This window comes from Bos mutus, chromosome 8 (genome assembly GCF_027580195.1).
Source record: "Bos mutus isolate GX-2022 chromosome 8, NWIPB_WYAK_1.1, whole genome shotgun sequence".
In the NCBI taxonomy this organism is placed as follows: domain Eukaryota; kingdom Metazoa; phylum Chordata; class Mammalia; order Artiodactyla; family Bovidae; genus Bos; species Bos mutus.
The window spans coordinates 2855726-2976515 of NC_091624.1; the positions used below are offsets into that span (position 1 = coordinate 2855726).

General features: G+C 42.4%; 1 protein-coding gene across 1 annotated transcript; it reads left to right on the forward strand.

Annotated features, from left to right (window-relative positions):
* The first annotated feature begins 39005 nt into the window (after positions 1 to 39005).
* On the forward strand, positions 39006 to 119542 carry MEGF9 (multiple EGF like domains 9). The gene is given in 7 exon segments (XM_005889501.3): positions 39006 to 39641; positions 39644 to 39748; positions 78004 to 78205; positions 100226 to 100365; positions 112231 to 112374; positions 112868 to 113137; positions 114924 to 119542. Coding segments are annotated over 7 exon segments (1836 nt in total). The 5' UTR covers positions 39006 to 39118; the 3' UTR covers positions 115376 to 119542.
* The last annotated feature ends 1248 nt before the right edge of the window (positions 119543 to 120790 follow it).

The window sequence follows — 120790 nt, forward strand, 5'->3', positions numbered from 1 at the left end:
GGTCAGCAGAATTAGTATGGAGTCACACACCGCTATAGATGTCATCTAATGTTTTGTCCCATCAATATTGGAAAGCTGAGGCTCGGAGAGCTCAGTTTGCCTGAGACCAAGGGGATGCTAGCGAACACAGATCTGTTGATCTGCAAACCAGAGGTTTTCCGATCCATCTTGTGGCTTCCGAATCACGGAAGTGATTTGTTATGCCTTCCTGGGCGTTTGTGCTCCACGGTGTTTCCCTCCAGCACCTGGATGAGATCACGGGATGGTGCGGTCCAGGTAAGCCGTGAAGGTGCCCCTTGGGGAAGCAGGATTGTCCAACGCAGGATGCACCGGGGTGGAACGCTGTTGCGGGTCATGAGAACAGCTCTGGCCCAACTTTCTCTTTGCCCTGGATGCTGGGTCTCGGGCCGGGGCTGCCTTCCCAGGGCTCAGACCAGCTTCTCTGCAGTGGCTGGGACAAGGGGGAGGCGTGACTGCCTCGTATGACTAAGTACTGTCAGATTACACCGGAATGGCGCTCCTGTCTCCTCTTCCACCAGCAATGAGTGAGGGTTTCTATGTTCCCACAATCTTCTCAACATTTGTCATTACCAACTTTTCTAAATTGTCTTTGTTTTTGTTGTTGCCTGCTTAAGGGGCATAAAGGGCTTCCCTGGTGCCTCAGTGGTAAGCAGCCTGCCAAGCAGGAGACATGGGTTCAATCCCTGGATCAGGAAGATCCCCTGGAGAAGGAAATGGCACCCCACTCCAGTATTCTTGCCTGGGAAATCCCATGGACGGAGGAGCTGGTGGGCTATAGTCTGTGCGGTCTCAAAGAGTCGGACACGACTTAGTAACTAAACAAGGAAAACAAGCACAGCAGGTGTGGAGTGACATCGTTGTTGCTTTATTTGTTTTTCTGATGATCAGTGACACTGAGTATCTTTATAAACTGCCTTCCGTGGGCTTTTAGGTTTCCTCTTCTGTGACTTGCCTGCTTCTATGCAATTGTGTGTGATGGTTGTAAAATGTGCCAACGAATTCTTTGATACTCCCCCTTCAAGAAGTGGAGTTTATTTCCACTCCTTATTTCACTGTGCCCTGGAGGTACTCATTGAAGTGATTTGCCTCTGTCCCTGGTTTGCAGAGAGCGTTTAGCATCGTCAGCGTGGCTCAGTCCTTTATCAGATGACTGTTCTGATCAGTTTTTACTTTTTGTAGTGTTCTATCCGTTTCATCTGTGTTTCCAGATTTAACAGTGTATACCTCTTATAACCTGGAGGAGGGCATGGCAACACACTCCAGTATTCTTGTCTGGAGAATCCCCATGGACAGAGTCGCCTGATGGACTACAGTCCGTGGGATCACAAAGAGTCGGCACGACTGAGCGACTAAGCACAGGACAGCACAGCACCTCTTCTAACCCTTTTATGATCTTTTAAATCTGTTGTGTCTACAATAATTTATCCGTTTTGCTTCTTTTTTAGCTTTTGGGTAACGTTTCTCTCTCTCTCTCTCTTTTTTTTTTTTTTTGTCAGTTAGATAATGGTCTATCTATCTTAAGAAACTTTCAATAAACCAGCTTTGGATTTTGTTAATATTCTCCAAGTTGTTCTCTACTGCATCTTAGTATTTCATTCTTTCTTGTTTCTTTGTGTTTGTTCTCTTGGTCTAAGTATTGCTTTAGCTGTGTCCAATTTCAACTTATTGTGTTTTGTTTTATTTATATTTTTAAAACATTGATTAATTAATTTTGGCTGCCCTGGGTCTTGTTGCTGTGAGCAGGCTTTCTCTGGTTGCAGCGAAGTGCGGCTCCCCTTCCTTGTGGTGTGTGGCTTCTCCTTGCAGTGACTTCTCTTGTTGCAGAGCCTAGGATCTTGGCACGAGGGCGTCAGCAGTTGTGGTGCCCGGGCCATGTGGCTCCACGGCACGTGGGATCTTCCTGGGCCAGGGATCGAACCATAGTCCCCCGGACTGGCAGGTGGATTCCCAGCCACTAGACGGTCAGGGAAACCCTGTTGTGTTTTAATTATCAGTCAATTTTTAGTACCTCTTAATTTCCTTTTAAACTCAAGCGTTACTTAATAATTTATTAGTTTCCAAAGATACAGATTTTAATCTATATAGATTTTTTTGTGTGGCCAACATACATAAGTCAATAAATGCAGTGTATATAATGCTAATGGAATGAAGCGAGAAAAATCACATGATCATCTCAATTGATACAGAAAGAAGCATTTGATAAAATCAAACAACCTTTCATGATTAAAAATACAGCAACCAAACACTCAATGAACTGGGAATAGAAAGGAACATCTGCAACATGATAAAAGGCATTTATGAAAAACTCGCAGCTGGGACCTCCCTGGTGGTCCAGTGGATAAGAATCCGCCCGCCAATGCAGGGGACGCGGGTTCAGTCCCTGGTCCCGGAAGATCCCACGTGCTGCAGGGCGACTAAGCCTGAGAGCTGCGTCCACTGGGAGCCCCCACCCCGAGGCCCATCCTTCGCAACAAGAGAAGCCCCCGAAAGGAGGAGTCCAGGCAAAGCAACTGGGGACTAGCACCCCTCGCGGCAACCAGAGAAAGCCGCAGCAAACATCCAGCACAATCAAAAATAAGTGAACTAATTAATTAAAAACCTCAAGGCTAACCTCATACTCGATGGTGAAAGACTGGAAGCTTTTCCCGTAAGGTCAGGAGTAAGACAAAGGCGGCGTGACTCTCCCACTCAGCACAGCAGTGGAAGTTCTAGCCAGAACAGTCAGGGAAAAAATTAAGTAAAAGCCATCTGAACTAGATTTGAAGACTATATCTAGAAATTATATCTAGGAAACCCTAAGGAATTCACTCACCGAAAAAACCTGTTAATGCTAATAAATGAGTTCAAAGTTGCAGGATACAAAGTCAACACATGAAAATCAGTTGTGTTTCTACACGCTAGCAATGAGCAATCTTAAAAGGAAATGAAGAAAACAACTCCATTTACAATAGGAGCTCGACATTTACAACTCAACAACAAAAATTCAAACAATCCAATTAAAAAATGGACAAAATTTGAATAGATATTTCCCCCCAAAAGCTGTTCAAATAGCCAATAGGCACATGAACAGAAGCTCAACATCACTAATCATTAGGGAAATGTAAATTAAAAGCAAAGGGAGACACTATACTCATTAGGATGGCTACTCTCAAAAAGATAAGAAATAACAAGTGTTGATAAATTGCTGGAGAAACTGGAACGTTCAGACTTCTCTGGTAGGAATGTAAAATGATATAGCACCTATGAAAAACACTTTGGTGAGTCCTCAAAAATTTAAACATAGAACCACCATGCTGCTGCTGCTGCTGCTACGTCGCTTTAGTCGTGTCTGACTCTGTGCGACCCCATGGACAGCAGCCCAGCAGGCCCCCCTGTCCCTGGGATTCTCCAGCCAAGAACACTGGAGTGGGTTGCCATTTCCTTCTCCGATGCATGAAAGTGAAAAGTAGAAGTGAAGTCGCTCAGTTGTGTCCGACTCTCAGCGACCCCATGGACTGCAGCCACCAGGCTCCTCCATCCACCATATGACCCAGCAGTTCCACTCTTGTTACTGAAAGGTGTGGGGTCTAGCTGCTCGCTACTCAAAAGCCAAAAATCAGGCCAGGTTGGTGGAAAGGAAAGTTGGCTTTGTTTCAGATGCCAGCAACTGGGGAGGAAGGTGGAATCTGTCCAAGGGCCTACTTCCCTTCCCCTCAACAAGCAGGGGGTGAGAGCTTTTATACACGGAGTTGTCGGGGACGGGGGGTGGGGGGGTACTACATGCAGAAACAGCACAGTCAGCTCTGACAGTCATTTTCAGATTGCTCATCGGTGGTTTGACCAGCGTCATCTTGATTCTTCTAGGTGCAGTTAATCATCAGTTCCAGGGTCCATTTGTTCCCATTTTTTTTTGAGGCCAATTCTTGGAATTGTGGCAGCTCATGTCTAGGGTCCCTTGGACTGCAAGGAGATCCAACCAGTCCATTCATTCTAAAGGAGATCAGCCCTGGGATTTCTTTGGAAGGAATGATACTAAAGCTGAAACTCCAGTACTTTAGCCACCTCATGCAAAGAGTTGACTCATTGGAAAAGACTCTGATGCTGGGAGGGATTGGGGGCAGGAGGAGAAGGGGACGACAGAGGATGAGATGGCTGGATGGCATCACTGACTCAATGGATGTGAGTCTCAGTGAACTCCGGGAGTTGGTGATGGACAGGGAGGCCTGGCATGCTGCGATTCATGTGGTCGAAAAGAGTCGGACACGAATGAGCAACTGAACTGAACTGAACTGATGCCTAGGGTACAGTCTGGTCATCAAGTAGTTAACTTGTTCCACCTGGTGTTTCAGCATCTATAAGACAGTTTACAGGACATGGCTCAGAATATTATGCATAGCCCTTGAGAAGGAACTAAAGGTCCTTGACTATACTTAATGAGTGCTCGACTGTTTTCCTTTATTTCCACATATTCTCATTTCTCTGATTAAACTTAGTCTTTGACTAAAGTTTTTCACAGACAAAAGGCAGGCAGAGGGCGTAGGGGGAGGGCCTCATGGTCCTGTCCTGTGTCACTGTTCTGTAAATACCGAAAAGAGCTGAAAACAGACTCACACAGACACTTGTATGCCAGTACTCGCAGAGCATCATCCACAGAAGCCAAAAGGCAGAGACAGCCTGAAAGTCCATCAACAGAGGAATCCGTGACAAAGCACGGCATACACATACCGTGGAGCAACACTCGGCAGTAAGAGTGAAGCTCCGGTACTGCAGCGTGCACGAACCTTAAACATGAGCTAGGGAAGATGACCCAGACCCCAAGTGGCATATATTATTACACTGATATGAAATATCCAGAAGAAGCAGATTCATAGAGACAGAAAGTAGATTAGAGTTTACTGGAGGCTGGGCATGGAGAAAATGAGAAACTGCTGCTTAATGGATCCAGAGTTTCTGTTGGGGGTGGGGAAAGTTTGGAACTGGGTAATGGTAACGGTTCGGAGAAGGCAGTGGCGCCCCACTCCAGTACTCTTGCCTGGAAAACCCCGTGGATGGGGGAGCCTGGTAGGCTGCAGTCCGTGGGGTCAATAAGAGTCGGACACGACTGAGCGCCTTCACTTTCACTTTTCCCTTTCATGCATTGGAGAAGGCAATGACACCCCACTCCAGTACTCTTGCCTGGAGAATCCCAGGGACAGCGGAGCCTGGTGGGCTGCAGTCCATGGGGTCGCTAAGAGTCGGACACGACTGAGCAACTTCACTTTCACTTTTCACTTTCATGCATTGGAGAAGGAAATGGCAACCCACTCCAGTGTTCTTGCCTGGAGAATCCCAGGGACGGGGGAGCCTGGTGGGCTGCCGTCTCTGGGGTCACACAGAGTCGGACACGACTGAAGCAACTTAGCAGCAGCAGCAGTGGTAATGGTTACACAACACTGCAAATGTGATTAATGCCACCAAACTGTATAATGTGGTTAAAATGGCAGATTATCTTACGTACATTTTACCATCCTAAGAAAAAGTACCAAAACAGCAAGTTATCATCACATATAATTGCAAATCTGATTTTAGAGCTCAGCAGTAAAGGCGTTTAACTCTTTTATTAATTTTTTTAAAAAAAGAAATGCTGCATGAACAGTGCTCTCGATAACATAGAGTTTCTGTGAGCAGTCACAGACATGAACGATCTTGATTTGATCAGTGATTTCGAAGTGGACTCAAGGTGCCAGAGTTTTAGGATTATCTTCACCGGTGTATTTTACTGTTTTTAAATAGGTAAAGAGATTGAGGTACATCCACATGGTGGAATACTGCTCAGTCATAAAAAGGAAGAACTATCAACACATATAATAACGTGGATGAACTTCAGAATTACTATGCTGAGTGAAATAAGCAAAACACGAAAAGACTGTAAACTCTATGATTCTATTTACACAAAATCCTCTATGGGAAACTAACCTGGAGAGACAGAAAGCTGATCAGCAGTTGTCTGGGGATGCAAGTAGACGAAGAGTGGGCTACCAGGGGCAGGAGGACACTGAGGGGAGGGAATGGAGATCTTTATCACCTTACGTCTACAGTGGTGGCTTCACAGATATGTATTTATGTCAAACCTCATCAAATGGAATACTTGCAGCATGTGTATATGTTAATTATACATCATTAAAGTTGTACAAAATCATTTCCTGTTTTGCTTTATGCTTTCCAATGCCTTGTTTTCCTAAGTGTTTTTACCAAGCTTATTCTTGGCCAGTCTCTTCCAATCATCTCACTTCAGATGGTAGATGTTTATCCTCCTTTGACCGAGGCTGCGTTTCTCAGGTGGCTCATTAGTTTGGTCTAGAAGCTCCCGGTCCCCTGGGCAGCAGCTCCTTTGTACAGCAGTGCTTTTAGCGGGAAAGGCTGAAGAGCAAGCTCTAGTCTCTGTCTGTCCCTTCGGGTTTAAGGAGAGAGGAGGGGACACACCTCAGATCACAGAACGCCAGGACCCCCGAATCAGTCCTGATCCCTCTGGTCTAATCCCACCTCTTCTGGTACGGGATTTGCCCTTACATAGTAAGACTGGGCGGAGGCGGCCCCTTGGGACATGGAATCTCTGGTCCCGTTGTTCTCCTCGCTGAGGCTCTCTGCGGTCCTGATACGCTACCTGTGCTGCAGGTTCCTAATGGGAGGGGCAGGCAGTGTTTATCCAAGGTGACCCCTAAGGGAGGCAATATTCGACCTCAAAGGCCTTTCCTCTGGCTTGTCCTTTGTCTGCTCCCTGCGTCAGCCTTTCCTCCAGGCTGCAGGTGCCCCCACACGCCCCGCTACTCACACCAGGTCTGGACAGACCCTGTCTCCCCACAGCCTTCTTATGTTTTATAAGTTCCTCAGCTCCGTCTTTCCATTTTGTTTAAATAATTTGTCCAGAATGGATTTTGAGAGAGAGAAAGAGAAAACCTAGTGTGAGTTTACGACCTTAATAGGGACCCCATCTTTATTTGATTTGATTTAAAACCAGAGGAGGACAGAGGAGCCTGGCAGGCTATCAACGATGGGGTCGCAAAGAGTGGGACACGACTTGGTGACAACAAAAACGACGACAAATACCACTTAATATTCTTTGAACGGGTAGTCCAGATTTGAAAATCACGTTCTGAACATCATAAGAGAACACTACAGGAAATAAGAACTATGGGAAAGTGGAAAGGAGTTTGCTGATGCAGAAGCCAGGAAAACAAAGAACTTTGACACATCTTTTGACAAATTCTTGAGAACTATATCCATTGGAGTTAATATTTTGTGAATGTGAGTGACTGACATCACCCTGTTCTGAGTGATGGGAAAACTTAAATACAAAGCATTCTGCTGCTGCTGCTGCTGCTAAGTCACTTCAGTTGTGTTCCGACTCTGTGTGACCCCACAGACGGCAGCCCACCAGGCTCCCCCATCCCTGGGATTCTCCAGGCAAGAACACTGGAGTGGGTTGCCATTGCCTTCTCCAACAAAGCATTCTACACAAGCTAAAATCAACCAATCCCACTGGCCTCCAGGCTGTATTCTGAGGGTACCTGGTTTTTTGTCCTTTGGAGTCTTTGTTCTGATGGTTCCATTTACCTAAACACACTTTCCAGATCTGTATTGTTTCTGCTCCTTCTCAGTAACTTAGGACTATTCTCAAATTTCACTTTTCTAGACAGTTTTATGACCACTCTGTCCCCTAAACCCCCATGCATGCGTGCTGAGTCACTTCAGTCATGTCTGACTCTTTTTGTGACCCCATGGACTGTGGCCCACCAGGCTCCTCTGTCCATGGACTTCTCCAGGCAAGAATACTGGAGTGAGTTGCCATGCCCTGCTCCAGGGGATCTTCCCACCCAGGGATCGAACCTGAGTCTCTCCCATCTCCTGCACTGGCAGGCGTGTTCTTGGCCACGAGCCACCTGGGAAGCCCCTGACTCCCATGTCCAGTCCCCATTGCAGGTGAAGTCCTCATATGCAATTTTTTTTTTCTTTTTGGCGCTGAAAGTGAAAGTGTTAGTTGCTCAGTTGTGTCCAACTCTCTGCAACCCCATGGACTGTGGCCTGCCAGGCTCCTCTGTGGAATTCTCCAGGCAAGAATACTGGAGTGGTTTGCCATTCCCTTCTCCAGGGGATCTTCCCTACCCAGGGATCGAACCCAGGTCTCCTGCCTTACAGGCAGGTTCTTTACCGTCTGAGCCAGTAGGGCCTGGGGATAATTCCTTTTCTTGGAAGGTTGAAACATAGTTTTCCAGGCTGGAAGCATAGGTTTCCAGGCAGTGGTCCTAAACTCTGGCATAGATACGAAGTATATACAGACTTGCCAGGTGGTGCAGTGAGAAAGAATCTGCCTGAAAATGCAGGAGGCGTGGGTTCGATTCCTGGATTGGGAAGGGCCCCTAGAGTAGGAAATGGCAACCCACTCCAGTATTCTTGCCTGGAAAATTCCACGGACAGAGGAGGCTGGAGGGCTGTATAGTCCATGGGGTTGCAATGAGTTGGACATGACTGAGCACACATTCAGTTACAAAGTATATAAAGATCTTATTAAGAACAGAAGATTCTGACAGCTAATTGCAAGATAAACCTGACAACTGATTAAAAAAAAAAAAAGCAACAGAAGACTCCTGGGCCTCATCCCACTAAATTCAGTAAGTCTGGTTAGGTACAAACTTCTCGAGTCCTGGGCTTTTATTTAGGCTTTGGAATGAATGGGTGTTGGAGGGTGAACCTCTGAGTAGGATACAGGACTCTAGGCTTAAGGGCAGAGAGACATGCATTGGAAAGCAGCTCTGCTACTAATTATCTGTGTAATCTTGGGAAATCCACTTAATCTTTCTGATTCTCAGTTGTCTCATCTATAAAATGGGGTTAGCTATAGCTATCTCATAGTATTGCAGTAAGATTATAAATTGTGCCTAGTTACCATGCATAGCTGTTGGGACCTAACTCAATAAGTGGGGGTTAATACTATTGCAATAACATGGCAGACCAGTGGCTATGAAAACCTATAGTGTATAACAGACTCTCGGCAGTAATTAGTGGTCTTTAAATACTGTGAGACCAGAAGAGGAAGCACCTATTGATTCCCTATTGATTACTAGTAATCTCTATTGATGACTGTAGCCTGCCAGGCTCCAGTAATTGGTATGTTGAAAATGTCATAGCAGGTACTCACAAATAGCTCTTTGTCCTATTTTTAAATATTTATTGATTTATTTGGCTATGCTGGGGCTCAACTGGGACACATGAGATCTTCAAGCTTTGTTGTGGCGTCTTTCATTTGCAGCATGCGGGATCCCATTCCCTGACCAGGAATCGAACCCAGGCCTCCTGCATTGGGAGCGTGGAGTCTTAACCACTGGGCCACCTGGAAAGTCTTGACCAACAGCTTTTAAACGGATGAATGAAGCTCTCATCTCGCTTCTCTGCCAATGTCGGTGTTTGGCTTCCCAGTGCTTATTTCCCTGTCAGCACTAGTTGTGCTGGAAGTTTGGGGTGTGTGTGTGTGTGTTTTATGTTATTTTGAGTCTTCCAGATATCTTTTGTTATGTAGTCACCTCAACATGGAATAAGTTGTTAGAGATCAAATTGTTTTAAAAACGTGAGGGAGTTGTTGCTGAGGATCCATCCTGCTCTGATGTGTTAGGATTCTCTATGGCTAAGAATTGATGTTTTCAAATTGTGGTGCTAGAGAAGATTCTTGAGAGTCCCTTGGACTGCAAGGGATCAAACCTGTCAATCCTAAAGGAAATCAACCCTGAATATTCATTGGAAGGACTGATGCTGAAGCCGAAGCTCCTATACTTTGGCCACCTAATGCTAAGAGCCGACTCATTGGAAAAGACCCCGATGCTGGGAAAGATTGACGGCAAGAGGAGAAGACAGTGGCAGAGGATGAGATGGTTAGATAGCATCACGGACTCCATGAACATGAATTTTAGAAAATTCCAGGAGATAGTAAAGGACAGGGAAGCTGGAGTGCTGCAGTCCATGGCGTTGCAGAGTCAGACTGAACAACAGCATCTGATTCAATGTTTAAGTAACACCTTAATCAGACATAGCAGATGTGCATGTGTACCGAGTCACTTCAGTGGTGTCTGACTCTGCAACCCTATGGACCATAGCCCGCCAGGCTCCTCCGTCCATGGGATTCTCCAGGCAAGAATACTGGGGTGGATTGCCATTTCCTCTTCCAGGGGATTTTCCCAACCCAGGGATCGAACCCACATCTCTTATGTCTCTTACACTGGCAATCAGGTTCTTACCCTAGTGCCACCTGGGAAGCCCAACATGACATACGTTCATTGCAAAAATTTGAAAAATACTAAAGAGAAGAAATAAGGATGTGAAAATCACAGCTTACGCCACTCACCCACAAGAAACACTGTTAACATTTTTGTGAATTTTCTTCAAGCCCTTTTTTATATCTCTGGATAATTTTAAGTGAAACAAAAATTAGAATTAGATACTAAAAGAAATTTTCATGTATTGCACTGTGGGGAAATAATTCTGGTTTACACATGAGTTAACTTGAATTTTATGCTAACTGAAAGAGCCTATAGGTGGCCTATCAAACATATATTGTACATCTGCTTTAATTATTAAAGAAAAGGACACATTGACCAGAAGGAAAGAATGTCACGTTCAAAATAAAAGACTAAATGCCTCTTCCTGGGACACCAATGCTGGTCCTTCCCTGACGATAAGACTCCCTTCCCAGGCGCCAAGGCCGCGCTGAGTCAGCGTGTGTGTGTTGATCTGCTCTTTTTGAAACCTTGAGAGAAATATTTCCCTCACGTGTTTGATGTCCTTTGGTTTTGACAAGACATAAAACTCTGCTGACAACCATGTTTCTCCAGCACAGTTCCTCAGAGTAATCTGAGAGACGGTCTTCCACGCTATAGTCCTCGCTTTGGCTCAAGTAAAACTCTTCTATTATAGATTATCTATTTGTTATTTTCATCAACACAGACTGTATACACTCTTTTGCAATGTGTTTCAGTGTTGTTATATTATCTGATTTTTCATATTATTAATGTTCTACAAAAGCATGATTTTTTTTAGATATCTCATAGCTTTTTTTAATTAATTTTTTATTGAAGCATAGTTGACTTACAATGCTGTTAACTGCTGCTGTACAGCATTGAGATTCAGTTATACACACATATATTCTTTTTCGTATTCTTTTCCCATATGGGTCACCCCAAGATATTTGAGTATAGTTCCCTGTGCTATTCAGTAGGACTTTGTTGTTTACCCACGTAAATCTATATCCACATCTCTGAATTTTCCTCCTTAAATGTGAATAGCCTTTGAGATGGATCACCAAACTGCCCTCCAGAAAAATTGCACACATTTACATTCTCATCAGTAACATTTGAGTGTGATTTTCTCCACTGATTCCCCGTTGTTGGCTACCGTGGTTTAAGAAAAAACTGTGCCTATGTTTCAGATGAAAAATAGTATATCATTTATTTTAATTGTGTTGTTTTATTCCAGTAGAGTGTAAAATTGCATAGACATTATTTTCACAACTTTGCAAAAAGATGTGTACATATCAAATGTGAAAGAAACCTTGGAGAAATGTCAGCAGCTGTGTTATAGGATTATGATATAATTCCATTGTTATAGGCTTTTTTAATTTAAAAAAGCTCTCTAGCTGATCACTATTTCTTTCCCCAAATCCCTCCTCTCCCTCTTCCTGGGCAGAGCAGAGACTCCGTTTCTGAGCCTTGCACCTGGAGGTGGCCGTGATTCAGTTCAGACCATTAGGATATAAAAGGAAGTGATGTGCAAGCTTTCTGAGTCATCTCCATTTAAGCTCCTCATTTTAGGTGTTGGCGCCTTCCTCTTTCCCAAGAGTAGCAACCCAGCTTTGATTAAGCAAATGATGACCCCCTAGGGGACGGCGGAACAGGGAACCCGGTACTGTTCACAGCAGAGTCACCTCATCAACCCAGCCTGCCTCACCTGTTTTTTTTTTTTTTTTTAATAACTTTATTTATGTCTTTATTTTCGGTTGTGCTGGGGCTTCCTTACTGTGCGGGCTTTTCTTTAGCTGAGGCGAGCGGGGCTGCTCCGACTGTGGCGCGCTTCTCGCTGACAGGGTTGCTCTCGTGGAGCCCACAGGGCACATGCGCGTCTGTCTTGGCAGCACGTGGGCTCCATAGCAGTGGCGCACAGGTTAGTTGCTCCGGGCATGTGGGATCTTCCCGGCTCAGCGACTGAGCTCGCGTCTCCTGCCTTGGTCGGTGGATTCTTCGCCGCAGAGCCACCAGGGAAGCCCTGTCTGATCTGTTTTTAAGAGAAATGAATTTCATCATGTTTAGGCCACTCTAGAGTCTTTGCTGTAGCAGCTTAGCTGTGACCCTAACAAACACAACTTCACCCCACCCCAAAAAAAGATTTGGGACAGTTTAGAGGTCAGTTCACAGTTCATGGAGCTGGTTGGAAGCTACCATGCATTGTACAGAATACCATAAAGTATTGGTCTTTTCTATTCCTTCATATAAACTTTGACTTCTCAAAAATTATATATTTAGTATATCTTAAGCTTAGGATGTTTAGAAATAATACCTGTAATCTGTTGTTATTTATTATTATAACCTAAGATATCATAGATAATCAATATAATCTAAGTGTGTTGATAGAACTCAAAAATAACATTTACAGGGAAGGAATGGAGACTTAAAGGACAGACTTGTGAACACAGTGGGGGAAGGAGAGAGTGGGATGAATGGAACAGTCGCAAAGACGTATACACTACCCCGTGTAAGTAGATAGCTGCTGAGAGGTTGCTGTGTGACACAGGCAGCCCAGCCAGGCACCCTGATGATCTAGGGGGTGGGGTGGGGGAAGGGCAGGGGGGCTCAGAAGGGATGCGGTATATGTATAATTACAGCTGATTTCTGTTGTAGTACAGCAGAAACCATCACAGCATTGTAAAGCAATTTTCCTCCAATTGAAAAATAATTTTAAAAAAGTCACAACTACACACATGCAGCCAACATCCTCTCTATAGGGGCTAAATTTTTCCCCATGAATATTTTGAAGGCTGCATATTCATCATTGGTTTTGCAGCATTGTGTATTCTTTTTTAAAAATTTTATTTCACTGAAGTATAGTTGACTTACAATGTTGTCTTAATTTCTATGATTCAGTTATATTGGGCTGTATTGAGGTGTATTGGTTAGACTGGGTTTTTCCATAACATGTTGTGGAAAAACCCGAATGAACCTTTTGGCCAATCCAATATATGTATATGTATTCTTGTTCATATTCTTTTCCTTTATGGTTTATCCCTGAATACTGAATAGAGTTCCCTGTGCCATACAGTAGGACTTGTTGCTTATCCCTTCTATATAGAGTAGTTTATATCTGCTGATCCCATCCCTCCGCCCTGCTCCTCCCCCTTGCAGTCTGTTCTGTAGCTCCATTGTGTATTCTTAACGGCGATGACTGTGGGATACGCGATTATGACAGTGGAAAGCATACATTAGAAGAGTCACATGGTGGGTTGGGCTGAATGCACACACAGTTGCTGCAGTTGAATGTATGTGCAGCCACTGCTCTGGACGCACAGTGTCAGGCAGCACAGAGCCAGCATTGTCCCAGACACTGAAGGCAAGCAAGGGACTCCAGCACAGCACAGAAGTTCACAGGGTCACACGTTGCCATCGCAGTACGTCACCCACTGCGTCCACAAATGACTGGTTCCAGAGCCCCAGGAAGACCTGTATCCATGATTCTCATCACGGTTTTATAGCCAGCTATGACCCACCCTCTGACAACCCCGTATCTAGGGAGGCAATGTGACTGCTGCTCCCTTGTCACTTGGGAGGAAAGCCCTCCCTCCCCGTGAGTGGTCCTCGCGTGGCAGCTGCAGCAGTGTGAGACAGCAGTGGTCCACAGCCTGCTCCTGATGGAAGCAGCCCAGATCCTGTTCATCTCGGTGATGTGGCAGAAATGGGACTCTTGTGGCCAGAGGGCTTGGGTATGCTTCCCAGCGCCATGTCTTGCTATTTTGAGAACCAGTGTGGGCAAGTGATGCAGTTCTGCATTTTGTTGTACTGATTTTAACTGAAGGTCATCATTAGCAATTCACTTAGGCTCCATTGCCTTCATAATTAGCATTTTTGCTGACTGTATACTATTTCATCAGATAAAAGAATCTGTCAAAATAGCTCCTTATTATGGACTCTTTAAGAAGTTCCATTTTGCGTTACTGTAAAAGTTGCTTCAATCAGTATCTTTGTCAATGTAACCTTTTGCTTCAGTTGAATAATTTCCTTAGGAAATGGGGTAAGTTTTGACTACCTCTTACGGAAGACCAGAAGGATGCTGTGATGACATTTTTTTTGTATTACCATTTTGTACTAGCCAAAAATGGGACGACCAGACCTATTCTTTTTTTAAAAAATTCTTTCTCTATTGCCATGCTGTGTAACGTGCAGGGTCTTAGTTCCCCAACCAGGGACTGAACCCACGCCCCCTGCACTGAGAGAGCAGAGCCTTAACCACCAGGCCACCAGAGAAGTTCCAAGACCAGAACTATTCTTAAGTAATAAGTGCTTAAATAAATTATGTTACATCCAATCAGTAGAATACTATGCATTAAAAAGAATGGGGATTATTCATAATAGACAAAAAGTAGAAACAATCCAAATGCCCATCAAATAATGAATAGATAAACAAAATGTAGTCTGCTGCTGCTGCTGCTAAGTCGCTTCAGTCGTGTCTGACTCTCTGCGACCCCACAGACGGCAGCCCACCAGGCTCCCCCGTCCCTGGGATTCTCCAGGCAAGAACACTGGAGTGGGTTGCCATTTCCTTCTCCAACGCATGAAAGTGAAAAGTGAAAGTGAAGCTGCTCAGTCGTGTCCGACTCTTCGCGACCCCACGGACTGCAGCCTACCAGGCTCCTCTGTCCATGGGATTTTCCAGGCAAGAGTACTGGAGTGAGGTGCCATGGGATTGCAAAGAGTTGGACATGACTGGGTGACTGAACAACAACAATTAAACAAAATGTGGTATAACATCCATACCAGGGGATCTCATTCAACCACGAAAAGGAGTGGAGTTCTGACACACTACAACACAGGTGAATCTTGCAAGTAGTATGCTAAGTGGAAGAAGGCGGCACAGAGGCCTCAGATGACTCCATTCATAGGAAGTATCCAGAAGAGGCAAGTCCACAGGGACAGAAAAAGGCTGAGTGGTTACTGGGGGTGGTGAGAGGGGAGAACGGGAATGATTGCAAATGGACACGGGTTTCTTTGGGGGATGATAAAGTTGTCTTGGCATTAGATAGTAACAATGGTTGTACAATCTTGTGAATGTACTAAAACCCGTTGAATTGTACACTCTAAAAGAGTAAACTGGGAAATTCCCTGGCGGTCCAGTGGTTAGGACTCTGGGCTTCCATCGCAGGTGGCACAGGTTCGATCCCTGGTCAGGGAACTCAGGTCTCACGTGTCATGGGGCAGGACCGAAAATAAAGCAACGTGCAGGGGAGGTTGGAGGGAAGCTTAAGGAGGAGGTGTATATGTAAACTTAGGGCTGATTCACCTTGGTTTATGGCAGAAAGCAACACGACATTGCATAGCAATTATCCTCCAGTTAAAAATTTAAAAAAACAAACAAAAAAGAGTGAACTTTATGGGATGCGAATTCTATCTGAACTAAAAAAGAATGAGGACGAGCTCTATTGACTTTGATGTATTATTCTTTGAAGAAACTTGCAGAACGATATCTAAAATATACCATTTGGGGGCTTCCCTGGTGGTCCAGTGGTTAAGACTTTACTTTCCAATGCAGAGGGTGCAGGTTCAACCCCTGGTCAGGAAGCTAAGATTCTAATGCCTCTTGGCCAAAAAACCAAAACAGAAAACAGAAGCAATATTGTAACACATTTAATAAGGACTTTTCAAACGGTCCACGTCAAAAAAAAAATCTTTAAAAAAATAAAATATACCATTTCTGTGAAAGTCTTTTTCTCTGTCTATAACGGAGGAGTATATCCATGATGCCCGATCCTATAATAAGTTCTTGTCCCAGAGCAGCCCCTTTCTCTTGGAAGCAGGGCACCTGCTGTGTGTCCGGAGCTGAGATGGTATGTAGGGACTTCTATATAGTGTATCATTATTCCCACTGAATAATAGGAAAAATAATACTTTTTTCAGATAACAAAACTGAGAGGGTAGAGAGACAAGTGGACTGCCAAGGTTGTACAGTGAGGAAATTGGCTCCCAAGCCTGTGTAACTCCAGAGAAGGTGGACTGGAGGCTCGGACACCTGGGGGCCGTCCTCAGCTTCATTTATTCTCTGTAGATTGGCCAGCCAGAGGCACGGAGGCTGCTCCACTTCACATAGCACGGATTGTTAGAACGCAGGTTTATGAATTTACACGAAGTCAATTAGGTCCTTTATTTGAGGACAGTAGAAAGGGGATTTCAGAGTGTCATCTTGCCCCAGCCAGTTCGCTTATCTCTGAATGGGAATATTTCAGTAGTTCCTGACTGGTCCTGTCATGCTCCCTGAACATCCTTTGCTCCTTCACAAAGCTGCCCTGACTGTTGTTTCTAACTAGAAAACCCTTCCTGCCCACCAATCATTCAACAAATTCCTACTTACATGTCAAAACCCAGCTTAAAAGTCCCTTCTGTTGTTTTCTGCTTAAAAACACCACTTATAATTGCCACTTCTAGAGCCTTTACAATAATATTCATAATATTAACATTAGTCATTATCGTTCAGTGAGCCCCCACTATGGGCTAGGCAATTTTAACTATTGATGTGCTTTGTCCTTTTCATCCTCCCAGGAATTATGCAATACAAATACCATTGTTCATATTTCTTTCAGATGAAGAAACAACCTAGCAACGTTAGGAAAGTTGCCTGAAGTCACACAACCAGGATGTGAGGAAACAGATCTTTCCAACTTCAGAGTTCACACTCTTCTCCTTTCCCCTCACCCCCTGTCTTGACCAGTCGCCGAGAATTGCAGATGCTGCTTGTCGCTGTCCCCATCATTGCATGTGAGCTCTAGAAGGAAGGTGATAGCTTTGATTTCAGGACTGTGACCCCACTGCAAAAAGTACGGGGTCTGCTCCCAAGTGCCCCATGTCCTAAAAATGTAGTTAGGAGGGAATTGTTCCACTTGGAGAAACCCAGCCTGGAGAGTAAAAGCAGTGCGTCTGTCCAATCACTGCGGATGGGCCCGTTCCACTGTCTCCCCTGGAAAGGTGATAAAGTCATGGGTCTTGCCTCCTTGAGGACTTGCAGATGTTTCCTGAGGCCATGAGAGCAGTTTTGCTTCTTGCCAGCTCTTGTGGCTGCTGGGAATCTAGCGCCAGGGTTCTGCTCTTGGGAATGTCAGCAGCCACCTCAAGCCCAATTTCTGGAAATTGCTTTGAAGTAGGAAGGCCGGTGGAGGCCACAGAGGATGGAGGCTCCACTGCCCCGTCTGCTGGCTTCTGGCTGAAGCCCAGAAGGAGCTTCGAAATCAAGAGGGTAGGCCCTGGCGATGGGGGCCTCCAGCTTCACAGTCTGTCTAGCTTGGAAAACCGTCTTCATCTCTTACTAAGTCTGTGGCCCAGGGGCAAATTTCTCAACTTTTCTAAAGCCCAATTACTTCATTTTTACCAGGGAGGAATTGCCTCCTTTTCAAAGTTATAGGTAAAAAGAAATAATGTGAGCTTCCCTGGTGGCTCAGGGCTTCCCTGGTAGCTCAGTTGGTAAAGAATCCGCCTGCAATGCAAGAGATCCTGGTTCAATGCCCAGGTCGGGAAGATCCCCTGGAGAAGGGATAGGCTACCCACTCCAGTATTCTTGGGCTTCCCTTATGGCTCAGCTGGCAAAGAATCTGCCTGCAATGCGGAAGACCTGGGTTCGCTCCCTGGGTTGGGAAGATACCCTGGAGAAGGGAAAGGCTACCCACTCCAGTATTGTGGCCTGGAGAACTCCACGGACTGTATGGTCCATGGGTCTCAAAGAGTCAGACACAACAGCATCTTTCACTTTCCCTGGTGGCTCAGTGTTTCCAATGCAGGAAACACGGTTTGATCCCTGGTTCCTGGAAGATCCCATATGCCACAGAGCAGCTAAGCCCATGCGCCATGACAGCTGAGCCTGAGCTCTGAAGCCCGTGCTCCGCAACAAGAGAAGCCACTGCGATGAGAAGCCCCCTCACTGCAACTAGAGAGAAGCCCGAACAGCCACAAAGACCCAGCACAGCCAAAAATAAATAAAATAGAGAAAAATTTTAAACCACAAAAAACAATGCATGGGAAACCCTTACCACCAGACCTAGCACAGTGTCCTCAAGTAACAACTGACACTAATGATGAAAATAACAATAGTTGTTATTATTAAATGATCTGCAGATGTTTGTTGTTTGTGGCTAACTCTAACTGATACAGTTAAGGCTCTTACTTGGGGGTGCAGGGCAGTGTTCAGGAGGACAGGTCACTTGAGCCAGAGGGGCAGTTTCCCCTGGTCCAGGACAAGCTTGCCTGAGAACGTGATCTCCCATCCTTTGCATGTGAGCACGTGCTACTCCTTCTTTGCATCCCAACTCCCAGAGTAATCTGAGAAGGGAAAGACCAGGTCAAGATTCCGTCCCCACTCTTCTGACTCCCAGATAGCAAACGCTCAATTTCTATACCAGCCACCTAATGCAGGATCGAGCAATTAGCAGTTATTAAATGATGTTTTACTTTTTCAAGAAAGGGAATCAAAATTTTATATTGAAACATACTTAAAAGTCAGAAAACATTTTCACAGGGATTATTTTATCTGTCAATCCATTATCCAAGGACACAGTTCAGTTCAGTCTCTCAGTCATGTCCAGTTCTTTGCCATCCCACGGACTGCAGCATGCGAGGCTTCCCTGTCCATCAGCAACTCCCGGAGCGTGCACAAACTCATGTCCATCGAGTCGGTGATGCCTTTCAACCATCTCATCCTCTGTCATCCCCTTTTCCTCCTGTCTTCAATCTTTCCCAGCATCAGGGTCTTTTCTAAGGACACAAATACCCATAAAAAAGAAGACAGGCTTTATTTCAATTCTTAAAAAATCTTTCTTCAGCTCTTCCAGTTTCCACCTACAGGCCTCCAGTCACCTCCATATCCGAGGATGGGGAACTTGCAGATTCAGAGAGCCAAGTGTACATTGAGATTGGAAGTGGCTGTTTTTCATTCATCCTGGAAGGTAACCCTTGCTGTGAGGCCCAGTTCACATGGGGAAATGTCTCTCTGAATTCAGTCCTTAACAAGAAGAAACTAGGGGCTTCCCTGGTGGTCCTGTGGCTGTAACTCCAAGCTCCCAGTAAGGGCACCTGGGTTCTATCCCTGGTCAGGGAACTAGACCCCCCATGCCACAGCTAAGACTTTGCATGCCACAATTAAAAGAGAAGAATATTGCAGTGAAGACCTGGTGCAGCCAAATTCGTTTTAAAAATAAAATAAATATTAAAAAAGAAACTAGCACACTGGGCAGTGTCAAATCCAGGAGGTGGCCTTTCTAGAGCACAGTGAGGAGGTTTAAAAAAAAAAAAACACTTGACAGACGTATACAGTTTGAATTTCAAGCATTTTCCCTGGATGTTCCCTCATGTATACTTTCCTACGGCTGGACAAGATTTACATTTGTCATTTGTGAGCTTCTCATCGTATTCCTTCCAGCGGATGGGCCAGAGTTTGTTCGTCCAGCTGTCATTTGGTGCCTGTGTAGCTCTACCTGCTATTATATATACAATCAACCTTTATTAAAGCAAGACTTTTAAACCGTCTTTAGAAGTACTTCTTTGGGATAAATTCCTGGAAGCAGGTTGAGAGCGCAAAGGCAGGAATAGAGTTTCTTGGCCTTTCCTGAAGGTTAGATCATTCTGATAAAAACCCATGCATGAAGACTGCCCATGTGTCCTTCCTGGTCTGAAATGGAAAAGAAATACAGAGGCAGTGCCAATAAGGTAACAGGACAATTTGCTGAGCCAGGCAGAACTTTCTGGAAGGGGCTGGACTTTTCTTTTCCATGAGAGCATCCTCCGCTGATATCCCAGTCCTCAGTTTTGTGTTGTTGTCGTTCAGTCACTAAGTTGTATCTGACTCTTTGTGACCCCGTGGACTGCAGCACACCAGGCTTCCTTGTCCTTCACTGTCTCCTGGAGTTTGTCCACATTCATGTCCATAGGGTAGGTGATGGTCCTCAGACCATCAGGCTATTCAGGACCACTCCCCTTCACAAATACCTCTGCTAGAATCGTACCTCAGCAGTTAGCACAGAACCGGGCGCTCTCTGGAATCTCCCGTGAATTTCCAAGAGTCAAAGGCCTGTGTTGAGCAGGAATCAGCATCTTCCCGGAGCAAGGCAACACGGTGGAGGCAGCAAGACATGCGCTCCCTCCACCGTGGAGTGGAGGAGGACTGGAGCGTGGAGTGAGGGGCCTGCGCTCCAGGCAGGGCCCTGCCATCCGCCTGCTGACTCAACAGGCGCTCCACCCCCTGGAGAACCCAGGACTGCAATTACACAACTGCAGTGCGTTCCTTTAGCTCAGGACTTTGACTCGATAAAACACAGGAGAGGTCACACCCCGTTTACACCCCAGGGTGACTGATGTCATCCTCTGTGGATCTGAGCGCAGACCTGATGGGGAAGGGAGGTGAAGAGTCCCGCCCCAGGAAAAGGATTCAGAGTCCAGCCTTTCACAAAAGCTCTTAAAACTAAGCTTCCTTCTCTGCTGCCTCTGACCTGTGGGGCTCCCGCAGGAGCGCAGTGCCCCCAGGACAGTTGCAGACCAGGCCCGCTCTGGGTTGCTGGGCTCAGACAGAAATCGGGAAGTTTCCTGTTGGATTTGAAAACACAGCCGCAGGTCCTGGTGGAGCTGCCTGTGGGCCCCAGCCCAGCCGCGCCGCACAGTTCTCCTCACAACGGTGCTGTGATTCCTACTGTGTCGGGGCTCTGGTACTCTGGCCGTGGACTCAGCACCCTGATTTAATCTTTTTTTAGAAAAATTTTATTTATTTTTTGGCTGTGCTCGGTCTTCATTGCTGCTTGCGGGCTTGTCTAGTTGCAGAGAGCGGCGGCTGCTCTCCAGCTGCGGGGCCCGGGCTGCTCCTTGCCGTGCTTTCCTCGTCACGGGGTGCAGCGTGCACAGGCTTCAGTAGTTGAGGTGCACGGTCTTACTGCCCCTCAGCATGTAGGATCTTCCTGACCCAGGGATCGAACCCGTGTCCCCTGCATTGGCAGGCAGATTCGTAACCGCTGGACCGCTAGGGAAGTTCTCTGTGATCTAATCTTTACTCCAGTCCAATACGCTGTGGCTTGGATCACAGTCACCTCTCTGATTTTATCTCCGCCCCCTCTCCCCCTCATTCTTGGCGTCCTGCCCGTCTGGCTTTTCTCTTCCTCAACCACACTAAGCTTGCTCCTGCCCCAGTGACCTTGCGTGCACCGTTCCCTCTCCTCAGATCTTTCCCTGTCCACTCTGTGTCCTCATTCAGCCTTCAGCTCATCGGGCACCTTTTCCAAGTGGTTATGCTGCCCCCGGTCCTGCCTCTATTTTCTTCTTAACAGTGTCATTTTGGAGAAGGGAATGGCACCCCCACTCCAGTATTCTTGCCTGGGAAATCCCATGGACAGAGGAGCCTGGCAGGCTACGGTCCATGAGGTCACAGAGTCAGACATGACTGAGCGACTATCACTTTCTCAAACTATCTTCTTTGTTTATTTAGCCACAGACTGTCTAACTCCCTAACCAGAACATCAGCTCCACGAGGGCAGGGTCAAAGGCCGTTCTGTCCTCTGCTCAGACCTGACAGCAACAGAGGGATCCGCCCAAGAGTCCCAGACGGAGCCGCCCTCGCTCTTCCTTATCCGGCTTTCTCCTTCTCCTAAGTGGGGTAAGCCAGGGGAGAGGGCCCTGGGTGGGCAGCTAACTCAGCAGTTTCATTTACCGGGTGAATTAGGCTTCCTCCTCTCTCCAAGTCTGCAGAAGGAACAGACTGGACCCATTGAGCAGAAACTCACAGAGACAGACTTGAGATGGATGTAAATACTTCTGAAACCTTTTGGAAGGACTCATTGGAAGGACTGATGCTGAAGCTGAAGCTCCTGTACTTTGAGCACCTGATGCAAAGAGCAGATTCATTGGAAAAGACCCTGATGCTGGGAAAGATTGAAGGCAAATGAAGAAGAGGGTGGCAGAGGATGAGATGGTTAGATAGCATCATCAACTCAATGGACATGAATCTGAGCAAACTCCAGGAGACAGTGAAGGACAGGGAAGCCTGGCATGCTACAGTCCGTGGGGTTGCAAGAGTCAGACACGACTGAGTGACTGGACAACAACACAACAACAGTACTTCTGAGCAGAGCTGTCAGTGACTGAAAGATAATGCTGCTGCTTACCCGGGCCAGCTTTACACTTGGTTCATCCTTTCTCGAGCTGTCAGTGAGTGAAAGATAATGCTGCTGCTTACCTGGGCCAGCTTTACACTTGGTTCATCCTTTCTTGGCCCATTCACCTCCCTCTGCCTCCCTGGAGCCTGACTGCCAACCTGCAAACCCACTGGGCTCACAGGTTCTTGGAACTGGTCCCAGGATGGATGCTAGGGACTTTGCATGGCTGAAGGAACTAGATCAGACCATCTTTGTGAGCCATTTCATCTCCCATTTCAGGGCCTTGGCGGATAGGACTTTATTTCTAACCCTCAGCCGGTGGCCTGCAGGGCCTTCAGGGAGTGACAGACTGGATTAAGAGGCTAATTGTGAGCCAGGGTTAAAGCTCGGTGACCTGCAGTGCCAGCACACCGGTGACTCACCACGTCCCTGACACCTGCTGTTTGCTTTGCACTGAAACCTGATCGTCTGAATCAGGAATGCAGAGCCCGGGGAAAACACAGGCCTGGTCCTCTTGCCAGCTTACTGTTTGAGCTTGACTAAGTTCTTTCCTTCTCTGAGCCTTGGTGTGTATTTCTGGAAAAATGAGACTGTTTGGATTCGACTTCGATGCTTTTAAGGGCCTCTCTTGGCACCCTAACATTCCAGGAGTGAACCGCAGACCTGTGGTCAGGGCTTGTGCCAGCCTACAGTTCTTCAGCAGGACATCTTTCTTGGTGGACAGCCTGGTGGGGAATCAAGACTCCTGACCTCCATCATCGGAAGCTCAAGTCTTTTTGGTGTGTCTGGGTTTAGTCACAGCTCTGGCTGGGCAGAGGACGTTGATATGGGAGCTGTCACTGGGCAGAGCCCAGGATGTCCGTCAGGAGAGAGATGAGCTGAATCTGGTCCAGAATCACCCTGGAGGTTGTCTCACCATTACCCCTGACCGGGCTGCTCATCCAGAGGGCAGGCAAGGGACTTTTTCTTTTAACTGAAGTATAATTGAGTTGGGCTTCTCTGGTAGCTCAGCAGTAAAGAATCTGCCTGCGATGCAGGAGACCCCAGTTTGATTCCTGGATCCAGCAGATCCCCTGGAGAAGGGATAGGCTACCTATTCCAGTATTCTTGGGCTTCCCTAGTGGCTCAGACAGTAAAGAATCTGCCTGTAATGCGGGAGACCTGGGTTTGATCCCTGGGTAGGGAAGATCCCCTGGAGGAGGGCATGGCAACCCACTCCAATATTCTTGCCTGGAGAATTCCATGGACAGAGGAGCCTGGTGGACTACAGTCCAGGGGGTCACAAAGAGTCAGACACGACTGAACGATTAAGCACAGCAGCATAATTGATTTACAATGTTGTGTTAATTTCTGCTCTACGGCCAAGTGACTCAGTTATACACACACATATGTATACACTTTCTTTTTAAGTGTTCTTTCTATTACGGTTTATCCCAGGAGATCGGAGACAGTTCCCTGCACTGTGCAATAGGACCTTGTCGTTGGCCCACCCTGGTACCAGTTTGCATCTGCTAACCCCTAACTCCCGATGCAGCCCTCTCCCTGCTCCCTCCCCCGGCACCCACAGTGTGTTCTCTAGGCCTGTGAGTTTGTTTCTGTTTTTCAGGTAAGTTCACTTTTTTAGAGTCCCCATTTAAGTGATAACATGTGATATTTGTCTTTTTCTGACTCACTTCCCTTAGTATGATAATCTCTAGTTGCATCTGTGTTGCTGCAAATGGCATTATTTTGTTCTTTTTTATGGCTGAGTAGTATTCCATTGTATATACGTACCACATCTTCTTTTTCCATTCCTCTGTCCATGGACGTTTACGCTGCCTTCCTGTCTTGGCTAGTGTGAAAACTCCTGCTGTGAACATAGGGGTTCGGTACACACACCTCTACAATCACAGAGCATAGATTCTCAGAGGACTAGACTGTTCATGGTACAAAAATCTTTCAGATCACTACTAAAAGAACTGATACACTGGCTGTAAGAGAATACACCTCTCCTGTTTACAAAATTAACAAATACTAAAATTTAACAAATGAAGAAGACACAGTCGGTGCTCTCAGAGAGTTTGGATAAATTCTTTCACGTCCTTTAAGTCCCAGTCCTGCAAAAAGGGGTTAATATTCCCTGTCCACCTTTTTTTGGTAAGCAGCTGAATGTGACCTCTGAAAAATGGTGCACTATTCACTTGACCCAGAAAACCCCACAAAATCATGCAAATCAGGAGGTTCGGCGCTTCATGTTCACTTTAAGAACACTCATGAAATTGGCCAGGCCATTAAGGGTATGCATACCAGAAAAGCCAGCAAGTACCTGAAGGAAGTCGCTATAAAGAAGCAAAGGTATACAGAGGCCAAACAGTAGGGGCTGGACACTGGGTTGGTGGCCCCAAAAGATGCTGGATGTTCAGTGCACGTGCTCCAAGAGGCAAGGAGTGATGCTGAACTTAAGGGCTTAGACGCAGGTTCTCTGATCACTGAGCACATCCAGGTGAACAAAGCCCCCGAGATGCAGGCGCAGGACTTAGCAGAGCTCGCGGTCAGATCAACCCACACCTGAACTCTCCTTGGCACATTGAGAGGCTCTTGACTGGAAAAGAACAGATTGTTCCTAAACCAGAAGAGGAGGTTGCACAAAAGGAAAAGATACCCCAGAAGAAACTGAAGAAGCAAAAACTTATGGCCCAGGAAGAAATGCCTCAAAAAATAAATGCAAATAAAAGTAAAAAAAAAAAAAAAAATCCCTGTCCAGTATTGTTAGACTTAGCAGCAATCTCAATTTCAGATAAACAATGAATAATATTTTAGCATAGATATGTCCTATGCAATATGTGGGATATACTTACTATAAAAAAGAAACTATTTATTATTCATTGTTTATCAGAAATTCAAAATTGACTAGCATCTTGTATTTTATCTTGCAATCTTACCTCTGTCCAAGCTTGTTCAGAAATTTTATGAGGTGCAAAAAATAGTATGTGAATTAACAACGTATAGAAGTACTTTACAGTTTACAAAATTCTGTGTCAGCAGGATGACTTGGGGTTGTACTGCTTTGATGGAAAAGCTTCTCTTGCAGGCCCGTGAATCTGTTCTCAGAAGACGTGGGGAGAAAGATTCTGTCTGCATCCAGATGAACACTTTTTATTCCAGGGTGTGTCCATGCCAAGTCACTTCAGTCACATCCGACTCTTTGCGACCCTCTGGACTGTAGCCTGCCAGGCTCCTCTGTCCGTGGGATTCTCCAGGTAAGAATACTGGAGTAGGTTGTCATTCCCTTCTCAAGGAGATCTTCCCAACCCAGGGATCAAACCTGAGTCTCTTGCATTGGCAGGCAGATTCTTCACCACTGAGCCCCCAGGGAAGCCCTTTCTAGGGTGAGTGAGTGTGAGTGTTAGTTGTTCAGTCGTGTCCAACTCTTTGAGAGCCTATGGACGGTAGCTTATCAGGCTCCTTTGTCCGTGGGATTCTCTGGGCAAGAATACTAGAGTGGATGGCCATGCCCTCCTCCATGGGATCTTCCCAACCCAGGAATTGAACCTGCATCTCTTATGTCTCCTGCCTTGGCAGGAGGGTTCTTTACCACCAGTGCCACCTGGGAAGCCCTTCTTCCAGGGCAGTGGACCCAAACCAGTAGCACAGATGGAGCCTGGAGCAGCACATGCGAAAAGGTCCCAAGAATTTGCTTCTCAGAAAACTCAGAGCAAGACCGACCAGGATACAAGAGCACCTTCTGGCTGCATCCCCAGAAGTGTGCTGTCTAAGAGGCTGCCACTGCTTCTCAGCCCCCGGCAGGTGAAAAGGGGTAGGAATGGCTGGATTGGAGGAGGGGGAGGGTAGAAACCATTGTCCTGGCTGGAGGGGGGCGCGGTGAGGAGAAGGGTCTAACTCAGAGGTCTGTGGACCCGGGAGACAGCAGCCATGGCTTCTCGTCTAGCATGGGCCCTGCCTTCTGGAGGTGCCACTGCCATCCGAGGTGGCATTTTTACTTCAGTCAAGGGCTCCAAGCAGACATTCCTTTTGTGTCAAGAAGCAGGGCACCAATAGTGACAGCAATCATTCAAAACGTGAAGGCTGGGCAAGCCCTCGGAACCCCCCACTGCTCCCTCCTTCCATCTTCCAGACCGGGACCCTGAAGACGGGCTGAGAAGTGACTCGAAACCACGGAGCAAGTCAGGGGCAGACCTGGGACTGGAGTCCGAACCTGCTGCTTCCCGACTGAGGGTCAGATGTAGTATCTGTCCCGTGGAGTTCCCCTCTGTTGGGGCACCCCCCCGCCCCTGCCCACAAGGAGCCACTGTCCCCCGAGACCAATAATCCAGAGACACTGCTGAGAAACCCTGGTCTCTCAAAGCGTTTCATCATGGTGGTGGTCTCCCACTGCAGGATGGTATGTACCAGTCTGCAGAATACTTTCATGCCATCTACCTCCCCTTCCACTGACTTCTGCCTTCTTATGTCCTGTCCTCTCTGCGCTTGTCAACTCTCTAACGTGCCCGACCCTCCCAGGGAGAGGCAGTCCGTGTCACGGTTGGGACGTGGTCTCTGGAGCCAACCTGCATGACCTGGAGCTCGGTGTGAGGTGCTGTGGCCTTGGGCGAGCAATGGAGAAGGCGTTCACTGTGCCTCGCTCTCCTCATTCATGATGTGGAGATGATTACCACAGGCCTGCCTCACAGAGCTCTCATGTGAGGATTAAAGAAATTAACTGGTACTTTTCATTATTACTTTATCATTTGGCCATGCCCCTCGGCCTGTGGGACCTTAGTTCCCTCACCAGGGATTGAATCTGGGGCCTCGGCAGTGAAAAGCTTGGAGTCCTAACCACTGGACCACCAGGGAATTCCCTTAACTTGCACTGACAACAGTTCCTAGCACACTGTTAAGGGAAGACCTGGTGGCTCAGCGGTAAAAAATCTACCAATGCAGGAAGCCTGGGTTCAATTCCTGGGTTGGGAAGATCCTCTGGAGGAGGGCATGGCAACCCACTGCAGTATTCTTGCCTGAAAAATTCCTTGGACAGAAGAACCTGGCAGGCTACAATCCATGGGGCTGCAGAGAGTTGGATACGACTGAGTGAACAAACGACAACATCTTGCTGTTAAGGCTTCACAAATATCACTTATTGTTACTGTTATTGCTGCTGCCCTGTTAACTTCAGAACTCTCTTCCGTGACCCCAGAGTCCTCCGCCTCAGTCCTGGTCCTTCTCCAAGACTCAGCTCAAATTCCCCTCCTCCAGGACGACCTCTTCGATCCTTTTCCCTTAGCAGAGTTAGATGTTCCCTAACATCTTCCAAACCCAATTGAATGCCTACATTTGCCTGTTTTCTGGTCTGCCTGCCTGCCTAAGCATGCTCTTCACCCCTGTCTTTATCAGCAACAACAAGGCACATCTATGTGCTTCACGGATGCTTGTTCAATGACTGATTGCATTGATCTCCCATCTAGGAATCATCTTTTTTTTTAACCTCACTCGCTCACTTCTGGCTTTATTCTTTTTTAAAAATTTTATTTTTAATTGGAGGGTAATTGCTTTACAATGCTGTGTTGGTTTCTGCCATACAGCAACACGAATCAGCCACAGGTATACATATACCCCTTCCCTCTTGAACCTCCCTCCCACCTCCTGGAATCATTCTTGTTTTCTTTCTTTCCCCCACCCCACACCCAATCTAACAGTAAGTCTTGACATCCCATATCTAAGATCAATTGTGAATCGCCTTTAGGCCAGTGCAGGCTGCCGCCTTCTCACCTGCGAGCCACTCAGTCTTCTCACTGTGCTCTTGCCCTTGTTGCTTCTGATTTCACCTCCATCCCCTCCTTAAAAGGCTCCCGGGACTTCACATTTCTCTTAGAAGAAAATCCCATCTACTTACTCGGCTACGTCTGTGCATGCTAAGTCTCTTTTTCAGTCGTGTCTGACTCTTTGCGACCCTATGGACTGTAGCCTACCAGGCTCCTCTGTCCATGAGATTCTCCAGGCAAGAATACTGGAGTGGGTTGCCATGCCCTCCTCCAGGGGATCTTCCCAACCCAGGGATGGAACCCGCATCTCCTTTGGCTCCTGCATTACAGGTGTATTCTTTACTGCTGAGCCATGGGGGAAGCCCTATGTGGCAACAGAGCTCTGCATTTCCATCGCCCACCTCATTTTGGACCACTTAATGTGCTCTCCCTCACTTAATACACTCTGCCTATTCTGCCTCCTTTCAGACCCTTTCCTACCTCATGACTGCACTTGCTGCTTCTTGCAGTTTTTGCAGAACTAGCTTCTTCTTTTGATTTCAGACTGAATGCTACATCCTCAGAGAGGCTTTCCTTGACCACCCCAAGGAAATGTTTCCCAGTTTCTCTTTGTCACAGAACCCTTTCTTCTGCTTTGTACTATTTATCGTAGGCTGTAAATATCTTGCTTACTTACATGCTCATTAACAGGTGTTAATTGGCTATCTCACTCGATATATTGTAAGCACCACAAGGGCGAAGTACTCACCCTTTTTAAAAATCTTATTCACTAGGATATCTCTTAATCAGTATTTAATATGTTTCTGCTGAATGAATGAATGATTTAATCCTCCTAGAAGCAGAATGTATAAACCAGGCATTATATACTCACTTTACAGATGTCCAAACTGAAGCTTAGAGGGCTGGATTCTTGCCCTGATGACATAGGCTGGAAGTAGTATAGCCAGGCCCTAGATCATGTACTTTTCCTGCTAGACCCTTTCACCCTGAAGGGAGATAGACTCTGGGTGGGGAACCCAGCTTGTCTGATTCATAATCTAATTCCCCAACATGAGACCAGGGAGCCAAGATTCCAAAGTTCCTGTCTGTAAAGAGGTGTCTGTATGTGGCTAAGGATTGCAATCAGTTCCAAATTCCAGGCTGCATTGACGCATACACCCAATACACTCAATGATCACAAGAAAAGTGCAGAGACTGAGGAAGAAAATCAGACCCACAGGCCTGAGAGCTGGCCTAATCTCCTAGGATCCTCTTCAGAGCTGTTCTAATTTAGGCCTGATGGAATGGGAAAGATGTTGTTTCTAGTTCCTTTAGTTTAATGTGGCCTAATTTGGAAGATTTTGCCATTTTGAGGTCTCAACTACCGCCTGAGAGCAGCCCTTGGTTATTGTTATCATCTAAAAGAATACTTTGGCTGTCAGTAGAGAGCTAGCAGCATTTCTTTGATTCCAGGAGGAAAGTTCCTGGTGAGGGAGCCTGGTGACATAAGAGGCCCTGGACCAGACACCAGAAGGGCGGTGCTGTGGGCGGGAAGGCCCTGGGCTCCCACCAGCAGACTGTTGGCCCCTCGCCGGCTCCCAGCTTCCTCCTCTGTAAGGAATGATGCAGGTCTGATTGTGGCCTGAGAGTCAGGGGGTTTGGATCTGACCCCGGCTCTGTTACTGACGTGGAGCATGGGATCCGGTTAAGGCCCTTTCCTTCTCTGGGTTATCGGTAGATCATTGTTATGAGTTCAGGTTTGGCAGGGTGGATTCTTAAGTTCTCTTCCAGCTCTGATATTTACTCATTCTGTGGCTTTTTCAGGGAAACATATTCTCCCCCAAGAACTGGGTTTCCTTATTTTCCAGCCCTTAGAAATCAGCATGAGATCTACATGGCCACCTCAAAATAGTTCAACCAAGAGTCTTAGTCCCAAAGGCCTGGGTTTCTTAAAAGTACCTGAGGAATCAAGTGCCCACTCCTGCTACTCTCCCAGCCCTAAACACCAATCCAATGACAGGTACCCACTCCAATGAAGGAAGCCCTTCAAGAAGGCCAAGGTCATGGAACAGGTTGGGGAGTATGAATCCACTGAGAGCCTAGAAGCTCTGGGCATTAACCCCCAAGGCCATTGTATTCACTTGGTCTTGACCCACTGCGTGAAAAGACAAGGTTCAGGAAAGTCAGATATGTTCCAGCGTCTTCTGAGTGTTTACTGTGGGGCGGGCCTCGGCTCAACACTTGTACACACTGCTTTGTTCAACCTTGACTTGGGAGATAGATATTATGATCCTCATTCTACAGGAGATGATGTTGAAACATGGAGCTAAAGTGAGTTGTCCAAAGTTATACAGCTAGAAAGACCAGGGCTGAGCCTGGTACTCTTTACTGCTGCGCTTGCTTCTCTTCTAACAACAGAAATCAAAAGTAAAGTTGAGGAGGCTCAGTAAACTGTTGTGGAAATCACTCTGGACTTGAGGACTGAAAAACTGGTTATGAACTCTAGTTCTTCTATTTACTATCTGGACTTCCCTGGTGGCTCAGGTGTAAAGCATCTGCCTACAATGCGGGAGACCTGGGTTCAATGCCTGGGTTGGGAAGATCTCCTGGAGAAGGAAACGGCAACCCACTTCAGTACTCTTGCCTGGAAAATCCCATGGACGGAGGAGCCTATTGGGCTACAGTCCACGGGGTCGCGAAGAATTGGACACGACTGAGCAACTTCACTTTCACTTTCTTCCATTTACTAGTTTGGTGATCCTGGGTAAGTCATTTGACTTTTTTAAGCAGCAGTATACTGACCTGTGGGCTTCCCTGGTGGCTCAGATGGTAAAGAGTCTGCCTACGATGAGAGAGACCCAGACTTGATCCGTGGGTCTTGAAGATCCCTCGGAGAAGGGAATGGCAATCCACTCCAGTATTCTAGTACTCTTGCCTGGAGAATCTCATGGACAGAGGAGCCTGACGGGCCACAATCCATGGGTTGCAAAGAGTCAGACACGACTGAGCAACTAACACTTTCACTTTAACTATATTGACCTAGAAAGTGGGGACAATCACTTCTATCTCACAGTATAAGGTTAAAAGGGAAAATGTTCATGAAGGGTTTCAGCATGATGTCCGACGTATAATAAGTGGTCAGTAAATGTTAGTCACTACTGCGATTAGTATACTGCTACTCTAACTATTCCTAGTGCAATACACTACTCCTGTCACTGCTAGTATCCCCGCCTCCTTCTCTCCAGAGTGGTCCCAAAGCTCAAACGAGACAATGACTGGGAAAGCCGTGTGTGTTCTGCACCTGTCAGTAATCCCCTGTATTATAATTATAGCAAGCTAAGGGAAAGAGTTATTTGTGAAGCCCTGACCCCATTCCTCTCCCAAATGGTTCAGATTCTTTGCTCTGCAGCCAGCGGTGATGACGAGCGAGGGTTTGACTCGGTGCCCACTGTGAATGACGTCCTTCAGTGGATCGCGGAGAAGGACAGCAAATGCTTTTCTGAGCTTATTTTAGCATCAGAAGGACTTTCAGGCAGGATTTCAGCATTTAGTTTCATTGGGGAAGGTGCTTTGCCATTAATCTGAATTTACAACTTAAAATTTTCTCCTCCTCATCAACTTAAGAAGAGAGAATATGGAAGCAGATCTAGGATATGGCTGGCAGACATATCCCCAGATCCAAATGAGTTCTAATGTGGGTTATTCCTGATTATTTAAGTAATGTGTGTTTATTGTAAAAAAAAAAAGAAAGGAAAAATGTGTAAAAGTATGAAGAACAATCTAAATACCCATAATGCAATCATTCAGAGACTAAAAGTGTTAATATTTTGTTATATTCCCTTTTAGACTTTTATTTTGTGTCTATATAAAATGTTATATTCATATAGATAGCATATAGAATTAGTAATATATGCATATATTATTTGTACTATGTAAAATAATATGTGAATGTAGGACTTCCCTGGTGGCTCAGACGGTAAAGCGTCTGTCTACAATGTGGGAGACCCGGGTTCGATCCCTGGGTCGGGAAGATCCCCTGGAGAAGGAAGTGGCAATCCCCTCCAGTACTCTTGCCTGGAAAATCCCATGGACAGAGGAGCCTGGTAAGCTACAGTTCATGGGGTCGCAAAGAGTCGGACACGGCTGAGCGACTTCACTTCTTCACTTCAATAATATATGAATATATTCATATACTTACATAATTGAGATCATAGTCTAAATAGCCATGTAAACTATTTTTTAATAAAGCTATTTTTTATTGGAGATTTTGGGTTCACAGCACAACTGAGCAAATGGTATAGAGATTTCCCATCTATCCCCTGCCCCTCACATGCAGTAATAAAGAACCTGCCAGCCAATGCAGGGGACATGGGAGATGCGGGTTCGGTCCCCGGGTTGGGAAGATCCCCTGGAGGAGGGTGTGGCAACCCACTCCAGTATTCTTGCCTGAATAATTTCTTGGACAGAGGAACCTGGCGGGGTATAGTCCATGGAATCACAGAGAGTCAGACACGACTGAGCGAACACGCAAAGCCCACTCTTAACTTCCCCCACCAGGGTGGTACCCTTGTTACACTTAATGAATCTACTTTGACGCATCATATTCATTCAGCCTGTTACGGGTCACTCTTGGTGGTGTGCATTCTGTGGGTTTGGATAAATGGATAATGCCATGTAGCCATCATTGTAGTATTGTTCAGGGTATTTTTGTTTGCCCTAAAAATGCTCTGTGCTCCACCTGCTGCTGCTAAGTCACTTCAGTCGTGTCCGACTCTGTGTGACCCCATAGACGGCAGCCCACCAGGCTCCTCTGCCCATGGGATTTTCCAGGCAAGAGTACTGGAGTGGGGTGCCATTGCCTTCTCCGCCTACTCATCCCTCATCCCCCTGCCACACCCTGGCTACCATAGTCTTTTAACTGTCCCCATCATTTAGCCTTTTCCAGAATGTCGTACAGTGTATGAACTTTTCAGATTGGCTGCTTTCACTCTGTAATATGTATTTGTTTCCTCCATGTCTTTCCATGACTTGACAGCTCATTTCTTTTTAGTGCTGAATAATGTTCTGTTGTCCAGATACGGACCTGGTTTATTCATTCACCTACAGAAGGGCATCGTGGCTGCTTCCAAGTTTTGGCAGTTATGAATAAAGCCGCTGTAAACATCCTTGTGCAGGTTTTGGGATAAACACAAGTGTTCACCTCCTTTGAGTAAATACCAAAGGACACACTTGCTGGTGTGTAAGAGTATGTTTAGTTTTGTAAGAAACCACCAAACTGCCTTCCAAATGGCTGTTACATCTTCCTTCCCACCAGCAGTGAATAAGAGTTCTCTTGCTCCAAATCCTATCCCACATTTAATATTGTCAGCATTTTGGATTTTTGGCTATTCTAAGAGGTATGTAACCTATTTTTCCATAACTTTATATTGCAAGAATTTCCTTCATGAATATTGTTTTTTAAAGATGTATAGGGTTGCAACATAGGGATGGTATAGAGCACAAAGTGTTTAATCCCTCCCTATTGTTATCTGTTTGTTTATTTTTCTGGCCGAGCCACGTGGTTTGTGGGATCTTGGTTCCCTGACCAGGGATTAAACCAGGGCCTTTAGCAGTGAGAACTTGGAGTCCTAACTACTGGACCACCAGGGAATTCCCTGTTATCTGTTTAGACTTTTCTAATTCTCAGTATTATCCATAACACTCTGATGAACATTTTTGTATATAAAGCTTTATTTACGTCATTGTTTATTTTCTCTAGGGCTGAAGTTAGAGGACAAACACCTCACATTCTCATCGATTCCATGAGGCGTTCCCTAGCCAGCAACAAGTATTACCATTTTTATAAAATTCGTGCCAAATCAATAGGCAAAAAAATAAGTAAATTACTGTTTCAGTTCACAAACCTTTGATTACTTAAGTTGAATACACAATATTTCATGTATCTTAGCCATTTGTATTTTCCTTTCCGTGAGTTGCTAGTGTCCTTTGCTGAGCAGACTTTGTTCATAGTGGCCCCAATCACTAAAGTTGTCTGCAGATGATGCCAAACTTTGCATCTGGCCACATCTGATAGGAGCCTAGGCTCCGGCAGGATTAGAAATAGTCCATGTCAGCATTGCTGCTTCAATGAAACCAGAAAGGGGAAAGTTTCTATGTTTTATCGGAATCCGAGAAATGAAGTTATTTTTGCTGATTGTATTATTATGCCTTCTTTTCTTACTCCCAAAGCTTCTCTTTTTTAAAATGCTGCTCTAGCAGGAAGGTTAGATTTAGTGTATACCTATTCTTTCTTTCAGTGTGTTCACTGACCGCCTACTATGTGCAAGGGCCAGTGCCCACAAGGATGGCTGTGGAGTCTGAGAACAGTCTGGGTTTTGGAGCTGGGCGGGGTTGGGCAGGGGCTTCCCAGGTGGCACTAATGGTCAGGAACCTGCCTGCCAGTGCAGGAGACATAAGGATGCGGGCTTGATCCCTGGGTTGGGAAGATCCCCTGGAGGAGGGCATGGCAACCCACTCCAGTATTCTTGCCTGGAGAGTCCCATGGACAGAGGAGCCTGGCAGGCTACAGCCCATGGGGTCACAAAGAGTCAGACACTGAAGCAACTTAGTGCACTTGCACACACACACACAGGCACACACAGGTATTGGGCAAGTCCTTTACCCTCTCTGAGACTCTCTTTTGCCTTCTTTCAAGCACAGGTGATAACCCTACTTTTGGGGAATAAATGGGTTATAAATGCAAAACTCCTGGAATGGTGTCTCCCACATCACAAGGCCTCATTTGGCTCAACAGAAAATTCTTGAGCTATTTCTTTTTATTTGCCACTGTGCTAGGTGCTGGAGAAGGCGATGGCACCCCACTCCAGTAGTCTTGCCTGGAAAATCCCATGGACGGAGGAGCCTGGAAGGCTGCAGTTCATGGGGTCGCTGAGGGTCAAACACGACTGAGCGACTTCACTTTCAGTTTTCACTTTCTTGCATTGGAGAAGGAAATGGCACCCCACTCCAGTGTTCTTGCCTGGAGAATCCCAGGGACGGGGGAGCCTGGTGGGCTGCCGTCTATGGGGTCGCACAGAGTCGGACATGAACTGAAGTGACTTAGCAGCAGCAGCAGCAGCAGCAGTGCTAGGTGCTGAGGATCCAAAGAGGGGTCAGCTCTCTCTGCCCTCTGCTGCTCTGTGCATCCCTCCCCCCAATTAAGTCCAGTGGCCTTGGATGCCAAGGATGGGTTGACAGCTCTCTTTAGAGCCCTGGGCCTTAGCTGCAGTTCTGGAGCCACAGGAAAAGTACCAAACAACATTGTGATACACAGAGAGTCATAGCCATGATTTTTATCTTCTCTTTTCTTAACATATCATCAGCATTTTCCATTGAGAGCAGAGTTGTTAAGGGTGCCGGCTAGAGTGAGCCAGCCTTAGTCTGATTTCTGGCTCTATCGCTAAGTAACCTTGCAAGCTGTTTAACATTTCTATGGTCTAGTTTTCTTATCTGTAAAGTGGGGATATTAATAGATGGTTAGATAGCATCACTGACTCAATGGACATGAATCTGAGCAAACTCCAGGAGATATGAAGGACAGGGCAGCCTGGCGTGCTGCACTCCGTGGCATGGCAAGGAGTCAGAGATGACTTAGTGACTGAACTATAACCAAACAACAATAGTATCAGTACCCGCTTCCTGGGGTCTTTCTTAGGATTAAACAAAAGAAGCCATATGTAGCTTTTCGGATAACACGTAGCACACAGTAGGAGCTCAGTGGTCCGTTATTAATATTTCCATAATGTCTTCAGAGCCACCATTACAATGACGTTTTATGATTAAAAGAGATATAACACCTGTCTCTGATGTTGGTATTTGGACAAACGTAAAATATTATTCCTAAGAAACCAACAAAAAGTCATCTTGCAGTTTAGAGATAAAGGCAGGACAAGACATTTAAGTATTCAGTGGGGAGTGAATCCACACCAAGACACTTCCATCCCCTTTCCAGAAAATGCAACACTTACTATGCATGTCAACAGGGTAATCAACTCATTTTAGAAACTGCAGTTGGGGGTGACCCCTGTCTGAGGCAGGGAGCTAGCCTGGATTACTTTGGCAAAGCCTTCTAGTCTTTTCTCTGTGATTCTCCAGGCAAAGAAGCTGTATCAGCTTTTCTCTTGTAGTGCCAGAGAATCTCTGATATAGCGCAGCTCAGGGCCAAACCAGAATCTTTCAGCTGTCACTTGGGATATGTGGTAGGGTGGCTGTCAGGCCATGTCAGCCGATGAAGCCGTTTCTGGCTGTGGTCCTTCAGCCAGCCAACAAGCCTCAGCGTTAGCACTGGCATAAATGAGACTGAGCACCTTCTGCATGCCAGGCTCTGTAAAAACAGTCCCTTCAGGCCTCAGCTTAACTGAGGCAGAATTCACTGGTCCCATTTTATAGATGAGGAAATTGAGGCTCAGGGAGGTCAAAGGTTTTCCCTCCAAGGTCACACAGCTGGTAGAGTCATGATCCGGCTCTGTCTGACTTTAAAGATACAAACTCTTCCCAGGGCACCACAGGGTCTCTTTGCGATGTAATTCAAACTAACCAGCATGGATTAGTGCTCACATGGGTTCCCCCTACTAAGCACTGAGAACAGAGAGAGCAGCCTAATAGAGGAGAGCCAGACACAGAAATCCCAAGTTCTAGTATCCCACTGATGCATGCCTGTGAGAAGTAATAAAGCCACCGGGGCAGTTCAATTTATCCTGTTGTATACATTTCTGAAAGCTGTCCTTAATCCTTTCAGGAAGAGGCAGGGAATAGATAGATTGATAGATCAGGGCTATAATCAATGAACAAAGGGCAGTGGGAAAATAGGGAGAGAGAGGTGCATTCCCACTCAGAGATCCAGAAAATTCTCTCAGAGGATACAGTATTTGGGCTGGGGTTTGAAGGGTTAGAGTCAGCAAAAGACTATGGGGGAGGGGCTTGACCTGTCCCCACCCTTCCCTAAGAGAAGTAAAAACGGAATCTTGATTTGTGCTTCTTAAATATTGGTCTGAAACCAGAACCCACACACACCCCTCCCATTTCGCCCCTTCCCCTTACATACATAGAGGGACCTATTAAGATGCATTCATGTTGCTGTTGTTTAATTGCTAAGTCCAGTCCAAACCTTTGTCATCCCATGGACAGTAGCCCACCAGGCTCCCCTGTCCATGGAATTCTCCAGGCAAAAATACTGGAGTTGGTTGCCATTTCCTCCTCCAGGGGATCTTCCCAACCCAGTGATGGAACCCGTCTCCTGCATTGCAGGCAGATTCTTTACCATGTGAACCACACATAGGTACAAATGTAAAAACACACAGAAAATACACATAAAACACACACCAGTCCACGTGCAGATACTTAAAAACATACAATATGCAAAAACAGATACCAGCTCCCATACTTATAAGATCATACAAATATACACTCATATACATAGACTCACAAACGTGTTTATGTTTCATCACACAAGCACATACATGCCCTCTCCCCACCCACTCCTCATTCAGGTAAACAAGTGCATTTTTAATTAACATATAACAGGTTCGCACGCAAATGTGATCGCCCAGTTCTGGCTGGAGGCCGGTGACTAATGGGAAGCCATGTACAAAGGAAGCATCACGCAGGGGAGGCCAGGAATGGGTTGGCGGTGGGGCTGGGATTAAGCCCTGTCAGATGACAAGCGCCCCGGCCCGGCTGCAGCGCCTGTGCGAGCTCTGAATCCTGGGGGACGGTGCGAGGCTGCGCATCGGAATTCCAGCCTTGCACAGGGTTTAGTGTCGCCCAGGGTCAAGCTCTGTGGTCAGACCCACCCCTAGCCCTGCAATAGGCAGGCGGCTCTGAGGACACGCAGGTCTGCGGCGTGGGGCTTGTCCTAACACAGTACGCTGAGTGTAGGCAGCATTAATGAGGGTTTACTGTGGGCCGGGCACTGCGTTAAGCCCTTTCAGGGCATTACTTAATTCTCACATCAGCTCTGTGAGAGAGGGGTGGGCGGTGGGGATGTTAGCTGCCATCAACCCCATTTTAGAGGTAAGAAAACGGCACTCAGTTTTCCCACAAAACCACTCAGCAGGAAGCTTGGAGCTGAGGTTCAACCCTGTCCGATCTCACTCTCCCGGGGGTATAAGGTGAGTGTGCGTGTGAGCCTGTCACCCTCACACAGACGGTCTCTAGAACCCCCGTCCTGCCAGGTACAGCGCCTGGCCCAAAGCAGGTGCCTGGTGAGGGCGTGGGTCTTGGCTCAGTAAGGTCCTCAACAAGGGCCTCAGTTTCCCCATCTCTGAAATGGGAATGCAGCGAAGACCTCGCAGCGCAGGGCTGAGGCCGTGCACTCTCGGGCAGCAGAGGAGGTGCTGCGCTCTACATCCTCGCTGCAGCCACCCTGGCCTATCGCGGGGGTTCCAGCTCCGTCCCCACCCGAGCCCGGGAGAGGCGCTGGCGCCCCATTGTTTAAGAGAGCGGGGAAGCTCCCAAGAGCCGAGTCCCCGTCCCGGGGTCGCGCTCGCCGCCCAGTGGAGCAGACGACTTGGCCCGGCGTCTGCCTCGCCGGGCGCGTCCTTTGTCTGCTCCCCGGCGCCCGGGGCCCGGGGCCCGCGCCCCGCTTCTAGGGCAGACAAAGCCGGGGCTGCCGCTAGTCTGACCGGCTGGAGCGGCGCTCGCTCCACCCACCTCCCACTTTAGTACCGCCCCCTCTCCTCAGCGCCCTCTGATTGGCTCGTGGGGCCACAAAGAGGCCGGGAAGCGGGCAGGTCACGTGAGGCGGCGTGGCCTCCCATAGGCCTGGCCAAGCTGCCAATCAGGGAGGGCGGGCCGTCCGTGCTCGGCCCGGTCGCTCCCTCCGCTCCGGGGCCCGCCCGCGGGGCCGGCCGCCTGTCAGAGGGAGGTGGCGATGGTGCGCCCGGTGGCGGCGGCGGCTGCGGCGGCTTCCCTGGTCCGAGTGCAGCGAGGAGATGACTGACCGACCGGCTGACTGACTGAATGAATGAATGGCGAAGCCGAGCGCGCCATGAGGAGCCTGCCGAGCCTGGGCGGCCTCGCCCTGTTGTGCGCCGCCGCCGCCGCCGCCGCCTCAGCCACCTCGGCGGGGAATGTCACCGGTGGCGGCGGGGCCGCGGGGCAGGTGGACGCGTCGCCGGGCCCCCGGCTGGGGGGCGAGCCCAGCCACCCTTTCTCTAAGGCCACGGCTCCCACAGCCCAGGCCCCGAGGACCGGATCCCCGCGCGCCACCCTCCACCGACCCCAGGCTGCGTCTTCCTCAGCCCAGCCCCCGGAGACCACCCCTCCTCCGACCACCGCCGGGCCGGCTCCGACCACCGCCGCCGGGCCCGCGCGGACCACCTCTCAGGCACCGCTCGTTCCCTCGCGAGTCACACCTCCTGCGGTGGAACGTACTCCGACTACCCCTTGGGTGACAACCAGACCCGCGCCGACCACCCTCTCGACGACCACTGGCCCGGCGCCGACCACCCCTGTAGCGACCACGGTGCGGGCGCCCACCGCTCCCCGAACCCGACCTCGGCTCTCCCCGGCGGCGGCGGCGGCGGCGGCAGCAGCAGCAGCAGCGTCCCGCCCACCCCACCTGCCACCGAAGCCCCCTCTCCGCCTCCCCCAGGTGAGTCCCAGCGCCTCCTCGGCCGCCGGACCCTCCCCGCGGCTGCCCGTCCTTCTAGCGTTGGGCTTCTTGGCTGGAATGGAGCATTTCTGGCCCCCAAAGGTTCCCCAGATTTCGACTTCAAGGGGAGGTCCAAGCTCTAGATAGCCTGCCCCACCCCCCTCCCCAGTCCCCAATCTGGAAAGCCTTTTGTCCCCCACTTGGGCTGTGCTTCCTTGGGAGGGGAGCGACTGCTGCGTGGATAGCATCGCACCTCCTTCCAAACAGCGCTGTCTTTGCCTTTGTCAGACGCGCTGGATGGTCGCAAACTTTTGGGTTCGGTTCGCTCACCGTGCCCCTCCGCCTGGGTGATCTTGGGAAGTTTGAAAACCAGCACAGTACCTCCTGCGACCAATAGATCAGAAATTGAAGGGATTCCTCCTAAGGCTCCACTTTCCTTGTTCATGTAAATATCAGACGTGCATGTGACAGGTGGAAAAGATATTGAGAGGATTTTGTTTACAAACAGTAGTACAGACCACTTGAGGCCAAAAGAAAAAAGAAATTGTAATCCATGTTTTCCCTGCAAATGAATGGATTCAGTAGTCATTTGGGACAGGTGTATATCTAGGCTGAGCACATTTATAAATTAGGTTAAATCCCTTCCTTGCACCGTTTTTTTGTTTTGTTTTTTCCTTCCTCAATTACAAGTCAGTATGTTTGGGCAAATACACAATTTAAGCAGGGAGGCCCATTTTTTCCTCCTTAAGGGGGATGTTCAGTTTTGCTGATGTTGATAAAAGCCAAATTCTATCTGAGTCCTGGTAAAAAATAAAGCTCTTCTTCCTGCTGATTGAAAGTCTTCAAGCAAAGTTAGAGACAACTTCTGTTCTTTTTCCTCTTGAGATCTAAAGTGGGCCTGGAACTAAACAAATAAAACCTGTCTTGTCAAGATGTTAGACAAGAGTTTCTGAATTCCTTTGCTTTGAGTTGGGGTTTGATTTGTCCAAACCATTTTGCCTTTAGCTGGATTTATATTAATGGATCTCTGACCTAATTCTTAGGCTCAGTGATTTACTGTGGGGTCAGGTATGGACTTTGGACTATAATTGAATTTGTAGAGTTTCCCCACATGATTATGAGTCTTAATACAGTCCAGTCTTGGGTTGGAGCTTGGCATTGACATAAGTAGGAATGCAGATTATTCACCCATAAAAAGCCAAGTTGGTATTTCTTCCAGCTTCAAGGAGTGTGCTATCTAGCTGGGTTTTGACTGTAACCTCTTTTGGCCTCCCTATGGAGAGACCAACATGATACTGAGAGGCGGGAATCGTAGTATTTGAGTGTATGGACTCGATTCCATTCTTAGTTTGAATCCTATCTCTGCTGCCTTTTATTAACTGTGTAATTTGGGCAGGTCAATTAACCTCTCTTCATCTGAGAAATGAAGATAATAATAGTGTTTAGCTCATAGGATTGCTGTGAATCCTATGAAATTTGCTGTGAAATCCTGTGAAAATTAACTAAGTTAGTGCATTTATAGCACTTAGAACAATAGTTCTGGGTGCAGAGTGAATTAGCTCAGTATGTATGTTAGCTATCAGTATGATAGTTTGTTTGTTTTTTTTTTTTTTAATGGGACAGAAAGCATTTGAGAAACCTAATAGAGACTTGTGATGATTTTTATTTGTTTTAGTAAAATGTAATGGTAGTATGTGTGGTCAGTCATGTCTGACTCCTTGCGACGTTATGGGCAGTAGCTTGCCAGGCTCCTCTGTTCATGGGATTTTTTCAGGCAAGAATACTGGAGTGAATTGCCATTTCCTCCTCCAGGTAAAATGTAATAGAAAAGGATAAATTAGATTTTCCAAAGTTTGAAGCAAACAGTAGTGTTTATTTAGGAAGATTCCTTCTTTTGAAAGGTCAGTATATCATAAGTCTGTGTAATTGATGTTATTTTACCTTAATTTTTGCATTGTTATTTTTAAATCACAAAGGTAAACTTTTTTCCTTTTATGTTGCTTTTTCTTTGTGATAAAATATACATAACATAAAATTTACCATTTTAACCATTTTTAGGTGTACAGTTTAGTGGCATTAAGCACATTCAAATTGTATAACCATCACTACCATCCATCTTCAGGACTCTTTTTTTATTTTCCCCAACTGAAACTGTATCCGGTAAACAATAACTCCTCAATGGCCGGCCATCCACCTTATTCCTAGCAACCACCATTCTACTTCCTGTCTCTGTGAATTTGCTTATTCCAGGTTCCTCATATGGGGAACTCATAGCATTTGTCCACAAAGATAACCTTTACCTGCAAAAATTACCAAGAACCAAAAGTCCACAAGTAAAGAGTGAAAGTCCCCCCCACCCACTCTACTACTTTCCAGTTCCAGTCAGTCCTTAAATGTTACTACCATTAGCAGTTCGATCTTTTCTCAGAGGCAAGTTGTGGCGTGCAGGATGCGTTCCCTCACCAGGGATCGAGCCCATGGCCCCTGCATTGGGAGCGCAGAGTCTTAGCCACTGGGCCACTAGGGAAGTCCCTAAACACAGGATTATTAGACATGGTTTAAAGCTCAGGGTGAAATACTATATAAATTGTATCCATTAGATATATTGGTTACGTGTCTACACTGCAAGCCATAGAGTTTGCAACTTGCTATATCCACTTAACTGTGTGTCATGGTCTTTCTTTTTCATGTCAGTACCTAAAGACTACCTTATTCTTTTCAGCAGTTGTATTTTTCATCATAAGAATATATCATAATCTATTTAACCAATCTCTTGTTTATGGATACTTAGATTGCTTCTTGGCTTCACTTTAAAAAGCACAGAGAAGAATGTGTTCTTGTTTAATCCATCATATTATATTATTAGTCCATCATATTATATTCTCTAATACCTCGTCTGGAGTTTTGTAGACTCCAAATCGATTGTAAGTAAAGCAAAGCTGGATTGAGTAATATTTGCCATTGAAACTGTTCCAGGCCTTTAGTAACTTCCATGGACTACCATATACCTATGTCTATGATGGTCTTCGGGCAACAGAAATTTTAAGATGCTCGAGTTTGGTAGCTCTGCTGTGCTGTAGATTTTCTGTCGCGTGTGGTTTTCTGTGAAGTCACCACGGACCGCCTCTGTCTAGTTCTCAGCAGCTGACTGCCTTTGGGGGCTTACTGCTTTACTGCGCAACTTTAGCTTTACAGTAATGTGATTGAGTATGGTCTTTCTATCTGAACATGGGCTCTAGTCTACTTTAAACAGTAAATACATCTCCTTGACAGAGGAAAGAGATTTGAAAGACCTGGTACTAACTGAATTTGAAAGACCTAGTGAGGTTGGCAAAATTGGCTTCTCTGGCTTTTGGGAAGATGAGTACAGGGTGTTTTATTTTAATGTTCATATAAAACTGAACACCATTGATAATATATTATGTGTCTAGATGGGTCTTCTGGCTGCTCTTTGAATTAATAAGAATTTCTTCCATGAAGATCTAGTTGAGAGCTCTTGCCTACCCCTCAGTAAGGGCCCTCTTTTGTTTACAGGGACACTGATCTGCAAACTGAAACTAATTGCCCAGCAAGCAAGCATTTTCCTCCCACGGTCCTGGCAAAACATTTGACTGATTGGTTGGCTGGGTAGGACATTTTACGAAGGGTGAAGGGGAGGCTGTGATACTAGAGTATAACAGTTATCGATAGTAAGAGACTGAAGTGATGATAAATGTTTGATTTTTAAAATTATGGACCTTCAGGGCTAGATAGGACTTTAGAAGCCAGTACCTCCTAACGTGGCTCTACATTGCAAGAAATGCTTCCATGGACTTAGCCGAAATATTTCTCTTTGTGGTTAACACCAGCTGGTTCTGACTCTGCCCTTTCGGGGCCACGCAGAACAAGTCAGCTCTCTCTGTACCCTGACAGTTCAGGGATCTGTGGGCAGTGATCGTGTTCCCTCGGAGTCTGGACTAAATAACTTCAGCTCCCTCAACTGTTCTTTATGTGAAATGGTTTCAGATTCCCTTAGACTCTGCTGGTTGCCCCTCTTAGGGAATTTTTCAGTTTTTCTGTGTCTCTCCTGGAGTGTGGAGCACAGAGCTGAACACATCACCCCCGGTTGTGCTCTGGCCCGCTCGTGGTAGAGAGGGCAGTTGCCTCATTCTTTCTGGATGCTGTACTACTGTGGATGCACTTAGCTCCCGATCACAGGAGCTTTTCTGGCAGCCACACTACGTTGTTGACTCATTGAGTCCATTAAGATACTTAAGTCTTTTTTTTTTTAAACACATACTAGACGAGTCTTTCTTCAGTCTGGACTTAGAAACTCTTTGTTATCCTCTAAAGTATAAACTGAGACAGTTGCCAAGCATGTAAAATGTACTGTGTTAGGTTCAAGCCATCACTTTGGGCCTGCGGTCTGTCAGCGTACCCCACCTAGTCTCTTCACGCTCACCTGCAGGGTGTTCCTGTGCACAGAGTCCAAGGACACGTTAGGGCAGGCCTTCTTACCTCACAGGAGAGAGTACATTTAGGGATGATAAAACAGTTTGGAAGGGGAGAGATCGTGGTTTAGATTAGTTCTTGAGGGTCTCTTCCGGCTCTACAGTTCGGCGATGATTTGGTACCCATGATTCAGGGCACATGACTGCCCCCCAAGGAGCCTTAATCATTTATTTGTGATCTAAGTTAAGAGATGAGACTTTTTTTTTTTTCCCCCCAAGCAAACCTTAGAGTTTGAAAGCTCTGACTACTGTGGCGTGTAAATAAAATATTATGAATGGATTTTATTTGAAAGGAACATTCTGGAAATCAGGGCCCTCCTGTCTGTACTGGGAAATGTTTTCTTCATCCTAAAATTCTGTACAGCTAAGTTCAGGGTGTTAATTTGCTTATGGTTATTCAAGAAGATACCATTCATTTTAAGGACACAGAAATTGTTCAGACTTCAAAGATAATGTCTGTTCATAAACTTTTATTGAAAACCTGTGGGGCTGGGTGTGTTTCAGAATTTAGAATTTTTCTTATTTTTAGGAAGTTAATAAGTACATCCCAGTGAAGTCTAGGACAGCATCCTGTGTAATCAAACACATGAAGGTATTTGTAGCAAAAATGTGTGTATATTCACACTGAATGGGTTTTTAAAAAGGCTATAAATAACCTTGTGTTTGTTCAGGTCAGGTTTTGCTGCCAAATGAATAACAGAAAAACCTTCGGTTTTTTGGATCTTCTGGTATTTACATCAGCTCTGAGTGACTGTGGACCACTGAAATAGCGCTTACACTCACCTGTGGTGCTCCCTATGCTGCAATGCTGTTTTAAGAGCCTTGCATATATTACTCTACTCAATCCTCACAAGACTTATGTGTAATCGAGTTAGGTGTTATTATTATCTTCATTTTATAGATAGGAAACTGAGGCTCAGAGAAGCCCAGCTGTGAGGGAGTCTGCATTCAAACCCAACCTTTCTGGTTCCAGAATCCATACTATTGGCATTTAAAGAAAGAGTTACATAGCAGATGAGAGAAGGAAACTATTTTGCTAAAAACATTTGTCCTTGAATACTAGTCTGAAAGATTTTCTTCATTCTCTTATGTGCTATTTATTCACCTCAAATCTTCTGTTTTACAATGTTTTACAGTTAGAGCTCCAGTTCTTCCTTTGATTAGGTTCTAATATTGTCTGTGATAGAGAGGATTGCCTGTAGTCTTTAGGGCTAGGCCCAGGGACTTCTGAAGTTTACTATGTCTTATTCCTGACCCAAATGCCTAGATTTCTGCAGAAATTCCTTAGTGTGATTAGTTTCTGGAACAGCATAGTTAAACTCCAGAGCATTAGTTTCAAATCTACTGAATTCTGTCTCCAGGAAGCCTTCTGGCTAGTTGAAAATTTACACACTGAAATAACCTGATTATGTCTTTTTATCTTGATTTTTTTTAAAGACTCATAAAATTGAAGTGAGCATTACTTTTCATCTCAGAATTTCTAAACATGTATATATTAACTTCCAGACATCTTGGCACCCTTATAAACAGAATGGAAGAAAAATATCATGGTACTGTTTTTACTGATGGGTAAATTATGGGTAGAGTGATTACTGCTCTAGGGCACTTAATAGATCAGAGGAGAATAGAAGTGTAAGATCTTGTTTGGGAGAAAGACTGTTAGATGATAGTTTTAGTTAAAAATAGCTTCAATTCATGCTTTTTGCTTTGATCTTTATTTTTGTGTGTTTTCTTTAGATATAATATAAACATCCTTAATAATAATGTTGAGATTATGTTTCAGGTATCTCTTCTGTAGTCACTTAGCCTTTTTCTCAAGTATGTGTTTTGGTTTATCTGCTTTTCACTAGAAACAACTACCCTAACTGCATTAGTAACTTTGAGGGGAGATTTTTTTTTTTTTAATTGTCATGAAAAAGATAAAAAGTATGTCTGGATACATATGTGTTTGAATCACAGTAAAGGTTTACTCAAATCTTTTTACCTGTATCTATTCAAGTACATGTGATAAATATGTGTCAAAATACCCTCTAGTAATGCCACTGTTCCACAATAAATATTATTGTCAGAAAAATCTTTTCCTGTTACTTTTTCTTCACTAGGTAAAATATTTCCTCTGTTCTCCTTGCTCATTTTTTTTTTTTCACTTGAAACTCCTCTGTATGTCCCACTTTCTCTTGTCTCTTCTTCTTGGACCCATCCATTCTTTCATGTTCTTTAAGGAACCAAATTATCGTCTCTACTTAACAGATTCCCGCTTTGTCCTCCTTCAGTGCCTCCTCAAAGCCTAATTCTTCTAAGAAGTCTTTGCCGGGGAACAAAAGGTCCTTGAAGATGTCCTGGTAACAGGGTGCACAGGGCTGAACACTTTGCACTCAGAACAAAACCTGTCTTTCTCTGTGACTTTGACTTTTTTCCTATGGATCTGCTTTTAAAGTCTGTTTAACTTAGATTATTAAGCCCACTTGTAAGAAAATGTCATAGTTCATACAATATTCAGGATATGGTATTAATTCTTTCTTTTTTAAAAAAATGAAGGAAGAGATTTTATTTTTGTTCTGTATCTTCTTTATTGCCCAGCTTTCCCCCCGCTTCTCCTGAGGAATAATACAGAAAAAACAATTATCATAGCAGACGTTATCTGCCTCCAAAAAAAAAAAACCACAAAATTCCAGTACTTTAAATAAGTAGCAGATTTCTTTTTTTGTTTATGAGTAATATGAGTTGTTTTTGTTAGGTAGATGGATTTGGGCTAAATAGCAATGTAAATGATTTAATTTGGTTGAGAAACAAATGTTTGATTTTTTTGAATGACAGAATTAATTAATCAGCTTCTCTCTCATCTGATTTATACATTGGATTTGTTTTTTCAGTAGAGATTTTTGAAATAGGAATTTTCCTACTCTAAAATTCTATAATAAATCAGATCAGATCAGTCGCTCAGTTGTGTCCGACTCTTTGTGACCCCATCTATAATAAATAAGTTATGGTAATCTCCAAACCATTATGCATCTATTAAAATGCTTACATTATGCTAAAAGCAGTATACATAGGAGGAGGGAAATATACCAAAATAATTAGGTGGCGGAAGCTAAGTAATGCGAGTATGGGTCGTTTTCATTTCTTTGTATTCTTCTGGATTTTCCAAGTTTTTTTTTTTTTATTTTTAAATCAGTGTACCCAGTTTTATAGTAATAAAAATAAATGAATAAAATATAAAAAATGAGTAAAAAGTTATGATACACTTGATGAGCCTTCAGTTATATGTGATCAAGTCAAGCGATGTTACCCTGGGCCGCTTAATTGTAATTTCTGTGATGGATTCATCAGCTTTGGTCTACCTCAGACGTTTACTTGGCCTCAGTGAGTTGTGGTTCTGAAGAAAGGAGACTGCTGAAGACGGTACCCAAAAAAGGAAGCTGCTCCTGACACCTGCCAAGTCAAGGTCGTGATGACACAGCCAAGGTCTGGTACCTTCAGGAAAAGTTTAACTGAAATCTTAACAAAGTCTGAAAACAGCTGATTCTTTATCCATTTCACTCTGTCTAGGGAATTTAAAGCACAAACTTAAAATTAATTAAAGCAGCTTATGGAAATAGCTCTTGTTTAAATTGTGCAGAATTTGAATTCATGACATTGTCCACAGCCTTTACCAGTAGAAGCTCTTCGGTTATCTCTTCCTCTAGAGATACAGAGCTCCCAAAAGTTTGGTTTCAGTCTGTGCATATGTTTTTCAGTCAGATCAGATGGGGTTGCTTTTATACTGGTAATACAACAGCTGCTCTATATGATATCCTTGCCAGGGAGACAGCACTGAGGAAAGGGGAAATTTATTCAGTTGGAAAAAGGAATGTATCCTGCCCAGTCACAGGGCAAATGATCAGGGGTAGGTATGTTTTCAGCCTGGCTAGAGAATGTTCAATAACCTTTCTTTAGTAAATTTTAGACTCTTTAGATAACTGATTTTGGAAATTTTTGTTTCAGTCTTGCATGCTTAGAAACTGACATATTACCAAGGATCTTATTAAATTTTTATTTTAAAAAATCTGTAGTTTTTATTTGATGTATGTGAGCAAAAAGAAGAGGTTAGGAGTTAATCACAAGGAGAATAGCATGTTCTCTAGTTCCTCTAGTTCCTTTTTGGAAATGATCTTTTAAAGTGAAATTCCTTTAAACATTCTAGGGAAAGTTGTCTTCTCTGAAGGAAACTGCATGAACTGAGTAGCTTTTCCATTCTCTTCAGTCCTATCCATTGTGTATAGAGATGAGATGGCAGTTTGGGAAGGGTTATTAAAGGTAACAATGAGGGGCAAGATGGACTGCTTCATATTCCAAGATGCTTCCTCAGTTTTGCATCTGTATTGAGGATTGATTAGAGGAAGGCATTGGGCATCTTTTTTTTTTTTTTTGCTGTAGATTTCTCATGTGACTTCATATTCCTTATAAGTCTACAGTGTTTTTTGAGTTACCCGTTCTATATGAACTGCTGTAACAGGTTAGGCCCACCATCCCTTGATGTTGTGTGGGTTAATGAATAGTTATAGAGTGTACCAAAACCACAAAGCAAACTGGCTGTTGGGTATTATTATACTGGATTGGTGGTGTGTTGCCTGCAAACCCATCCTGTTCAACTGGTTTTACTTTTTAAGTTAGTTTGTTGCTTCAACTTGTCCACAGAGGCAGGGCTGGATGGTCCAGCTAATCAGGGGAGCAGCAGTCAGAAGATCTCATTCGTCTTCCTTTCCACTCACTCTGTAAGTTCCCGAGCACGTTTTCTTTTTTGTTTTTCGTAAATGGGTCTGTGCCTTAGTTTCTCTAACTGTAAAAGGAAGCCTGTTGTGTGCACAGATACAGTGCATGTCACGTCTATACCACTGGCTTCTAGACCATCGTCTGTAAGATGAGTATGATAGTACCAACCTAATGGGGTTCTTGAGTGTTGACCTAGAATTCAAACCCAGCTTTGTCTGACTTAAAAGTCTGTTTTTTTTCTTTCCCTTTTGACTAAACTGTGCTGCAGTGCCAAAGCAGATGGGAGATGCAGAAGATGAAATAAAGCGTCCCGTGGTTGCAGAGCACACTTTGGGTTCCATTTTTGTCACCTCCCTAGCCTCCTCCCCAGCAAGCCCATGCATTGCCCTCCTCAGCACTTGTTCTGAATTACACAGTTCGATTCAGGTTTGATTGCAGGAACTGCTGTGAAAATCAAAATTAGATCAAAGAGTGTTTCTCAGAGGTAGATACGGGTGTGGAGTGGAGGCGGCAGAGGGGATGATGGTAGGAATCAGATGAAAGGAAGCGGGCAGACTCAATGTGGATGTAAAGCAGAACTCAACAGTAGCTATGAGATGGTCTACTCAGCGCCAGAAGGATTAGGACAGAGACAATGTATTGCTTATTAGCATTTGGCAAGACATACCACACACTGCAAATGATAGTATTGATTGTTGTCAACTTGACAATGAAACCTTTCATCTTCAACTTCGTATGGACTCTCGATCAAGATGCTGATGCCAAACAATGTGTTGCAGAAAGTAGCAGGTGATGTTTGACGATGTGAAAGTCATGGGAGAATCTCAGACTTGTGACATCTGCAGTCAGCCGAGGGTGCATTTCCCCATCCCATTTTATAAACTTCCCTCCTCACTGGAGGGCAGGTTGTCTCTCAGATGAGACAAGGAGAAGCTATTATTTCAAGTCAGAACCAGCCGTTTCTGAACCAGTTGCAAATATACTGATGGATGATATACAGAGTGTTGGAGGATTTGATTTGGAAGCAAATAGCTTCATAAGTGGGAAACAGAAAAACCAATATGCACAGTAATGCATACGTGTATATGTATGTGGGATCTAGAAAGACCAATATGCATAGTAATGCATACATGTATATACATGTGGGATCTAGAAAAATGGTACAGCTGCACCCATCTGTAGAGCAGGAATGGAGACACGGATGTAGAGAAGGGACACGTGGACACAGCGGGAAGGAAAGGGTGGGCTGCACCGAGAGAGCGGCATGACACACATGCAGCGCCGTGCGTAAAAGAGCCAGCCAGTGGGCATCTGCCGTGTGGCACCCGAACTCGGTCTGGCGCTCTGTGACTGCCCAGCGCGGTGGGGCGGGGAGGTGGGGGGCGGCTCAGGAGGGTGGGGACGTGTGTGCGTAAAGCTGATTCATGTTGTCCTATGCCAGAGACCAATACCACACTGTAAAGCAGTTATCTGCCAATTAAAAAAATATGCATCTCCCCCCCCAAAAAAAGAAATAGCTTCAGTTTGTACAGTATTACTCAACAGTAATTATGTATATTATTACCTCCTGCTAGTGCTCAAGTGTTACACTGTGGTCAAGTCGAACTATGTAACTATAGTTGTGGCGAATAGGTAGACAGTGCAAAACCTGGTCATATCAGTCTTCTGGTTAGTAATTTAAGATGACATGTATGCTGCAGCTGCTGCTAAGTCGCTTCAGTCGTGTCCAACTGTCTGCGACCCCATAGACGGCAGCCCACTAGGCGCCCCCATCCCTGGGATTCTCCAGGCAAGAACACTGGAGTGGGTTGCCATTTCCTTCTCCAATGCATGAAAGTGAAAAGTGAAAGTGAAGTCGCTCAGTCGTGCCCGACTCTTAGCGACTGCATGGACTGCAGCCTCCCAGGCTCCTTCGTCCATGGGATTTTCCAGGCAAGAGTACTGGAGTGGGGTGCCATCGCCTTCTCTGAGATGACATGTATACGTCAGTATAATTCTCCTCTGTATTCGCCATGAGTGACCATTAATGCTTAGGTTTCCTAATACGTCTTAAAACTTCTCTATAGTCTGTGTCTGTCCTCATTTCCTACCACCCTTCACCTTGTGCTTTAAACTCCAACAGATTCGAGTTGCTTCTGTTTCCCCCCAAATGCCATGCTTATTGTCGTCATCATTATTACTAATAAGACAGTCATCTTTGGAGGTTTTCCTCTGTGTCAGTTGCTAAAGAGCTTTAAATGAATTATAATGACCTTGCCTAATTATCTCCATTTTACTAAGCAAGAGTGGCGGCTTTGAGAGTTGAAATCCATTGAACAAGGCCTCACAGCTAGTAAATGTAGAACCTTGATTTAAATTTAGATCTGTGTAGCCTCAAAGCCTCCTCTCTTAATCGCTAAGCTAACTGGCCTCTTGTTACTTTGCTTCTGCTGTTCCCTCAGCCTGGAATGGCCCTTCTCTTCAGTTTGAATACAGGCCTTAAAACAGAAGCAAATGCTCGTTGATTTAGTCAGAAACGGACTTTACTAAACGATTAGTAAAGAGTTCACAGAATCTCCAGGGGAACCAAATTCAGGACATGGAGCTAGAGATAATACCTAGGGAAAACAGTAATCTGGCATTGAGAACCTTTGTGGTGGAATAGCAAGTCTTAAAAATTGGAAATTGGAGAATTCCCCCAAATAGGAAGGAATTAGTAGCAATTATACTATGATACGGGCTTCCCTGGTAGCTCAGAGATTAAAGCGTCTGCCTGTAATGCGGGAGACCTGGGTTCGATCCCTGGGTTGGGAAGATCCCCTGGAGAAGGAAATGGCAACCCACTCCAGTATTCTTGCCTGGAGAATCCCATGGACGGAGGAGCCTGGCGGGCTACAGTCTATGGGGTCGCAAAGAGTCAGACACGACTGAGCAATTTCACTACGACTTCACTATACTATGATACTAGGCTGCCCCCCCCCACCCCCAAAAGAAGACAGAGGTCCACCACATCCCTTTTTTCACCTAATAAACTTACTTGTCCTTGAGAAACATGCAACCTCCTATACTGTTTTACCTTATATATTCTAATATTACTGTACATATTTTTTTTGATTACTTGCTTTTTAAGGATTCTTAGTTTAAGTATTACTTGTTCATGTAATTGATTCCTCTATATGGCACCCCACTCCAGTACTCTTGCCTGGAAAATCCCATGGATGGAGGAGCCTGGTGGGCTGCAGTCCATGGGGTTGCTAAGAGTCGGACAAGACTCAGCGACTTCACTTTCACTTTTCACTTTCATGCATTGGAGAAGGAAATGGCAACCCACTCCAGTGTTCTTGCCTGGAGAATCCCAGGGATGGGGGAGCCTTGTGGGCTGCCGTCCATGGGGTCGCACAGAGTCGGACCTGACTGAAGCGACTTAGCAGCAGCAGCAGCAGCATACCTTATTCTTTAATGGCTATGTCTTAGTGATGTTTGTACTCTCTAAGACATCCCTGAGATAGTGTTCAGCATTCAGTACATAGTAAGTACTCAATAAATAGTTGAGCTGAATTAAGGCATAAATCCTCCTTGCCCAGCACCGCTAGAATATAAGTTCCAGAAGGGCAGGGATTTTTGTCTTTGTCTCTCTGTCTCTCTTTTTTTTAAACCACTGTCTCCCCAGCACCTAGATTCATTCCTAACATATGTTGAAACCTGAGAAAATACTTAAAGAATAAATGAATATTCCTAAATAAAAATTCTTTATTTCTGGAAATGACACTGTCATAAAACCCTTGGATGTGACCGCTGGGAAGACCATAGCCTTGACTATACGTACCTGTGTCAGCAGAGTAATGTCTCTGCTTTTCAGCATGCTGTCTGGGTTTGTCACAGCTTTCCTGCCAAGAAGCACTCGTCCTCTGGTTTCATGGCTGCAGTCACCGTCCGCAGTGATCTTAGAGCCCAAGAAGAGGAGATCTGTCACTACTTCCGCCATTTCTTTTTTTTTTTGCCGTGAAGTAATGGGGTCAACCTTCTAAATATTTGCTGTTCATTTCATTTTTATATTTTGAATACCTATTTACTTATTGGAATACTACTTATAATAATTTTAACTCTACTGCTGATCCTTTCAATTCCAATTTAGTAGTAATACCCCATTTCACAAAGAGCCTGAGTCTGAGATGAGGTTAAGTTGTTTGCTCAATAGTCACATAGCTCGGAAGTACTAGTGAGCTGGAATTCAAACCCAGATCCCTCTTTTTTTGGAAGTGCTTTCTGTTAGGGCAAAACAATGTGCTAAAAGCAGGGTGTGCTCTAGTTTATCCTCCCAACCCGTGCTAGTTTTTGTTTGTTTGTTTGGCCACAGCGTTGCAGGCAGGATCTTAGTCCCCGAGCGGGGATCACACCCTGGCCCTCGGGCAGTGGAAGCACAGCGTCCTGACCCATGGACCCCCAGGGAACTTCCCATAATGCCTGTTAGTTTTAATGCAGCTTTTTGCCCCTGCCATCGTCACTCTTTCCTGATTTATAGTCATTGTTTTTCTGTGCATACCGTAGACCTGTTTCCCATCCTCTTTGGTGTTCCTCTTGATTCTTTTTTGTAGTAGGAAATATGTATTTTATTTGAAAGATCAAAGCACATCCTCACCTATTACTATGCCTGTTTATTTTCATTTCACTTTCATTTTTTTGTTAGCTTTCTTGATCTGTACAGTGGATCATTTCCAGAAAAGAAGACACAGATAAATGTTATGAGTCAGATGAGTAATATTATATACATTAATCAGGATGGTATGTAAGGACAGATAGCATACACCCAACCAAGGGCCATTCCAGCTGGTAGGACAGGTGAAAGGCAAGATTGTTAGAAACAGACACAGTAACAAATAACGATACAGAGTTACTACAAAAGCTTTTCTGTGCCTTTATCATTGTTTCACTTGTGAATTAAACTTCTATTGAGAAATTAGAAATGGATGCCAGACATTTGTAGCCAAAAAAATGTTTTATTTAAAATTAGTTTCGGAAAATTCTTTTTCTTAGCATATGATCTTTCTTGTTAACAATAGTCCTTTTTTAAACAATTGATGAGAAAGTAAACATTTCTCTTTGCTATATTTCTTTCGGTTGATAATAGATCACTCATTTAGAAATAAACAACTTAAAGCCAGTGATTAAGTAGTCTTCAGGAAATAAAGCCACAGGTGTCACAAGCTGTTACTTTGTATTTCCTTATTGCTTAATCAGTCTGAAGTGGTACCTTCCTCTTTCTTTTCTTTACTTCCTTTCTCTTTGCTCTCTCCCTTCTCTCTCTCTCTCTCTCTTTTTCTATTGTTAATCAGACAAGATTTCAGATCCTTTTTCATGTGTTTTTTTTTCCTAGGTGGGGGTTCTCGTCATGTTAAAACTGGCCTTTCAACTATGTTTCATTAGATGGTTCAGCTTAAGACTTTACATTCACTTTTATTTAAGTAATAGAGAAAAGGGTATGCTTTGTCAATAAGTTTACACTGGGCTTTCTGTGTCAACAAAATTAAGTTTTTTTATTCATTTATCAGATCATTGTTGGTTACCTGCTGTGTACCTAGTGCTGGGCTGGAGAGATGCTAGAGAGACAAGTGAGATGTGTTTGTTTTCTGTCCTGATCCAGAAAATCAGACTACAGGTGGATAAGTTCCACCAGAGTGGTACGCACATGCATCAGGAGCAAAGAGGGAACTCCTCACTCAGACCTGAAGGGGGAGGCGTGAAAGACAGTGTCCTTTCTGGAGGAACTCTTCTCTGAGCGGAGTCTTGAGAACAGACAGGAATTAGCCAAGTGCAGGAGGGAGAAAGTGTGGCAGTAGGAAAGCACGTGCTAGGCCTGTTGAGGGATGTGGAGTGCTGGGCGGCTCATAGGAGAGGGGAGCGCGTGTGCGGCTGGAACAGGGCTGGTGGGGTCTGAGGCTGGAACAGCCGGCGCTTGCCAAATCAGGCAGTACTTCGTATGTCGTGCTCAGAAACCGATTCTGAAAGCAACGAGGAACTGTAAGCCCTGAAGTGACATGGTGGGGTTTGAGTTTTGCGTCAGTCTGGAAACTGCAGGATACTCCTAAAAGTGATCCCCAACAAAGATAATTAGAGGCCACTGACTGCCTCTCTAAATCTTTCCCAGCATTAATTTTGGATTAAAGGGTTTAAATGCTAAGATAATGTAATAATAGGAGGGGGACATGAATTGGCTTTCTATCCTCTCTTATTAAGCAAACATTTGAAACCTATTTTGCTTGTTGGTATAACACACGGACTTAGATGACTAAAATTAGAGACCCGACAAACGAGCCAGCAATGGTGCTCGGCCTCTTCATGCAGCTGGTGTCAGACTGAACAAACCCAGGGGTTTCCTGTGTGCCAGGCACTGCTGAGCTGAGCACAGAGAGGTGGACGACTTAGGTGTTTCCAGTCTGCTGGAGGGATGGACTTGTACACACGTGCTTTAGCAGACTTAGGTGTTAGATTCCTTTACTTAAATTTTCATTTTCTATCCTTATCTCAAACCTTAAAAGTGTGCATGAGGAAATCAAGGATAAGAGAGAGATTTCCCCCCAGATTTATTAAGATATAATTAATGTGTAACATCATATAAGTTTAAGGTACAGAATGTGATGGTTTGATGCACATTTATGTTGTAAAACATTTATCACAATAAGGTGAGTTAACATATTTCATGCCATTTTGTTGTTGTTCTGATGGGAATATTAAAGTTCTACAAAGAGAGGTATTTGTGTAATAATGAATGACAAATAGCTATAATTCAGCATTCCGTTTACCTAGCTCCAGAGTTTTTCCTTTTTCCCCCATCATATATTTAGCTTCCTCTGACAAGATGTGCATGCCTGCTGAGTCACTCGGTCATGTCAGATTCTTTGTGACCCCATAGACTTCAGCCAGTCAGGCTCCTCTGAGCGTGGGAGTCTCCAGGCGAGAATACTGAAGTGGGTTGGTATTTCCTTCTCCAGGGAATCTTCCTGACCCAGGGATCGAACCTGAGTCTCTGGCATCTCTTGCATTGCGGATTCTTGACCACAGAGCCATGTGGGAAGCCCTCTCTGACAAAGCAATGCATATGTATTTTCAAGCCTGAAAGTAGTTTTCTTCCCATATTCTCTTAATTCTTTCCAACACTACCCAAACTAGGTGAGCCTCAGAGGATCCAGCCATTAGGGGTTAAAAATGCAGGCTTCAAAGTCATATTGTCCGGAGTCAAATCCTGGTTCTATCACTTACCCTGTCTGTCAGCCTGCTTCATAGAATTGTGAGTTCTGTGAGGAGGTAATGGTAAAACAGCGGAAGCATAAGGAAAGAGTTCCCTACGTGTTCGTTGTTAAAATTGTTTTTGGAATAGCAACTCGTATTTTCCCAAACATTCAGGAAATTTTGCTAAACTGTGTTTGAATCAATCTACCTTACTCAAATGAATCTTGGTGAAGAGCTTTCGCCTAGCATGCACGTTTGAAATCTGACCTCTTGAACAAGAGGGGGTCAGTGAGTGACTTGGTATCACAAGCATCTATGAAAATATGCCTGTGAAAGTAGCACAAAGACACTTTACACTTTTTTTATTATGTAATATTTTGAAAATAGAAGATGACAGACCAGTGTAATGGCCTCTTTCACACCTATGTCACACGCCTGGAGAGCCATCCAGGCCAGTCCTGCCTCATCCACACCCCCGCCCATTTACCCCTCTCCTATTTGATTTTGAAACAAATCCTAAAAATCACATCATTTTGTCTATGAATATTTCAGACAGTATTTCTAAAATGTAAAACTTCTCCTATTTTTCTTAAGTATCTAAATGAGAATATGAACAATTTTTTAATATCATCAAAATGCTTTCTTTATGACTGGGGAGAGGAATCCTTCCTTTTTTCTGGCCATAGCGCGTGGCTTGTGGGATCTTAGTTGCCCCTGCGGTGAAAGCACCAGTCCTAACCCCTGGACTGCCAGGGAATTCCCCTTTCCTTTTTTAGAGGTAAACCTAGAGACATGATTAATCAGTCTGGGGAGTAGTAATGAAAATTGGTTATTTTTTGTTATCATTTCTGACATTGCTAAATACCTCATATAGCCCAACTGTTAGTTCAAAACTAACAGTGTAAGGACTCCCTTAATTGGGTAGAATAAGGTACAGAAATTTTACTTTGGGTTGTGCTGGGTCTTTGTTGGGCACCCGGGCTTTCTCTAGCTGCTGTGGGCGAGGACGCCTCTTCACTGCGGAGCATGCGCTTCTCACTGCGGCGGCTTCTCGCTGCGGAGCAGAGGCTCTAGGCACGGGTCAGTAGTCGTGGCACACGGGCTTAGCTGCTCTGAGGCCTGTGGTATCTTCCCAGACCAAGGGCAGAACCTGTGTACCCTGCACTGGCAGGAGGATTCTCATCCACTGTACCACAGGGAAGTTCATAAGGATTTGCTGAGTTCAAGGAACTTTCCTATTTATATTCCTTTTAAAATGTCTGTGGCCCACATTATTTTTGTAACAAAGATATTCTTCCTTTTGATCACCTAATTTCTTTTATCGCCTTAGAATTTTAAAGTACTTTCCCCCTCCTATCTCCTAGCCTAACTTTTAGCTGGTTGGAGTGACTTTAGGGCTAATACAGGGGAGGTTTTGGTCTCCAGCAGAGGGTCAGTTGCAACTATGAAAACAACTGAAGCAAATGGTCTATTGATAGAAGAACACTTCATTATAAAAAGTTCTTTTCAAATTCCAGGATATGGGTTGCTTGGTCACTGAAGAGTCTGTTTTCCATTCACTAGCACCCTGGGTGTCTCAGCAGACCTGGTTAGGAATGTACTGCTCATTTTGAATGAGAAAAAAGGATAGAGAAGCTGCCCAAATGCTGCATCACTCAAGTCAAACATGTTACATCTGCTACATAGGTGACACAAGCCTTAGGCTTTTAGAATTCACTCAGACGTACAGATAACTTCCATTTTGAGTGGTGCCAATTTTGATTACAAAATGCCCATTGTACCAACCTCTAAATCCCCATTCTTTAATTTTTAAGCCCTTGGACCTCATAACTTCCCCGAAGTTTTACGTAATGCCAACTCAACAATTAGCAGAAGTGGTCGTGCTGATGAAACAGGTCTTTGATATTGGTTCAGTTATAGATCTGGAATGTTTATTCCCCTGGGCTTTCCAGCTGAGGGATTCCCAGCATGAACTCCTACTTTGGAAAATATCTGAGTGGGCAGCCTTGTTTGCCACATTGCCCTCATTGTCTCTTTGTTTATTCAGCTGAAAAGCTGCGCTTGTCTCTTATACAGTCAGGCATGAATCTCTAGGTCTCAGAAGCTGTTAAAATGGGTGGAAAGATGGGGAAGGGAAAGGATGCAAATTGTTATCGGATACTGACAGGGTGTGCCGTGAACGTGCTCGCTTAGGGAAGAGCATTATGACTTTAAGGTTATTACCAAGCACAACTCTGATCACATTTTTATAGCCCTGTTCTATTAGGGTCTAGGATTCAATGCAGTTTTCCTACCTTCTGGGTAAGAGACATTGATAATTCATTGGCACATGTGATTTTTTTTTTTTGCCGCAATAGAGAAATAGGTTTTGAGAACATGAACATACCATCTGGCCCAAGCAGTGATAAATTTTCTCTGATTATAATAGCGTGCACATGCTCTTGGCATTGACTTTTCTGGCTATCTGTCAGCTGGATTATTTTATTTTAGCAGGTTACTAAAAGGTCTCTTTGCCTTCATTCTTTCCCAATGCATTCTCTACATACGGTCAGAGTTATAGTTCTAAACTGAAGGTATGATCATGACATGCTTTTTTGTATAAAACTTTCCATGGCTACCCAGTTCCCTCAAGAAAGCCCTGAACCTATCACTATACCTGCTTCGTATTCAGGGTCAGAGCTAAGATGAACTTTTCTTGGTTCTCTGCCCTGTTTTAGCCCTGGTCACTACACATGCTACCCATTGCCATTCGGGATAGTCTTCCTTTCTTAGCATGGCCACACCTCATTCCTCGTGTCCAGTCTAGATTTCTTCCTCTGGGAAGTCTTACATAGGCGTCTTTCCCTGTGAAAACACATACCATGCTTTCGCATCCGCGGTGGTGTGGCTCCACCTCAGCACTTTTCATACTGTATCGCTGCTTTGTTTTTGTCTCTGCTGTAAGACCTTAAGCTGCATAAAAGCAGGAACCGTGTCTTTTTTCCACATCGTTGTGTCTTTAGCATCTAGAAATTACATTACTCATTTCTGGTTCAAAACTACTTTGTTGATAATTGAATTAATAAATTATGTGCTTTGCCAAGGGTTGTTTCTCTAACAACATCAGAGTCTGTTTTCATGTTCTTGATATTTTCCTTTTCATCTTCTAGTCATATACATTCATTCACTTACTCACTCATTTAATTATTCAACAGAATATTGCTTTGAACCTTTGCAGCCTCCATCCTTGCCCGGAGCATGTGGAAACAACAGGCAGAAGGCAGGCTGCTGCACATACATGCGCTCCTGTTGGCCAGCCCATGGAGACGGGGCTCTCCAGCACCCGCATGCACAGCCCTTCCTCGCCTCCTGCACAGCCGCTGCGTTTTTCTTTCCTGCCCTGCTTTTCCTTCTTACTATTTAGCTACCTTCTAATATACTCGATATTTAAGCTGCTTATTGTATGTCTCCCTCTGCTAAGAGGTGAGGGCCACACGGGCATGAATTTTGGTTTGTTTTATTGACTGCTGCATCCCCAGCCTTTAATGCTATGTCTGGCACAGAGTAAGTCAATGCCTATTAATATTTGCTGGATGAAGTAACAAATTCATGCCCTTAGGTGTGCTTCTCTTTCTTTTTCACTCTTTTGGTGCACCTGACTCAGTCCTGCTTCCAGTACCGAGCTGTTTGCTTTCTTTTACTTTTAGGACTTTGCATTTAGTCCTTATCTTGAGGCCATAGTCTTAGCCACCCCAGGCAAAGATTCTGTTTATCCATTTATTGCCTTGGGTGACCATGACTTAACTTCAATCTGACGTCCGCATCTCCTAACCTGGTGTCTGAAGCCCAGAGAGCCATGGATGTGTGTGTTGGGGAGGGCTGAGTATGCACTCAGAGGTGGATCAGATGTGAAACCTGTTTTTCTAGAACCCAAATAGGACAGGTAGATTAGTAACCATAGTACAAGGTCATGTAAGATAGTGTTAATAATGAGGAATATTAATCATTGGGGAGTATGTCTTGTAAAAAATTATGAAATACATCAAGCTTCCCAAAAAGCGTAGAAAGTAAGATAGTGAACATCCCCTCTGTACCTAGCTTTTGGCTTTGTAACATCTGAACTATCTCCCACATTTGCTTCAATTTTTTTGTTTTGTTTTGAAATAAAATACTAGATATGACTAAAGTCTCCAGTGTTCCTCTTTTATCCAGTTTTCTTCTTCCCTCCTCAAGTGTAACCACTATTCTGAATTTGATCCTGTGTGTGCACATGCGTGCATGCACACGTGCACACACACACAATATAGTGTGTGGTTTTATGTTTTAAACTGCATGATGACGTCTTCCCATGCTCTTTCCACTCAGCATTTTTTTTGAGATTTATCTCACTGGCTCATGTAACTCCAGTTGTCTAAGTTGTTGTGTGGTTTCCTACTGTATGAATACACCACAGTGTGCTGATTTTCTTACTGATCAGATCAGATCAGATCAGTCGCTCAGTCGTGTCCGACTCTTCGCGACCCCATGAATCGCAGCACGCCAGGCCTCCCTGTCCATCACAAACTCCCGGAGTTCACTCACACTCATGTCTATCGAGTCAGTGATGCCATCCAGCCATCTCATCCTCTGTCGTCCCCTTCTCCTCCTGCCCCCAATCCCTCCCAGCATCAGAGTCTTTTCCAATGAGTCAACTCTTTGCAAGACGTGGCCAAAGTATTGGAGTTTCAGCTTTAGCATCATTCCCTCCAAAGAAATCCCAGGGCTGATCTCCTTCAGAATGGACTGGTTGGATCTCCTTGCAGTCCAAGGGACTCTCAAGAGTCTTCTCCAACACCACAGTTCAAATGCATCAATTCTTCAGTGCTCAGCCTTCTTCACAGTCCAACTCTCACATCCATACATGACCACAGGAAAAACCATAGCCTTGATAAGACGAACCTTTGTTGGCAAAGTAATGTCTCTGTTTTTGAATATGCTATCTAGGTTGGCAATAACTTTCCTTCCAAGGAGGAAGCGTCTTTTAATTTCATGGCTGCAGTCACCATCTGCAGTGATTTTGGAGCCCAGAAAAATAAAGTCTGACACTGTTTCCACTGTTTCCCCATCTATTTCCCATGAAGTGATGGGACCGGATGCCATGATCTTTGTTTTCTGAATGCTGAGCTTTAAGCCAACTTTTGCACTCTCCACTTTCACTTTCATCAAGAGGCTTTTTAGTTCCTCTTCACTTTCTGCCATAAGGGTGGTGTCATCTGCATATCTGAGGTTATTGATATTTCTCCCGGCAGTCTTGATTCCAGCTTGTGTTTCTTCCAGTCCAGTGTTTCTCATGATGTACTCTGCATATAAGTTAAATAAGCAGGGTGACAATATACAGCCTTGACGTACTCCTTTCCCTATTTGGAACCAGTCTGTTGTTCCATGTCCAGTTCTAACTGTTGCTTCCTGACCTGCATACAGATTTCTCAAGAGGCAGGTCAGGTGGTCTGGTATTCCCATCTCTTTCAGAATTTTCCACAGTTTATTGTGATCCACACAGTCAAAGGCTTTGGCATAGTCAATAAAGCAGAAATAGATGTTTTTCTGGAACTCTCTTGCTTTTTCCATGATCCAGCGGATGTTAGCTATTTCAAATAATGCGTTTCTTTACTGTTTCAAATAAAGCTACAGTGAATTTTGCCCATGTCTCTTCACAAAGAGGAGACTTTCTCTGGGACAATGCATTGCAGTTAGTGTGCATAGAAATCACCTGGGAATCTTGTTGCATCATAGGTTCTGGCTCAGTTGGTATGGGGTGGGCCTGAGAACCTGCCTTTCTCACAGGTTCCCAGGCGATGCAGACCCATGGGCCACACTTTGAGTTGCAAGGCAGCAGTAGGTGGCTGTGCATCGTTGTCTTTCTAGATATTGCTGTATGCTTCTCTGACGACGTTGTACAAGTTTATGTTCCCCTCAGGAGTGTATGAGATATTTGGTTGTTCCAGGAGTAGCCCCTTATTAATAGTATTGAAATGTAATCTGTAGCCATTCTTTCCTTAAAATTAGAAAGATTTTTGGGTGAGAAAACATGAATAAAACAATAATTTCAGTGGATAGTTAGCTTAACTACAGTATTTCTTAGGAATTGACCTAAATTAGATATATGGATCCTAATTAAATAATTTTTTAAAAAATCCACTTGTCTCTTTTCAGATTGTCACTCCATTTACCATTGTCAGCCCGGACAGGGCTCTGGCTATTAGATCAACTATCCCAGATGCTCAGAGGGATGGGGAACTGTGTGGCAGGCTCTGTGCTGCACTTTCACTTAATCCCCACTTTTGTACACGCTCCCAGCTAAGTATTACAGCAAATGTTGCATCGCATCTGTTTGGCTTCAAGGTTTATATGTGAATTGAGTTTACTCCTCTTAGCTTCAGTTATCTGTAAAAAGGGAAGTAGACCAGATAATTAGATCCTTAAGTCCCAGCACTTAATGTTTCCTAGCTTCTCTGATAAATTAAGAAGTTCAAACACATACATATGATGATAGCTTCCACCCACCTATATTTTTAATTATTAAAAAGCACACTTAAAACTCACCACTTTGGCCATTCTTAGTGTACAGTTAAGCATTAAGTGTATTTACACTGTTGTGAGACAGAGCTTCAGAACTTCTCATCTGCAGATTTGAAACTCTCTCCTCATTAAATAGAACTCTTCCTTCCCTCCTCCTCTCCCTGAACCCCTGGTAACTGTCACTGGACTCTGTTTCTCTGAACTTGGCTACATTAGATACTTCTTATAAATGGAATCATGCAGTAGTCATCTTTTTGTGACTGATTTCATTTAATATAATGATTTCATTCCATCCATTTACAGCATGTGACAGGATTTCCTTGCTTTTCAAGACCAAATACTATTTTGTGGTGTGTATACTCCACACTTTGTTTATTCACACCTGTAGCTGGACATTTGGGTTGCTTCCACGTCTTGGCTATTATGAATAATGCTGATAGTGAACAGGGGTGTGGCAATATCTTTTCAAGACCCTTCTTTCAGTTTTTTTGGATATATATTCAGAAGTGGGATTACTGGATTATATGATCATGCTACTTTTGATGTTTTAAGGAATGTCTATATTGTTTTCCATAGCGATTGCACCAGGTTACAATTCTGCCAACAGTGTGGTGACATCTTCTACTGGCACAGAAAGTAGCGAATGGGATGTGTGAAATCAGAAGTGAAGTAGGGAGAATAGGCAAGTCCACCGGAGTGAAGGTAAATTTCACTTTGCTAGTATCTGTTTCCCTTGGCTATTTTAGCTAACACCGCTTGCTTCTCTGAGACTATTACTTTAGGAGTGGAGGAGGAAGCCAAATTATTTCTTCGTTGATTTCTTATTGACCACTGGTCCCTGAGAGTTTCTGAGACGGTTCATTCCAGCAGTGCTTTAGCGATGGTCAAAGGAAGCTAGAAGGCTGTGTGTTGTATTGTTTGCAAAGTTGAACAAGGCCCTTGACATCTCGGTGCTCCCAAATTCTCATTTAAGAAAAAAGAAAAAGGAGCCTTCCAGTCCATGTTTTATTGATCGAATTGTGACTGCTGACCATTTCAGTTTTCTTTTGAGGATTCTGTGAGTGTTTATATGTGTGTTTTCAAGAGGAGAGATAATTGGATTCCACTTACCGTGTGTATAGGAAGAGCTGGAGTGAGCAGTGGTATTGCAACAGGAATTTCTTCTCTCTTGTGCCCTTATTTTTGAATCTGAAGTGTTACCCAAATGCTTAGTCATGATGATAAGGCAAAGAAGTTCACAGCTTGCAGTGTGAAACAATGTTTATACTGTATAAGTGTTTGATAATAGTGAAGTGTGGCAGGAGAGTGGGAAGAATTTGTCAACATGTTTTGAGGAGTAAGAGGATTAGATGGGGAACACAGAGTAAGATAGCCCACATCCACTTTCAAAAGAAAAAAGTTCTTTCAAATGTCTTTTGAAATAACTCAAGGCTCAGCTATTTTCACTTGGCTCTTAACTCCAAACCATTTAAACTTTTAGCCCTGCAGACAGCTGCAGACAGGTATATTTCCTGCCTTGCCATGTTTGTTGATGAAAGCAAGCAGACTTAATTTCACTGTATAACATACATACAGGTGTCTGTATGTTTGCAAAAGCAATTCTTACTCATGATGCTCCCCGATTTCAGATTTTCCTGTTCGACTGTTACAGTATTTATCAGTAAATCTATCATCTCAACTCTCCTGTCTCGAATCCTTCCTTCACACTGCTGCTAAGGATAATCTAGTCCCAGCTGGACTCCTTGAGACCATCTGACCTTGAGGACCCTCCATTTGCTTATCTTATCCCTTATATTACCTGTACTTACTTACTGATTCCTTGAAAGTTTTACATGTCAGTGTGTGTAAAGTACATAAAACAGGGCCTGGTATGTAACAAGGAAATAAGTAAACAAATAATGAATAGTAGTAGACATGGTTACTGTTGTTCCTATTGTTGTTGCTATTTTGTTCTCGTTGTTTTTGTGTCTTTCATTTATCTGTTTGTTTCTGGCTGAGCTGGCTTTGTCAGCCTCTCTCCGGCTGTGCGAGCTGGGGCTGCTCTTGCTCGGGGTGCTTGGGTTTCTCGCTGCAGCAGCTTCTCTTGTTGTGGAGCATGGGCTCTAGGTGCCTGGGCTTCGGGAGCTGTGACACAGGGGCTCGTTAGTTGTGGTTCGAGGGCTGTAGAGTGCAGGCTCAGCAGTTGTGGTGCACAACTTTAGATGCCCGCGGCGTGTGGGATCCTCCCAGACCGGGAATGGGACTGCGTCCCTTGTGTTGGCAGGCGGACTCCCACCCACTGTGCCACCGGGGCAGTCCTGCTGTTTCTACTTCTGAAGCCCGATTCTGGCCATATCATTACTCTGCTCAAGAATTTTCCATATTCTTTTTTGCCTGCAGCAAACTTTTTGGGGACATCAGAACCATTTTTGAAGCCTGTAAAAAAGTGCGTATCTCTGAGTCCCTGCCTCCCCCAGATAGAAATAGAGATTTCTATTCAGGAGGCCTAGGATGGGACCCAGGGAATCAGAATATGAGTGTGCTCCCCAGGGGATTCTGAAGCAGGTGGTATGGGACCTTATTTGGAGAATCATACCACGTAGGATGAAGTACAAACTCCTGAGTCTAGAGTTCAGAGCCTCAGTAAACCCTGTTTGTATATATTTTCTCCTTCTATTACTTCCTGTTAGTCTGTTGCAACCGTAGTTAGATTTCCCCTCTACTCTTGCTTCCCTGGGTACCCCAGGTGCTTTCCCAGGATGGTATGGCATAATTTTGTGATCAAATATTTCTAATAATCCACAAACCATCTATTTAATAATATGATTAAAACTTGGCTTGGAGTGAATATTAAACTGTAACATGTGAGACCAACCTTCCCTTTTTCGAAAATTAGGAAACAGTTCCTAGGTAACATCACTGGGTACCTTAGGATAATATTTTAAAATTGACCTTTCCTCTTGTTCTCTTTGCACTGCTCTTCTCTGAACTCATTTTACAGGTATTATACTGAGCAAATAGTTTTAGCCTTTAAGTTGCTCAGCTGTGCTCTGTAAATAGAGACACTCAGACAAATCTAGTCCCAACCTCAGAAGCCGTTGGCAGTACTTGAATTTCTTTTATGTTTCTTTCCTTTTGTGTTCTGTTGCTACAAAATTAAGGTATTAATGAAATTGTTTAGGGTAATTTGAGTGTTTTCTGAGATCACTGATGATCTCTTTTAGTTCTCAATACTTGCAATTTTTAGTAACATCTAAGAATGCTGTTTTGCTAAAAAGATTACTTATAATAAAATATTGTTTGGGGAAGAGAAGGCCCTATCATAGGTATTTTCTTTGCCTTGTCTCCTCTTATTTTTATTTTTTTAATTAATTTATTTTAATTGGAGGCTAATTAGTTTACAATATTGTAGTCGTTTTTGCCACACGTTGACAGGAATCAGCCATGGGTGTACATGTGTCCCCATCCTGAACCCCCCTCCCACCTCCCTCCCCATCCCATCCCTCAGGGTCATCCCAGTGCCCCAGCCCTGAGCACCCTGTCTCATGCAGCGAACCTGGACTGGCGATCTATTTTAAAACATTCTTATAAGTTAGGTATCATTATCCCAGTTTTATGAAAAGTCTTTACAAAGAGGGTATGAGATTTAATATCGCATAGTTTATAAGCAGTGATTACAATATCTGACCCAGACCCCTTCACCTCATGGCCTCGCCTCTTCCTGCTGTGGCCTGGAGCTAGATTTCAGTGTTCACGTTTGTTTGCTGTATTTGCTCTCCTCCCCCTTCTCGTTTTCCCTTAAACTCAAGGAAGCTGTGAAAATGCTGTAAATAATAAGCTCACCAAAATTCAGAGTTTGATAGAATAGTCATTCTTCCAAGCCATAGGGGCAGTATTTGGTTAATTCTTTCAGTGCATTTTGAATTTGATGGTGGCCTGAAGGAATAAAATGCACTTTTAAAAAGTAAATAATTGACTCGTATTAAATGGAAAAATTAGCTTTTTTTTTAAGCCTTGAAAAATGCAAACAAATGGAAAAATAGTGGACATGAAGAAAATGTTTTGCCTAGGTAGCAATTTAGCATATTCCATATCCATGACCTTTGACTTCTAGATCAGTACGATTCTTTTAGAGAGATACTGGAAATACTAATTAGCAGTATTCTCTTAGCTGTGAGAATGCACTTAAATAAACAGATCCCAAATACCAAATCATGAGCATGCATGTTTGCCTTTGAGCAATATATTGACTCACCAGCCCAGAGCAAGTGCAGCTCTCCAAGTCGCCAGTTGGGGATTATTTCTGAAGCTGGAGCAATTGTTTCACTCTGCCCTACTGTTTGACACTCATTTGACTTGTTACTTTCTCACACGGAAAGCAGGTTGAAGAAACCTCTAGACACACACCCAAAGCGAAAATCCATAAAAATTTATAAATTGGACTTAATTAAAATAAATTTAAGACTTTTGCTCTTTGGAATACTACTAAACAGAATGAAAACTCAGCCATTGACTGGAAGAATATCTGCCAAATCACGTTTCTGTCAAAGGACTTGTATCAAGAATATACAAAAAACTCTCAAAACTCGAAAAGCAAACAGTGTGATTTAAAAATAGGGGAAAGGTTGGGACAGACCCTTCACCAAAGAAGACGTGTGTGTGGCAAATAAACACTTGAAAAGATGTTTGCTTTTGGTGTGTGTCTAAGAGTTTCTGCCTAACCCAAGGTGAATCAGATTTTCTTGCTTTCTTCTAGAGGTATTATAGTTTTACATTTTACTTGTAGAGCTATGCTGTATTTTGACTTTTTACAAGGTGTGAGGTTAACTCAACGTTCAGTTTTTTTGCATATGAGTGTCCAGTGGTTCCAACTCCATTTGTTGAAAAAAACTATTTTTTTCTCTATTGAATTGACTCTGCACTTTGTCAGAAATTAGCTGATATTTGTGAAGGTCTGTTCCTGAACTCTGTTGTGTTCCATTGGTCTTCATGTTTTTCTTTCCCCGATAACACATTGTCTTGATTGCTGCAGCTTTAGACTGTCTTGAAATCAGTTATTGAGACTCCTCAGCTTTGTCTTTGGCTATTCATTTCTTTGTTTTATCATATTTAGAGTCAGCTTTTGAATATCAACCAAAAAATCCTGCTGAGATGTTGATCAGGTTTCATTGACTCTGTAGATCTAATTGTTACGGTATGTCTCTCTGTTTATTTAGGTCTTTTTGGTTTCCTTCATCAGTGTTTTATAGTAAAAGCACAAAGACCATACATATATTATTTTGCTTTGTACCTAAGTATTTCATATAGACAGATGGCAAGAATTATCCGTACTGTATAGATTGAGACACTGAGAAGCAGAGCAGGTAGACTTACTGAAGGTCACAGAGCTGGTTAAGTAGCAGCAGATTCTGGTTTTCAGATGTCTTGCATCTGTCTAGTGTTTTTGCTACTCATTTTCATAGCAGAAGCTTCTCATAGTGAAAAGACGTGTACTTTGGAGTTATTTAGTTTGAGTTCCAGTCTTTTCTCCGGTACTGGTTAGTTTAATGATTTGTTTCATCTGTCTCAGGCTCAATTTCCTCATTCAAAAAACCTTCCTCACGGGATTGTGAAGACTCAGGGAAGTCATATGTGTAAGTTCCTGATGTGATGTTTGATATACATGCAGCACGTGCTCAGTAACTGGCAATGTTATTATCATCTTTGTTACCATTCATAGTAGAAGGTAGTTGTTACAGCCTTTCCCAGAACTTGCTGTCTTGTCTCATTAATTAGATGAATTGTCTCTGAATTGTGGAAAACTGGCGATGAGCCAGGGACAGGCACTAACAACATGGTCCTTAAAGCGTGAGACAGAAGAATTTCCAGAAAACCCACATCATGCTGCTGCTGCTGCTAAGTCGCTTCAGTCGTGTCCAACTGTGTGACCCGATAGACGGCAGCCCACCAGGCTCCCCCGTCCCTGGGATTCATGCTAGCCTTTTATTTTTCATATGTCTACCGTAAAGTGGAAGAAATGTTTTGCAATAGTGAATTGTGATTGGGAATTTTGATGGATATATTTTTAGTTTAAAAGGTAAAGCTTTCTTTAAAAGTGGTGGCTTTAAAACTTTCCACATTTCTACAAAGCCTGGTTTAACTCAAAAAGTCATCAACTTTAATATTAAGTTTCCCAGCTTTGCAAAGATTTGTGACCCTACGCTGGCATAACATAAATGTGAAATGTAATTTGAGTATCAGTGTTATGCTAGAGTAAGACCTTTTATAAAAATAAGAGCTGTATGTTGATAATTCCTTTTCCTGAGAACTAGGCCTTTCCGAGCTTTCTTTAAACCTACAAAGATGAAATATGGGCCTAATAAAAACTACATTTTAAAATAACATAGTTATTGTATGATTTCCTATACATTTAGGAAATCAGGTCTGTGGTCAATACACTGTAATTTGTTCAGTTGTTATTTTCTATTCTTTCAATGTGCAGGTGAGGTTTGAATTAAGTATTCTTATTCTTGTTTCTGACGATTATTTTTCCTTTTCTTTTGTTTAAAAATCAGGAAAGATGTTATTTTTGTAGATGCTATCGTAGGTTTGTGAAAAAGGTGAAGTTTTTTGTTGGATAGATTCAAAGTTGTTTTCCCAGTCTTGTTTAAATAGAGTAGGGTTTTAAATGATGAATTTCAAAGCAAAATAAGCAACTGTGTATGAAAGGGGGATGGGAATCCTATATATCTTTATCTTTCCATTTTTTCCTCTTCTCCCTCATTCTACACAGAAGCAATTACAATCCAAGACTTAAGATGAAGCCAAAAGAAAAAAGACAGAAAAGGAAAATCCTACCTTCTTTTAGTTAAACAACATTTTGAATCAGAAAATGTTCCACAATCCAGTAATGTTCCTAATGTAGTAAGCAGCTGAAGCTTTAACCAGTTCTTGCTGTTTTAGTTATAACATTAGCTTTGAAAAAGACTGAACTGTTAGTTGGGTTCTGTGTTGACTTTAGCGCCACAGCTCAGCTAAAATCGCTGCTGTGGCGCACCAAAGCTTCCCCAGCAAAATGGGAGAATCTGGTCTAGAAAAGCCTCATTGCTCTTAAAAATTTTTTTTAATTTACATCCAATAAAATTTACTCATTTTGTACTTAGTTCTATTAGCTTTGACAAATGCAAAACTCAAGATATAAAACGATTTCATTACGCCCTCAAAATTCCCTCGAGCTGTTCCTTTGTATAGTCCTTCCTCTTACCTCTGATTCCTGAAAATCCTCTGGTCTTTTCTCTGCTGTTGCAGTTTTGCCTTTTCCAGGACATCTTGTAAATGGAATCATATAACAAGTAGCTTCTGAGTCTGACTTTCTTCATTTAGCGTAATGCATTGAAGTCCGTCACATCCTTGCGTGTCAAGGCTTCCTTCTTTTCAACTGCTGAGTATTCCTCACAAGGAAGTACCACAGTTTATCCAGTTAAGTCATTGAAGCACATTGGGCTGTTTTCAGATTTGGGTGATTATGAATATGTAATTGTGCTTAGTCTCAGTCGTGTCTCTTTGCGACCCCATGGACTGTAGCCCGCCAGGGTCCTCTGTCTGTGGAATTTTCCAGGCAAGAATACTGGAGTGGGTTGCCATTTCCTCCTCCAGGGGATCTTCCTGACCACAGGATCCAACCCTTGTCTCTTGTATCTCCTGCATTGGCAGGTGGATTCTTTACTACTGCACTACCTTAATCTATCCTAAAGATTTTAATACAAGTTTTTGTGTGAACATAGGTTTTCATTTTCAGATAAATACCTAGGAGTGGAATTGCTGAATCATATGATGAAGCTATATTTAATTTATAGGAAATTATCAAACTATTTTCCAAGGTCTCTGTACTATTTTTGTGTTCCCAGCAATAATTTTTGAAAGTTTCAATTGGTCTACATCCTTCGCAGCAATTGATATTGTCACTTTTAAAATTTTTGTTTACTTAACTTGAGCCATTCTAACAGGCTTGTGGCCTCTTATTGTGCAGTTTGCTCTTTGATTTCATTCAGTAGATGATGTTATGATTGCATTGTGTGTGTAGAGAATAGAAGTACTTTTAAACATTAGAGTACACTTAATAGAAAAAAGAAGGAAAAGGAGAAGATGGAGGACTAGGAGATTATTCCCTGGGAAGTTTGGAAGATGTATTTTTTCTTTGACTTTAGGGTACAAAGCAGGAAATGGTGACAATTGCTCCAGTATGATGAATGCGGAAATGACGCTTGTCATATGACCTCAGTTCATAAAGCTCCCCAAGTAGTTTATGTCCTGGAATCGGCTTATTCCCATCTGATAATAAGCCTGAGATGCTAAATTTCTCCGTAATTATAAATGACCTACAGATAGTGCCTTACAAAATAATTATATTTTCCTGAAGGAAATACTAAAGTGTATTTATTTTTTACTTAGGTATAAATTTTCAGATAATTTTAAACTTACTAAGCTTGAATTCTTGATGTTTTACATTTTCATTGTAAGATTAAGTGCTGAGTTTTAAATACTTTTAAATAGTTTTAAATACTTCTAGTTTTTGCTGCTTTGAGATTGAGTGGAAGATGCTGCCAATATTATAATATGTTTGGTATATCATCTGAATATGGGGAAGAATGAAAAGTTTTGAAATATCCCAAAGCAGTTTCCTTTCTTTCTCTCTTTGGTATTCTTAATAGATATATTTTGTATATTCTTTCAGTATCTGAAGATTTAAAAAGCAAGAGTGGAATCATTGTTTAAGGAATGAGTTAGAGATTGAGTTTGGCGAAGATATTTCCACAGTTTTACAAGAGGCTATAGAGAGAATTTCAGGTATATTTCTGAACTAGGTTCCCGTGAGTGCTGGGTGTATTTTTCGGTATCTATGCTTAAGTGCAGAACTTGTTTTATAATCATTTTAGTTCAGCAACAGTGCCGCTAGCAACATTTCTTTGTGAGATTTGCATCATGAATTGACCGAGGATGCAATATTTTCACTTTTTTGTTCAAATCTTTCACTTCTTTTATAGTTCTTTTTTAACTGCAAAAGGCTAACACACTATTATTAATGTATCAAACTGCCTTAATCTCCAGACATCCTAGTTAATAGCAGCACTCAAAAAGGGCTTCAAAAACAGGCACAGAGAAACAAAGTACACATTAATTAGGCCATATTATTACAATTAATATTTTTCTAAAAATCCCATTAAAGTAGCTGCAGATACCAAAGCATTATTAAAATTCTGTAGATGATATCATGGACTTTTTACTGAGCTGAGGACATGAGTTGGTTAAAAGTTGGATGCAAAGAGAAACTTACCAGGTGTATGAAAAGCCTGGGAAAGGTCTTTATTATGTTCAAGGAGATAATCTTTTACCAGGACAGGTGTTTGTGCACAAAGAGGGGACTTCTAAACAAAATTACTAATTTTTTATTTTTTCTTTAGTGCTAAAATTTTCATCTCTTGGCCTTGGTAACGGATGTTTGAAAAAGTGCAGTGTTTAAATGTAATGATTGCTTTGGGTACTTTTACATCAAAAGCATACCATAAGTTTAAGGTCTCAGAGAAAAGTGCCCATTTATTGTCTCTTCTCTCTTCCTATTTCTATTTTTAAACAGTTTGAAGTCCAGATTTGAGTTTCTTATTCTTCTTTCAGGTTCAAGTCACCATATTTCATTGTTATTCAGAAGTGCAACAAAAAGAAGATGTCTCCCTGCTAATACATATGTTACTCTTCTCTTATTATCTCTGTACAGTTTTCCTAAGAATTATAGGGCATTGAAAGGAAACCTGCTGTTCAAATGATGTTGAGTTATTCCTCCGTATATCTCTCAGGCAGCCCAGCGAGTCTTCTGGCATTTTACTCAGGCTTGTCTGTGACGAGCTTTTAGAGTCCTCTTCGTGTTTTACTCAGGCTTGTCTGTGATGAGCTTTTAGAGTCCCCTTCGTGTTTTTCTTTCCCCGTAACATACACACTAGTGGCTCACCATCAGTCACGCCACAGACTCCTTTGTGCTGTTCCAGTGTCTAAGAGTCTACTTCACTAAAAGAGCAGCACTTCATCTCTTGCCTTTGACTATAGGTCCTTCCCACTGCTTTTATCAATTGACATGTCTTTTTTTTTCTTTTTTCACATCGCCAGTCTCCTGTAAAGTGCATTGTTTCAGCATTAGCTCCTATCTGGTTCTGTATGAATGTCTAGAACTGTGAGGGCTCTGAGAGTTTACTCTACGTACAAGCTAACAAGTTATCCTACACAATTTGGTGAATATTTGTAGTCCTTTGTATTTGTTCCTGTTGCTCATACTATTCATTTAATTTGGGTCATTTCATTTGAGGTTAGACATTGAGAAAGGGCCTCAAATTCTGAGCTCCAAACAGAAAAGATGCATATTTTTTTGGCACGTGGTATGCCTCACTTCAGCTTCCTTCCCTTTAAATTTGGGGAGGAATGTTAATGGGATAGTGTATTTTTGTCTTGATATATCGCCTTCGTGGCAGTAGAACTTGATCCTGGCACTAGGGTGATCTCTCTTGCTGAAATATTTGCAGTTCACCATACTACTGTTGGGCTTCCCTTGCGGCTCAGCTGGTAAAGAATCCACCTGCAATGCAGGAGACCTGGGTTCCATCCCTGGGTTGGGAATATCCCCTGGAGAAGGGAAAGGCTACCCACTCCAGTATTCTGGCCTGGAGAATTCCATGGACTATATATAGTCCATGGGGTTGCAAAGAGTTGGAAATGACTGAGCGACTTTCACTTACTCACTCACTTTACTACTGTTAGGATGATCAGTACCGAGGGTTTATAATCAATGATGCTGTTTTACTTCTCCCTGAAACCATGAGCTGTGCCCTTCTGTTTTCATCATATTTGTAAACATCTTTATTGATAGTGTGCGGAGCCCAGGATATGAAGGATACCATCTTCTTCCCCATCTTGCTGACTCACAACTTGAACTCCTCAATGTCAGGACACTGATTCTGCTTCGTGGACATTGTCCAAAACTGCCATGGTAATAAACCCAAACTCGGCTTTCAGATCTCGTCACAAAGCTGTAGTCTGTGACTATGCACAGAGGATGAGACGGTTGGATGGCGTCATCGGCTCTATGGACATGAGTTTGAGCAAACTCCAGGAGGTAGTGCAGGGCAGGGGAACCTGGCGTGGTACAGTTCATGAGGTTGCAAAGAGCTGGACACGACTGATGGAGAGAACAGCAATAGTAGTCCATTTCTTCCAGCTATTATAGTTACTATTTTGGCACTCCAAACCACTTCCAGTTTGTGTGTTGGGTCTGAGTGTTATAAATACTTAATTATGCCCTGTTTACAGATGAGAAAAAGAAGGCACAAGGAGGTTAACTAAGTTCAGTTCAGTTGCTCAGTCGTGTCTGACTCTTTGCAACTCCATGGACAGCAGCATGCCAGGCTTCCCTATCCATCACCAACTCCCAGAGCTTGCTCAAATTGATGTCCATCAAGTCGGTGATGCCATGCAACCATCTCATCCTCTGTTGTCCCCTTCTCCTCCTACCTGCAATCTTTCCCAGCATCAGGGTCTTTTTCAGTGAGTCAGCTCTTTACATCAGGTGGCTGAAGTATTGGCGCTTCAGCTTCAGCATCAGTCCTTCCAGTGAATATTCAGTGTTTATATCCTTTTGGATTGACTGGTTTGATCTCCTTGCAGTCCAAGGGACTCTCAAGAGTCTTCTCCAACACCACAGTTCAAAAGCATCAATTCTTTGGCTAAATTGCCTTGGTCATAACTAACTTTGGCTAACTAACTTGCCTAAGGTCTTGAAGTTAGTAAGTGATAGAGCTGGATTTAAACCTGTAGCTGTCTGCTTCTATAGCCCATGCTCATATCTGCTTCACTTACTTTCTCTTTAAATTACTGTCATATGAGAGTTATAGGTGATAGATGTTACGGATTCAAACTGCGGGTGATAGAATTAGAGTTTATGGAGGAGTAAGTTTCAGCTGGTTTTTTAAATAAAGGATAGATTTAAATGTGTGGACAGGAGAGAGAGTTCCATGGAGCACAGAATGAGTAAAGTTTCAAAGATGGGTCTGAAGAGTCTGTTCAGGGGATTACAAAGAGATTGAATCAGCTCTATAGAAATAATAAATAACCAGTGAACTGAAGGTTTATCCATGAGACTTTATTGAAAAAATACTTAGTTTTTTTTCTCAAAGTTCTTAGATTAATTGGGTTCTTCTAGAACACCTCTTGGAGAAGGCAATGGCACCCCACTCCAGTACTCTTGCCTGGAAAATCCCATGGATGGAGGAGCCTGGTAGGCTGCAGTCCATGGGGTCGCGAAGAGTCGGACACGACTGAAGCGGCTTAGCAGCAGCAGCAGCAGCAGCAGCAGCAGAACACCTCTACTAAAAATTTTGTCTCATTTACTGGGAATTCAGTTCAGGTTTCAGTTGGAAGTACGTTAGTAAGGAAATAATAGATAAAATTCTCAGTCTTTGTTATAGAGCTTTTTAGTCCATTTATTTTTCTTGAGCTACTTCTGCCCACACCAGCATAATTTGGTTGGTTTAACTTGTGATGAAATTGGTCCAGCAGGAGGAATTAAATGTATATTGGAAATGTGCCAGATATTGGGAGAAAATGTTATTTTTAACATTCTGGTCATTTTGGTAGAGTGATCTTGCCATGAAGTTGCTATTGGAAGGTTTATAGACCACTAAACATGGCTTTCTTATTTACAAAAACCACACACACACACAGAAACTAGAAATAATGTGAAAACATGTAACTTTGTCAAAAAATGTCACGCTTACATAGCCTAGTGAAAATAAGAATCCCAATTGAGATGGAAAGCTTATTGCTGCCCTAAGCTTGGGGATGAAGAAATTTGAATTCTCCTCTGGGTTTTGTAACTGATTCCCCACTGAAGCATAAAATATACATAAAATAAACCACTTTTCTATTCATTCATTCGGTATATTTACAATTTAGAAGAGGTGTGAAGAGCAGGGAGATGAGCTGACACAAAAGGTCAGGAACTGAGGAAACATGGGCCGAGAGCGGACCAGGTGAGAATATCTCTGTGGAGCCTTTGGTTCTGATGGAGGTGGATGAGGAGCTTGGGATGACATAAAGAATTTTGAAGGTTAATTTCCTTATCTAGAACAGAGGAGTAACTTTTTTATAACTTCTAGATTTGCAGTTTATCCAGTATCTTTTTAAAAATCATAAAACCTTACATTAGTTTTTTCCAAGCTAAACTTTTGTCTATAATTATAATGTCATTTTATATAGTTCCTTACCTATTCAGAAATATAATTTGTGCCATAGATTTCTCTGGGCTTTTTAAACCCAGGTACATAGCTACTTTGGAATGGGGGCTATTCTTAAAATATGTACAAGGTTTTATTTTATCTGCAGTTGATTCTAACCACATGTTTTTGTGCATGCTTAAAAAGTCCTGTGTTGATATTTTGTCAAACTGTGTTGAAAATACTTTCTTCTTAATAAAATGAGTATTTGTTGTTGCTCAGTCGCTAAGTTGTGTCCAACTCTTTGCAACCCTATGGACTGTAGCACACCAGGCTTCCCTGTCTTTCACCATCTCCTAGAGTTTGCCCAGACTCATGTCAATTGAGTTGACAGTGCCATCCAGCCATCTCATCCTCTGTTTTCCCCTTCTCCTGCCCTCAATCTTTCCCAGCATCAGAGTCTTTTCCAGTGAGTCAGCTCTTTGCGTCAGGTGGCCAAAGTATTGGAGCTTCAGCTTCATCATTAGTCCTTCCAATGAAATTCAGTGTTTATATCCTTTTGGATCGACTGATTTGATCTCCTTGCAGTCCAAGGGACTCTAGAGTCTTCTCCAGCACCACAATTTGAAAGCATCAGTTTTTCGGCACTCAACCTTCTTTATGGTCCAATTCTCACATCCATACATGACTACTGAAAAAACCATAGCTTTGACTACATGGACCTTTGTCGGCAAAGTGATGTCTCTGCTTTTTAATACGCTCTCTAGGTTTGTCATAGCTTTCCTTCCAAGAAGCAAGTGTCTTTAATTTCATGTCTGCAATCACCGTTTACAGTGATTTTGGAGCCCAAGAAAATAGAATCTGTCACTGTTTCTGTGGATGGAGGTCCATAACACTGTACAGGAAACAGTTACAAAAACATCCCAAAGACAATGAATATAAGTAAGAGCAGAAGTCAATCCTAACTGACCTTTAAATGAATGTGCATTAAAAAGCTAAAGCCAACTAGTTCTAAATATTTTCATTCAAAAACTGTTTGAAATATACCTAAAGACAATGTTTATTTTCTAAATCTTTTAATTTGGGAAAGATTTCAAATTGTTATTTGATTTTAACCCACTGATCAGGATGCCCCTGTAGACATTCTCATCTGGGATTTATTGTTCATAATTTCCTCATATTAAAGTTTAAATTCTCCATTAATTTCTTCCTGGGAAGAATATTTTGTTCATGGTTCCAGCTGTAGCATAATCCTGTCTGACCTGTTTAAGTTACTAGTCAACCATCCGAGTCATAGGCTTCTGCTGCTGTACAATGGGACTGTTTATTATTTAGCATGTTGTCATTTCCAGTATGTGCTCTCAGTTCCATGTAGATAAGCAGAGGCCCTGCCTTTGGAGAGGTCTAATCGAGTGAAACTAATGTATATAGATCCTAACTTTGGAGTGTGAAACTAATTGAAAAGGAAATGGAGGGACTTTCATGGTGGTCCAGTGGCTAAGACTTTGCAGGGGCCTGGGGATCCTGGACAAAGAGCTAGATCCCACATGCAGCAACTAAGACCCAGTGCAGCCAAATAAAATAAATAAATGATTTAAAAAAAAAAAAAAAAAAAGGAAATGGAGAATGTTAGTTTTATTACTAGTTTATGTGCTTTGCTGTGTATGATTCCCAATTTGTGCTGTGCTCAGTCGCAAGGTTGTGTTCCTCTCTTTGCCACCCATGGACTGTAGCCTGCCAGGCTCCTCTGTCCATGGAATTCTCCAGGCAAAAATACTGGAGTGGGTTGCCATTTCCTTCTCCAGGAGATCTTTCCAATCCAGGGATCAAACCTGTGTCTCCTGCATTGGCAGGCAGTTTCTTTACCACTGAGCCACCAGGGAAGCCCATAATTCCCTATTTAAACAAACTAAATAGGATAGAAAGTGAATTTGTACTAGAATTTATTCTACCCATCCTTACAAAATTATCATGAATGTTTACCAAGAAAAGTAAAAGAGTTTATTAAGAAAGCATTAACTCTTGATTGATAATATCTTTTTCTCTCTTCTCTTTGCAGAGTATGTGTGTAACTGCTCTGCGGTTGGAAGCCTGGGTGTGAATCGCTGCAACCAGACCACAGGGCAGTGTGAGTGTCAGCCGGGTTATCAGGGTCTTCGCTGTGAAACCTGCACGGAGGGTTTTTACCTGAATGGTACTTCCGGGCGCTGTCTGCCCTGTGACTGTAATCCACGTGGAGCCCTCAGCACAGTCTGCAGCAGGTAAGCAGCAGAGATTGAAGGTAAAATTAACTTTGTTTTATCACACTCAGAAGGCGGCCCCTGCTCTCAAGGACCAGACTGGCATAGAGTCATCAAACATTTCATATTCTTTGTTATCATTTTGACTTGGGGTCCACATTATATTTAATGTCTAGATTTAAAAGGTTCTATTGACACAACATTGTAAATTAACTATACTACAATAGAATTATTTTTTTAAAAAGCTTCTGATTTACTGATTTAGTTCTTCAGATTACTTGGGTAACCAGTTTTGCTTTGTAAGGTGCGGTGCTTAACTAAGTTCAGTCGTGCCCGACTCTCTGCAACCCCACGGACTGCAGCCCCCCAGGCCCCTCTGTCCATGGGGACTCTCCAGGCCAGGATACTGGAGTGGGCTGCCGTGGCCTCCTCCAGGGGATTTTCCCAACCCAGGGATCCAGCCCAGGTCTCCCGCTCTGCCGGCGGAGTCTTTGCCTGAGCCACCAGTAGTTTTCTGACTTTCATGGAGCAAAAGTATTGAGAATGTAGCCTGCTTTCTGGAAGCAATAACTTCTAGGCCCTTCCAGTGAAAATGAGTGTTGGGTGCTCAGTCATGTCCAACTCTTTGTGACCCAATGGACTGTAGCCCGCCAGGCTCCTCTTGTCCATGGTATTCTCCAGGCAAGAATTCTGGACTGGGGTGCCATGTCCTTCTCCAACCTGGGGCTTGAACCCATGTCTCTTGCACTGGTAGGCGGTTTCTTTACCACTGAGCTACAGGGGAAGCCATATGGGTGCTTTTCTGTGTTTTAATTGCAATTTACGAAGTTGGTTGGTAGTTTTGTGTTAACATGTAATGCATTGTAAGTTTTTTCACTTAAAATATTGGAAAATGGCTTCCTTGTTAGCATTTATGCAGAATATCTGGTTTTCAGTAATGGATGATGCTAGGCAGGTAGAAGATATTATTCTTACCTCTTCTATGTGAACTGTCTTTTATGTGTACTTGACAGGTTCTGTCATCCTTAGAGGTCTTTTAGAAATGAGTAGCACATGATTTTTTATTATCTGCATAATGGCGAAGTATGTTGATTTTCCATTCCCTTTCCTTAGTCTTTTCCTTAGTCTTCTAAGGAAAGGCCTTGCTTCTCCTGCAGCCCTTACAAGTAGTGGCTGTCCTCACTCTCCTGCTTCTCTTGTCTCTAGACCTGGAGCTGGAGTGTCTTCCTTGTCTCTCGCTGCTGCTTCTAGAATGCCTTCCCTTCTGGCTCACTGACACCTCCCTGACCCTATGCCTGTCACGGTTCTGGATGATTTTTCAGTGTCTATAGATAGTCCTAATGACGCATTGGCCGAGTCATGACAATGTATGGCAAAAACCATCACAATGTTGTTAAGTATTCATCCTCCAATTAAAATAAATAAATTAATTTAAAAAATGCACGGGCCTCTCTGTTTCTTGCCCTCTCTTCCAAGAAGTTTTCCTCCATCTTCCTTCCAATCTTTATTTCTTTTACTTGCCTTATTTCTTGATTGTGTTAGTCCCCAAGAATAAGCTTATTAAAGTTTTTAGATAAATCCATAATTCTTTTCTATGAGTTAGTGCAGACTAATACTTAATTTAAAATTTTAAAACATTATTATTTCAGAATGTCAGGTAATTTGTCAGAGCAAGCACTGCATCCCAAAAGTCATTTGAAAACCTGTAAGTCATTAGAAGGAAGGCATGGGAGCTCTAAATCCAGCCCTAAGCATCTCACGTCTTCCCACCAGAAAGGAAGTTACATGGGCATGAGACTAGAGGAACAGAAACAGGAGGTTGCAGGACTGTGCACTTCAGCAAGACCACATGGGTGATCCCTGAGGAAGCACCTCTATGTTCTGTTCTGCTTTAAGGTATATGTGGGTGGCTTAAGCGGAAAAGGAATTGTAGGCAAGTAGTGTGACATTTGGCGGAAAGGAGATGGAGTCTGAAATTAGTAGACTTTGAGTCCATTCTTGATTCAGCCACTTAATAACTGTATAATCTTTTATTTCACCTCACCTCAGTGTTTTCATCTGTAAAGTAGGATTAATGCATATAACATGAAGAATTTTTGTGAGAATTAAGTTGTGTGTGTACACCCATTTACACTGTAACTGGCACGTAGATTCAGCTCAGTAACACTCCAGTCGTTGAATATGTTTTTTTTTAAGTGAGGAATAGAATTGTTGACTCACAGAAGAGGGGACTAAGTCACCAAGTTTGCGTATGAGTAGGGACTGAAGTATCTGTTTCTGTTGGTAGTCTAAAGAAGAAATTGTTCACTGCGAAAGAAAAAGAAGTTTAGCTTATTTTCTTCCATTTTCGTGGAGAAACCTATTAATGCTTTTTAAAATTTTCAGTTTAAAATAATAGTAGTAAAAATTAATTGCAGACACACTAGGTATGATCCTGGGCCCTTTGCATGTAGTAATTCATGTAATCCTTGCAGCAACCATATCAGCTAGGCACTATTATTATTATTCTCATTTGTACAGGAAAAGAGCTACAAGTTAGGTACTTTGCCTAACTTACAACATCAGTTCAGTTCAGTCGCTTAGTCGTGTCGGACTCCTTGAGACCCCATGGGCTGCAGCACACCAGGCTTCCCTGTCCTTCACCATCTCCTGGAGCTTGCTCAAACTCATGTCCATTGAGTCAGTGATGCCATCCAACCGTCTTGTCCTCCGTCATCCCCTTCTCCTGCCTTCGATCTTTCCCAGCATCAGGGTCTTTTCCATAGTAGCCAGTAAATAAGAGTTGGAAATGAAATGTATGCAATCTGAACCTAGAGTGTGTATTCCTATCTACTGTGTTGGTACAGCACTTTTCAAAATCTCAATATTGAGCAAAGTGAGTGTGTATTATGAGAAACTTTGATGCAGTCGTGCCCACTACTTGATGTTTTATAGGAATGTCTTTTTAAAACATATTTATTCATTTGGCTGCATTGGGTCTCAGTTGCGGCACGTGGGACCTTTTGTTGTGGCACACAGACTCCCTGGTTTTTGCATGTGGGCTCTAGAGCTGTAGGCTCAGTTGTGGCTCAGGCTTAGTTGCTCTGCGGTGTGTGGGATCTTAGTTCCCCAATCACAGATCAAACCCACATCTCCCACATTGCAGGGTGAATTCTTAACCCTTGGATGACCAGGGAAGTCCCTATAGGAATTTCTTCTGATTATATAATTCATGCTATATAAATAACTCTATCGGGAAAGAGTAATCCCAGTTTTAGCTTAGGAGACATTGAGAACATTAGCGAAAGTTTATAAATATATGCTAAATTTCTAAATAGAACAGGTTAGAGTAGGAAACAAGCAGAAGTAATAAGGAGAAAGGATTCCCAGATGAGCTAGGAACTGAGTTGTGCCTTACAGATTATGGTTTGGGAAGGCAAGAGACAAAATTCAGGAGGATTTCCTAAGGTTATACAGGATGAGAAATCTGATCTGCTAGAAGTGAAGTGAAGTGAAGTCGCTCAGTTGTGTCCAACTCTTTGCGACCCCATGGACTGCAGCCCGCAGGCTCCCCTGTCCATGGGATTCTCCAGGCAAGGATACTGGAACAGGTTGTCATTTCCTCCTCCAGGGGATCTTCCCAACCCAGGGATTGAACCTGGGTCTCCTGCATTATAGGCAGAGGCTTTACTGTCTGAGCCACCAGGAAAGTTTGCAATACCAATGCAAATACCAATGCAAATTCTGTCATGGCCTCCTTGTTCTCTTTTTAAAAAGAAATGAAAGGAGAAAAGTGCACTCAATTCTATCCTGATTCACGTATCTAGTGTTCATGAATCAACAGCTGGCTTTTAAAAAATTCATTCGCCTGTTCCTTATGCCCATATATTTCAGTGGGAGTTGCCCCAGTGAGGGTAGAGTTTGGCTGCAGGAACCAGATGTGGGTTGAGCAATGTCTTTGTGTGCAAACACAAGGTCCTCTATGTACTGACAGATGGCCGCCCCGCACATCACCACTGCCGCTCCACCTGTTTAATGGGAAAGAGTCAGTCAACAGGGCCTTTTCATTTCTGCTTTTGGAGTGCATTTCTAATGTTTTCCTGATTTACATTTAGATATATTGAACTTAATAAATGGAGAAATCAGAGAGCATTTTATCTCAGTAAAGGAGTATACCTAGTGAGAGCCTGACTGTTAATATAGCCTTAGAATGTTGTCAGGGTTGACTTATATGTAGACAGTCATCTACAGATTTGAGATTTTTTAATGTATCTGTAGTAGGTTAGTGTACCAGGTGCATCATTTTAAAACTGCCTCTATGAGATGATGAAGTTCTGTTGTGTAATATCCTTTCCCGTAAAACCTGTGGTGGCTGCTGTGTGGTGTGTGTTGAAATATTTACTACTTTGCATTTTTAATTATGGGAATATGCCGCAGGGCAGAAGACAAAACTTTACTCATGAAATAAACTTATGCTGAAATAAACGTCAAATAGAAAGATGACAAAATCTCCAAGACTCATATTCAATGGGGCTCTGAAAATCACCTGTTGTGTAATAACCAGGAGTAACAGTTGCTTGTGTAAACTCTTATTTATTACTTTTCCTATAATTCTGGGACATAGAAACGTTATTTCATCACCAGAAATAATTTAAAACTGAGGAAGCCTTTGTCATTTTATCCACACATTTCATTTAATAGAGATTGCATTTGCCAACTGTGTATCAAAAGATATTATCCTATGCTCATGGAGCTTGAAATGGAAAGATAGAAATATAAACAAAATAGCATTTATAAAGCACACAGGAGATTCAGGAGGTCTTGAGAGAGAAGATTACATTTAAATTAAAATTTGAATGATGAGTAGACGTTTATGTGAAAGAACAAGCCATCTTTAGTAGACTGCAAGGGGCTCACTGTTTGCTGAAGCAGGAACACTGGAGGCAGAGAGGGAGGTTTGAAGAGATGGGAGTTGTGTCTCTCTGCTTCCTGCTGTGTGTCTAACACCTAGAGTCGTGCCTGGTACAAGGTGGACACAGTGAACACGTGGTGAGTGAACAGTTGGAGAAGAAATAGGGCCAGACCACCGAGGGCCTGAAATGCCGTGTCAATTAGCTTGTCCACTGAAGACTGCTGAGTGTGTAGTAACATTGGATTTGCTCTCTAGAATACTTACTCTTTCAGAAGTCTGCTGGATGGAGAGAGTGAGCTCAGGCAGAGAGATCTGGGAGAAGGCTATTGTGTAACTGTTCAAGCAAGAAGAGTTAAAAGGCTGATCTAAGCCAGTGGCGTTGGCAGTGGTGCTGGAGAGGAGGGAACCAGTGTACGCAAGAAAAATCCACAGAACTGGGTGGTTGATTTTATTTATGGAGTGAGAGAGAGAGATGACTTCCATGTTTCTTTCTGACCTTAGGCTTTAGCGTGTTCATTTTCTATGGGATGTTCAGATAGAGATGACTGGGAGACAGTTGTGCACATATTAGGTGCCAAGCTCAAGAAACCTTATAAACTAGCATATTGTAAGGAAAACAAAGCTTCGTAGGTTTAATTTTATTTTAAAATAACTTTACTCTTTACCCCAATTATTTTTCTTGAAATTATACCAATCTTTAGTTTACATCACCTTTTTCTGGTATACTTCAGTGTTTCTTTCCTTGAAGGTAGAATTTTAAAAGGTAGCCATCGTGGTCAGAAGCAGGTAACTGATGTCAGGCTTTATCCTGTCATGGCTCGTTTGTTTCAGGAAATGTTTCTACAGTGCCAAATGGTTTATGTCTTAGAAAATAAATCATGTAAAGTTCATGGTAAAACCGATTAGACTAAAATTTGAATGTTAATAAATGGCCAGACCGGGGCTTATTCAGCAAAGGCACTGAGTGCATTGAGGTTTTAGTGTAAATAATGCATGTCTGTTACAGCTTAGAAAGCTCTGTGTTATTCAGTGTGTTTTTGTCTTAAATCCTCCTTTCAATACAGAGTATGGTCTGCCCTCCTGGTCTTCTAATTATTAACTAAATATCATCTGTGGTCAAACAAATGGGAAAAAAAACAAAAGAAAATGTTTTTTCCTCCCAGCTATTGGTGACCCTTGTGAACATTAACATAACATGTCACAGTGAATTGATGTAGTTGCTGTTGATCAAACGTGTAATTTTCCCTAAACCGTATTGCAGACTCTACTACTTGTTTCATTTTATTAAGTCACTTTTAGGTCAGTTGGAAATTTTTTAAAGAAAAAATTTAAGTTTTATTATTTATAATACTAAAATACTATTATTTTGCTTCTTCTGAGAAACTCCCCCAGATCTATAGTTATGTACATGCTAATAATATTAATATGAATAATCAAGTTCATATAAATGTATGAACCATTTGGTACCAAAGTATTTATTTGTTTAACAAGTTTATTTGTATTTGGTACCAAAGTGTTTATTTGTTTAACAAATTATGTACAGGGTACTTTCATAGACCTTGTGGGAAGTAAATAAGACAATGGGAAAACAAACGGAGCTTCTGGCCTGGTAAGGTTATAAAGACACAGGCTTCCCTGGTGGCTCAGTGAAGAATCTGCCTGCCAAGGCAGGAGACTCAAGAGACACAGGTTCAATTCCTGGGTTGGGAAGATCCCCTGGAGAAGGCAATGGCAACCTACTCTGATAATCTTGCCTGGAGAATCCCATGGACAGAGGAACCTGGCAGGTTAACAGTCCATGGGGTCTCACAGAGTCGGACATGACTGAGCAACTAAACAGCAACCACAAATATATATGTAATATATTTATATATATATGTATATATATAATTATAGTACAAAGTACAACAACCACAAGTATGTATTTATATATATATAGTTATAGTACAAAGTAAAAACTGACCCACATCATAAAATAGAAAGATAAAATGTTAAGGAGATTAAGAAACTGGGAGATGTCACTTATAGCTGGAAAAATCAGAGATGATGTCATCGAGGAGATAGCTTTTGACCTCAGTTTTGAAGGAAGGAAAGGATTTAGACATACGGAAGTGGAAAAGGTGCAAAAGAATGCCACAGAGCAGGAAGCAGCAAGATGAACATCTCAGAGATGTGCTTACACAGGATGTAAGGTGAAGGGGGAGTCGGGACAGAGGAGATACATCTGGCAAGCCCTGCCGGGGTCAGGTCCCAGATGGGACAGATGCGTTAAGGGCCAGACGCGCGATTTGGATTTTATTCACAAAGCACTTTTTAAGCAAATGAAAGACCAGCCGTGCATGCCAGCAGTGGTAGAATGGATGGCTGTAAGCAGGCGGAGAGCCAAGGCAGGGTGAAAGCCAGGGAGACCGGGGCGACGACGACGGAGAGGAAGGAGAGTAGTGAGAATGGCGATCGCCCAAGGAGAGCGCTGTTTCTGTGCATAGTTGTCTAGAAAGTTTATGGCTCTGTGCTTTAATGCATGTACACAAATCGAGAGGCAGTTTGTGTTTCCAAGTTGAATTTAGCGAATTGCTCAGTCCCAGGGTTCCTTCCTCGGTCCGTACCCGTGTGCTCACCGCTCTTCCTTTGTCGCCCGCTGCCTCTCCTCTGCTTCTGTAGCTGCCGCCACCCACTGCATCCCATGGGGTCTTTATTCCCCACAAGCCTTGCTGCTGAGTGTCAAGCAGTGTCCCCATACCCATGTTCTTTCTGTGTTGCTAGAAATAAACCCAAGGGCCTGTACCTTTGAAGATTTTTAAAAACTATTCATCTTTATAGAGAGCTCTGTGGCAGTAGCAAATATAATAGATATGGGGAAGTTGAGCGCTTATATAACTGTCAGACTTTCCACAAACAGGGTTCAAATGTAGGCATGCCTCCTTTATTTTCCAGTTAATTACTCTGACGCTCATATGCCTCAGTAGCACAAACCCAGTGTCCTCTTTTTGAGTCAGTCCATTCCCCAACAATTGCTTACTAGCTTTCCAGTAGCTCGAGGAGTTAGTCCTCCTCTAATGCTGAGTATCAGCTGGACGTGATTCTGATCAGTTCACTGATGTTGTTGTTTCTCACTCATATATTGAATTTGGGGTTGAGGCCTGGCCCTCAACCTGATGTGATCAGTGATGCTCGATCACTACTGGCGGTTGATTTTCCTGGACCAGAATAATTGGCAGCAACAGTTATCTGAGGGAAGATGAACCCACTCCCTTGGTTCCAAGTTCCTTCAATGATGCTCTAAACTGGGGCTCTAAAGTTAGAGAAATTTAGCAATTGACTCCTTTAGTGTATATGTGCAGTTCCATCTAGTGTACAAGCCAGTTCCAAGACTACTGGTTGAGGACATTTTGTAGCATCTTTTACCTAACAAATCCCAAATATCCCTCCTTCCCCAATACAAAAGGTCTTGTTAAACACCTCTCTCAGACAGTGGGACTTGTTCACTCTAAACTTACTAAGGGAACCGTAACTTAAATGATTCTTCTCCCACCAGTAGGATCTGCTCGAAAGTTATTTTCCAGCAAATAACCCCTGCCCACATGGCAAAGCAGTTGCAAACTTCTCTTGCAAAGGAGAAAAAATGCGCGTATTTAATCTCTAGTTCAACATCTCTCTGATAGGACATTTTGCTATACTTAAAAAGTTAAAAAATCTTACAAACATGAAGTATTTTTCTGGGCTGTACTTTGACTTCTTTCTGAGATGAAACTAGCACACAACACAACTTGGGAAATACTACTGACATTATCGTTGTTCAGTCGCTCAGTCGGGTCCAACTCTTTGCGACCCCATGGACTGCATGTAGCCCAACAGGTTCCTCTGTCCATGGAATTTCCCAGTTAAGAATACTGAAGTGGGATGCCATTTCCTACTCCAGGGGATCTACCCAACCCAGGGATCTCCTACATTGGTAGGCAGATCCTTCTACCACTGAGTCACATTATTACTACAACCATCAGCCCCAGAATGTACAGCATTAACATTTATTGACTGTTTACTATGTGCCAAGCTAAGTGCTTTATATGTACTATCTTGTAAAGATAAACAACAGCTGACTGAAGTGGAATTATTCTCATTTTACAGATGAAGAAACTGAGACTTGAGTAATTTGCCCCCTAACAGGCAACTGGTAAGTGTCAGAACAGGGCTGCAGCCGACACCTGTCTGACTGCACTGACACCTGTCTGACTGCACTGCCTTCAGGAGTCCCTGGGCCTTGTTTGTGTGGCTGAGCCTCTGCTGCTTTTCCAGATAAGCATAGTGACCATCCTAGTTTAGCTACTGTACAGACCGACTCCTAGCATGAAAAGTTACCATTTGAGTGGCAAAGATAATACTGTTAGTGGTAAGTCATGTGAGTATCCTGTCCTCCCTGATATGATAAAAGGAGGAGGGCATGTTACTTCTGTGATATCCTTACCCCAAATTCATAACCTCAGTCTAATCCTGACAAGACAACAGACAAATCCACGTTGAGGGACATTTTACAAAATGCCTGACTGGTGCTCTTCAAAAGCTTCAAGGTAGTAAAAGATGAGGGAAGACCAAGACACGATCAGATTGGAAGAGGCTGGGGGATGAGCAATGTAAGGTGATGTCCTGGACTGGACCCTGGAACAGGAAAAGAACCTTGGCATAAAAATTAGGAGAATCTGACAAAATCCATAGTTAGTAGCAATATAGCAAAGTTCTTTTTCAGTTTTTATGAATACACCAGGGTTACATGAGAAGTTCACAGGAGGATAAATAGGACACGGGCACCCTCTGTGCTACCTTTACAACTTTTCTTTACTATTATTGCAAAATAAAAAGCTAATAGAATAGTTATTTGGAACAGTCCATCAAGGGAATATAGGTAGTATTACTGTCTTATTATGAGGGAGGAATTGGTCCTGGTGACAGTTCTTAGCCTTTAGGTTCAGAAGAAGAATCAGGATAAGGAAAGAAACTCATTGTGAAAATCTTCCATTTTGGATGTATGGCCTTCTGGTTAGAATGTGCAGTCAAATCCATAGCCCATTTTAATGTTTTAAATGTATTTTTTTTCCTCTAAAGTTTTAAAAGAAGAGCTTCTTAAGTAGACTTGGGCTGAAATAGTAGGACCCTTGTTCCCGAAGAGAAGGCTTGTCTTCCTGTGTCCCCTGAAGAAAAATTGAATCAGCATGACTTTTTCCATCTCAGATCATTTTTTTTTCATAGCAAGAAATATGTTTCCTATAGGGTAGAAAGAAATATGGGACTACTCATCTTTTTTTCTCTTTGATTTGATTTCCACTAAAAATATCTAAATTCCTCAGTCTCAGAGAGAGAGATGTGGACTCGAAGTCTCTGTAGATCTCCTTTAAAAAGGAGTATGAGCGCTTCAGCCATGATTATTTTGACATTCCGAGTGTACGCGACTAGTTTAAAATTCGTCCCATAAAATCTCATTATTATTAAAGTCACTACCATGCTATTTTATTTATTAAGTTAATTCTCTGGTATGATATATTCCATGAATTTCAATAATTTGAGATTTTCGAGTTTGTTCCTATGTTTATAAACTTAGTAGGTTTCTGGGGAATAAAGTCATTTACAAACAATATTCTTTTCTCCTGTACATTTTCTCATTTCATTCTAACAACAACCCTGAGGGGTAGGTAACAATTATTTATCCACCAAATTATAGATGAAAAGTAGTATTTGAAAGTTCCAAGAGAAGCCCAAAGCTGGATATCTATTAATTACCAGAGTGAGAAGGAGTATTGCAGGGTCTTCCGACACCGTATCCCATGTTCTTTCTGTTGCATTAAACTTCCATGGCATGCAGTTCTGGGTTTGGTCAGGAGTTCTTAACCTAAGATGGGGAAGTACACGAAATGCAGTGGTGATCTGGGCATTTTTCTGTGGAGAAGATCTGCAGCATTCAGTAGATTCTCAAAGAGATCTGAGATACCATCGAGTTTAAGGAATTTTCTGAATACTATACAGGAAGAACATGGATGTTCTTCTCACATTGCCAAAAGCAGTGATGAAAATACGGCTTATGTTATCCGTAACAGAATCCCTGCGTCTCTTCTGCCCATTCCTGACACGTACACTACACTACAACGCCATCTCTTTAATTTTTATTTTTCTTGGTCTTGAGTTGATTTTTTTTAAAGAGTTCTACAGTTAAATAGGATGTCCAATAAAACAGATATTATAGATGTTTGAAAGACTTTTGCAGGGAAATAGTTTTAGCTTTCTGGACTAAGCTGTTCACCTAAGGAAATTACGTAATTCAGTAGGAGGACCAGAAGGAAATGAACACCTAATGAACACTGTTAAACCTCGATGCTTGATGCTTTACGCATATAATGTCTCTGATTTCTCAGAACAGTGTAGCTATCTTGCTCTTGGAGGCTAAGTTTCTCAGCCGTATGGCCTAACTAATAGATTTGAGTCTAGGTCTATCTATCTTCAAGGCTTTCCCCACTGTATAGAAATGTCCCCTAAAGTAGAATGAGCAAGATTAGATATGGCAGTGTCTCAGTAGAAGTGCAGAGCTGGGTGTGGGTTAGCATGACTCATCCGCCTAAGAACTGGCCCATAGAGACATAAAGCTATTAATAGAAGTTACATCTGGGCACTGTGAAGATAAATATTTCATGCGTGCGTGTGTGCTCCATCACGCAGTCGTGCCTGACTCTTTGAGACCCCATGGACTATAGCCCATCAGGATCCTCTGTCCATGGAATTTTCCAGGCAAGAACACCGAAGCAGGTTGCCATTTCCTACTCCAGGGGATCTTTCTGACCCAGGGATCAAACTCACATCTCCTCTGTCTCCTGCAGTGACAGGCTGATTCTTTACCACTGAGCCACCTCAGAAGCCCAGATATTGCATAGAAGGAAACAATTTGAAATAATGAGAGTATCTGTAGAGAATCCATATCTATAAAGACTCATTAGAAAGGCAGAAATTAGCACATTAATGGATATCAAAGCTGTGTCCACCTGACTTGCTGGCAGGCATTTGACATGTTGGAGATCTGAAAACAAGTGTCACGGACCTAACCACTGAGGCGAAAAGTAGGCAGACAGAGCAACTAGGACCCAGAGCCAGGCCTTGAGAAATTAGTTGTAATTCATCTATTCAGATAATAATTGTAATTCAGTCATTGAGAATAAAGGGGTCTGAGGTTAACTGAGCCAGTAAGCGAATGGAACTTAATGACAGGCAGATCACTGAGGTTGATTGCTTATGTCGGAAATGATACCAAATAACGGGTTCAGCACTAAGCCTAGAAGTAGAAATTAAGCAGCTTTACCAGTCAGGGCTAGGAGTATTAAAAGTATTAATAGGTAGTAAAATAAGAATAATCTTATTAACCTAGTGCAGGGGTTCTCTAAGTAGGGTTTCCAGACCAGTATCAGCATAACCTAGGAATTAGAAATGAAAATTCCTGGGGCCAACCCTAGACCTATTGGATCCAAAATCCTGGGATAGGGCCGAGCAGCCTTCCAGATGCATGCTTAGATTTGAGCACCATTGATCTAGTGGACAATATTGCCCCCTAAAACCTAATATCAACTTATATGTAGGAGAAAAGTGAAAGAAAATTAAGTCACTCAGTCATGTCCGACTCTTTGCGACCCTGTGGACTGTAGCCCACCAGTCTCCTGCGTCTATGGGATTGTCCAGGGAAATGGGTTGCCATTTCCTTCTCCAGGGGATCTTCCCAACCCAGGGATCAGAACCCAGGTCTCCCACATTACAGGCAGATGCTTTAACCTCTGAGCCACCAGGGAAGCAGCATGTAGGAGAAAACCAGAAGGCCTTCTAGCCTCTGTTCTTTGTTTATATGAGGACTGTGTCCATTAAAGGGGCCCTTTTAGCAGAGTCAGGATATTGAGGTTAAGCAAAATAACATTTTCGTTGAGAGCTAGTACTTATTTTTGGAAAACAGGTATTGCCTAGTAAAGTTGATCATGCACAAACTCAGTGACCTTGCAGTACCATTCCTTGGTAAGTACCCTAGAGAAATGCATGCTGTTGTGTACAGAAGGGACATATAAGAAGGCTCACAGAAGCCTTTGGTATCCAAAATAACAAATGAAAACAGCCCATGTGTTTAGAAGAGTGAATAAATAAATAGGATTATATTTATGTGATGAAATACAGTACAGCAGAGAAAAATGAATGACTATAGCTATAACAGTTTACTGTGATGAATTTCAAAGCATAATATTCTATGGATCAAGAAAAAAGTGAATTAGAGAGTACATAATTGTTTCTATTAATAAAGTTTAAGAGCAGGCAAAACTATGTGATAAATGATTTAGTAATACATATAGAGATGGTAGGGTTTCCCAGATGGCCCTAGTGGTAAAGAACCCACCTGCCAATACCGGAGACATAAGAGATGTGGGTTCGATCCCTGGGTTGGGAAGATCCCCTGGAGGAGGATACGGCAACCCACTCCAGTGTTCTTGCCTGGAGAATCCCATAGACAGAGAGCCTGGCGGGCTACAGTCCACAGGGTCACAAAGAGACGGACACGACTGAAGTGATTTAGCATGCACACACGCATAGAGATGTTAAAACTCTTAAAAAGCTCGAGAATGATCAAAACTTAATTGCTTCTGTGGTAAGAGAAGGGGATGCAGTTGAGGAGGGCTACGTAAGGGGCTTCAAGTGTCTCCCTGGTAGACATCAAAGCTTTGAATGTGTTGTTCTTTCAGTTGTATCATCTTTAAATTTGTCTACTTTTGAATGAATAAAAAATTTAATAATTTAAGAATGAAAATTGAAGTACTTTCCAAAGTTATAACAATAAACTTGCTAGGGGGTAAAAGAAAGCTTTGCAAGGAAACTGGCTGAAATCTGGCATTTGCAAACAGTGCTGGATACAAATAGGAAACTAGCGCCCCAAGTCTTGGAATCGTGCTGAGACAGATTGGAAGCAATATCTCATTTCTTGGGCAATTATTTTAAAGTCTCATTCAATTGGAGATATTTAAATGACTGATGACCGAGCCAGCAGAAGATCGACACAAAAAGCTTCTTCTAGGAGTTTTGCAAGTCTATGAAGATGAGCCATTAAATCCTTCTAAATTGCTTTCATATGTGTATAGAAGTAACCTAGAATATAGGAGAAAAGCATTTTGTTTGTAGGCGGGAAACTTAGGCTGTAATTCTGATTACCCTCTGGCTGTGTGACCTTGAGAAATAAGTCATTCATACTACTATTTTCTAACAATTGGGGGTATTGAGAATATTATTATTTTACCATTTAAGGAGCTACTAAAATTTGGAAGACACTTAAATATGTAAACTGAGACCATTTTTGAAACAAGGATTATTATTTTTCAGATGTGGAAATTTAACTTGCCCAGTAATCAAACAGCAAGAAACTGACAAAACTGAGGCTAATGAACATAATATTGTAAGAACAACAACAAAAGAACAAAATTAAGTAATGCATAGATAAATATTGCTCTATGCACTTTCTTTATAACCCTATAGTAGGAGTTAAGATTCATATTGTCCCCTGACCACTGCACTCCTTAGAGGGTTCGGAACTCAAAGGCTTAGTTAGGTATAGAGGACTTGGTCCTCAGAACGGTTAATATCAACGTTTTGAGCTAAACAGGTTTTTGTTTGCTCATCTGGAAACTAAACTACCACTTATGCTGTCATTTCTGTGAGAAAATGAGTTCTAAATTCTAAGAACTACAAGTAATTTTTAGAACACAGCATGTACACAAATTAAGTATTAATAATCGTCCTTTTACTAAGCAAACCTTTTACAATGGTTACAAAAGACTACAAATGTTAACACATGTGAGAAGCATAATCTTTTCAAGAACATGACACTGGGACTTCATGCTTTTTCTCTTTTCAAAATGGCTTTTGAGATGCAGAAATCTCCATCAAATAATGGAGTAATTGTGTGGGTTTGAGAATTCCTATGGCTGTATTTCTTCCATTTAAAAAAAATGAAGGAAATAAGAAATAACTTTCTTAGTTTAAGTTTGCTTTCCCAAGTTGTGGCTCTGGAAATATGATACTTTTATTTTTTTTGCCATTAAGTTTTACTTCTGACTTTTCAAATAAACTTTTAAATTTGATTTTGGTAAGATCAGCTATCAGAAATATTTTTACACTTAGGCAATGCCCTTTTTGAGTATTAAGAATTTCTGCCTGAATATGAATTTCCTCTAAAAATATTTTAGACTATTTGCCCTCAAAAAAATAAGGAATGTTTAGCATAATAGCCCAATGTTTTCAACAATAAAGCTATCTTTTTTCTTTCTTCCAGAAAAGAAGCTTTGGTCATTGCATAATAGTATTTTCCATGATTGTAGAAAGACAGAGGAACACTAAATGCAAATTGTCTTTTGCCAAATTATTGAGTTTCTTTCATAGAAAGGTTTTTTCATTACCTTTACAAACCGCGAGTCAAACATGAAATTAAGGATTGTTAATTAACTTTTCATTTTGTTTATTTTCCCATGTAGAAGCTTTTTCTGGTTAGAAAAACTTTCACTAGCTGCCTTTTAATACTACTTTTAATATATTGGGAGAGCTTACAGTAAGAAATTTCCTCTTAATTTCAGATTCTATTTTGACTAACAGTTTAAGTCTCTTTCTAAACTACATTGCTTTTAGTTATTGAAAGAGGCAGAAGAAGAAAATTAATACACTTAATTGTTTATCTGTTTCTGTTTCTTGTTCTTTCCATGTCAGAGTGCCGACATGTAAGCTGTTTGAAAAAGGAGGAAGGAGAAAAAGCAGGGCTTCTGAATACATTGATTTTCCCTAATTAGAGCCAGATCTCTGTAGTGACTCTATGACTGTTAATTGATAACATGGTATCTAAAGGTATGCCATCATGTAAGTTATAAATCTTAGGAAGAAAATAGATCATGTTTTTGATAATATAAAAAACATCAAGACATTTGGCAATTTAGAAAAAATTAGATCAATTTAGCTGGCTGATACAGAAGCATATCAGGCCTCTCTGGCTTTGGTCCCACCTAATATAGGATTTTGCTGATTCTCAATTTTTAAGTTTTCTTTCCAAAAACTGTTTCTACCCTGTGTTCATAATGTTCTCTCTTTTCCGAGCCACATTTTGGCTCCAAACTAGTAGTTACCCCATAAAGTCTTGTCATTTTTCTAGGTTTGTTAACAGAATTTTAAACATAAACAAACTTGTCTGTCTTTGCCTACTCGAGATTCTAACTGATTTTCTTCACAATTCACAGAAAAAAATTAAAGATTTAGGACCCATTGTCTTCATCTTCATCGTTCTTTCATTGTTTTAAGTATTGATTATGTGCCAAACACTGTGCTAAGTACCCTGTATATGTGATCTTTAATCCTCACAATAACTCTACAGAGTTTGGTCTAATTATCTTCGTTTTACAAATGAGAATACTGAATCCAAGACAGAATAAGTACTCAGTCGTAGCTAGTTACTAGCAGAGCTGGAATTTCAACCAAGCTCTCTGTGTCTCCTCAGGCTATGAGTTTTCCATAGACTCTGATACCTCCCTTCCTGTGTCCCACCCTTCCTACCCTAGTAAAATATTGGAAATTCTGAGGATTCTCCACCCACTCATCTTAAACAAAACAGAACCCTTAAAATGATAGTTTGGCTAGTACTTGTGTGACATAAATATGTACTATATCTTGAGATGATATAGTACATAGTATATAGTATATTTGAATTTTCTTTTGAAAAATGAATCACTTCATGTCAGAAAATACATTCTTTGTTTACATTTTGAGAGAGACTTTTTTCAGTGTTTATAATAGTTGTTCACACCTGTGAATGTGATAAAATCTATGCTAAGCACTGACACCATAAGAAAATCTGCTCATTCTGTCTGGGATAGTTTAAGATGCATAGTATATACTTGGTTATACTCAGTGTAGCTTAGTTCCACAGTGTTTGTGCTTCCTTTATAAATGATTCCACGTTCACCTTTCTGGTATAGCTATCCGTACTTCATTAACTCTTTGTGCCGATGGTACTAAGTTACTTTAGTTGTGTCTGACTCTCTGCATCCCTGTGGACTGTAGTTCACCAGGTGCCTCTGTCCATGGAATTCTCCAGACTAGAATAGTGGGCGATTGGGTTGCCATTTCCTCGTCCAGGGGATCTTCCTGACCCACGGTTTAAACCCATGTCTCTTACGTCTCCTACTTTGGCCTGCGGGTTCTTTAACTAGCACCACTTGAGAAACCCCAATCAGTTCTTTACTAGCAAGTAACTCATGTCTATAAAAAGTGATGCCAGATGAGGAAATTCCGTCTTAAATTCTTGGTTAGTTGATGTCAGCAGTATAGATTTCTAACTTTTCAAAATCCAGTTCTGTGCCCTTATTCTCCAGATATGAAGATGTGAGTCTGCTTCCTTCATTTTAAATCTGTGGATAAGCATAAGTGGTCTATTAACAGGACTTTTTTTTTGGCTTTTTCTTTTTTTGAAATTTCATTGCATTTATATCATTGACCTTTGCTTCAAAAAGCATTCAACAGTCTTTAACAGAGGGAGACCATGAAAGGGGGTGTTGTAAAGGCTTTCTTCTATAAAAGAAGTCATACAGGGAAAGCCTTATATTTGCTGAGTGATTTAATTCTTATATGTGCAGAAGTTGGCCGTGGGCCATGAGGAACATGGTGGGCAGGCACTGCTGGTTGCAGGCTCACGACCACATCTCCCTACTTCAGCCTGTATTTTTTTAAAAAGAGAGAGAGAAAAAAGCACCTCCTCTCTTGTTTTAAAATCTACCCGAGAAAAGTGATGCATGGTATCTAGACTAGTCAATTGCCTTATCAAGATTCATCAAGTCACTTTAAAAAGAAAAAATCAAGAACTGAGGAGCATATTCTCCAGGGAGAAAGATGCCTGCTTAAATCAGTCTTCTGAGTGCCTAGAGCAGAATTATGAAGGGAAAGTTCACTTATAGGAATAGCGACTACTTTGGGAGCATTGGCTATATTATGCTTATGAGATATTATTAGGGGATTGGGTATTCCAAGGTAATACCTTTTTCTTATAGATGGTGAATTGATCAGACACTGTCATTAAGTAGCTGTTTATCCTTCTCTTTACCAAATAATCTAATATCTATAGAGAAATGGGGAGCAAACATATTTTGATTAACATTTTTAAAGGCTTAGAAACTGGCTAATGAAGTATTATTAGCCAGTCTCCAAAAGGTACATTATATCCTTCATAATTTTCTGATAGTATAGTGAGACTTAGCAGTTGACTGGTTCCTTCTTGTTGAGTCATAAGATAATCCTGAACTTCATATTTGATGAATACAGGTTTACTTTGCTAGATCTTTAAGTACCTCAGGGTATTTTTATGTAAGACTGTGTATATGTATGTAGGTAGGGTTTTTTTTTTTCCCAGTTGTTTTCTCTTTTGCAGAGTTACTTGAGAGACATGCTTGGAAATGTAAATTTCTATTACAGTTTTAAAAATCATCTTCTCTAGTCTGATCGATGCAGACTTCAATTAAGATTAACTAAAATCACTGTGGACGCAGGCTGCAGCCATATTAAAAGATGCTTGCTCCTTGGAAGAAAAGCTATGACAAACCTAGATAGTGTATTGCAAAGCAGAGACATTACTTTTCTGACAAAGTCTGTGTAGTCAAAGCTATGGTTTTTCCAGTAGTCATGTGTGGATGTGAAAGTTGGACCATAAAGAAGGCTGAGCACCAAAAAATTGATGCTTTTCAACTGTGGTGCTGGAGAAGGCTCTTGAGAGTCCCTTGGACAGCAGGGAGATTCAAGTTAACCCTAAAGGAAGTCAACCCTGAATATTCATTGAAGGACTGATGCTGAAGCTGAAGCTCCAATACTTTGGCCACCTGATGCAAAGAGCTGACTCCTTGGGAAAGACCCTGATGCTGGGATAGACTGAGGGAAAGAGGAGAGGGGGCGACAGAGGATGGGGTGGTTGGTGGTGTCACTGATGCAATGGGCATAAGTTGGAGCAGATTTCGGGAGATAGTGAAGAGCGGGAATGATATGCTATAGTCCATGGGGTCACAAAGAGTCGGATACAACTGAGTGACTAAATAACAACAAATACATCAAAATCTGGGTTGTGTCTCTGAGAACCTTGGGACTTTGCTAGGCTGCAGTGTCTTCAAGCAGAAAAAACTCTCAGATTTAAGGGAGATCTGAAACTTACTGGCAATGAGAAGAGAGACTGGGTTTATTCTGGGCAAGGCAGAAACAGCTCACTGAGGTCAAGAACCTAAATAAATGGTGAATTGTGGTGCTTGGAATCTACAGAATAAAGCTTGATACCCAAGTGGATATCAGATTATTTGGCAGGCAAATTTATTATACAAATTTAGAGTTAAACTGAGGGAGGGTAGGTAGCATAGTGGGAAAGTCTGCCTTCGTATAAATAAACCTGCCTTTATTAGGTGTGGACAGTAACTTTAACCCTTTGAATTCCCTCAGTAGTAAAATGAGGGTTATGACTGCCACCTTGTAGAGTTCCTTTGAAGATTAGAAAGAATATGTATTTATTGACATAGGCCCCAAATAAATGATTGCTTACTGTTTTTATCATCATCACCACTTCTTTCAGATGTTTCCGTTTTACATTTTCTGTAAATTTGTTAGTCAAGAAATTGCATAACCCAATATATTAAGCAGCTTTAAGGTAGAAATACAGAGTTTGATAGGTAACTTCTCAGGATATAAGGCTTTAAGATATGTTAAGTATTTATTATTTACATAAGCATGGGTTTCTTTCCTTTCTTGACTGGCTTTGAGTAAAGCCCTAAAAATATACCATGTAGAACTATTTTTCTGCTCCTTTTTGGCACACCCTGGGATATTGCAAAGAACCATGAGTTAAGTGGGAGAGAGAAGTGAATTTCAACTATAACTGCTCAAAATAGTTTTTTTTAGGATAGAAGACAAAAGCCTCATTATTTAGCCCAGGGCATGCTGATAAACAGAGAGGCACATCTGAATTAAAAAAAAAAAGAAAATCTTAGGTTTGTATACTACAAGTAGAATCCACACAGCTGAAAGTTACTTTAGTCCCATTCTGCAAATTTTGACCCAAAGTTCCAATAATGCTCAAATTTAGAACTTCTATTTTTATTACAGAAATAGGAGTATGGGAAGCAGTAGGGGATTACTTTAACTGATACGTGTAAGAGCTGTGTAAGTATTAACAATTTTAGCTTAGGCTCCTGAAGTAGAATGAACATCCCCATGCTGCTGCTGCTGCTAAGTCGCTTCAGTCGTGTCCGACTCTGTGCGACCCCATAGACGGCAGCCCGCCAGGCTCCCCCATCCCTGGGATTCTCCAGGCAAGAACACTGGAGTGGGTTGCCATTTCCTTCTCCAATGCATGAAAGTGAAAAGTGAAAGTGAAGTCGCTCAGTCGTGTCTGCTCTTAGCGACCCCATGGACTGCAGCCCACCAGGCTCCTCCGTCCATGGGATTTTCCAGGCAAGAGTACTAGGGGCTCATTATTAGGAGCTGAGTCTCTAAAATAATTATATTGAGATGCAGTTCTACATTATATTGGCTCCCGTCCAATATGACTGGTGCCGGAACTCTACTGATTGAATTATAAAAATTTGATGTCCAGAATGAGCGTGTATAGAAGAGTCACACTGTTGGAAAAAAGGGAAAAGTACTTTAGCTGTTTTGAGAGTCCTGGTCATTAGTGCAGCCTTTCATTTTTCTTTTTCCCTCCCAGTGCTTAACTCTAAAACTCAGTTTGTGTATTGAGCATTTATTTATCAAGCATATATTAATGGTCTGCAATAAGCAAGGTACTATACTAGACTCTGAAGACAGCAAGATGGCTAGGATAGTGTCCCTGAACTCTGCAAACCTACCAAGTAACAAGTATGATGAAGACTGTTATAGCACACTATTCCTCTGCTCATGCTTGGCTTGAAAGTGTTCATTGCCCAGATATGTTCGACTCTACATCTTGAAGATAACTTGAAAAAAGGCTGCATGATATGGCCTTTGCTTTAGGCCTTTTACAGTCTAACTAGAGTTACATATATGAAAGAATGTAGCAAAATCCATAATTAGGAATAAAGTGTACAGTATAGAGAATGTTCTGTCAGGAGGCCAAAAGATCTCTGCTGACCACTCAGGGAGAAGTCATGGGAAAAGATGAACCTGAACATAGGAGAATTTTTAAGAGTTGAAGAAGAGGAAAGATATTGTAAGAGAGATGACTATAGAATAAATAACAAGAGATAATTTGGAAGAAAATCTGACCAAAACTGGTGGTATATTGAATTTGCATGAGTGACTGGAAGAGCATGGAGTCGAGAGAGAAGAGTTGAAAAGTGAAACAAAAGTTTTAGTTTCGCTGATTGGAAAGAGGTGATATCACTGATGTAATGCACATCTAAGAAAAGAAAACAGGTTAATAAGAAGAAACAGAACACTAAATAAAATAGTTTTCTTACTTTAGATTTTTAGTCCTTTTTTTGGAGTTGACAATCAAGCATTTTTATTTGGGTTTAATACAGAAATGAATAGAGGTCCTCATTACAGTCATATTCACTTAGTTGGGAATTCCGGTTAATTGCCAGAATTGTGTTAATACAGCACTGGCCTAAAGTAGAAAATCATATTGAGTTTCTAGCACATTCATTAGAGTCCTTGTTTTTATATTTTTCAACCAAAAGCTAGACTGAGTGAGACCTGGGTGGTTTTCTTCTCCTCTTCAGATCGGGCAGTTTGGGTGCCGGGCAGCTGTGGATGATCTGGGGACGAGGTGCAGCAGCAGTGCCAGCGCTGTACCCAGTGCTGTGCGTAAACAAAGATGTTGGAGGACCAGGCACTTGAACTCTCCATGGTTCCTTTATCATTTATTCTAAACTATCCAAGTACAGAGGATTAAATTGTCAGAAATGATTAGTGTTATTAGCATGCTAATTGAATTAATAGTCATGAAGTTGCTCAACTTATAATTCAAAATAAAAATCACTCAGTATGTATAGCAACTAGAATCTAGCTGACACTATTTCTGCATTAAGATCATCTATGATGAGATGTTAGGCAACAAAACCTTCAAACTGATTTATTTTGTTCATTGTCTTTGCTTTTATCTGCAGCTCTGGGAAATGTCAGTGCAAAGTGGGTGTCACCGGTTCTTCATGTGATAGATGCCAAGATGGATATTACGACTTTAATGAGAATGGCTGCTTGCCCTGCCAGTGCAATAATCGGTCTGCCAGTTGTGATGCCCTCACAGGTACACACTTTCCTTACCTTTTTATGTAATTAGTCCATTGTTCTTTTCATTTTGAAGTCCTTCTTCTCTGAGTTAATTCTTCCCAAAGAGTTTGTAAGGATCTTTCTCTTCTACGTAGGATGTAATAGGTCATAGCAAGCCAAACTTCTTCATATAAATTTCAAAAATCATATTGGTTGGCAATCCATGGAAGCAATGAAAACTATATGAACTAAAATTCCAGAAAGGGTAGAACTCTTCCTAAGTAAGTTGATGCTCACCAGCCACTTTCCTTCTAAGGGACATTTGCCGATTCTGGGCACAGACTAAGGAGTGGGCTTGGTCCAAGTAAAAGGATTCTTCTTGAGGAAAGATACAAGAAGAACTTTTGGCAGTTATTTGGGGCTTCCATTATGAATTGGAAACTGTTGCTGCTGCCGCTAAGTCGCTTCAGTCGTGTCTGACTCTGTGTGACCCCATAGACGGCAGCCCACCAGGCTCCCCTGTCCCTGGGATTCTCCAGGCAAGAACACTGGAGTGGGTTGCCATTTCCTTCTCCAATGCATGAAAGTGAAAATTGAAAGTGAAGTCGCTCAGTTGTGTCCGACTCTTCACCACCCCATGGACTGCAGCCCAACAGGCTCCTCCGTCCATGGGATTTTCCAGGCAAGAGTACTGGGGTGGGGTGCCATCGCCTTCTCCGAATTGGAAACTAGAGGAGCCCTAAACACAAGGCCAGTTTTCCCACAGGATGTTAAATGACTGTGCAGGAGATGGAAGGCTGGCCCAAAAGGTAGAAAGAAATTTCTCAGTCTTATGGTGCTTAGGAGACAAAATCTTTTTAGAAAGAAAGGGCCTGCAACAACATATGGCCATCTGTCTGAAGACATTGCCAGATTCAAAAGGTAGATTCTGTGGGATTTAGGCTCACATCCATTATTCACATTCTAGATCTATTGCAGTCTTTCATGGCTGAGGAGACACCTGCTGGGTTCTCAATCAAAAGCCTTAGAAGGCTGTGACCAAGAAGTAGTGATGAGCCATAGGTGAACTGCCTCATACTAAAATTGCCGTTTATCCTCAACCTATCTCAACTTCTGACTGAATTGGGGTGACCCTCTCACTACATCTGCCTAACAGAGGTAAATAGATGGGGAAACAGTGGAAACAGTGTCAGACTTTATTTTTGGGGGCTCCAAAATCACTGCAGATAGTGATTGCAGCCATGAAATTAAAAGACGCTTACTCCTTGGAAGGAAAGTTATTGCCAACCTAGATAGCGTATTGAAAAGCAGAGACATTACTTTGCCAACAAAGGTTCGTCTAGTCAAGGCTATGGTTTTTCCTGTGGTCATGTATGGATGTGAGAGTTGGACTGTGAAGAAGGCTGAGAGCCGAAGAATTGATGCTTTTGAACTGTGGTGTTGGAGAAGACTCTTGCGAGTCCCTTGGACTGCAAGGAGATCCAACCAGTCCATTCTGAAGGAGATCAGCCCTGGGATTTCTTTGGAGGGAATGATGCTGAAGCTGAAACTCCAGTACTTTGGCCACCTCATGCGAAGAGCTGACTCACTGGAAAAGACTCTGATGCTGGGAGGGATTGAGGGCAGGAGGAGAAGGGGACGCCAGAGGATGAGATGGCTGGATGGCATCACTGACTCGATGGACTTGAGTCTGGGTGAGCTCCGGGAGTTTGTGATGGACAGGGAGGCCTGGCGTGCTGCAATTCATGGGGTCGCAAAGAGTCGGACATGACTGAGCGACTGAACTGAACTGAACTGAACAGAGGGAAGAGGAGTAATCTGTGGTTCTTTTGTACACTGCGTCTGGCAACTAAAACAGAGGGCAGTTCTGAGGTAGGAAAAGGTGGCCAGTAATAAAGAGAAAAGCAAGGGAAGCAGATCCACAGATGACCCAGGTATTAGAGTTATCCTAAAGTGAATTTAAAATAGCTAAAGTTAATATTTTAAGAAAATAGAGGAGAAAACAGACAAAATAGGTGAAAAGAGGCAAAATCTCAAGAGATTTGGAGTCAAAAAAATAATCAAAAGAACAATCTAGAATTGAAAAATACAACATCTGAAATTAATACCTCATTGCATGGACTTAATAGCAGTCTACAGTATATACTGTGAAGACAAAGTTATATACTATTGTATACAGTGAAGACAAGGTTAGTAGATTCAAATACAGTTCAGTTTGAAATATCCAAACTGCAGCATAGAGAGAAAAAATGCAAAGGAAAGAGCAGAGCAGAAAAGACATGTGGGATACAACCAGAAGGTCTCACATAAGTGTACTTGAAGGCTCAGAAAGAAAGGAGAGAGATACTGGGACAGAAGCAAATATCTAAAAAGATAATGGCCAAGAGTTTTCCAAATTAATGAAAGAGACCAACTCACAGATTCAAACAACTCAGCAAACCCTAGGCAGTACAGGAACAAAGAAAAGCATATCTAGGCAAACTTAGTTAAACTGTTAAAAACTAGAGACAATTAACTTCTCTGGTCTTCAGTTCTTATTCTTTCCTAAATCTTATTTCCTAAACCTTTCTAAGAAATCTTTCCTAAATGTTCCTAATCTTATTCTTTCCTAAATGTAAGGATTAGAGATACTTCCTTGAAATCTCCCCCCGCCCCCGCCCCCCAACAAAAATCAGAACATACTAGTCTGATAAGTAACAAGTGTTTTTATGAGATTAAGGTAGCAGAATATTTGAACAGAAAGTACTCTGGAAGAAAATCTGTGTTGAAATCTTATTCTTCATTCTAATCCTCTAGTCTTCAGTTCAGTTCAGTTCAGTCGCTCAGCCGTGTCCGACTCTTTGCGACCCCATGAACCGCAGCACGCCAGGCCTCCCTGTCCCTAAACAACTCCTGTAGTCCACCCAAACCCATGTCCATTGAGTCGGTGATGCTGTCCAACCATCTCATCCTCTGTTGTCCCCTTCTCCTCCTGCCCTCAATCTTTCCCAGCATCAGGGTCTTTTCAAATGAGTCAGCTCTCTGCATCAGGTGGCCAAAGTATTGGAGTTTCAACTTCAACATCAGTCCCTCCAATGAACACCCAGGACTGATCTCCTTTAGAATGGACTGGTTGGATCTCCTTGCAGTCCAAGGGACTCTCAAGAGTCTTCTCCAACACCACAGTTCAAAAGCATCAATTCTTGGCGCTCAGCTTTCTTTATAGTCCAACTCTCACATCCATACATGACCACTGGAAAAACCATAGCCTTGACTGTGTTGAAATCTTATTCTTCATTCTAATCCTCTAGTCTAAGGAGAAACAAATTGATTTAGAAGAAACTGTGTTATTTTTTTCAATTACACGATCCAGTCCCTGCCTACTTGCCAGTTCTGTCTTGTGCTGTTCTTTTTCTTTACTGTTCGTGATCCAGTCACACTGGCTTCTATTTCTTTTTTTTTTATTTTTAAACTTTACATAATTGTATTAGTTTTGCCAAATATCAAAATGAATCCGCCACAGGTATGTTCCCCTGTCCCAAGTCTCTCGCACATAATTTTTCCTCTGCCTGGAATGGTCTTTCTAATATACTTGTACCCCAACTCCTGGCCCCTTTGCCTTATTAAACCATGTCCTTCCTTCAGGCCTTCAGCTAAATGTTACTTTCACTAGAAAGCAGTCTATGCACCAAGCTAAATGACAGTTTCCCCAGTTATACACTCTCATATACATGGGTTTTTTCATAGCACATATCACAGTTTGTAATAATACCTTTTATTTGTGGTTGAGTCATATATGGTTTGTTCACTACACTGTAAGTTTCATACCAGTTTTGTTCACCATTTTTCACATTTATCTTGGAAATTAGTCCACAGTAAGTATTTACTAACTTTTTGTTGGATGAATGACCAAATGAATGGGAGAACTTACAGAGGAAAATGAGTTTCAGTCCTGGATGACAGAAGCGCCTCATCATGTTGAGTAGGTTTAAGTCGCTGCCTGATTCATTTGTGGCACCAGGAAGCAGTCTACACTGTGGGTTCTCATTTCTGATCTTCCTCGTGGCAGTGGGGTAGCTCTCTTAAATGTCACGTAAATCCCAACCTGTTTTTGGTCAGGAGATAATTTAAGGCAAAAGAAATGCTTTTCGTGGTTATGATTTCTAAAGGCTAGTAATAAGAAATAAATGATTTATCTGTTTGGAAGTATGATAAAAGTGGAATCTAACATGAGAGAGTATAGATACTCCATATGACACTGTCAGCTTAATACAAAATCAGTCTTTGCTTTTGTCTCAAATTTTGAAGACTTTCCCACCAGCAGCGTCCTGGTGCACAAGATTGCCCTCTGGTGGCCACTTACTGCGTTGTCACAGGCCTTACTCCCCCCTCACCCCTCATCTCACCTACACCTTGTATGTTAGATTGAATTAGATTTTTAAAGTAACCTTTTTGTGATAAAATATATTGAGAAAAATATTTTAGAAAGCAATATGTATCAGAAGTCTTAAAAATACTTCCCTGATTAAGTAGTTCTTTTTCCCAAAATCAATTTTTAGGAAATAATTCAAAATTCCTAAAAAGCTTTATGTTCAAAGATGCTCACCACAGTGGCAGTTATAATTCTAAGAAATTAGACAACTTTACTTCTAACAACAGAAAATGAAGCAAATCAAGTTATCTAGGCAGTACACTATAAGAGCACAGAAAATGAAATCTTGACTTACCTTGGACTAATTACTTAGTCTTTTCACTTAGGAATTTGGTATTATAGCAGTAACTGCCTAATGCTATGTTATGAAGATTCAGTGCGATATGTTTATCCAGAGCCTGGCTCATTACAAGCAACAATAAATAGGCTTCCCAGGTGGCTCAGTGGTGAAGAATCTGCTTGTAATTCAGGAGTCTTGGGTTCAGTCCCTGGGTCGGAAAGATCCCCTGGAGAAGGAAATGGCAACACACTCAGTATTCTTGCCTGGAGAATCCCATGGACAGAGGAGCCTGGTGGGCCACAGTCCCTAGGGTCCCAGAGAGTTGGACACCAACATGAGAGAGAGAACGAAGCAGGACAATTACATGTGCCTGTATTTAGCCTGTCTAAGAAGCAAAGCCCAAAACTTCTCCATATAAAAGAGAGATTCAAGGAAAAGTATTCAAAATCTTAATGACAGATTTCTTCGGTGATTTTTTTTTCTTCTTTCTGTTCTCCTGTATTTTTATAGATTTTCTTTCTTCAACACATATTTCCCTTAAAATGGAGGTAGGTGGACTGTTATTTTTTGAGCTAAAATTTTATGTTCACATGGGCTTCCCTTGTGGCTCAGCTGGTAGAGAATCCTCCTGCAATATGGGAGACCTGGGTTCGATGCCTGGGTTGGGAAGATCCCCTGGAGAAGGGAAAGGCTACCCACTCCAGTATTCTGGCCTGGAGAATTCCATGGACTGCATGGGGTTGCAAAGAGTCGGACACGACTGAGCGACTTTCACTTCACCATGTTCACATAGCGTATACTTCTCTGTGAGGATTTAAGGTGCCTTCGTGTATTCATAGTGTCACATGGTGAATACTTTGACCTCAGCAGCTTGACGGGCTTGCCCACTCCTTCATCACTCAGTGACCTTCTTCACTTTAGGATATCACCCATTTCCCCCCTTTTTTTCATGATCACTTCTGCTAGATCTTCTTTTCAGCTATAAGCCCTGGAGTGTCTGAGGTTTGTCTTGACACATTTGTCTTCTGCATTTATACTTTCCCTGCATGATCTCATTCAGTCCTTTGAATTTAAGTGCCATCTGCAAATGTTCTGATAACCAGATTTACATTTCTCCCTTGGTTGCTACACTCAGAGCTCTAACAGTGCCCTTGACATCTTCACTTGAGCGCTCCGTGTGGCACTGTAGCCTGATGCATCCAAAACAGCTCTTGATTTTACTCTATACGCTAAGCCTACTTTGCCCCTCGTGTTCTTCATTTGGTGACTGGCACCACACGAGTCATATTTGCTCTTCCTTTTTGTAAATATCTGGGGCTTCCCAGGTGGCACTAGTGATAAAAACCCTATTTACCAATGCTGGAGACATAAGAGATGTGGGTTCAATCTCTTGAGTCAGGAAGATCCCCCAGAGGAGGGCATGGCAACCCACTTCAGTATTCTTGCCTGGAGAATGGACAGAGGCGCCTGGAGAGCTTCAGTCCATGGGATCGCGAAGCAGTGAACATGACTAAGCGACTCAGCACGTGTGCATGCGTTGTAAATATCCAGTCCGTCAGCGAGTTCTGCTCAGCCTGCCATTCAGCGTGACCTTCATTGCCATCCTCCTTGTCTAACCAACTGTCACCTCTCGAAACTGTTTTCACCGTCTCTCATCTGATCATTCTGCCCCTTTTCTTGTCCCGATCCTCTGAGCCCCTCTCTACCACAGTCCAGTCTCCACATAACAACCAGAATGATCTTTTAAAAATGTAAAACCGGATCATGTCATTCCCATGCTCAAACCCACCAAAGGCTTCCCATCCCTCTTCGAATAAAATTCAAACTGCCTTCCATAACTAGGTTTTCTTGGCCTCTGGCTTTCTTTCGGACCTTATGGTGATTCTGTTACCCGCTGCCTTGTTTCCTTAGGCTGTCCTTCTTTCTGTTTAACAGGATAAAGTTTGCCTTCTGTTCAGTAGAGAAGATTAGGCATTAAAAAAAAAACGAAGTAACTTGCTGCATTTCTGACAGGTTATATGTGAACTAGAGATAGTGAAATAAAGAAAGAAAAGGCTTTTTACAGGTGGTGATTTATGTTTCCAAAGCTTTGTCACTGAGTTTGGTTGGAAAGGAATCCTACATTCTTTCCTTTGACCAGTTATTTTCTTGGTCACCCCCACCAGACTTTTTTGATGCTTAGCCAAGGAGCATGAGATCATCTTCAGGAAACACTAGTTCCTTTTTTTTTTTTTGCTCCTTTGGCCATCTTTCAGCAAAGAAAATGTGAATTTTAAGACAGTATTGTTATATTTTGGAGGTTCCAGGCAAAGCATAACGAACAAAGTTACACTTCAGCTAATTCTCATAGCATATCATTTATCATGATCGAAAGATTCTCAAGTTTCCGGTTTTAAAAGGAATTTAGATCTCATCCGGTTCAACTTTCCTAATTTATAGATGAGGAATTTGAAGCTTAAAGAGAAAACACTATATCCTATGGAGCAGTTTTTCACCCTCCGAAATATTTACATATATTAAATCATTGGGCAGGGAGTTATGATTCCATTTTACAGATTAAAAAAGTGAAACTCAGAGAAGCTATTTGCTGAAGGTCACTCAGAGAAGCTTCCCTGGTAGCTCAGCTGGTAAAGAATCCACCTGCACTGCAGGAGACCCTGGTTCAATACCTGGGTCGAGAAGACCCCCTGGAGAAGGCTACCCACTCCAATATTCTTGAGCTTCCCTGGTGGCTCAGCTGGTAAAGATTCCGCCTGCAATGCAGAAGACCTGGGTTCGATCCCTGGGTTTGGAAGATCCCCTGGAGAAGGAAACAGCTACCCACTCTAGGATTCTGGCCTGGAGAATTCCATGGACTGTATAGTCCATTGTGTCACAGAGTTGGACACGACAGAGCAACTTTCAGTTTCACTCAGGGAAGCTATTTGTTGAAGAGGTTCAGCTGAGAATAGAACTCATATCTGACATTAAATACATGATAATGATAAACACACATCATTTTTCTTATGCTATGTTGCCTCCCAAAGAGGATTTGTAAGCTGGTAGAAAAGCAGATTCATATTATTAGTTCCTACTGTAAATGGATTTTAAAGTTATTTTTATTTTTATTATAAAAAATCAGTCTTTAATTTTGTACATGAAATGCTTTTTAAGTTGCATGCTAAAGTCTTTGACTGTGTGGATCACAACAAACATCTTCAAGAGATGGGAATACCAGACCACCTTACCTGTCTCCTGAGAAATCTGTATGCAGGTCAAGAAGCAACAGTTAGAACCGGACATGGAACAACAGACTGGTTCCAAATTGGGAAAGGCTGTACATCAAGGCTGCTTATTTAACATATGCAGAGCACATCATGAAAATGCCAGGCTGGATGAAGCACAAGCTGGAATCAAAATTGCCAGGAGAAATACCAGTAACCTCAGATATGCAGATGACACCACCCTTATGACAGAAAGTGAAGAGGAACTAAAGAGCTTTGATGAAAGTGAAAGAGGAGAGTGAAAAAGCTGGCCTAAAACTCAGCATTCAAAAAACCTAGATCACGGCATCTGGTCCCATTGCTTCATGGCAAATAGAGGGGGAAACAGTGGAAACAGTGAGACACTTTATTTTCTTGGGCTCCAGAATCACTGCAGATGGTGATTGCAGCCATGAAATTAAAAGATGCTTGCTCCTTGGAAGAAAAGCTATGACCAACCTAGATAGCGTACTAAAAAGCAGAGACATTACTTTGCCAACAAAGGTCCGTCTAGTCAAGGCTATGGTTTTCCCAGTGGTCGTGTATGGATGTGAGAGTTGGACCATAAAGAAAGCTGAGCGCCGAAGAATGGATGCTTTTGAACTGTGGTGTTGGAGAAGACTCTTGAGAGTCCCTTGGACTGCAAGGAGATCCAACCAGTCCATCCTAAAGGAAATCAATCCTGAATATTCACTGGAAGGACTGATGGGGAAGCTGAAACTCCAATACTTTGGACACCTGATGTGAAGAACTGACTCACTGGAAAAGACCCTGATTTGGGGAAAGATTGAAGTCAGGAGGAAAAGGGGGCGACAGAGGATGAGATGGTTGGATAGCATCACCGACTTGATGTACTTGAGTTTGAGCAAGCTCTGGGAGTTGCTGATGGACAGGGAGGCCTGGCGTCCTGTAGTCCATGGGGTTGCAAAGAGTCGGACACAACTGAGTGACTGAATTGAACTCAGTTCTTGAAATGTTTTACAGTATGCATGTGATATACTTTACAATGTATTAATTTTATAATCAGAAGAATTTAAGACAGTAAAAATAATAGTGATAAGTGCATAGTAGAAACACTTTGAAAGTTAAAGGGGAAAACACTTACCTGACAGTTGTCCCCACTCCTGTAGTGAGCATTCTGGTGTATTCATGTCTGGTCTGTCCGTATTAATCTTGCTTATTCTCTAGCTGTGTTCCAGGTGTGTGTGATTTTTAAATAACATAGAGTGATGAGTTTTCAAAAACCTGTGAATTCTGTTGTTATACTTGTTTTTATCCTTACTTTTAAGATAACATACTCACCACGTAGAGTTATTTTTTTCTTATTGACTTCTCATTGCAGCTTATGGCATAAAACAAATCAAAATTAAAAATTTTTCTGGAGAAAATGTAAAATGCTCTAAAATAAATGGTTTAGGAGAGTGGAACTGTATTGTGATAAGCAGAGAGACAGATGTTTGTGGTCTTTTCTAGAATAGTAGAAAGTCCCAAAATAATAAGCATGTAGGTCCATAACATTATAGGAGCAAAATATTATATATATGTAATTATTTCCATTGAACATTTTTAATATGGGGAGAGCAGGTAGACAGATTTTATACATAAAGCAAGTTTTGTATTTTCCAGCCTGCAGAACACTTTGACTTTTAACATTATTTTATTTTTACAACAAGAATGTACAGTTTCCTAGTATGTATTTTTCAGCTATTTTTATCGTCACGAAGATACATAGCTAAAGAGGGATCAGGATATAATAGGATCTGGGAAGAAATCAGTACCTGAAGTGTTCGTCACTATATGAGGATATACTACTTGTTGTATATATGAAATATATCATTCGCAGTATCAGACCTTAAAAGTTATATGATTAAAAGTGATATTTACATGCAAATGTGATTTAAGGGTTAAGTGTTCATATAAAAAATTTTTAAATGTCTTTCTAGATAAGTTCATGAAGTTTCAAAGAACTTTGCTGTAATTGCTTAAGAGTTGAGAGTTGACATGTATGTTAATAATTGTATGTATATTAATCATTCTTTTAGTTTTTCAAATCTTATTCCAGTTGTCAGATCATTTTATTACACAATCTCATTCTGTCTCTTCTTTTTTGTAAATATTTCACTAGTAAGGAAGAGGAATCAAATAAAATTATTTATGATGGTTTTAGCATTGAACTGTAGTTAGCTTAGCATGTAAACTTTTTATTGTCTTCCTAGATTTCTACATAGACTTCACTCATTTCTGCGATAGTAGTTCTGAGTGTCTCTTTGAATGTAAATTATACAGTTTTGTTCCGTTTGTAGACATTATGCTCCTTCAGTGCCCATCGAATGTCCTTCCTAATAGGGGACCAAAGGGTATTATTAAGACACACACAACTTTGCTTGGCTCCTTCCTTTTCATTTCATTATTGTTTTCATTTTTATTTTAAATTTTAAAATATAAAGCCATGTGGAGCATAATATGACAAATACTCATGTACCCACACCTAGAGAACTATTAACATTTTGGTATTTTGCTTAATAGAAAATTTCCAAATAGAGTTGGAGTCCTTCTCTTTGTTTTCTTCCCTACTTTCATTTTCTTCCCTCCCTCTACAGAGATAAACAAAGCATAAAACTTGCCTATACCCTCTCAGTCTATGGTTAGTTTTTATTGCATTTGAATGTATCCCTCTGCCTAGGGTATTATGTATCCATTTGCTTAGTATTGTTTAGTATGGCTTTTAAATTTTTACTTCAGTCAGTCGATCAGGGGCCTTCCCTGGCAGTGCAGTGGTTGAGACTCCAGACTCGGTGCTCCCAGTGTGGGAGATGCAGATCTGACCCCGGGTTGGGGAGCGAAGATCCCATGTTCCTTGCAATTTGCCAAAAAAATTTTTATTTTTTAGTTTTTTTTGCAGAGGAATAAATGTTTATTGAGTTGAGAGGAAAAATCTCTGAACATAGAATTAATTACAAAGCATAAATCACTCTTTTAAATGAGGGTAATATGGATATTTTAGATAAATGCAACTAAGAAAACTCAAGGCATAAGAAGGAATTGTGAGAAATAAAGATAGAATTAATATATACTATTTTCATATATTTAGGTCAAGGGAGGAGTGATTATACTTCATATGCTCTGAGGTTCTTCCTGTGGGGGGTAACGTTATTGGTTAATTTTGGACTTAGGTTATTTTATACATTTTTATTTTATTATTTGTTTAAATTTATTTTAATTGGAGGCTAATTACTTTACAGTATTGTAGTGGTTTTGCCATACATTGACATGAATCCGCCACGGGTGTACATGTGTTCCCCATCCTGACCCTCCCTCCCCATCCCATCCCTCAGGGTCATCCCAGTGCACCGGCCCTGAGCACCCTGTTTCATGCATAGAACCTGGATTGACGATCTATTTCACATATGATAATTTTTTAAATCAATTAATTTGTACAAAATTTCCCCCCCAAATTTTAAAAATCAATTAATTTGTACAAAATAATTAAGCACTCCTTTTTTATGTATTATTCTGCAGTTTGCTTTTTTCCATGCAATATTTGTAGGATTTATGTGTATTCATACATATAGGCCTAGTTTCCTTATTTAGCTACAGAATCCCAACCAAGGAAATAACACAGTTTATCTATTCTTCTTTTAATAGATCTTTAGGTTGTTTTTTTTTTTCTTTGCAAATTGTTGGCCTGCTTTCGGTATGTAGTCAATCAATCAACAAGGGCTTATTACAACTCTAGTCATGTACCCAGCCCCTTCCTAAAGCGTTTACAGGCTAGTAGGGACCGGAGCTGTAGGCCTGTTCAGTGTAGGAGTAAGATGGGAGAGAAACTGAACTCTGCGACCTGTGTTGGGTGACTTTTTCTGGTTTCCGCTTAAGGTTTTTTTGGTTTGTAGGTACATATAATTTATTTAAAGTTACCGTGCTTTTGCAGTAAATCTTTAACTTCTTAAAATGATTTGCTTCTTTTAGGTGCTTGTTTCAATTGCCAGGATAACAGCGAAGGGGATCACTGTGAAGAATGCACAGAAGGATTTTATCAGAGTCCTGATGGCTCGAAAGAATGTCTTCGCTGCCCTTGTTCAGCAGTGACATCTACAGGCAGTTGTATCATAAGTAAGGCCTTTCTCTAAATACTCATTTTTAGAGGAAAAATCAGTGAGTCAGTGATCAGCAGGTAGAAAGTTCTAGATGCTGTAGGTGAAAGGGAGTTATGAAAACAGTAAAGCTTTGCAGTAAATGCATTTGTGAAATGAGACACAAAGGAGGGATGAGAGTGTTGTTGTTAAAGCTGTATTTTATCCTGTCTTACGCGATTAAAGAGGAAGAAATAAAAGAATTACGAGTGCCTCTCCATCTCAATTACTCAGATTCTTTAGATGAGCGTACTTCTTTTGTTCTCTTTAGGTTTTCTGGACAATTAATAAATAAAGTGTAAATTGTTACTTTGGATTCCATGTGTTTCTTAAGTTTGAGAGGAGATAATAGGCGGAGGCTGTAAAATGTTTTTTTGTATGTGTGGGGGGGGCGGGGGCGGGGTTAGTAGTAGTTTTGCATCTTGAAACAACTTGAAATTGTACTAAACCATGTTGGTGTTCTTGCTCTTTAGAGTTGGGTGAATCGGAACCTGAATGTGTCCAGTGTAAAGACGGTTACACAGGCCAGAACTGCAATGACTGTAACCACGGCTACTATAATTCTGACAGCATCTGTGTGGAGTGCCAGTGCCACGGCCACGTGGACCCAGTTAAGACTCCAAGGGTTTGTGAGCCCGAGAGCGGGGAGTGCATCAGCTGCCTCCACAACACCACCGGCTTTTGGTGTGAAAACTGCCTGGACGGTTACGATCGAGACCTCGAGGGAAACTGCATCACGAAAGGTAAAACTTCTCCTAAGGGTGTACAGTTAATATCTTAACCTAGCAAGGAAAATGTCAGGACAACTACTTTTAGCTTCGTAAAACCTTCCAGTCCCACCAGGGAAGTTTTTTTGGGAAATAGATTTCGATAGAGATTTGCCCAAAGAGATTCCCTTCTATTCCTGCTGCTCTGCTGAGACTCCAGAGTCAACTCCAGAAGTTTGAGGACCATGATGAAGTCATTGCGGTGTTCTCACATCTTCTCTTCATCTGTTTTTATTTTAATAATTTAAAGTCCTGTCGTTTCTTTTATCTTTTGCTTCCTGTATTCTCATCACTTCCAGGGATCATCAAAGATCTTTTTAAGTAGAAACCTACAACTTGACTAGAAGTTAGCTGAGAAATAAGAATTTATTCCAGCTTCTGTCCTAACTTTGAGCCTAAGTTTTCCCACCTGATGGAGGAAATAGTAAAAATATTCCTTCATTTTTGAAAGAAAAAAGTTACTCATGTGGCAAAATGTTTCTTACAGGGAAGTTCAGTAAGGATTCAGATAAAAATTAATGATTAGAAATTCGGGATGAGTTGGGGATATTCAGACTTACTTAGGTCATAGAGATCAGACCATGCTCTTCTATAAACTGTTCTTTGATATTCTGACAGAAGCCGAATCCTGGGCTGATACAGTTGCCCTTTGGCAAGAGTTAGTCTTGTACCATTTTCTTGATATCCTTATTCTGCTGTGATCAAGGCTCAAACACTCAGATTGAACCCTATCCCTAGTCCAGAGAACCTGCCACTCAATTTTCTTTCCCACTGGAGGCGTACGCCTTGTCCGTATTTAGCTGACCAGGCTGTGATGACTTTCCTTATTAGCTATTAGGGAATGTAAGACACGCCTCTTTTTAGGGTGGATTGGTGTGCCGGCTGTGGTGATGAATTGTGATGATAACAGGGATCATTTCATCGAGTGCCTAGTATGTGCCACGCACTATGGGCATTAAATGTAACGATGTTCTATACTTTATTTAATCCTTCCCAAGGACTCTGTAAAATAGATACCGTTATTCCCATTTCATAGGTGAGGAATCTCAGTTTTAAGAAGATTGGCTCACTTATTTATTGCTACACAGTTCTACTTGATCCCAAAGCTTTTGGTATTTCTACTGAGCTATGCTGCATTAGAAGTACACAGTATAGTACCTTAGTTGTAAAATAACTATATCTATTTAAAGGAAAAATCACTATGCTGGCAATGGCTGTTTTCTCTCTCAGCTGATGTCAACTATGGCCATTTAAATTGTGTTTTTCAGAAGCAACTAGAAATGCAATTTTCCCTATTTTGTTTTTGCCCCCATTAAAGAGAATTTTACCTTTATGAAGTGCCATCAGACATGCTGAACTTATTTTAGTTCAAACGAGTATTAGCTATCCCTTTCACTTTTAACAAAGTGATTTAGAAGTCACTAGTGACATACTTACTACCTTTTCAGGAATTTGTGTGAATCTATTCAAGAGTACAGGAGGATGGAAAACTCCAACATTAGAATTTTCCCAAAGATTGTAGTATGGATATTATATACGTTTTGGATAACAGCCATGGGTGTAATAATCTAGTTTTCTAGACCCTGATTCTTTCCACTATATTTCTTGAGAAATTATTTTTTAACTTACTTTAACATTACTTGAAAGCAGAGTATCATGTCAACATCCCATATCAACTTCCACTCCCATGTGTATTTCTTTTATTGTTTCTTAAAACCAGATATTTTGTCCTTTACATTTCATCCTCTGTTTTTATTTTCAGAAGTTATCGTTCCAACACCTGAAGGTTCTACCACTCTGGTCTCCAGGGCCCCTTTGACCACGTCAGTGCCCACCCCTGTTAGAAATAGCACCTTTGCCCCTGCCACCCCGCAGACTGTCTTTGCAGTCAGCTCTGCAGAGAACAGCACGTCGGCCTTAGCGGACGTGTCATGGACCCAATTTAACATCATCATTTTGACAGTCATCATCATTGTGGTGGTGCTGCTGATGGGGTTTGTGGGGGCTGTGTATATGTACCGGGAGTACCAAAACCGGAAACTCAACGCCCCCTTTTGGACCATCGAGCTGAAAGAAGACAATATCAGTTTCAGCAGCTACCACGACAGCATTCCCAACGCAGATGTGTCAGGATTGTTGGAAGATGATGGCAATGAAGTGGCTCCCAACGGGCAGCTGACCCTGACGACCCCAATGCATAACTATAAAGCCTGAGGAGGAGCCAGAGCTGTTCTCCTGGACTTTAAGGCCACAGTGCTTACTAAGACAGCATCATTCTCTGCGCCACAGCCTGGGTAGAGTCGCTGAGATGAGAAAGCAAAGGCATGTAGTGCATCGGAAATTTTCAGGTACAAACGTGTAATGTACTTAGCCTGTTACTCTTAGTTTTCCTATGAAGATCTGAAGCAGTCACCGACGATGAGGACTTGAAGTAAAGTGTATTTTTGTACCGAACCACGTGGGAGGGTAGAAGGCTGGGCCTCTCAGTGCAGCCCCAGTCCGCTTTGACCTCCAAACAGATTCCTGGGGGAATGTTCACCATCAGTGGAAACAGGATGATGGATGTGGAGGAGAAAGGACTGCCAGAAGACTTTATCTCCATTCTTGATAAAGGAAGGCCAGGAAGGATATTCATTTTACTGGACTAAAAGACATCCTTGAGGAAAAGCTGATATTTGGGCTGTGTCATAATACACAATCTTGATTGTTTCTATAATAGGGGCAGTGAAGTCCCAAGAAGATCTTTAGAAGGGTTTGATTTTTCTTTCCAGAGTTTTTGCTCAATAATAAGATTAAAGCACAGGATAAGCTTCTAATGGTAGAGAGAGGAAGGCAATGTCTGGGAAAGCATAAAGCTGATGATTCTCCTTAAGGCCTCAGTGTAAATGATAAATTGTTTAAAAAGAAGGACTATTCCTGCCTCTAGAGAAATAAGGTGTATATAGTTAATGTAGAATATCTGGTCAGCATTGTATTTGTATCTATTTGTAAAAAAAAAAATCATGTCTTATTTTATCATCTAGAATTTATTTGTATAGCAGTTAATGGCATTGTAAAAAGAAAACGTGGGTTAAAATGCTGTGAAATAGATGGCAATATTGCTGGAGCTGGGACTCTGGTGAGCATCGGTGACTTTTAGTCCCTCTTTTGACACTGTTGAAATTTATAACAGGTTGGATGTTTCTAATTTTTCCCTTTTTCAGTCTAAAAGTAGAGTTCTATCGTCTTTGACTTCCTATAGATTCAAGCAATAGATTTTGAAGACAATGATTGTTAAGCTGGGACACAAGGCTGCATTCTCCAAACTACTCACCTGTTTAGACATTAGCTTCTCTATATTTTACATAGATTAAAGTAGAACAAACACATGCTTATTAAAAAAATTTTTTAAGTAACAATAGTCTTCCAAAGGAAGAAATGTTTTAGCTCCAAAAGAAAAGCCATCATATCACTTGGGATCCGCTGTGAAATATCATACCTGTGAACTATTTATATTCTCTCCCACCCCCAAATACTCCTGCATTTGAATGTAGCCGGTCACTCAGATGCCACGGGGTGTGGACCACGTCCTGCATACTGCAGTTCTTGTATCTTCCTGTCTGGCTGGAAGGTGGCTCCGTGGTTGAGAGGGTATAGTCAGGCATTGCATTTACACGCAGTTTTTTCTTTGAGGCCATCTCTGCCTTTGCTCTCCTCTAATTATGATGTTGACAGATTGTAGATTAAGGAAAGCCAGGAAAAACAACCAGAAGTCAAATGCAGATATTTATTAGGAGGAAGAACAAACTGTCAAGTAGTTAGAAAAAAAAAAAGCAAAAATTAAACCTACGAACCCCTGCCAAGCTGATCACCCTACCTGACTTCTCCAGAGAAAAACCTGGAATTTGGTCATCCCTCTGCAGTTGGAGATGATGCTCTGGAGGATGTACAGGCAGATAATCTACTTCTAGTAACTGGAGAGGCTCTGGATATCTGGCCATTGCTCATGAAAGAGAGATCACATTAAAATCAGATAATGTTTCTATAGCCCTCTGCAGTTTGCAAGGCGGCTTTCTGTACCTGTGTCCTTCGTTCCTCACCACAGGCCTTTGAGGAAGTAATTGTTGTTCCCAGTTATCGGTGAGGTTAAATGTCGTGTTCAAGGCTACACCGTATGTTATTAGGCTTGGAATCAGGACTCCTAACTCAGAAGCACATGTTTTTTTCAGCTGTATGCTTGTGCAGAAATGACCCAGCTGCAGACATTGGAAGGCTGGGAGGAAGAATCCCATCTGTGAACGTTTCTGATTTTTGTAAATACAAGGTACAATCCAGGGCTATATAGCCACGAAGGACTTTGCAGAAAGAACATGGAGGATTACTCTCTGAAGCCAGTGTTGGTGATAAAATAAAAATACCAGTCAGTGCTTCATAAAAGGAAACTGATCTTTCCAAGCAGGGAAAGAAAACCCGATTTCCCCAGCAGCTGCCACATATGCGTATAGAGACTGTTCCAAGGAATTGTGTCACGCCCTCAAAGCCAGGGATTGAGGATAGTGGGACATGAACGTTTGTTCACAGAAGTTAACACAATAAAGAAAGAAAGAGTTTGTTGGGGTCTAAGAGCCAAAGCTGAACGAACAGTCCAGATTCTGGCTATGTAGACATTCCTTGAAACAGACGTTAAAAGGAGTTGCAAAAATCGAATCACAAAGAACGTTTACATATTTATGAACAGAGCCTAGGTCATGTTCTTAATTTATCCTGGTGGAAAAAATTAAGCTCTTAAAATCTATTTTAAATAATATTCTTTAGTGTTCTGTGTTTCTGCTGGTGGAGGTAATTTTGCTCTAAAGTAGAAATCCATCATGAAGTGATCTACCACCAAAATCACTCTAGGAAATTGGCCTGAGAAAAATGCCTTGCACAGCAGTCATTCCGCTAGAAGTGTGATCCCCACGCACCAGGGTCCCATACGTCCTTTAGAAAGACTAAAGAGTGTCTCAGAAGTAGGGATGTGTTTATTTTCAAATGCGGTGAGACTAGTGTGAATCTGATTGACGAATGACAGATACTGCTGTGGGATGACATTTTCATCTTCATTAATTCATTGCAGTGAGCCCTGTGCATTTCTGACAGTCATGTGTCCTGGGTAGTGTTGAGAAGTGTGTCTGTCCTCCTTTACTTTCCCCTCCCTACTGCTGTCCTCTAGCTCCCAGAGGTGTCTTACTAATAGAATTTCTCTAGTTACAGAGAAAAATGATGATAAAACTAAACCTCATGTATACTAAGGTCCTGTGGACTTAATGTGTTACTTTTAGGGAACCTGAATTTTAAGAGCGAACAGAGCTGACACGGAATGGGAGGAGAGAGGTTTGTGGGGGAGAGGATTTGTGGAAGCGTCGCGTTGTATGTCTGCACTCTCGCCCCAGGATTCCTGGAGACTTTGACCGTTAAGCAGCACTCAGTGACCTGCGGCTCGCTGTGGCCAGCTGAGTGCCTGGAGGACACGTAGCCCTTCTTGTGCTGCTCTGGAGCCAGAGCTGAAACGACAGCCCTTCCTACTGACAGCCCTAGTTTGGACCGCATTATTAAATCATTCACTTTGGTCCTGTCTTTCTTTGTAGGACATACGGTCAACATAGCACCTCTGATTATGAACATTCCCTGGTTCTTATATTTTGAGGTATGTGGGAAGGAGTTCAATTTATATATCACAAGGAAAGAAAGCTCCCACAAAAATTTCGGAAAACTAAAAAGCAACCCCAGGTAACCCGTTAGGGCAAAGGAAGCGTCTCTGGCCTCGTCGACGAAGAGCCTGCGGTCCGCTACGATCGTCTCGGTAGGAGTTTGGGAGCTGAAACGAGTTTGGTGCGCAGGGGAGTGACGGGAGGTTAGTGTAAGTTTTCCCTTCAACCTTGAGCCAGTGACTACGCCAAGGGAAGAAGCAGGAAGAGCACACTGGTTCACCTGAAGACATCAAACGATACCACGTGAACCAAAAAGGCTACGGATCCCCAGAGTGTCAGAGGTCCAATGATGCTTTTTCAAAGGCCACTGGGAACCATCTGCAGTAACTGTACCAGCAGCTCTAGAACGCGAGACCAGGCCTGAGGCCTGCACTAGCCTGAGAGCTGACCAATTGAAAGCGACTTCATGCTAGGCACAAGCACTCTGTAATACGTTAAATTTCCGCCCAAGCAATTGGGAGTGTTTCTGAAACATTAAAATCATATTTATGTCACTAAAATTCTAACGCACATCTTAAAAACATGTCTCATACATATGCTGGACTAGGCTTCATGATGCATTTCTAAATTTGTGTATGATTTGAATATAAGAAAGAATTTATACAAGAGTGTTATTTAAAATTATTAAAAAAATAAATGTATATAATTTGTACCTGTTGTAGATTTGCTGTTTTACTTTTTTATGTGGTCACAGTTGTTGGAAGTCTTTTAATATGTGTCACAGATCACTTATTTTCAAACTGCTTCTTGAAAATCTTTGTGTCCTGCGTTTATTGATCATGCTTTCTGTTTCAAGAAGTTCCTTTAAAGAATGTTTTCCACTTAGGGGAAAAAAATGCCACACGAAGAATATTCCCCCTCTCAAAACACCCTGAAGCAAAAAGCATATATTAACATATAATCTTGTTTAATAACTGTCCCCTATGAGATCCATTGGACTTCCCTGGTAGCTCAGACATTAAAGCGTCTGCCTACAATGAGGGAGACTGAGTTCAATTCCTGGGTCCAGAAGATCCTCTGGAGAAGGAAATGGCAAAGCACTCCAGTACTCTTGCCTGGAAAATTCCATGGACGGAGGAGCATGGTAGGCTTCAGTCCATGGGGACACGACTGAGTGATGTCACTTTCTTTCTGTCTTTCTATGATATCCATTGGGCATCCCTGAAAGCTCAGTTGGTAAAGAATCTGCCTGCAATGCAGGAGACCCCAGTTCAATTCCTGGGTCAAGAAGAACCACTGGAGAAAGGATAGGCTACCCACTCTACTATTCTTGGGTTTCCCTTGTGGCTCAGCTGCTAAAGAATCCTCCTGCCATGTGGGGGACCTGGGTTCAATCCCTGGGTTGGGAAGATCCCCTGGAGAAGGGAAAGGCTATGCAGTCTATTCTTGCCTGGAGAATTCCATGGACTGTATAGTCCACGGGATCACAAAGAGTCAGATACGACTGAGCAACTTTAACTTCACTTTAATCTCTGCTCCAGATAAGGAAGAGTCTTAACCTTTCCTTATGCTCACTACCAACCGTATTAAAATAATGTATACTTTCCTGTATTTGCCAGGTTATATGATGTCTTTTTCCATTTGTTGGTACTGTCTCTTCTATCTATAATGTCCTGGAAAATGTTTATTCATTCTTTGCAACCGCTTGATAAAAGAGGGTTGATAAGTCCTTAACATATACCCCCGTTGGCCTAAAGAAGAATTCTCCTATTGCACATATTTTATTAAAAATACTTGTTCTGTTATGTCTTCCTTGGTAAACTGCAATCCTTGAAGCCAGGAGCACATGCTCTTTCGTCTCTAGTATCTGGCACAGTGCTGGCATACTGTGGGTACTCAGTAAATGGTGGTTTAAAACAAAAAGTACTTGACAGGTGCAATAGTTGATCTGAACTTATTT